At 39.8% G+C, this 127,176-nt stretch overlaps 1 protein-coding gene, 2 long non-coding RNA genes and 1 other non-coding gene across 7 annotated transcripts; 2 read left to right on the top strand and 2 right to left on the bottom strand.

Moving 5' to 3' along the window:
* Nucleotides 1-34,097: 34,097 nt before the first annotated feature.
* Nucleotides 34,098-35,617, bottom strand: LOC118499023. Its single transcript, XR_004901522.1, has 2 exons — nt 35,475-35,617; nt 34,098-35,242 (listed from the first exon to the last, which is right to left on the bottom strand). It is a non-coding gene; the product is annotated as an uncharacterized LOC118499023 (long non-coding RNA).
* Nucleotides 35,610-87,291, top strand: LOC114513621 (RAB3A interacting protein). Of its 4 annotated transcripts, XM_028532978.2 has the most exons (12): nt 35,752-35,947; nt 36,631-36,764; nt 54,165-54,440; nt 55,156-55,414; nt 65,925-66,020; nt 72,772-72,849; nt 74,161-74,364; nt 76,911-77,039; nt 78,233-78,345; nt 81,796-81,895; nt 81,983-82,052; nt 86,939-87,291. In XM_028532978.2, the coding sequence occupies exons 2-12, from the start codon at nt 36,754-36,756 to the stop codon at nt 87,019-87,021; spliced, it is 1,419 nt and encodes a 472-aa protein (XP_028388779.1). In that variant the 5' UTR covers nt 35,752-35,947; nt 36,631-36,753; the 3' UTR covers nt 87,022-87,291. The 4 variants fall into 4 exon arrangements, with proteins under 4 accessions (XP_028388780.1, XP_035874578.1, XP_035874579.1 ...); XM_028532979.2 differs by lacking the exon at nt 36,631-36,764 and having other exon boundaries at nt 35,610-35,947; XM_036018685.1 differs by lacking the exon at nt 65,925-66,020 and having other exon boundaries at nt 35,749-35,947.
* On the top strand, nt 64,622-64,728 carry LOC114514204. Its single transcript, XR_003685941.1, has one exon. It is a non-coding gene; the product is annotated as a U6 spliceosomal RNA (small nuclear RNA).
* Nucleotides 86,156-100,523, bottom strand: LOC118499024. Its single transcript, XR_004901523.1, has 3 exons — nt 100,510-100,523; nt 96,220-96,223; nt 86,156-86,337 (listed from the first exon to the last, which is right to left on the bottom strand). It is a non-coding gene; the product is annotated as an uncharacterized LOC118499024 (long non-coding RNA).
* Between the last annotated feature and the right edge of the window lie 26,653 nt (nt 100,524-127,176).

Genomic DNA, 127,176 nt, shown 5'->3' with positions numbered 1-127,176 from the left:
AACATGTGTAGCAAGCACCTTGAACTTTAAAATGATTACAAAAAATTTGTGTTTTTGTGGAGAAAGATGTAGAAAAAAATGTTTATTCTAAAGCTGGGAATATACAAGGAAAAGTTTTTCTACAGTACTCTGAGTTTCATGTACCATAAAGACTGGGGTTTTTGTGAAGCAAACTATAAGCACCTTGGAGCAAAGGTGGTGGTAGGTGTATGATTTCTTGCCACATCCCTTGTTCCTAGTTCCAGCCTGGAGCCCTGTGCATGTGGATATTTAGTAAGTATTTATTGTTTGGTTGTTGCCTAATCTTTGCTATGACACTTCTATCAGTGCATTTGGGAGGATCTGTCAACATTTTAAAAGCATATACACAATGCCGCCCATTTTATACTTGGGTTGCTGTAAAAAGTGGTAGGATACAGCTGATGTTGCATTTATAAATGTTTTCAACTGATCAATGCTATAAAATTTTAGTAAAGATAAGGTCACGTGCTTATGGATTGGAAAAATTGGAGGTTTTTTCTTTCTGATTTTCACTCATGTCTTTTATTGGATGTGCAGTAGCCCGGACACGTGGCCTGCTTCCTGGCAGTCAGGAGCGCGTCCGGACCTCTGCCTCTTCCGTGGGCACTGTGGCCGTGTCACTGCACAACTCGCGAGTGTGCTCATCTCTCCCCTCAGGCTGTTTGGAGGAATGACTAATTAATGGTTGAGATAATATTCTAAATTCAGATTAGTCAACAGTAATTAGATTGAATGAACAAACCCTCACTGTTGAGCTCTGAGTCTGGTGGCTATTTTTAACAGGTACCAAAAGATGTCATTTAGAAATTAACTCAGTAGAGGGGACAAGCCACGCTAGCCTCTTTCAAAATATTCAACAAACACCAAATTGCAAAGGAAACTGTTTAGATGATGTTTTGAAGAAAACTTTAAAGTTTATTGTTAAAAATAGATATTTTTCCAGGTTCTGAAAGTATTATGTGTTTATTAGAAAATAAAGAGTAAAACAACACAGAAAGAACAGAGTGGTACTCTGTCATGCTTCCCTGGAGGGTGACAATCATTTGGCATAAAGTTCATATTGATAGAATTTTCTAGAACATATTTTAATTCCTATAATCAATGGCAAACGATAGGGTAGACAAGCAATGTCAGGCCTTTGTGAAACAGCATGCCCAGTCACATTCTCTTTTGACAGCAAGCATTGAGTTACGTGGCCTTGACCGCTCTGACTTTCCACGGTCCCGATAAACACACTCGGTTTTGGTTCTAGTAAACCTCCAGCGACAGGACAATTCATAAAATAGAAAAACTGACCATTTCTAAGTGATGGGAATACTGGTATTTAATCCACAGATGTCAAGGTAGATCACCTTTGTTCCTCAAGGGAAAAGAAAACAAGTTTAAGTAGCCACCAACCACCACTTCCCAAAGGAGAACCTGTTATTTTAAAAGCTCACATTCATTGTAAACTGATCTACTTATTCCATTGATGTGAGAATTTTTTTGCCAAATTTCTTTTGAGGGCTTGGTTGTACATAGCCATGTGTATTAAAACCTTGTGTTCAAATATTAACCAAAGACCAGAAATTGTTGTACTTTGGAGGATTTGATTCTGACTTCTGGACATTATTAAATGAGGACTTTGGGATATTATTCCATGGGAAATAAGGAATCATTAACATTTTTAACAGGAAAAGAGCTTGGAGAAGATCTGTGTTGCAGAAAGGTGAGTCTGCAGGAAGGGTGACAGATGGGTTTGAGTGGGCAGGATTTGTTAGAAAGGGAATCAGTTTGGTGGTTATTTGGGGTTGTTCTGGTATGAATGGGGGGCGGGGGGTTGGTGTTGAGTGGAATGCAGAGGCAGGATGTGGGAGAGAGCCCAGAGGAAAACTGCCACTGGACAGTGGAGGAGAAGAGGGAGGCAAGTGGGGAAGGGAGAGGAAGAGGAGGAAGAAAGAGAAGTCAGATGTGACCTTTGCTTTGCCCTTTGAACTCATTTGCTCATGAAGAACAAAAAGTACAGAATATGATTTCAAATCTGTGCAGGTGATGCAGTTCTTTGCAAGGTGTCATTTTATTTGATCCTGTGAAAAGGAATACTTCATCATCAAAAATAGACACAAAGTAATATGACAAGTAGGAGCTCATCTATCCCCAAAATCAAGTTGTTGAACTAGTGGTTGAACTATGTATGGTGAGCCGATCCTCAGTTTTTTTGTTAATAATTGTTTCTGGGACTTATTCATTTTGCTGTGTGATGGATCTCTCTCTCAAAAAAAAAAAAAAAACAGTAGTCATGCCAAAGTTTCAAGAAATATTCGTAGAGTAAACTTTCAATTGAAAGCATTCATTTGTTACTTTTTTTTTCCCACAGCAAAATATCTTGCTTCAGTTGGTTTGAGAATCACTCACAGTAATATGTTTCCCTACAGGTAAATTTTTATTGGCTCAGTGGGACTGTAAGTTACTTGAGAATGCATGTTTTATTCTTTCCTGGTTTTCCCTCTTTACTGGTCGCCTTGATGGATCAGTACCTGCAAAACCGGCAGCCAGTTGGAATAAGTCACACAGCCGTCCACATGTGTGGAGGTGCCTGATACATGTTGCAGACAGAACTCTGTGAAAAATCAAACAAAATGATGGGAAAACTCCTCAATTAATTTTTTCTCTTTGATTTCAGGGGAGAAATAGAAACTCCTAGGACTAGAAAGACGATTGAATTTCATTACAGCTGAAGCTCTAAACTCATAAGAAACTGGATATTTGAGAAGTCATCATTACTTTCCTTATGCAGAATAATTGCCAACTCAACAAAACAAAAATGCATTAGTTCAAATTCTGAAGGTTGTCTTTTTTTTTTTTTGCTGGAAGGTATAGAAACTTTGTACTATTTTAAAATGAAAGCTTTGAGTCTAGAGAATTATTACTATGGTGCTTAAAGTGTACCTTATAATCAATAATATTCTTAAGTAGATGGCACTGCTTAGCTAAGATACATCCCAAATGGCTAAAAAATCCAATATAGAACCCATTAAAAATCAGTTTATTTCACATGAAAAGACATGGAAATCTAAGTATATTGGTAATTCCAAACAGCTGTGAAATCTTCACCACCATCATGGCAGAAAGTAGCCGTTCCAGAAATTACATTACTATACAGGTAAAGAGAAGGTACACATATATTAAAAATGTATAAAAAATACCTGTACGAGTCTAAACACTTTTCTTATGTGGTAAGATGCATGTGGAAATGAAAAACAGTGGTTGGTTCTGATTCTCAAATATGGTGCATTGAGCACTCTGAATCTTCTTAGTTTCTTAATGCATAACAGCTTCATAATAGCCTTTACTACTGGGGAGAGGAGTTTGGAGTAAGAGAGGGACGGAGGAATTTTAGTTTTATTCCACATACTTTTGTATTTTTAAAATAACATCTATATTTTCATATTAATCACATGCTATAAAAATCTTATTTGGTACCACTTCCAAATGCAGTCCTCCAGCCCAGAGAGTTTACCTGGATCCAGACTTAGTACTTAACATTCCCTTCAACATCTCCAACCCCAGTGCCTTTCCCTGAAACAGGCTCCACCTGCAATCTTCCATCTCGGTTGAACTTTCCTTCCTTCCAAAAGGCCGGAAACTTCAGAATCAGCTTCAGCCCCTCCCTTCCTCTCACACCACAGTCCACTCTGCCGGCAAATGCTGCTGGCTCCGACTCTGCACCCTCACCCTCTCCTCTCACCCCTGTCTCCACTGCCCTCGCCTCGTCAGAGCCACCATCCTCCTCTCCCAGCAGCCCTCCCTGCTTCTCCACCTGTTCTCTCCGGTCTGTTTGGACAAAAAGGCAGAGCGATCTTATTAAGGGAAATCAGTGAGTCAAGTCACTTCTCTGCTCAAAACCCCTCCACGGCTCTCGATCTCTCTCAGAGTAAAAGCCTCTGTCCTTACAAGGTCTGCAAGATCTTTCGTGGCTTGTTCTCCTTTCCTCTCTGGTCTCGTTTCCTACTCCTCTCACCTAAACTATGGACCCCTCTGCAGCCACCCCTGTCTGCTGTCTGCTTTCCTTCCTAGAACCTATCAGGCGTTGGTCCATCTTAAAGCCTTAAGAATGGCTAGTCTTCCTGCTTGGAATGCTTTTCCTTCAGGTCTCCAAGAGGCTATCTCCCTCACCTCTTTCAAATCTTGCTCGAATGTCTTCTCAATGAGCTGATCACACTACTTAAAATTGCTGCCGACGTTGCAGTGTTGAGGAGCGCTCCCTCCCCCTAGCACTCCTGACCCCTCCTGCCCTGCTCTACTTTTGCTTTGTGTCCACGCCACTTACCTCCTTTGAATACAGGGTGGGGCAAAAGTAGGTTTACAGTTGTTCATATGGAAAACAGTATAATAATTAATAAATAATAATACAAGAATAAACTGTTTCACATACTCACAAATGTAAACCTACTTTTTCACCACCTTGTATATCATATAATTTACATAATTATTGTGTTTATTGTCTATTTATCCTTACTAGAAATTTCATGAGGGCAGGGAGCTGTTTTGTTCATGGATGAAAACAAAGTACCTCCAGCTCAATAAATACACATTGAATGAACACATTTAAAAGGCTACAGAAACTTCCACTTTTCTCACGATAGTAAATTTCATGAGGACATGTTCCATGACTATTTGGTTAGTTGCTTTATATCCAATGTTGAGAAAAGCATGTGGCATTTAGTGAAAACCCCATGAATATTTGTGGAATGAACAAGTCAATGTAAATTTTGATTCAGAGGTTAGCCCATCTTTTTCATAGAAATAGTTTTTACAGAGTGAAACAGAAGAGGACTCCATATTTTGGCTGTGGAGGCGCAGGTTTTTCAGCACTCCAGAAAGGTAAAGACAGATGTCATTTAAGGAGCCCCGACCACCAACTCTGCCTTCTGTGTGCACTGTGGAATGCTACCCCTGCATCCTGTGTGGTTACCCCTCTTCTGAGTTTCTGTCTCCTTAGCCACTCAGGACTTCGAGTAGGGGTGTGAAGGGTTTCTCCCAGGCAATCCATCTGCAACACTGGCTCTCATTTAAAAAATTTTTTTTTTACTGACTTCAAGGAGGTTCAGAGTAGGAGAGTACTGCACACTAAAGAACAACAAAATACTTGAAAGTGGATAGAGATAGATATATGGTAAATTGATTTCTTCTACCACCTGTTGACTACTCCAGAGCCTCATAGTGTTCCAGTCATGGGACTCAGCATTCACTTGGCTAGTGACAAATTCATTGCACACTCCCTAAGATAACAGTGTAATGAAAGGATGAATACAGTAAGTGTTCTTTTTTAACTTCAGTAAATGTCCTTTGCTGATGATCTAACTGGTGATAATATCATTTTTGTGTCTCAGAAGGGGCCTTGGGGTCCTTGACCTTGAATACCCTTCAGGGATTGGGATTATGATTCTTGGTGAAGATTAAGTTACGAAGTCCTTTAGAGGGATTTTAATGGCTCAATCCCAATAGTAGAGTAATAAGTCATATTGACACCAGGACATTTAAAATGATGCACTGAGAAAGGCATAAACTCACTTCTCTGATGTTCTTGCCCCAAATGTGTATGCTCAATCTCATCATGAGAAAACAAACAAACATAAATTGAGGGGCATTCTAAACAACAATTGACCAGTACTCTTCAAAAGTCTCAGGTCCTAAAAGACCGAGATTGGGAACTGCTACACATTGAGTGAAACTGAGGAAATAAGACAACTGGATTTGGACCAGAAAAAGGACATTAGTGAGACAACTAATAAGATTTGGATAAGGTCTGAACATTAGTTAATAGTATTGTATTCATGCTAACTTCCTGGTTTTGACCAGATGCTGTGGTCAGGTGGGATGTGAACAGTGTGGGAAACTAGGGGAAGAGGATATCAAGAGTTTGCACTATTACTGCAACTTTTTTCCAAGTCTAAAAAATTTCAAAATAATAATTTAAAAACAAAAAAGTCTTTCTCACTTAAATTTTTCCTGTTTATCTTGTTTGCTTTCACATTTAGCTGGGCCAAGATTTTGAAAATATGTGTGGAGTGACATTCATTTGCCCTTTCAAAAAAATTTAAGGGATTAAGGAAGGAAGTTGAGAATATTTAATTAAGTTGCCTTGGTACCTCTCCCTTCCCAGAAAAAAGGTTTAATCTAAACAGGAAATGGTGGGGTGGGATGTGAATAAAGGGATGCAGGAGGATGAAATGATCTACGCCTGAGTGAGAGAGAGGAGGGAGAAGGTAGTGGAACCAGAGAGGGTAGCTGAATGAAAAGAATGCTGGGTAGGATTTGTGTTCATCAAGGCAGGGCACAGCATCTCATGGTAACAAGCAAGGGAGCCAGGTTAACAAATGGTCCAATCTTAATCCCCACCTGCCCTCCAAGCTCCTGCTGGGGCCTCCCATTGGCTATACCTAATCAGAAGCTACAGGTCAAGAGAGCCCAGTGATGCAGTTTACACATGGCCACCTCTTGGGGCCCAGAGCAGTGAAGTTTGGAGAGTGGATCCACAGGGAAAAAAGGAAATGTATCTAGCACTGAAATTGATAGGGGACTCAAGACTTGAAAAATTTTAGCTTAAGGTAAAAAGTTGTAAGTCTAGCATGTACTCTATGTATGTTAAAGCTTTTCAGAAACTACAGATAAGGCCCATCCTGGCTCCTGGGAAAACAGCCTACCTCCTGAGGCACAACTAAAGATTACCACCTGGGGACACCTGGAGGAATCCGGGCCTTTGTGTACCAGGGAGAGACAGATGACCACTGCCCCCGGAACAGCTAACTGCCCAGGACAGGAATGTTGCAGCTTCTATCACCTAATCCTCCCTGAATGTCAAAGCCCTCACTGCACCTTGTTTATTCCCCGCTATAAAAAGTCTGGCCTGGAAAGAGAAGGCAAGATGGTCTGTTAGGGAATGAACCTGCCATCTTCTCAGATCACCGGCCATCTGAATAAAGTGCCCATTAAGATTCAATCGCTGTCATTGCTTATTGGGTTTGGTAGTGACAGGCAGCCTGAACGCCGGTGTCTTTTCCGGTTACAAAATCGACTAGTCTGTCCCTCTCATTTTTCACATGAGAAAAAATAAGCCTCCAAGATATAACAGATTTATCTGAGGGAACAGATTTATGCAGGGTCACAAGAAAAGGCAGTGTGATTGAAAACCCTCTGGTCTGCAAGCGGGAGGACCTAGGTTGTAGTCTTGGCTTGGTTGCTGCACGGGCTTCAGTTTCCGTATCGATGAATGAATGAGGTGGACCAAAGTGACAGTCTTCGAACTGCAGTACACGTACCTCTGGTTGTACATGTGAGCTTCCAGGACGTAAAGAGATGGACAGTTTTAACTGAATAATTTTTCCAGATCCACAACTTCCTTATATACATTCTCACCTCAAATTAATCTTTCATAATTGTATTCATAATTGGTGACAGAAAAGCATTTCTCTCCCCCTTTCCAAATATCACCATGCCATTTACTCCAGGATGTAAACATTTGGGCACACCAGGCGAAGGGACATTTTGAAAATACACAGCTTTTGGAGTAGCACCTGCTTGGGGCAAGTGTGCATTCATACATCATCTTTCTTAGAAGGGTTTGAATCTCACAAATGAACCTTTCAGACATAAGGTCGACAGTGGGTCTTTGTCTGCTTAGGAGGAAAGGAGACTGACTCTAAGCCAATTCAGAGGATGAGCAGTTAGAGCTCTTCCAGGAACTGGTTCTGCCACATTCCAGGCTGACTGGAGCAACTCCTGGTGATGATACACAATTGTTTCTACTTCTGACACAGGTGGTTTGTTTCATTCTTGTGTGATGCTCTTGCGTCTTCACAGAAAAACCAGCTCCCAGTGAGCCCAACAGAATCAGGAACCTCCAAGGCCAGGCGTCACTTCCTGCAAACAGGCTTACACCCGGACACGGGAACTGCCCCACTGGGTCAGCCTCATGGCTCATCCTGCTCTGTTGTCTACTTGGACAACAGCAGGGATCTCTTTGAAGACAGCTTTAAAGTTAATAATTCTCAAGTGTCTGTTAGTTGCTTCTGCCTTTCTTACGTTTCTCTAACTAGCCCGTCCAATGCTTGAAAATAGCATTATTGTTCTATTAAAATTTTTACAGAATTAGTATAAAAAATCAAACAATTCAGAATGTGTAAAAATGAAAAACATTCTAAATTCACTCATTGACAATACCTGTTACCATCTGGTGACTGTCTTTCCAGACACATTCTATGCCTAGATACACACAGGTGTTATTTTCCATAAATGAGACCATACTGCACACGCTGTGAGGTGATCTGCTCTTTTCCTAAACAACGTGCTGTAAAATGCATGCTGCGTATCACGTCTGATGTATGTGCTCAACACTCCTTTACCTGAAGTCCATTTAGATGGTTTTCGATTTTTCACTTTCAAACAACGCTGTGATGAACATTCTTGTGTTTATTTCGTTTGACATTTCTACCAGTGTGTCCTTGCACTAATGGATTGTATAATTTTGGATCACAGACACCTTTGAGAATCTATTGAAAGCTGTGGATCACTTCCATTGCAAAATGCACATATGAAGGTGGGCAAAAGTAGGTTTACAGTTGTGAGTTTGTGAAACACAGCGTTAATAAAGCTATTGTAATAACTACAACTTGCGTGTCTTTTCCATATGAACAACTGCAAACCAACTTTGCCCACTCCTGCATTCATAGACATCATTTGACTGATTTTTTTTCCTGTGGTTCACAAACATGCATCCTGAAGCCCATCCTTGGACTTGCTAAGGATCCATGTATTTCAGGTTAAGACTACCTACTTTAAGCTTAATTTCAAGATATGAATTTTTAATAGCCTTTACATTCATTTATATTAATCTGTCACTTGTGTGAGGTTTTCATATGCCCCTCTTTTAATTGCGTTGATCCTCCCATCTGTGTCCAACTCTGGAGGTTTGGTGATATAATAAATAATCAGATTGAATAAATTTCCATTGACTGCCAATGGGGGGGGGGTAAAGGAATTTTGATCACAATAAAGTGCATTTCACCTTACTTTATAGGCTTAAAGAAAGTTTCATATGCAAAAAGCTTCGTAAGTTAAAAAATGTATCTGAGCATTTGGTTTCTTCATTCAACAAATAGGTATTGATTAAGGTCTGTGTCCCAGCCTTGGTGTGAGGAGCTAGGGATACAAGGTGGATAAGACTCCATCCCTTCGTTTGAGGAATTCACTGTCTGGAAGGGGAGACAGACATATAAAAGAATCCTTGTTAGGCAGGAGAGAGCACATTCTGCTCTGTGAAAAAGTGTGAAATCGCAGGGTACTCGTACTGAGGGCACATCAGCAGGTCAGAGCTCAGAAGGGTCTCCACCAGGAGGTGTGTAAGCAAACCCGCTCCCTCCACACAGCCCATTCTTCACCCCACCCCTCAAACCTTCTTCCCTTCTCTCTAGACAATATTTATTTCTCTTCTTAGGGAGAGTCCTTACAAACTTGAAATTTAACAATATCTAAGATGGCTGAACTGAATTTAGGAAGTGAAATAGTTTTCTAGATATATTTAGGTCATATCCAGCAATGTACTAGGCTATTTGATGATAACATTTGCCTCTGCAGAATGCAACTCTAGCTGTGATTGCTATTAAATCACTCCTGTAGAACCTTTGCACCCCGATGTTCATAGCAGCACAATTTACAATAGCTAGGTGCTGGAAGCAACCTAGATGCCCATCAGTAAATGAATGGATCAAAAAACTATGGTACATTTACACAATGGAATTCTATGCAGCAGAAAGAAAGAAGGAGCTCATACCCTTTGCAACAGCATGGATGGAGCTGGAAAGCATTATGCCAAGTGAAACAAGCCAGGCAGTGAAAGACAAATACCACATGATACCACCTTTAACAGGAATCTAAACAACAAAACAAAACAAAAAAACTAGCAAAATATAACCAAAGACACTGAAATAGGGGATAGTCTGACAGTGGCCATAGGGGAGAGAAGAGGGAATTTCAGGGGGGAATGGGTAGGGATTACAGGAACAAATTTGGAGGACACATGGACAAAAACTAGGGGTGGGTGGGCTGGAATGGGAGTAGGGGGGAGAAAACTGTACTTGAACAATGATTAAAATAAAAAAAAATCACTCCTGTAGAGAAGAAGCAAGACAAACCGCAGGTCAAGTTCACAAGTATAGGTAAGTAGGCTGCTTGCTGTCCAGTGCAGTAAAGATTTTTTGCCATATGCTATTTCTCTTGTGTTGGACTTAATAATTCAGTGCCCTTAGAAGTAAGCCATTTCATTTGTCTCCACCATAGCCCAGGGATCTTTGGTAGCTTGATTTCCTTTGGAAATGGGTGAATCTTACCTATCTGCTGTGGTTTGCATGCATTTTTGTCCTCTATTCATATCTATCCCTCTCATTCCCACCCCCACCCAATGTCTGTACATTTCCTCTTCCCTCACTGAACACCATCTCCTCTTTCCCTAGGCATCTCACACTAAACGATGAATACAGAATTCCACAGCTGCTGACCAGGACTGAGAATTAACATAGCTTCTCTATTTTTTCATCAGAAATGGCAATGGATTGCCACTGGTTGGTAAGTTCTTCTAGTTCTCCACATTTGCAACAAGCTTTAGCCTCCACTTACTTACGAGTCAGAGCTGGGGGTTCCTAGGACGTGGCAGGAGACCACCGCTCAGCTAAGGTCTTCCCTATATTGGGGGAAGAGGAGGAGGAAGAAGATGAGTGCAACTATTTCCCCCACCAATGTATTTCTTTAGAACATCACTCATAAAAATATTTCAGTTATACTGACTTCCTGAAGGATTTTGGTGTATGGTGCTCTCAAGATAAAGATTGATTTTTTTAAAAAAGTGAATGTGTGTGCACTTTTCATTCAAAATGAAAGTCTATATTGTTGCATAAAACATTCTTAATATACTTATTATTTACTGATATGAGTCACAGGTATCTGAGGCCAAGCATTTGGGCTGCTGAGAACAGAGATAAATGACATTTAAATGGCACAGAGGAGGCCAAGTGCACACCTGTCAGCATCCCTGTCACTGGTCTATGTTAGTGACAGTCTTTTTTCTAAGATTTCATGACACAAAGAAAACCATTTAAAGATATCTACAATATTTCTTGCACATTGAATGTTGACAAAAGCATTATGTTAGTGTCTGTTGTTACTTATTTTGTTTTCTATGTGAAATGCAATTTATTTCTGTTAACTTTTCATATTTCACTGATGTGGAAACACATTGTATTATGTTTTCCAAATTTGGTTCACTCCTATAGCCAGGGGTCCTCCCCCCCTTTTTTAGGTTTGAATAGTATCATCTGTTATGTTTTAATAATTAGTATAGCTTGTCTTTTTCCATCATGAAAGAGGGATTTCTATAGGGCTGTAGTAGGGTCCCAGAGTTGTCAAGAGTTTAAACAAATTAATACATATAATGTCAGCAACAACTAACATTACTTGAATATTTTCCACATGCCAGGCAGCACTTCAAGAGCTTCAAGCGTGGTTTAGTTGGATGGAGCATTGCCCAGTAACTGAAAATTTGCAGGCTCAATTCCTGATCAGGGCAAATACCTAGGTTTTAGGTTCGGTCCCTGGTGGGGGCGCATACAAGAGGCACATCGATGTTTCTCTCCTCCCTTTCCCTCTCTCTAAAATCAGTAAGCATGTCCTCAGGTGAGGATAAAGAAAATAAGTGCTTTATCTGTATTACCTCATTTATTCCTCCCCACAACTCTATGTAGTAAGTGCTATTATTATCACACCCCCTATATTTTACAAACGAGGAACCTGAGGGCACTGAGCATTTGCGTAATGTTCCTAGGTTACACAGTGGCAAATGGCAGAGCTCAATCCTGTGGATTCCGGAGCCTGCACTCTTAATTATGGAGCTAGACTACCTTTCATGTAAAACAGTAGCTAAAAGGAGCAGGTGGGAATTTTTATTAAAATAAAAAAGTATAGACCTAGCCAGTGTGGCTCAGTTGGTTGGGGCATTGTCCTGTACACCAATAGGCCACAGGTTCAATTCCCGTTCAGGGCACATACCCAGGTTGTGGGTTCTATCCCCAATCAGGACGCATATGAAAGACAGGAGGTAGATCTCTCTCTCACACATGACTGTTTCTCTCCCTCTCTTTCTCCCACCCCTGTCCTCTCTCTAAAAATAAATAAAATCTTTTTTTAAAAAAGTATAATCTAGAGCAGATGAAATGAATGTTTTTGTGTCACTGATGCTCAGTGTAGTCTGGATAAGGCATCTCTAATACAGAATGGCTACTATTCTAGTAGATTTTTCAGGTCCCTTGCTTCCTCCTTTTCCTGAGTGCTTTTAAACATCTGACTTCAGGTAAAAGTCTGTTAATGGAAAGAACATGAGGTTCTGAGTCAGAAAAGGGCTTGATTCCTTACCAGCTGTGTGATCTCGAGCAAGTTACAGGTCTTCCTGAACCTGCTTTCTTACCTGTAAGGATCACAATAATATCTGCTTCTGCTCCTACAGCAGGAGGCATGAAATGATTAAACATTCAAACACTGAGGAAGACATTCAGGAAACTAAACAATGAATATGGAGTTCGACCCCCACTGACTAGGACTGAGAGCATGGTCTTCGCTGCCTCCCTGCTCAGAGTCCTGTCAGTTCTTGATGAGGATGGAAATTAATACTAGGTTCTCACTGGTTATCACCATTTTGTTGCTTATATACTTATGTTTTAAATTCTCTCTATAGAAAATTGTATATTGTTCTCATTCCATAATTCATGTAATAATTCTTAGTGTACCTTTTTGTTATTTTTTTGGCCAAGTCTGAACATAGAAAACTTTTTAAGGCACGCTATGCCTATGTCTAACTTGTATTGTTAGTAAAGATTGTGGTGTACAAGTGATACAAACAAATAATTCATAGAACAGAAGATACGTCGGCCAGGGTACGGAAACAGCCCAGCCGCTCTAGACACCAAAGAAATGCAATATAAAAACCACATCATGTTTCACACATGAGAACATTTTGTGCTTGTAAGGGACATATTCATTGTTTATGGGCATATAAACTGATAAAAACCTGTTTGAAGACATTTTGTAATATTTAACAATAATCTTAAATAGGTTAACATATTTTAAGATAACTTCTAGTATCAAGAAAAAACATCAAGTACAGAAGAAGCTTCTACTATTCAGTGATCATTGTTGCATTATTTATAATAAGAAATTGGAAGCAACCTAAATGCCCTGCAAGATGATAATAGTTAAATAAACAAGATATTCTCCATGTAATAGATTACTGTGCAATTACTTAAATTATGCTTAAATAATTTAAACAACATGGGGAAACACATATAATCTAAGTGAAAAGCAAGATATATTTTATTATAGTATGATCACGAATAAGTAAAAAAAGCTGTATAAATATTTATATTTTCAAATATAAATACACCAGTACAAATATTTTTAAATCAATATACCAGAATGTTAAAAATAGTTAGGTGAGGTGGTGACTATGGATGGTTTCCTTTTTTCTAACGTCTATATTTTTCAATTTTTTCACAAAGAGTATTACGTTACTTTACAACATTAAAACGCACGGCAAACGCTGTACACGGAGGATCTCGTGGCCAGGTTGAGCAGCGGCGTCCGGTCAGCGTGACGCCGTAATGGGGCGGAGTCCTGTCCGCTGTGCTCGCTTCTACTCTGCTCCACCCGCAGGTTTCTGCAGAATAAATATTCCATAATATGTAACCAGGACCAGTATAGATTACTACTTAGTGGAACTGTTATAGAAAATTAAAATTTTACATCTTTACACGAGATAGGAAGGTACATTAGGAAAGGGTTTTTTTTTTTAATATTTCCAAACAATTCTATTTCATTAATGAGCGAACTTTCTTATGCATTCTATAGCATGCAACTTCTCACAAATATTCCCTTTTGGTGTGATGTAAAGAGACATTTGCTTGTACTGGAATCTTAATCAGCATCAGACGAAGGAAGAAAACAACCTTTAATACAGTCAATGTTTCTCTGACAATTTGCACCTTTTATTTGGTGGTGACGAGCAGGGTCCTGCTTTACCCAGGGCAACAGGTGTTGTCCGGCCCTAATGGTTAACAGTGCTCTCTTGTTCTCTCGAAGTTGCTCTGGTTCAGACAGTAAGTTATATGGTCACCTTGGCAATATCTGACATGGGGGGAGGGGAGAAAAGAGTGGTGCCCTCTGGATGCAGACCCTTCAGTGGAGGGGGTTGTGTGGGAGGGGCAGTTGTTTCCCCCAAACTGGAATCGAGGGCAACGAGCCAGCAGCAGCCCCAGGAAGAACAAAAACCATCCAAGCTGCCAATAAACACTGGCCCACCGGCTGTATCAGTTAGTCTGCATTAGTCGTCTATTGCTTGACAGTGAGTCTGTCAGCGTGCACACTATCTGAAGGTGGAACAGAAGATCGACCTAGTTGGTTTAAGGTACTAAAGACACACCTGGCACAGGATTCTCTTCCGTCAGCCCACTCTGGTGCCTGGCACTTTCACTATTACAGTTATAATGAAATGTTATCAAAATAATTCAGATTCTTATCTGAACAGAGCAGTGCAAAAGGAAAGGGAAACAGCACAGTTAAGGGGTTGGAAGGATCCCCGTGCGGACTCTGCTCTTCCCAGCCGAATGACCCTGGGCAAAGGACTCAACTTTGAGGTCCAGTCTCCTCGGGAGCATGAAAAAGAAAAATGAAACCTGCCCTCCCGTCTCTTGGGGTAGCAGTGTGAACAACATGTTTACTGTATGTGGAAAAGCTCTGTTACGACATCTGAAACTGTTCATACAAAAGCACTCTGCAAATATCAGAGAGTATTAGCACTACAAAATTATTACAATAAGGTAACACATTACCATTGAGCATGACCTGGGGGAAAAGACACAAATTAGGTAAATTTTGATGGGTGGTAACAAGGAAGCTCGAGAGGACTGAAGCAGGCTGGCTGATCATCCGAACCATCTGGAGAGTGCTTTAGAAAATAACAACAACAACAACAAGAACACAGATTAGTAGGCTCCATCCCAAGAGCTTGAGGTTCAGCTGGCCAGACATACAGCCCAGGGTAAATAGTCTCGATGGGTGGAGGGTAGGAAAGCTGCTAAGTGTGATGTAAACGGGACCAGGCAGGACTAGAGAGAACACGGTGGGGGAAGAAAATAACAGAATTTTGTTGCTTTGACAATTTTCTTTTCAGAGTTAGCCTTGCTAGAAAACTGAAGGCTAAAATGAATTTGTGAATCTTTTGGTAACTGTCCCTCCCAACCCACTTCTTCCAATTCCAGAACATCACTCCATGTGGGTGGAGATTTTTATCCCTTTGCTTCATTGCTGAATTCCAAGCACTGAGAACATACCCCGGCACACAGCACCAGGATAATAAAAATTGCGTAAATGAATGTCATCGGCCTGTGTCAACAGCTTTCCTCACTCATGCCTGTAATTTACAGTTGGCTACATTTTGTTTCTGGAGCGACTAAGGGCAGGTTGTCAGACCAGGTTGAGGATGAAAGCCTTGATCTAGGTCACGGCTTCACCTGTGGCAACTGCTACTCCCATCTCCAACTTTAATTCTTTGTTGGTGACTTGTCAGTTTCTGATGCTGTAATGTCTGACGTGGACTCTTCAACACCAGGATTACCCTACCAAGAGCAGAATTCTTTTTAAAGTTGTGTCTAATTGGTTATATCTGGGAATAATATGGAAACAGGAGTCCGATCTTTCAATCTCATTGAAGTTTGTTGCTGTTCTTTGGACTATCCAGTACAATGTGATAAAGATGCAGTTTGGTGATTATTTTTTATAGGGACTTTACGGATAGCCTTAAGCTTTGTGGGTAAGAAGGGATTTGGATTTAATTTTATGTACCCTCCCTTCTCTGCTATGGCTTAACCTACTACCAGACATTTAATATGTAAATTGTAGACTTAGATGAATGAATCTAATCAGTTCAGTTCTAGAAACGTTTGTTGAGTGCCTACTATGTGCAGGTGTCATGTTAGGAGCTGAGAATATGAAGATAAAGAGATGAATCTTACCTCAGTCCCTAGTGAGATACCTGACACCAGAATATATGTACATATGTATATATATATATTATTGTATATAAAATTAGATACACATATTAACATACAATCAGCCCAGGATGCTTTTAAAGACAATTCGTGAAACACCCAATTTAAAATGTCAAACAGTGAGCGTATTTATTACTCACAAATCAAGAATTTTGGGGGTGGGGGCCTTGAGGGTGCTTAACATACTGCCTTGACGATGTCATGGCTCTGGGCTGCTTCTCTGCGCGTCTCTGAGTGCAGAGAGGCTTGTTCCTCATGCTCCCCAAATGACAAGGGCAGCAGCTGGAAGTGTGACCAGGATCTGTGGACAGGAAGGAAGTGCGTGTGAGGAGGTGTCTATGTCTGAGTGTGTGAGTAGAGAGACTGATCAACTGCCACACCCAGATTTAAAAATTTAGGAATATTGTAGAATAATTCTGCCCGAGAAATACAATGAGTTAGTACACAGAAACCTGCAAAAGAGCAAATCAGGGAAGCATATGCTAGGCATGTTAATATATGGCATGATTTTATGGTATTATAGTTTAATACACAAAAGTAACAAATGGTCATTAAAAACATAAGCAGCAAATGCAGACCACTGTTTAAGGTCTGATGTGTACCATTTTCAAACTTCTATGCATTCCCAAACAAAGGCTTAGGTGTACGTGTATGTATACACATTCACCAAAAATGTATACATATAGCCTCAATATCTAGTTTGCTTGTGTTCTTAGCTTGTGTTCTTGGATTCCCTAGACGGGAAAGCCAGACGGAAGGATTAAAGTGTGGCCACTTTGCTTGGGAGACACACGCTAAAGGCGGGGACAATGAGGAAACAATAGCTGCAGGGTAATGAAGAGGCAAAGCAACGCGCTGTGATGTGTCACTGCACTGGCTGCCGTCTCACCGCCAGATCGGCAAAGACATGGCAGGTGCTTGGCAGGGCTGTCCACTTGGCGTGTAGGACTCCCCTGGAAAGGCTGCAAGGAGAAACCACACGCAGAATAGTCCCCTGCAGGAAGGAAGGGGAGGGAATTTTTTTGCTCAGATCCCTCCTGCCTCTCATTTCCCATTGGCCAAGTTTCACACTGTGGGGAGGAACTCCCTGTATTTTCAGACTTTGCAGCCACTCAGGAAGCCAGTTCCCATGTTCCATAGTGTGGCATTTCATCCAAATCTAGAGGGATGATTCAATGCCAGTAGGGCTCATTGGGGAGAGAGTGAAGGCTATGCAGGCCGGGGCTCCAACTTGAACTTCAGCCATCTCAGGGAGCTCAGCAAAGGCAGCGGTTTCAGCCTGAGAAGGTGCTCAAGACTGCATGCCCTGACTCGGTTTGCAAAGAGGAACAGGACACCCATTGTTCTGACATTTGTTTTGTTAAAAAAAATGATAGCCATGTTTGCCAGTCAGCATTTTGAGATCAAAATCATTCTTTTTAACAAATGCTTAAGATTTTAGAAAATGAATCTGCCATGGTTTCCTTTGCCATTTCCTTATTCATGGACATGCAGGTTGTTCCCAGTTTTCCATAGTATAGAAATTATCCTCCCATAGCATGTACAAGCTTTTCTGGAGGACAAATTTAAAGAGCTAAAAGTAATTTGAAATGAAAAAATCTTATTTAAAGTCAGTCCCCACACTCACCTGGAGCTTTACTAATCTGATCCTTGAGGCTGCATGAATCAGGTCACGCTGCATTTGGCCCAGCGTCCCATGGTTCTGAGCCCGCGCCCCTGACTGGGGTCCGTGGGCATGTCAGGCGGAGGGCTGCAACACAGTGAGGCCTGCTACTCTCCCAGGAGGCTCCCCGCCCTAAGAGGAGATGACTTCCATTTTTGTATATGCCCAAAGCCTTTCCATTAGGATTTTCTCGTCAGGGTGTCTCGAATAAATCAAGAAATGAAACCTCTGCATGCTGACTTTGCCCAGCCAGATGCGGTCAGGCCATGGTCTTGGGGAGGGACCCTGAGGAGAAGACTGTGCCTTCCCTGGGGTTTGAGGGTTGTTGATAAGAAGAACACCCCCACGTGGGGAACTTTACCTATCTTCTACATCACGAATCACCTCAGGTTTCACGTGTGTTTTAGAGGAAAACTCTTTTATATTTTTATCTTGTTAACGCTTTGACATCTTGACCATTTTGAAGGTAATAAACCCTTATGGGAAGCAACAGGGACTCCATCTGCTTTCCCTTTCTTCTAGACACAGTCCACCTCGGTCTCCAGTGGATGGCTACTGCCTCTGAAGGTCACTCAGGCACCCTTCCCCCACTTACCCTAAGTTGGTTAACTGGCATTCCTAAAACCTGCAACTTTCCTGACTTTACTGAACCCATCTTCTTATTTTGAGTCGACTAATCCTTCAGACAGTAGGTTTTATTCATTTTAGAATACGAAATATTCTTTATTCCAGTGCCCTTTGATTTCTTTTGCAGAGAGGCTTAATAACATAGATTTGCTATAAAAAATTAAATTCTGCATGTAACTATGTAAAATATTGATCAGGCCAAATAGGAAACACAAAATTATTAATGTACCTTAGCCCTTAAAGTGATTGACTAGCAATGTTGAGCAGAAGAATGTGCCCTGGCTGGTGTGGCTCAGTGGATTGAGCACCAACCTGTGCTCTGAAAGGTCACCAGATCAATTCCCAGTCAGGGCACATGCCTGGGCTGTGGACCAGGTCCCCAGTTGGGGACATGTAAGAGGCAATCGATCAAAGTTTCTCTCACACATCACAAGTCAATGTTTCTTTCCCTCTCTTTCTCTCTCTCCCTCCCTTCCCTTCCCTTTTAAACAAATAGAGAATTAATAAATAGAGAAATAAATTAAAAATGTTTCTAGAATTATTTGAACAATTTTCTTAAAGATTTTGTATACTTATTTTTAGAGAGAGGGGAAGGGAAGGAGAAAGAGAGGGAGAGAAACATCAATGTGTGGTTGCCTCTCACATGGCCCCCACTGAGGACCTGGCCTGTAACCCAGGCATGTGCCCTGACTGGGAATCAAACCAGTGACCCTTTGGTTCACAGGCCTGTGCTCAATCCACTGAACTACACCAGTCAGGACTGCTTCTAGAATTAAAAAAAAATGCATCTGACCACTGAATTTAGAATCAGAGAACATTATATTATGTTTTTATTTTACATAATACTATTTAATATTTTTAATGTAAACATACCACTTTATTTTCATATTAAGCTTGAAGAATTGGTCAATAATTCCAGGTGAACAAATTACATCTTTATTTTAGCTATCATAGTCTAATAATGGAATATATTAGTGATTTATTTGCCAGACCAAAACAAACTGGTCCCCTACAATTCCCCCTTTTTTTCTTTTTGTTAAGGCTGTTGTGGTGATGCATCCCACAAGACTTGCTACTTGCTGGTCTCTTTTGCAACCCTGGGCAAATAATTTGTAAATGTATCATAATGTACAAAGCACTATTAAAATCAGTAAACACCAGCAGCTCCAGGGACCCACAATCTTAGGTTGAGTCCATCAAACCAATATTCTGGGTTTAGCGACCTGAGATTTTCAAACATTTTTCAGTGTTTGAAAAATCTCCTGCTTAGTTGAGTGTTGAATGTCTTGCAACTGCTGGTGTAACCCCAGTTGTAATTTATTAATTTGTCCCTTTAAATCAGTAGAAAAGGCTCCTCTTAGGCGATGTTGAATATCACTCCAGTAGTGCTGGCTGGAGTTTCATTGTAGTGGGGTGACACACACACAAACTCATAGATTCAGAGGGGCAAAACAAGTTCATAAATCACCTTCTAGATTCAATGACTAAAATCAGGAAAGGCCTAGAATTTCCATAGTCTTAGACTCTGTACTTGTGGCCTTTCAACCTTTAAAATGCTTCTCCTTTCTTTATTAATCAAAGTTGTATAAAACCATATCACACTGTGATCAGCATGAATTCGTACTATCCCAGATCAAAGCTAGAAACACATTTCTGTTAGCTTGTACTGTCCTAGCAAGGATAAACATACAGTTGCTTTGTGATATAGTTTTTGAAATGTTGAAAATAGCTCATTGAGTCCCAACTACCTTTGAGCATCCTCAAGAATCCAGAGCCTCTCAGACTGGCAGCCATCTCCTTAGGCTGAGCCTGACAGCAATTATTAGATGAAATTTGTACCTTGCCTAAGAACAGTTACTATTTGACAACTATGTCTCTCAAAGTGGCCCCCAAAAGTCAATTTAATAATTATTCAGTTTGTGAGTCACTGGCAAAAAACAGGAGCGAGTGAAAAAAGAGAGGTCTGGAACTGATTTCCCCGGCCCCCATCCTGCGGAGTCATCAGAGGCTGGCTGCATCCTGTCCGAGAGGGCAGCTCCCAGCTCCCCGCCCTCTCCCCACGGTCCCCTGTGCCCTGGCTCTGGAACCCGCCCCCGTCCTCACACAGACTGTTGAACCAGGCCTTAAAGAGTACCTTTTGTTTGTTTTCAATATTCTTCTCTTGAGAAGAATACTGAAATGAATAACTTTATATATGTACTTCATTTTCCCTTGATTAGGGATCAACAGATTGTTGGGGTTGGGCTTCTAAAGGGAGTAAACTGGAAAGACAGAAGGTGAGATGTCAGAAAACGGAATGGTGAAATCAAGGCAAGGAAGTTACTGATAATGACAAGGTCTAGAGCAAGACTAGGGTGAGTGACTGGGGTTTGGTGAGGAGTGTCATTTGAGTGGAGGAATTAAAAAAAACTGAAAGACTATGGTGTTGGAAGGATCACCTGAAATATTGATTGAGTCACTAAGAATTAAGACTAGAGAGAGATTATTAGACTGGAGTTAATATCATTGGAAAACACGGCAGCATTATTTATAGTAGCTAAGTTATGGAAGCAATCTAAGTGTCCATTAATAGACAAATGGGTAACAGTGATTGGCATGTATACATGATGGAATATTACTCAGCCATAAAAAAAGAATGAAACCTTACCATTTGTGACACGATGGACCTAGAGGGCATTATGCTAAGTGAAATAAGACAAGGACAAATACCATATGATTTCACTTCTACGTGAAATCTAAAACACAAAATAAAAGGTAGAAGCAAACTCACAGATTCAGAGAATAAACTGACAGCAGCCAGATAGGAGGGGCACTGGGGGGATGGGTGAAAAGGATGAAAGGGAATGAGAAGTACAAATTGCCAGTTGTAAGAACAATCATGGAGATGTAAAGTGCAGCAAAACTGTAATAACTATGTGTGGTGTCAGATGGGCACTAGGCTTATCAGGGTGGTCACTTTGTAAAGTTCGTTAATGTCTAATTGTTGTCTCATATACCTGAAATTAATATAATATCGTATGTCAACTGTAATTGAAAAATAAATTTAAAAAATAAAAAAATTTTGGATGAAATTAGTCATAATTAATAAAAACTAACACAACAGGCAAAAAGAAGAAAAACAAGAGAAGCAATAGATGACAGCAAAAATGAATAGTATTGGGTGAATTAATCTGATAAGATCTTTTCTTATTTTCTTTACTTTCCTTCTAATTTTATATTCATTTCTGTGATGTTTTTTTCTACTGCTTCTCTTCTGAATTCTTCTCTCTCTGATTTCATAACCTCCTGTTAATCTCACTATATCTTACTTGAATTATTGCATTTAGCTGGTTTTTCACTAAGTACGGGGTCTCTGCTGCCACATGAACAGATTGCTTCTTGCAAATATAGGTTATCTGTGTGATTCTTTGTTCACACTCACTTTGTGTGGTCTTTTTGAACCAAGCTGGGTACAAGGTCTTTTATTTCCAGCATGGCTTTCTTGCCTCAGCTTCCCCGCCCTCCCCCCGCGCCCCCCCCCCCCCCCCCCCCTCCCCCCCCCCCCCCCCCCCCCCCCCCCGGATTTTTGCAAACAAAGGATAAAGCTTTTGTAATTCAGAGTGTGTTCCTCACCTTCAGGAGTTATACTTTGGCTCTGAATGTCTAGCTGGGCCTTCTTGCTGTTGAGCTCTGTATCTGTGTCCTCCCTCTGCTTTCTCCCACATGATTTCTGTTCCCTCTCAGCTGCTTTGGCAACGTTTATACATGTTTTAAGATCTGAGAAGTACACTTGTATCCTAGGTTTGTGAAACAAAGAAGAGAAAGAGAGAGAGAGAGAGAGAGAGAGAGAGAGAGAGAGAGAGAGAGAGAAAGAAAGAAAGAAAGAAAGAAAGAAAGAAAAGAGAAAAAAGAAAAGAAAAGAAAGGAAGGAAGGAAGAAAGAAGTTTGTGGATTTTAGGGGATGTAGGTTGTGTTTTTATCCTTGTAGCTCTCAAATAATTTTTAAAGAAAGAGAAAATACTAATATAACTAGTCATGTTCACACTAGAAGCCTTCTCTAATTCTTTAGAATAGTGATTTCTACATTTTACGGATAATCAGAAAATCATATGTACGTGGCCTGAATTCTCCCCTAGTGATATTCAAAACTATGAATTTTTAGGACAATATACAAAGGTTTCTTGAAAATTATTTAGTCAACTATTAATAAAAATGAACATAAAGACTACCAAAATTAGGGATGACTCATATCTTTTGGTTAGGTCTTACTCAAAGCCTCATTATTACAATATGCTGGAAATTTCAAGATCCTAAGAGACAGACTAATTAAGAGTTTTTACTGTCCATTTATGCCTTATAAAATATCATACTAAGCAATATTTAGATAATTCCCATACTGCTTCCAGTTCTTTGCCTCAAGGTCAGATTCTACAATTATCTGAATCATATGGGCCTTGAGCTGGCATTGCTGGCATTGAATTGGGGACAGATGCCCATTCCTTGTAGCCAAAAGTGTCTGCCTCTTTGGCAAGATTTATTTCACATGGGGATGACCTCAGAATATTTCTGGTCCTGAAAGGTACTTATTGAAAGCAAAAATTTGTTGATTAACTTTGATTATGTCAATGAAAATACAGTTATGTTTCTGAGCAGTTCTTGAGACATCTGGACTGTATTCAAGTGGCATACAGTTTAATTTCTGCTCCAGATTTTTTGTTGACAGTTGCAATCAGCCTGGATTTCAGCCATTTCATGAAAGAGAGACATGTAGACAGAAACTTAGGGCAGTCTTGTGATTCATATGCCACTTCTCAAATTCTAACTGTGTCTTTTTTATAGCATAATTTCTTTCAGGTCTGTGACATTAAATTCCACTTTAACCAAGCTGCACGGAGAGGAGAGATACTTGGTAACTCAAAGAGACCTTGAGATTTGCACACCCAAAGCAGCTGCAGAGAATTAAAAGTATGTTTCATATTCATCGAAATCTGTCTTCTGAAATTTGGACTTCGTGTCTACCAAAACAGTACGGCATCTCCTCAAAAACCTTTAATTGCATCAACCTCAGAAAAGCTGCCAGGGGCTCCATTCACATGCCTGGTTTGAGCCTGAGGTCTTCACTTCCTGAAACTAGAGCTGTTCCTTTCCCCTGGGATTTCAAGCTCAGCATATTCCAATGTTTCATCAGACCAGCAAGAAAACACAATCTCTGGGGTCCCTGCATGTTGAATAAGTCGGGCCCCTGAGAGCCTTTTTATCCCCAAAGTCCTTGACCTCAAAGCATCTCTTAAACAAAAAACAAAATAAGCAAATGAACAACAAAAAAATCTCTTAAACGAGTTCCTATAACCTCGACTTCTGATTGCATTAAAATAAAGCCAAATTGTACACACTGCTTTGTCTTTATGCATGTGGTGATGGGGAGGGACACAGGCACAGAAAATGCTGACATTCCCAATAACTTCCATTCTTGCACCAGGGAAAGACTCTTCCTCACATGGCTCACATCACAGACTGGCCTCATGCAAGGAACATCAGACTCTCTTTTGTTTTGAATTAGTATTGAAGCATTTCCCCCTCTTTCACTGCAGTACTCCACCTATAGTAAACATCTGTGTTTGCACAAACTTCTCAAATTCCTTACTGGCAGGGAGAGCCCTTGAAGCATTTCTGTGTTCTAATCATGGTCAGTAGGTCATCGACTAGATACTGCTGCTTTGCTTTTTTTAAAAAGATTTTTAATTTATTTATTTTTAGAGAGAGAAGGGAAGGGAGAGAGAAAGAGAGGGAGAGAAACATTTATGTATGGTTGCCTCTTGCACACCTCCAACTGGAGACCTGGTCAGCAACCCAGGCATGTGCCCTAACTAGGAATCTAACCAGTAACCTTTTGGTTTGCAGGCTGGCACTCAATACACTGAGCCACACCAGCCAGGGCGGGGTACTGCTGCTTTACAGCGTTTCATTTCATACACTTAGCACATAGGCTTGCATCTTAAACTTAAAATAAGTACTTCTACATTGCTGTTTAAGTGTGTGTCACAGTGATTTTGAAACGTTTTTAACATCTGGAAGTTCAACATGTAAACAACCTAAAAGAAAAGCCAGCTGTAGTAAAAGGGGGCTGATAATGAAGAAGCATTCCTTCTACCTAGGAGACATAGAATTCCCAGGCTCATTTGAAGCCCATGTTCATGTATAGTCAATTTTTGTGAATAGTCCATGAGTATATGAAAAGGAGGTATGTTCTTATTCTCTCTCTGATATATTTATATGTATTTATAACTATATAAACTTATGTGTACAATCCACCTTATTAATTATGTTATTAAGGTCTTCTCTGTCCTTGCTTATTTTATTATTTGTAACCACGTGATCTGTTCTGTGTGAGAGGTGAATTAATTGGTCATGGATTCTGCTGATTTCTCATTGAATTTCTTGTAGTTTTTGCTTAATAAATTTAAATGATGTTATTTGGCCTATGGATATTCATAGTGTGAGAGCTTAATTTTGCACTTCACACTTCATTGTTCAAAGTGCCTATCTTTGTTTCATTTAATGCTTTTTTCCCCCTAAATTATGCTTTGTGTGAAGTAAAGATTTTCATTTGCTTGGTATGCCTTTGTCACTTTGTTTCTATTATCTTATGTTGATAGCATACATTTGGGGTTTGATTTGTATTCCATTTGAAAAAGAACCCCAGTTAACTGGTAAGTTTAATTTTTTTACATTTATTAAAATTAAAGTTACATTTTTAGTCAATCTATCATTTTTTGTTATGCTTTTAGTTTGTATTGCTCATTTAATACTTTTACTATATGACCTTGATATTTTTTATGTATACATGTTTTTCTTTAAGTAGAAAGGCATGCATTTTTGTTTCAGTGGATATCTTAATAAGTTTATAACTATTTTTAAAATTACTTAAAGCAGTGAGCAGTATATTTCCTGTTTCTCCCCTCCCTAATTTCCTAATAATATAATTTTCTCTAATGTTTACCTTATTTTTTTTCTTTCTCAACTTCTATTGGTTGTTTCATTGCTATATTGCCGGCATTTCATAACATCTATTTTCTGTTATGTGACCACAGTTATCACATTTGTTTTAGACTTAATTGTACAGATAAATGGAATCAATGAAACTGTTTTTTCCCCCCTAAACTTCTTGGTTGGTTGACGTTCATCCTCAGCTAAGATCCTGTAATAGGTTCATGAAAACCATGTTGCTTGCACATCAAAAATGCTGTCTACTCCATTTGTACTTGAACAACTTTCTCTGGCATAAAATTCTTGGGTATAAATTTCTTTGGGTTACATTTTGATATCTTTTTCCTTACAGATGACTTGATCACTTTAATCTAGATACCCAAGGGATTTTTATTATTTGAAAATCCCATAGCTTTACTAGAATATTCTGTGCCATTTGGGTGGAGGGATATTATATGCCCTTTCTAGCTATAGATTTAGGTCCTTTTTTATTTCTGTAAAGTGTCTTAAAATATATATTTAAGCTTTTTTGTTCCAATATTTATAGATTCTTTTCTTGATCTTCTGTCTTGAGTAGGTATATATTAGATTTCTTTTGTCTCTCATTTACATAATTTTCCCTCATCCTTTTAAACAGTTTGTCCATTTCTATTTCATTTTACTGGCTTTGCTTAAGTATTTCATGACTTCTTAAAACTATTTTTTTTAGTTTTTTCCTTACAATGGTTTATTTTCCTTTGTGCTATTTCCCAACCTGCCTTCATTTTTGAAATAGTTTAATTTCTTTTCTCCCACTTCTTTCAATTCACGTTTAAGCTCCTCTTGTGTCTTTGCTTCATTAAAAAAAAGTCAAAGAGAGGAAAGTTTAGTCAGTCATGCTCCTTAGTGCGTGCTATATCATGGTGGCGGGCCAGTTATATTTGTTTATTTTCCCTTTTTATTCTCTCCCCCTCCTCCCTTACAGGCAACAGTATGTATCTTTTTTGTTTTTGTAAAATATGTATTTTTAACATATACACTTTTTTTTTTTTAGAGAGGGAAGGGAGGGAGATAGAGAGAGAGAGAGAGAGAGAAACATCAATGTGTGGTTGCTGGTGGTTACGGCCTGCAACCCAGGCATGTACCCTGGCTGGGAATCGAACCTGCGACACTTTGGTTCGCAGCCCGTGCTCAATCCACTGAGCTACGCCAGCCAGGAACATATACACTTTTTAAATGTATATACATGGTATTTATTGATCACAAACCTAATTTTTTTTCACTTACCACTATGTTTAAGATCCACTCATGTTCTGTGGCCTCTAGGCAGTCACTTCTAACTGTGCGTAATCCTCTGTGATGCGCATCTGCCACTTCTTACCTACTCACTCTCCTGGTGGTAGACACCAGAGTGCTTCCAGCTTGGGGCAACCACAAATAACCCAGTTGTCTTAGTCCGTTCTGGCTGCTATGACAAAACACCATAGGCTGGGTGGCTTATAAACAACAGAAATTTGTTTCTCACAGTTGGGGAGGCTGGAAGTCCAAGATCAGGGTGCCAGCATGGTTGGTTGTGGTGACAGCACTTTTCTGGGTTGCACCCTTTACTTTTAAAGTTTATGGCAATCCATGTAGTTATAAATTTCTTTTGCTTAATGGCAACACTTCTAAAAATATGTTAATTTTAGAGTGAGAGTTAGTGAGAAAGAGAGTAAAACATCAATGTGAGAAACATCAATTGGTTGCCTCCAGTACATGCCCCAACCAGGAATTGAACCCGCAACCTAGGTATGTGCCCTGACTGGCAATCTAACCCCCAACCTCCTGGTTATGGGACGGTGCTCTGACCAACTGACCCGCAGAGGCCAGCTAGGGCAATGGCAACCATTTTTTTGATGAGAACCTAATTTGTCATTTTTTCCTATTCCCCCCTTCCTTTTTCCTTACCTTTGTATGCTCATTCCTTTCTGACTAACTACTCATCTTTGAAGGAGGAGAGCTTTCCCATATTGCTGAAGGTCTGTGCTGAGGAGGGGCCTGGACTGTGCTCCAGCCTAACAGGAATTCTCACGACACAAAGGTTGTGTGGATCAGTTCCTTCAGCTTCTACTTATTTTTTAAAAATTGTACTTATTTATTTTTTAGAGAGGAGAGAAAGGAGGGAGAAAGAGGGAGAGAAACATCAATAGGTTGCCTCTCACACAACCCCACGCGGGGACCTGACCTACAACCCAGGCACCAGCCCTGGCAGGGAATCAAACCAGCGACCTTTTGGTTTGCGGGATGACCCCCAACCCACTGAGCCACACGTCGGGGCTCAGCTTCTACTTCTGCGAGAGGCTGGCAGTTGCAGGGCAGGCCACATCACAGAGTCTGTTAGAGCCGCGCTCTCCTCATCACTCCAGAGCAGAGTGCTTCCTGCACACACGGCACATCTCGACATTCCTCTTTCAGCCTCTCTTTTCGAATAAGTATTATAATAAGTCAGGTGGCCTCCTTCTCTTTTATAATTGATCAGGTTACAGAGAGGCACTGCTGCCAATCCAAGTACTTGATGGCCTTGTGTCAAATGAAAAATTGTTGGTTTTGCCCGTAAGGTAAGTCACCTAATTGTGTGAAGTGTGCTTTGTCGGTGTTTTCTGAGATTTGTAGCCTAGAACATCTTTTATCAGTCTTCCTGCTCTTCACTGTACTTCAGGATATACCTTACTTCAGGGTTTTAGGTGCCTTTTGTTTTCAGTGAAAATAAATTTTGCATTCTTGTTAGTCATTATGCTAGGTAATTTCTGAGAGGAGGAGGAGTAGAGGGTGCTATATTTATGTTACCATTTTAATTCTGGAAGTTTCTCCAGACCATATCTTAAAAATTGCTATTTTATGTATTTATTATGTTATCCCATCTAGATCACAATTTGGGGGCTTTTCTGCATTCCTTTACTTTCCTTATATTCTTTATTGTTGATTCTTAAAGTTTAGTATCATAAGAATTACTTAAATGTTTGTTAAAAATTTTACTAGTTAGCCCCAATCATCTCAGGTGATTCTCATGCTAGAAACTCACCAATTGCACCTTGTACATAGCTACTCAGTGATATTGACTGATTTACAAGGGCATGGGTATTTGGGTGAGATGTCTTGGTATATGTAATAGACCAGACACTGTTTTTATACATAATGAGACCAGATAGTAAGAAGCTAGGAAGATTCCTTGGCAATGGAAGAGGGAAACTGAGACAGATAGCTGAACACAGTGACTGAGCAATTTACAGCCAGGTGAGGATGGTCACCAGGGTGGAAGGCCTGGCAGGAACAAAACTGGGAAAACAAGAACCTCACCCTCGGGGTAACCTCTCCTCCCCTGGACTTTCCTCCCTGGAGATAACCTCCAGGCCTCAGTTATGTTTTCAAGCACAGAAAAGCAGCAAAACCAGGTGAGCGACACGAGAACCAACTGCAGTGACTAAAGACCCCCTGCCCTCCCACTGACAATTAGAGGAGACCATGACCCTGAAAAGGCACTTGGAGAATGGATGAATATTCTGCTGAAACCCTCCCCTGAGACCTCCCCTAAGGTTCCCGCCTGTAAGAGAGAAAAAAGACAAAGGACCCAGCATTTGGGCTCTCCCTCTGGGGAGCAGCCTGCACCATTCCCTTTCCCCTCTTCTTCCCCCACTTCTTCCCCCACCCCCACCATCTCCTAAAGTCTAAGGCAGTGGGCAGCTGGCTGCTTGTCCCAGGCTAATCCCCTGAGCCTGTCCCCAGAGCCATCTTTTCTCTGACCTCCCAGTGAGTCAGGGCAGCCCAGCGTAGGCTCTTCTGTGGCTTCTTCTGTGCTAAGCCCTCCCTTGTTTCACTGTCCCCAGCTTTAATAAATGCATCCTCACAGTCACCTGGACTCGTGTTGTGAAATCTCTTCTACATGAAGTCAAGAACCCACGCACTACAGCCAGCCTAGGCAGACCCACACAGGACAGGCCCCTGTCCAGTAATAATAAGACTGGCGGAGACAGCATATATAGCAATAGAGAAGGTAATGAGGCAGGGATTTTTTTTTAGCAATGGAGAAACATTTTTGTATTCTAACTCAGAAATATTCTGTGATTTGTTCGAGGCTTTTGGCACACTGAATGGCAACATCAAAAGAGGGCAAAGTTTAATAGCCAAAAATCTCAAGACTCCCTGAAAGTGACTGAAGAAACAGAAGTTGTCTATATAACCAGGCGAGTTCTCTCTTAGTGTCAGTCTACGTATAGTGTGGGTTGTGTGTTAATTTGTGAATGTGTGAGGAAGAGTATAATGTAACTTATCCTCTTTTTTTTTCCCCCATCATTCTCTGTGGCAGGTGGCTAGCTCTCCCTTCTTCCAGGGCAGATGATTTTCCACCCAGAGGTTACATTTCCCAGCCCCCCTTATAGCTATGTGTGGCCATGTCACCAACTTCTTGAGTTATTAGTCCTGCTTTCTTTTTCTTCGTAGAGTGCATCATTCCTACCATTATGTATCTATCCCTATGGTGACTGTCTCCTGCACTAGAATGTCAGGGCCATACATTTAGGTGGGGACATTGTCTTATGCTCTGTCATATTCCCAGCATTTATCACATAAGGGATGCATAAAGCAGTAAGTGCAAAGATATAGGAATTGTTAGATATTACAGGACACGTGGGTCCCAGTATTTCTACAACGGAGATGAGTAGTAGGTTTCATCAAGGATAGTTTATGCTGATCTGGGTTACCAGTTGAGCTTGAATGACCACCTTCTCTGTATACACTTAGCATTCATATTTTCAAAGAGAGGGAAACTTGCTGGGTTGATTCCAGTTGACAAAATGGAGGGTCCCCATTGTGGAGGGCTTTGTGCCACTTCAGAAGGTTGACCTTTCTCGTGCCCAAACCAACCACACAGCAGGCTTTTGGCATAAGCATCTGTCTAGGCCCAGTTACCAGTGGCCAACGCAGCATTGTGGGTTTCCCTTCAGTACCGTGGCATGAGTCATTGCAGCACTGTGCACAGAGACCATCCTTCCTCACAAACATGTGGTGAATACTGCCCATGCCCATGCTTTCCAAATGAACAGTTCTTTCAAAATAGTCACTTCGCAGGGAGCTGTATTTGAAACCATTTTTTACATGTCCTGTCTTGCAGTGTCAGAATGAGACAATGGAAATATATAGACCAGTATTCCAAAGATCTGGGTTCAAGAACAACACGTCAGCTCTATGACTTTGGATAAGTCATTTCACCTTTCTGGGTGTCAGTTTTCTCATTTGTGAAAATAGGTGGTGAGGTAGGTGACTGAAAGGTCTCCTCCAGCTCCAGTGTTTTACGACTCTATAATTATTTTCAGAGCTTTCATAGCATAATTTGTGATCATATCCAATTATACCAAACATCCTCTCTTTGAAAGCAGATTTGATTTTTTGGAACAGATGAAATTTATCAGTGCCAAGTCTACTAATACCATGTATGACAATGGTTGATGGTACTGTTTTTAAAGCTTGGAATTGCCATTGATGCCTTCTTTGCCTTTATTTCTGCATATTCAGTTCCAACTAGCAGAAACCCAACACAAACTGGCTTACACAAAGAGAAAATCACTGGCTCCTGTAACTAAAAAGTTCAGGTTATTCAACTTCAGTCACAGCTTGATACAGGAAGTCAAATAATATCATCAGGACTCATACTTATCTCAGATCTGCCTTCTGCCTGTTGGTTCCATTCTCAGCCACGTTTTCCATTGGCTGGCACGGATGACATGGCTGAGAATGCTGGCCCTGCTTGAGTTATTTGCTTGTTGTGAAATAATCATAAGACCAGGAGCATTCTTGAATGGGCTATACCTGGGTCACATGCTCACCCGTGAAGTGGGGGGAATTCAGTTCTACTTGAATCACATGAACTGAGCATGGTAAAGAGGCATGTTCAAAGAGACGGGAACTTGCTGGGTTGATTCCCCCAAATAAAGTATTGGGCTGATCCCAGAAACACATAAAGGATGCTGGACATGAAGAGAGAGGGCAGGAGGGAAGAAAGAGGGCAGAGCTAGAGGGAGAGAGATCTAATCACTTGTATTAGACAAATTCTATGCCTTGAAATGTTTCTTCTTTCCTGTTTTATTGCAGTGTAGGCACTCCCTATCTCATAGTAGTTTCCTATCTAATTTCTTTGCCTCTAGTCATTCCCCACTCAAGTACATTCTGGGCATGGCTACCATATTACTCTTTCTAAAGCAATGTTTTCATCATTTCACTGTCCAGCTTAAAAATTTTTCGGGAGCTCTGACTTCCAAATTCCACATTCCTCAATCTGGCGTTTATGATCTTCTGCAATCTGGCTCCCACGTATCTGTCTACCTTATTTCTCTACCTGCACTTGTTCCATGTGATAACTAATCAGCATTGCTCACCATCACTGAGCACACCACATGTTTTCTTTACCATGCCTGTGCTCTATTTGTATACTCTACCCCATCACCATTTCTATCATCCTAAATCGGAGCTCACATGATAAGACAAAGGCTGCTAGTTGTCTTGTTATTCATTCTCCCTTTCTCCTTTAGTATTAGAAGCACTGATTTTCTGCTGGGCACATGGCCACTTTATAGCGACTACATGTTTCAACATCACTTATAGTTATAACTTCTGACCAATAAGGTGTAAGTGTAGTGATGTATACAACTTCTGCAAGTGTTCTAAAATAGAGGTATGTGTTCTTTTCTGCCTGTTTCCTTTCTACTACTTGGAAATAAGGATGTGATGGCTGGAACTTGAGCAGCCACCATGGACCATACGGTAGGACCTACATGTTTACCATATGGTGAAGACACCTGATAGAAGAAGCCTGCGTCTCTGTTGATCAGAGAGCCACCATACCAAGCCTGGGCTTCCTACACTTACATGAAAGGAGTGAATTTTATTTTGTTTAAGCTACTGTTATTTTGAGTTTTAACCGCTATGAAAAAACAATCTCTCCACAAAAGATATGATTTTTCCATTCAAAAATCTATGCAAACTGGGGGAATGATTTTAAAGATATATGGATTTCTCACAGAATCTATGAGCAGGAATAAAGGAAGCCTTGGAACTACACTGGAACCTGGGACTGAAGCACTGTGTGGAAGCTGGGAGGTCCTCTCATTAAGTCTCATCTCTCCTGCCCTTCCCTCCCACTGCAGACTACTTACGTGCTTGGCATTGAGAAGCAATAAATAAACATGCTTAATGGATGGCAACTAGTGTGTCTGCGAAATAAACTGTATTCGAAGCCAATCCTCAAAACATATCCTTATATGTCTGTAACTTGTTAAAGTGACTCTTTTGAAGGAAACCATACTTTTTAGAGTCTAAGTTACTCCATCAACACTTTCTCTTAGCCCTCAGATCTTTTCAGTTGTTTATTCCTGTGTCAGAAAAAGGGCCTGAACTACAGTGTTATCCACAACTGAGCTAATAAAAAGACACTTTAGAGACGGCTCTCCTTTTGTACAGGAGTTGCAAAGGCAAATTTTTATGGGAATGTGAGCAGCGAACACTGGCCCCCAAGAACTATTTCGCTAGACAAGAAAATGACAGATTGCTTCTGGTACTTTTTTAAAAACCTGTAACCAGCTTTTAAAAAAAATTTTGCATTGTTATTATTTACTGTCTGGATTCCTGCTTTTACCTAGTTTTTGCCCTTGAGAATTTCTTATGCTCTTGTCAGCTTATTGATATGTTTGATAAAATGTTTTACATATTTTATCTGGCATTTTGAGTTGCTTTTGGTGGGAGAATCAACTAATCTCTAGTCTGCCATACTGAGGAATATGATGCCCAGTAGGCTTGTTAAAGAGTTTTAACTTCATTTGTTTGTAAGACGTTACCCTGCATTCTGATGACCAGAGCCCTAACTCTGGTGGTCTGATCGCTCCATCTGTAATGATGAAGGATAATTACCTTTCTAGCCATGTCAAATTGTTTTTTGTAAAGAACCCATGAGATAATTTATGTGAAGTCTGTTAGAACCTAAAAAATACCGTGTAAATATACAACATTTTCTGAGCTTTGAAAATAAAACAGATGTAAACAAGCAATAAAAGTTATAACCAAGAGTAACAACCTTAGAATGACTTATTCAATTTTAAGTTTCTAGATATTAACACTCACCTCATCTGTTTTCTGACCCCAGCTACAGATGGGAAAGTCTTAATATTTAAAGATATATTTATTATTTTACATGTAATACTTGACATAAGTTGTATAATATAACTTACTTTTTAATGAATGAGAAGTCAAACTTGAGCAAACAACAAAATCCATCATCATGTTTTTAAAGTGTCTATCTCTTTAATTTATGGTTGGGCAATCTAACTTTGGATGCTCACGACACTTTATAAATTTTGCAAGCTGAGATTTTGAGTGTCTAACACTGTGTAATGTACCTTAGTTTCTGCTGCAAGGACACTGAAGTGTGATTATAGACAACTACTCATATCACTCTTCACATTCACAAATTATGCTAACAGGTTAAGTATGTGAGAGAAAACACCTCTAAGTACATTCCAAAGAGCCTTACGGATGGTAGGTGGTTTGTAAAACACCAACATAGGATTTAGGCATATGGCTGTTGCTTACTATTTCCTACAGATGCATAACATCTTAGGTCCTATGTAGAGTATGTCCTAGGGCCTGTCCTCAACATTTATATACCAAGGAAGTACATCTCCATGTATGTCATTCATTCATTTTGCATTTATTGAGCCAGTCCTACTACATGTCATGCCTTGTGCCTGTTCTCAAGAAGTTCATAGTAATTAGGAAAATAGACATAACTACAATTATCATTCTATGTGATGAATGCTACAAAGAGATAGGGTGGTATGGGAACACAGTTAGGGGCACCTAGCTCATATGGGGGCATGGGTGTGTTAGGGCTGGGTGGCAAGCCGCAGGGAAGAGCAGACAACAGAACTGATGCCTGGTCTGAATAATGAAGGAGAAGCAGGAATGAGGTAGGTAAAGAAGAGGTGGGAGGTCAGGATGTAACAAGAAAAAGGAGAAGCATATGCAAAAACAAGATGCTTGAGAGAGTGTGTCAAGACTGGGAACCCAAGTAGTTTGCTGCATGTTGAGTTTATTGATTCCATTTCGCTGTTATTGACATATTCGGCTCCCTGACTATGTTTTTGTGGTAGGATGGTGTGCAATGGTTTTGTGTCCAGCAGCAGGTACAAAGATGGAGCGCAATAAATATTTGAATGAATGACATTCATTCTTGACATGACACGGACAACATAGTATAAGGGAGTTAGTAGTCTTTTAATGAGGAAGGTCATATTTAGTGGCAGTGAACATGAGGTGCGATAAATTTAAGAATTATTTGAAAGCTAGAATGGATAGGATTTGATATATTGGACATGTGGTATAAAAGAATAAATAATGACTTTCTAGGTTTCTGTTTGGATATAGGTGGGTGATAATAGTAATGTTATTAATGATTAAAACTAATATTCATTAGGCATGGTGTGTCCTGCAGTACACCAAGTGTTTTACATGTATTAAACCACTTACTCTCTCAATGACTCAGTGAGTAGGTACTCTTAACTATCCCCATTTCTGATGAGAAAATTGGGGTTCTTAGAGATCAACTCACCCAAGGTCACACACACAACTAGAGGTGGGAAATTCAAACCCAGGAATTCTGATTCCTATGGACATACACCTAATCTGCTCTTCTTTATTGCCTTTAAAAGATGAGAACAATATACAGAATGATGACCCTGGTCCACATGTATATCCCATGAAACATACAGACGCATATGGTGACTGCCTCTTTTTGATCAGATTTTGGGAGCTTGGGTGTGTATCTTCACTTTCCCTCCTAGGAAAGCCTGACGGGGGAGGGGAAGTGGAAATTTTATAACAGCTCACACAAAAGATGAGAAGGCAGGCACAGAAACGACATTCTCGAACGCTCCAGTAGATGCTGGAAGGACGGGATCTGGGTTCTATTAGACTCTCCCTCCTCCCATCCCCCCACTCTTCCGACACAGGCACACGTTGAAAGGTATATATGGACGCCAAGTCTCAGATTGGTTCTAGCAGTCCTCAACTCACATCGAAGGTTCATTTTCCGACTCCTGGTGAGCCCAGCACACTCGAAGTGAACCCGAGACTGCCGGACGAGTCCGGGAAACAAGGCTTAGAGCCAGCACGCTCAGGTTCCCAGGGAAACCGCCCGCAGAGGCACCTGGGGCCTCCGCCCAGGTACCTGCGAAGAGCCCCGCCTGGAGCAAGGGGGCGCGGAAGCGTGCGGGTCCTTCAGGCCCCACGCCGGCCCCGCCCCTGCCCCGCCTCCAGCACCGCCTTCCCACCGCGGACCGGCCGCTCTCGGCTCCCGGTTCCGCTCCCGGCGCAGGCGCACTCCCGCACTCCCTCGGCGGCTCCCAGCGCAGTGCCCCCGCCGCGGCTGAGTGTAGCGGCATCGGCCGGCGGTCGTCCTCCGTCTCTCGGTGCTTCGAGGCGCGCTCTGTGCTGCTCTGCGAGCGTCTCTGAGCACGGGCAGCGGCGACCGTGGGTTCGTCAGGTGAGTGCGGCCGCGCGCGAGAAAGGCCCGGGGCGTGGAGCACCGCCCCTCCTCGGCGCCCGCGCGCCCGCCTCCCGCGAGCCTGCCTGGAGGGGCTGCCGTGGCAAGTGCAGGTGCGGGCGCGGCGCGCGGGGATCCTGCCCGGCAAGCGCGCTCCCTGCCTCCTTCCGCGAGCTCTGGCACCCTGGGCAGCGGCGGCGGCGTGGGTCTTTGGGCATCTGGACGTCCCGGATTCTTTGGTGAGCGTCGGGCGCCCGCAGCTTTCCTCCGCCTCTCCCCAGGTACGGGCTTGTTACTCATTAACTGCGCGGTCCCGAGAGCCCGAAGCTGGGAGCCCGGAGCCCGGTTACCTGTCGGAGGGGCGGGCGCGCTCGGCTGGGAGCTGGGGCCCGGAGTCGCGGAGGGGGGTCTAGAGAGAGTTTGGAGTAAGTCTGGAGCCCCGCGCAGCGCTCTAGCTGCAGCGAGGTGAAACTGTAGTCGCGGATCAGGGGTCTTAGTAAACGAGGTGTCAGGCACCTTACCGAGCCGCAGAGGTCACTCTCGGAGGTTTCGCCGAAACCTGGTGGGCAAAAGCGATCGCCCGGAGTCGCGCTGTAGGAGGCAGCCCGGTTCAGCCTGACTTTTGTTCCGGGGAGTTGAGACCAGATGCACAGACGTAATTGTGATTACACTGCTTTTTCCAGGGATGACGACTCGCTCCGACCGCCGGGGGAAGAGAGCTTAATGGATTCTAGAAGTGATGTTAGGTGGGATCCTGCAGCACGAGAAGAGTTGCCAGTTGCTATGGGATTAAAAACATATCTGTAATGGCTAAAGGGTAAGGTCTTGTAAATTAAGAGCGCTGACTTAAAACTGATTCCGGAGAGACGGGAAATTTAGTTTGGAAGAAATGTAGCATATTCCGACACTTCCTGTTTCACACTCTTGTGTTTCCCTCTCCAGCTCCCTTCAGTGTGAGGAAAGAGCCCTATATTCTTTGCTGCCGTGGAATGCTTCTATAATTGGAGAGGCCGATAAGAGGATTAAAACAAAACTGTTCTATTGTAAATCTGTGGAAAGATCCATTTTCTATTTATTATCCTCATTCTTATTTTGTTGTTCATGCATTTTTTTTAAAAGAAAGGTGAATGACATATCAAGGAGAAAAGAGACAATAGATTTGTAGACCAATCATAGTGAACGTTTTATGTTTTTAAGTATTCAACCAGTGTTATGGGGCCTTTTTCTGTTAATATTTGTTTTTTACTAGTACTGTGAATCATGTTTGGATGGACACTGTAACCCAGATATGGTTTAAATGATCTAAAGCTTTTGTGGAATTTATAGAAATAAATTTAGCAGTTCTGTACAATTTTACTACAATAGTGTATTGCTATTGGAAGAAAAGTCAATTTTTTTCACTGAAGTTATGTATTAGTACATACCTATTTGAATCAAAGTGGGTACATTTAATATAATTCTTCCTTATGTGTTTGGCAAAGAACTCATTAGTGGCATTGAAAACTTCTAACCTTTCACCAGGATTGGACATTCATTGTTCAGCTACGTGTGGGGTTTGTAATTACTGCAGTTTCTAATTAGATCCAGTTGTACTTTATGAATTAACGTAGTTATATATATTCTTCCTTTGATATTTTTTCCTCTGACTTTCCCTACCCCACCAACACACACAGAAATACTCCACAAATAATTTAAAAATTAAAGGTTCTTAGGAATCTAGGTCTCCACCATTTTTTAATATAGCAGAACAAAAACTTGTAGGTTACAGTAGATTGGTATGTGTTGTTGTGGTTACTATACCTTCTTTTTTCTCATCCTGAGTAGGACTCATTGAACCAATTAGTAAGCTGGCCAAATGAAAGGTTATTGAATCTGTTTTTTAAAGTTTTAGTTCTGTTACTTACTGCACACATGACCTTGAGTGAATTATTTAACCTCCCTGAGCTTATTTTCTCTGATTGTAAGTGACATAGTATTAGGTTGAGCCATATGAATTTGCCAGTAATCAACTGTTTTTCACATGGTTCAACCTAGTATGAACTTTATGAGAGTGGGAAGAGAGTTAAATGAGGTACTCCGTATGAGATGTGGGGGTTGTGGGGGACAGAACCCAAAATGTAAGCTTGACAGTGTGCCCTGCATTGTGCTTGTTGCCTCAGGTACCTTGACTCCTTATACGTTGGGGCATTCCTGGGGTATAGGTGATGGTATCGCATTTTAGAAATTAGGAAATTGAGGCTTATCGAGGTGAAACAATTTGCCTGTGTTTGCTCGTTGATGGTCATAATAGCTGACTAATGGCAGCAACAGGATTAAAAACTGAGTGTGACTGTGCTTCTTCCATTCACGGTCTAATCTGAAAGGCGTTGTGGAAGTTACAGAATTAAAATTAGCAGTTGTATACAGTCATACTACAATAGCGTATATCTTGCTGTTAGAAGAAAAGCCTTCTAATTTTTGTTCTTCAAACATTGTGAAGATATACACAGTAAAAGAGTTTTGTAACTGACTATAAACAGGCGTAGAGTTGAAAGGTGTTATTATTTGTATATCTGGTAAAAAACATTCAGGTTTTCTGATAAAGGTGATACTAGTGCTACTGCTGCTGTTGAGTCTAGAGCTTACCGTGTATGAAGTTCTGGTCGTGCCAGTGGTGTCTAACCCGCGGCCCATGGGCTGCATTGCCTGTGGCCCAGGATGGCTGTGAATGCGGTTCAACACAAAATCGTAAATTTACTTAAAACATCACTTAGTCTTATTACTAAGGTTTATAACTTAGATATATTCATTTACTATATTAGTGATCACAAACTTGGGACCTGCTCGATGATTTTAAAAAACTGTCGAAAGGACCACTGCATAATTAGGGTTATTATGTCTCCCATCAAAGTACTAACCAGGCCTGACCCTGCTTAGCTTACGAGATCCTGCGTGTTCAGGGTGGCATGGCTGTAGACTAATTAAGGTTAGTATGTGAGGACATTTTGCTTATCTGTGGTGGCAGATATCACAAGAATTATGCTCGGACCTTTTTTTTGCTCATCAGTTTTTGTTAGTGTTTGTGTATTTAATGTGTGGCCCAAGACAACTGTTCTTTCAGTGTTGCCCAGAGACGCCAAAAGGTTGGAAGCCCCTGCACTATACTAATTTACAAGCACAGTGACCTAAGAGTTAGGTAATCCCTAATTTTATTCCGTTTTATAGTTGGGAAGATTAAGGACCTGAGTGATGTAGCTTGCTTAGGGTCACAAAACTAATAGTTAAGTGACAGGACTAGATTGAAAGTCAGGCCATTTGTCTTTTATGTCCATGCTTTGAACCACCACACTCTACTGCTTCATCATATGTAGGTTGTAATATTGAAGAATTGTTTTTAATTTAGCTTTTATAGTTTAATGTTAGTATAATAAGTAATTATTCATGTGCCACCAGAGAGTTTTAAATCAAATACTCATTGAGGATCTGCTCTGCCAGTCACAGTGGGGGTTAAAGGAAAGCATTCATAAGAATTGTGGAATGGAGGCGATAGAGTCATTTCCATATCTTTTATACATGCCTCCGAATTTAGAAGGCACTTTTCACATACACATACTGTTGTAATTTTAATAAGTGGAAAATAAGACAAAGTGCTGTAATAGTTGGACAGTGGGGAAGAAGGAAGGACGAATAGTGGGGTGGAGATTATTTGTGTGATGAAGTAATGAGGGAAAGCTTTGAGGATAGTCTGAGTACACTTTAAGCCTTTGTCCTATATAGTTCTGGTTAAGATGCAGTTCTAAGGCTAGTAAATTGGTTACTAAATTAATTGCTTAAATGTACTTGATATCCTAAAAATAAAATTTGTGAGCTTCAAAAACTCCTTTCTAACTACTTTCTCCTTTTCTATTCTGATGTCTTTAGCTTTTTGGCAGGGAATACATTATTTTTTTCTTTTATGCTTCCAGAGCACCAAGTACATGGCTCTCTTTTAGTATTTATTAGTTTTGATATTTACATTGTATTTGTGATGTTAATGACAAGGAGGTCTCTTTCTTTAGTGTATGTGTGTTTTGAAGGCAGGGCAAAATTACATCAGCTTACCCCTTTTTATAGGTTCAGTAGTTGCTGTGCTATATTTGGTGATGGACTGTCAGTGGAAGAATGTTAGGATGCATTGAAGTTGATCTAGCGATAGAAGTGGAAGTGAGTATTCAGAGTGAGAACTGAGGAAATTGCATTAAGGAGGAGAGGGATGCTTACAACAGGGAGCATTAACTTGCCATCTCTGTTTTCCCCTCTGCTTTTCTTTCAACTAAAACTAAATGATGTAGTTTTATAAGCTTAGATTGTATATAGTCATTGTTAGAAAAATATAAAAAAGTAATCTTGATTTATCTTAGGCTATCAGCCACACAAAATTAAATAGCTATAGCCATAAGCCAAGATTAGTTAGAGGAAACAGAATGAAAATTATTGAAATAGTTCAAATTTATGGGCGTTTGGTGCTTGTAGTTGACAACAGGGTTGTAAATGTAAGCATAATAACAGTCGGTGAAATTCCACATATAAGTAGATGAACTGACAGTCTAGTGTCAAGAAACTCTATTTAAGAACATAAGAGTGCGTGAGAAGCATAAAGGAGCATACAGATGATAGCTGAGAACCACTTAAATAAATAGATTGTAATTTGATGTATCTAGAGAAGAGTAAATAGCATTGAGTATTTGTTTTGGGCGCTTGGTTAACAAATAGGCATAAAATATGAATGAACAACCAAAATAAGTTCAGAAAAACAATCTGTACCGTGCTTTGCTGTGTATAATACATACTTTTTTGCTCAAATATTTTGGGGGAAAATAAGAATGCACATTATACATAGGTATAATGATTACATACCGTGGGTATAATAATGGGTGTGATAATCCCATGTATAATGTGTGCAGAACATGGGTGTGCATTATATACGACAAAATATGGTAAATGTGCATTAATTTCCTGTTGGGAAGAAGAGAATTGTGTTTGAACTCACAGATATTAAATGACTTGTCCAAGTTCACCCGCTCGCTAGTCAATGACAAAATCTGAACTAGCAGGAGTGTTTTCTGAAGCTAGTTTGATTAAATGCTCATATTTTCTCAAACTTTGAACACTCAGTTTCTCCAGTCTTGATACTCTCAAGATACTGTTTTATGTCTCCTTTTTTTTTTCCCCAGGAAAGATGCTGTAATCACTCTCTCTACTCCTCACTGCCTTGCTATTCATCCCCTCTTTAAGGACTCTATTGTTCATCTAATACATACTTCAGTGCCTGTTGAATGTTTAGCTGACATATTCTTGCATACACAAAATAAAGAGACTTCTACTATTAAGAAAGAAAAACTTGCAAAACTATTTAAAAAATATTTGTTACAAGGATTTATAAATACAATATTAGTAACCCAGGAAGTACTGAGCATTTCTGAAAACCCTTATTTTTGGAATTTGTAATAACTAACATCTTATGTCAGGTTGTACATATTGTGGAATTAGTAAGCGGAAATTAATTGTGGTCTATATTAATGAGTGGGAAGATTGTGTAACTTCATTGACCAAATGACTAATTTTTCTCTTGGGTTATTAATTAAATTTATGTTTATAAACAGCATGCTTCTTAAAATGTAAATGAATTTTTTGGTTATAATCCAAATGTTAATTAGGAAAACTAACTTTAAAAATTATAATGAAAGTTAAATGATTTTTATATTTATATATACATTATAAACACACACTTCTTTGTTTTGTTTTCCCCTCCTTTATTTATGTAGTATTTGAAAATACATCTCAAAGCTTTCTAATTATGGAGAATTTTAAATAAAATAAATTTACTCAATAGTGTAATGAATTCAAAGTTCCCATCATTGAGTCCGGGTAACCATCAACCACAGTCAGTTCTGCCTCATCTATTTCTCCCCCTCCTGTATTATTTTGAGCAAATTCCAAGAATTATATAATTAAATCTGTAGGTATTATACTTTAAAAATTCACGCTAATTCCTGAGTATCGAATTATCCACCCTTTTTTTGAATACAAAAACAAGGCCACTTAGTATAATCAAGTTTTTGTTTGTTTTTATTTATATGCTAGTTTTCCCCCTAAATCCTTCTATAAGGGGGTGAAAAAATATTTAAAATCCCAGCATAGTAGCCAAATAGAGGAGGAAATAATGGTACCAAAGACAATATAGGAAAAAAGAACACAAAGCAATAACAAATGCTCATTTCAATAGCAGTGTATTAGAAAAACTTTCCTTTTCTCTTTCTGAAAGTAAGACAAGGGTTCTGAGATTCAGCAGTATTCTTTTGCTTGACTCGTTCATTTATGGTTGGTTGCAGGGAGCCTGTCGTGAGAGATCCTCTGCCTTGATGTAACCTTTTTCTGAGTCCTAAACCTATCTCCCCAGTTTTACCCCTTTTCTTTTTCAGTTTTACCTTTTACATGATTTTTAAATGTGGTGGAGTCAGGTGTTGGAGTCACACACCAGCCTTTCAATCCTAGCTCTGTTATTTATTGACTGAGCATCGAAGTTAATAAATCCCTTTGAGCCTCAGTTTCTATATCTGTAAAATAAAGATAAGGACCATTTCAAAGGGATGCTGTGAGGAGTAACTAGAATAATATGTATGTGTTTGTGTCACACGTATAGCATATAGTAATGTAATGCATATATGTGTAATGTCATGTGTATGTATATGTAAATGAAGCTGTTAGAATGCTTTTCATCTGTGTATGTCTCCATTTTCTCTATTTGCAATGCGTGACCATGGCATTAGATCAGATCTTCATAATCTCTTGTCTAGCCTGTTTCAGTAACTAATCTCTTAAACAATTGCATATAAGTCTCTTCTCTAAAGTTCTTATTGCCTTGGGAGTCTCATTCTTCTAGTAACATTACAGTACATATGCACCTTCTAAAATGTGGATCTGATCATCACTTCAGGATAAATTCCAAGCAACATTTTCCATGTTAAATGAAGCTTTTAATGGTCTGTCACATGTGTGCTTCTCCAGTCTGATTTTCTGTCTTCCTTTGTTAGTGCCAAACTCTCATTTCCTGAATGTCCTATCCTATGTCCTTGCCTTGCTCATCTGTTGGACTTCTATTTAGCACTTAAAATCTAACTTATATTTTGCTTCTCCTTGAAACATTCTCTTCTCCCTCCTCTTTTCCCCACAACCCTCAGGGTTGTCACTTAGAGGCAGACTGCCACCTCTTTAGTCCGTTTTCAGACCTGTGTTCTTAGAACTTAGTACTGAGGATTTGCCTTGAGGAGTTGAAGCTGGCAATCATCCTTCCATTCCAGTTAGAATAAATATAATTGATAAAATGTATTAAATACATTTATTTTACATTAATATTATAATATGTATAAGTGTGCTTAAATATATTCCATATTTTGCTGTGTGTAATGCACACCCATGTTTTTGGCCCAAACTTTCAGGGGAACAAAAATCTTTCAATTTAGCTTTTTTTTTTTTTAAGATTTTATTTATTTATTTTTAGAGAGGGAAGGGAGGGAGAAAGAGAGAGAGAGAAACATCAATGTGCGGTTGCTGGGTGCGGTGGCCTGCAACCCAGGCATGTGCCCTGACTGGGATCGAACTTGCAACGCTTTGGTTCGCAGCCCATGCTCAATCCACTGAGCTACACCAGCCAGGTCTGGTTTAGCTTTTTAATTCCATTTTTCTTTATTTATATTTAGAAACAAAATCGATTATCATATTCAAGGGTATTATTTTGCATACAGATATGTTATTGCTTTCTAGAGTTATACTTTTAATGCATAAGCATAAATAAAGGAATTAAAAACAGATATGGAATTAGTACTACCCATGTATAATGCTCATCCTTACTTTACCTCAAAAATTTGGGCAAAATTATACATGAAAAAATATGCAAAATATGGTAAATATATATTTGAAATGGTGAAGGTTTTTATGGAAATGAATTAATTGATGGAATTTATTGTACACACCTTTAATTCATTATACATCCTCTTGAAGTAGCAATCTAATTTTTAATGACAGAAGCTGTTTTCTTTCATAATTTATGCTAAATTAAGAAGTCACTTGAGAATTAAAAGAAGCATCTGGACTTCCTTCCCTCCATTCTCCAACAGTCTGTCAGTAAATTGAAAGACGAAAACAATACATTATGTAATCCTTAAACTTACTTCTTTTGACAGTATAACGTATATGCTCTCCTTGTTGAGGAAGAACATTCAAAACTATGAGCTTGATTTCTTTAAATCTTCACCTGAGGATATGTTTCTATTGATGGTAGAGAGAGAGGAAGCTGGGAGGGCTCGGGGGCACATTACTTGGTTGCCCCGTGTGTGCCCTGATGCAGGACTGAACCCACAGCCTTTTCCTGTGCTGCATGACTCTCTATCCAGCTGTGCCACCCGGCCAGGCCGATAAACTTTTAATTTTTAGTAATACATTTAAACCAACAAAACAGCTCTTGCTTTTTGTTCTCTTTGATGATGATGTTTGCACTGATACAGAGTGACAAAAATATTTGGGAGATATGATTTAGAAAATACCTTAGAGAGAGTATAATTAGTAATAACTAATTTAAGTTAGTAAGTGGCAGATAGGGTGCTAAGCCCTTTATCTGTATTGTCTGACTTAATTCTCATGGCAGCCTTATGAGATAGGTGCAGGTTTTTACCATATTTTTCAGGTGACAAATTTAGACTTAAGGCTTTAGTATCACATTATTAGTGACTAGCTCAGATAGGATTTGAGCCTGATTCCAGAGTACAAGACTTTTGGTGAGGTAGCAAATACTGATTAATTTTTCCCATTGAGAAGTCAAACCCCACCCAGGCTGCCTTCCACAGACAAGTATACTCACACTTCACAATTAGGATCATTGGGTCCAATTCTAGCTAAATAGATGGAGTCAGGTAGGACAGTCAGGGAACGAGGTTTTGGCACTAAAAAAACTAACAGAAAAGACAGAAAATCAGGCTGGAGAAGCACACATGTGACAGACCATTAAAAGCTTCATTTAAAATGGAAAATGTTGCTTGGCATTAATCCTGAAGTGATGATTGTATCCACATTCTACAAAGTGCATATGTACTGTAATGTCACTAAAATATTTGGGCTCAGAGAAGTTTAATGACCTGCCTAAACTTGCATATATAACTTAGAGCTTGGTCAAAACTAGAACCTTCTCTTCCTTTTTCAGGTACTGTCATTTCTGCTCTGCTATGATGCGATATAACCTTCTGTGTTGGAGATTACTTACTTTCCAAAGTGTAGTGCTTTGAGGAGTTTTAGTAAATACTGAATTAAAGTTATTTAATTTTCACATTTTAAGTTGATAAAAGACTAAAATCACAGCTTTAACATATTTTTTTTATCCTGCAAGTAAACCCTAAGGGGAATGTGGTTTTTGTGGTAGAAAAGATTTTATTTATTTGGGGGGCTACTGACATACTAAGTTGAGTTTCTTGATTTCATTTATTATATGTATTTATTTTACCCATGTTCTTGAGATGTTTAATTGAAAGTACTGTACAAGTAGTTCATCTTAATTTCTTGAGTTCTACGGATACCTTGTGTTTGTAATTAGAAAACTAATTTTTATTAGAAAAAAATAACTTTTATGAAAAGTTATTAGGATTTTTGTAGGTACTGAATGAGTTAATATATGTGAAATTCTTAGCAAAAGTATATGGGCACATAGTTAACTTTTGGTAGATATTGGCTGCTGCTTTTTCTATGATATTACCAACTTCTAGAAAGAAGATATAATATGAAATGCATGTTGGGAATCAGAAATAATTGTTTTAAGCAGATTTTCTTTATGATTGGAAATCGGTTTTATTACTTGAAACTGAATAATAAACCAGCCAGCCAAGCTGTATTGGTAATTCACCCGTAAGATTTAATAGAATCAACTTTGTCACATGTTAGTAGTGATTCTTGATAAGTTTAGTTTATGAATTGGGCTAATCTACAATTGAAAGTAGATTTTTTTGAATTACTAATGCAAAGAGTACTGCTTAAAAATAAGTTTATCTTACTCATATAAGAACTTTGAATATAAAATCTTAAAGCTTCCATATATTTTAAAGAGTAAAAGATTTTCAGACCAGTGAGATTATTAACTCTTTACCAGCTAAATTACATTTTATGAAAATGTCACACTTGGAAAAAAATGCTGAATTTAATCTTAAGATAGTCTCCTTTTCAGAAGTGATTTGGTGTTTAATGCATCCTCCCCGAACAAAACACGGTAGGCAGAGGCACTGCTCAGAGGTGCTGCCCCAGGCGCTGGCTGTCATAGGCATCCCTCGTGGTAGAAAACCGAGGCACAGATTTCCAGATGAGCCAGCCTACGTCCAAACTGTCCCAGTACTTTGTCAGAGGCAGGATTCAAACCTGCCTCTTTCATCGGGCATGTTTGTGCTTTCTGTAAATGCTTTGCTTGCACATCTTAGGTGTGTCTGGGAAGGGCTTTGTCTTCATTATTACCACCTACCTGTACTTTGGGTCTCGTCTTCTGCTTTAGTTTTTCTGGAAGTCCTTTCTGTCTGATGTATTTACCCTTCCTATGTAGTCTCTTCCTACCTTTGCATCTTCTAAGGCTTAAATCACAATGTATCATTTTCTCTACTTGTCAGTCCCTCCTACTATATTGATATTTTTTGGAAGCAGAGATATTTCTCATCTTTCCCCAGAGCCTGGCAGGTAGTAGGCCCTCAGTAGACACTTGTTGAAAGAATAGCTAAATATTATGTTATGTAGAGGGGAAATAGGGTGGATGTTGCAGGGAGGATGGATTTGAATTCAACATAAGGAGAAGCATTTTTCCTCCCACAGTCTAACAATGGAATGAATGGCAAAGCAAGTCTAGCGGTGGTATTGCACCATGGTGGTTAAGGAGGTTGGATTCTGGAGTCCTACATACATAGGTTTTAATCCTGGCTACCTTAAACTGCAGTTTCCTCAGCTGTAATATACTGGAACTATACTGACATTTAAAGTGCTCAGTAGATACTAGCTGCTTTTCCAGGAGAAGCAGCCCTGTAATCCTGTGTGATTGGCACTTGTAGTTGGGTGGCTCAGCTCCCCATTCCCTTCCTCTCCCCCTGGATTATTTTGAAACAAACACAAGTAATCCTATTTCATCTATAAATACTTCAGTGTGTATCTCTAAAAGATAAGGAGTTTTTATGTAACTCTAATACCCTTATCCTTCAAATTAACAGTAATTTATAATATCAGTAATATCCATTGTTTTGGTTCCCTTGATTGTCTTACAGTGTTTGTTTTTACATTTGGTTTATTCAGATAATTAAAAAATGGTCTGCACATTGTATTTAGTTATATCCCTTCAGTCTTTTTTTAAATCTAAAATTCTCTTCACTTATTTTTTTCCAGTTTGTTTATTGAAAAAACCAGGTGGTTTGTCAAGCAGAGTCTCCCAAAGTCTAGATTTTGCTGTTTTCATTCCTATGATTTATTTAATATGTTCCCCTCTCCTCTGTATTTCCTAATAACTGATGAACACTCAGACGCCTGTTTGGACTGGGGTCCTTTTTTATTCTTTATGGGGCAACAGTGCTTCGTGGATAGTGCAGGTGCTCATTTCCTCTTCACTACCTGATCTTCCTAACGTTTGCTTTTCTTCCTTTTTGTGATAAAGGTGTCATTCGGTTCCTGTCATTCTGATCCATTAGTTATAAAGTTTCCCAGATAGATTTTCACCTCAGGGTTTTAGTAGCTCTTGATAATTATTACCTAGAACCATTATTCCTTGGGCTTGCAAAGTTTTATTTATTAAGTGGGATTCTTTTCAAAAGAAGAGCTTTGTCTCATAAGCTGTTGAATTCCATAATGTACAGGAAAGTTGAGATATAAATATTTGATTCTTTCCTTTATTTTACCAGTTTTCAAAATAACAAATTGGTTCCACAGCTCTGATCAAAGGGGACCAGTGAAATTTTGTTTTGTTTTTATTTTTAGTATCATCATGAACTCGTACACTTAAAGATGTTTTGTTTCAGTTCTTTACAGATATTACCCTTTTTATGTTCAGACTGCCCCGTGATTGGTCCGTGGGAGTCTTGGTGGCACCACTCCAGCAGTCTCTGACAGCTTTCTTGCCTGCTTGTTTCCTTGTACAACAAGCTGTCCCGGGTCCTTCTGTACGTTCCTGCCCCGGGCCTGGACCCCGCCGTTTCTCCAAGGAGTCCTTGTTGGGTTTTTTTTTTTTTCTTCCCAGGAAACGGTATTATTCTAGGGACAGTTGCGCTTGAGCTGGTTATTATTGCTATACTTTTTTAGTGAATAAAGTTAGGATTCAGTTTTTAATATAATTTTTTTCTGATATTTCTGATTACAGTTTAGGATTTCAGAGTTTTAATTTCTTTGATTTTATGTTTGTGTCCTCTCATAAACTGAAAGTCTTAGTTTTGAGTTACATTAACATAATAACTTACTTGTTTATTATATGTAATAGTTTCAGTACAGCAACATCATCATTATGAATAATAGGATTACTGAAAGTAGTTTACAATTTTTTTCATTTCCTTTTGTCCCTAGAGTATATTGCATTAGAGATTTACAGTTTTACTGCTGTTTTGAAGTTATTAGCTATAGCTTTTTTAAGCTACCATTTCAATACGCAGCTAGATTCAATAGTTTTATTTTTAGGGATACTCTTTTAAGATTTAATTTTGTTTTATTATTTGCATGGTTCTAAATTCCAATTTAAATCTACAAGGCAAGGTCAGTTTGGAAAAGTCGAGCTTTCATGCCTGTCCCCTTTTCCTGTTTTCTACATCTTCCTGTAAGTAGTGATTTTTATTAGTTTTTGTCCTTTCCATTTCTAATGGTCTGTTCAGAAAGTATCCAGCTGTGAAAAAGAGAGATATTTATTGAAGAAGATACAGGAAACATTGTACATAGGACAATGATGCCTCAATCTTCTTCAAAGTAGGTACCATTCGACCTCACACAGTTCTCCCAATCACCATCAGCTGCCCCATTGTATTTTTCTGAATCTCACTGATGATCTGAAATCTCTTCCTTTTCAAACGTGATTTTACTTTCGGAAAAAGCCTAAAGTCTCAGGGCACCAAATCTGGGCTGTAGGGGGTAAGTCATTTGGATGATTTGATGTTTCGCCAAAAATCTCTGTACAAGATGTGATGCACAAGTGGTGCATTGTCCTGATGAAACTGCCAATCACCAGTTGCCCATAGCTTCAGCCTTCTGAATCATTTGAATAGTTTCAGGCTTACTGCAAAATTTGATGCAGATCCATTGCTCTACTTGCTCAGTCATTTTGAATGTGACAGCCACACAGTACACAAGCTCACTCAATGTCATCTACCTCGCCCAGTGACTAGTACAGTGAAGTCGTTGTTGTTCACGCATGTGCATTCTAGTCCACTCTCCTTGGCTGCCAGGTTACATTGATGTTGTTCAAACTGTTCTTGATGTATTAACAGTGGCTAGACTTTTTCCGGACAGACCTCGGTATATATATAAATACATATGTATGATACATAAATAAGTGAATTTATATTTTTTACTTTCCTAGATAAAAGGTAGCTCAGTATTCACAGTTATTTTGTTTTTTAACTTTGTCAGTATGTCCTCATGATCATTTCATAGCAGTATGTAGATAATTGACTCTTACAGATGCATAGTGCTTCATTATAAGGATGTACATCAGTTCATTCAATTAGTCTTCCTGTTATAAGACTGCAGTCAGCCTTTTGCTAGTTCTGCTAGCTTTATGCATGTATCTTTTCTATTTTGCCAGTTTATCTTTGGGATAAAACCCTGAAAGTGGGCATGCTGGATCATAGATTTAATCAATATGTCATATTGCTAGATAGTAAATTTTCCTCCATAGGATTTGTGCCATTTTACATTTTCATAAATGCAAACGATTTCACATTCTATGATTCAGGGACCCTTCAAAGTGTAGAGATAAATTGAAAGTATGTGGGAAGGAAGAAAGTATAGTTGCTGATAAAATGTCAAAAGTTTTTTTTTATTATTCTATTACAGTTGTCCCAGTTTTTCCTCTTTGCTCTCCCCTGCCCCACCACACCCCTCCTACCCCCCCACCCCACTCCCACAGTCAGTCCCCACCCTGTTGTCCATTTCCATGTGTCATATATACCTGTTTGTTGATTAGAACCTTCCTTTCTATCTCCTCTTAATCCACCCCTACCCCCACTGGTGCTGTCAGTCTGTTTCTTGTTTCCATGCCTCTGGTTCTATTTTGCTTATTTGTTTTGTTCATTGGGTTCCTTGTATAGGTGAGATCATATTAAATTTGTCTTTCACTGCCTGGCTTATTTCACGTAGCATAGTCTTCTCCAGTCCCATCTATGCCTTCGTGAAGAATAAAGCCTCCTCCTTTCTTTCTGCTGCATAGTATTCCATTGTGTAAATGTACCATAGTTCTTTGATCTGCTCATTTACTGATGGGCACTTAGGCTGTTCCAGCACTTGGCTATTATAAATAACGCTGCTATGAACATTTAGGTGCATAGATTCTTTTGATTTGGTGTTTCAGAATTCTTAGGGTATATAGTCCCCTGGGTCAAAAGGCAGTTCTATTTTTAGTTTTCTGAGGGAATTCCATACCGTTTTCCACAGTGGCTGCACCAGTCTGCATTCCCACCAAGAGTGCACTAGGGTTCCCTTTTCTCCACATCCTCTCCACTCTTGTTTGTTGATTTGTTTATGATGGCCATTCTGACCAGTGTGAGGTGATATCTCATTGTGGTTTTAATTTGCATCTTTCTGATGACTAGTGATGTTGAGCATCTTTCATGTGTCTGTGGGCCTCTGTGTGTCCCCCTTGGAGAAGTGGCTGTTCAGGTCCTTTCCCCCTTTTTAAAAATTGAATTGTCTTTGAGTTGTATGAGTACTTTATATATTTTAGAGCTCAAACCCTTTTCTGAGGTATCAGTGGCAAATATGTTTTTCCATATGATTGGTTCACTTTTCATTTTGGTGATGTTTTCTTTAGTTGTGCAGAAGCTTTTTAATTTGATGAGGTCCCATTTTTTTAGACTTTCCTTTTTTTTCCTTTGCCCTATAGGATATATTGGTGAAAATATCGATGCGTGGGATGTCTGAAATTTTACTGCCTGTGTTTTCCTCTAGGACTTACATGGTGTCATGGCTTATGTTTAATTCTTTTATCCATTTTGAATTTATTTTGGTGTATAGTGTAAGTTGGTGGTCCTGGTTTCATTGTTTTTGCATGTAGCTGTCCAGATCTCCCAACACCATTTGTTGAAGAGGCTATTTTTACCTCATTTTATGTTATTGCCCCCTTTGTCAAATACTAATTGACTGAAGAGACATGGTTTTACTGTATTTTGCCATGTATAATGTGTACTTTTTAAAATTTTTGAAGGAAAAATGAGGATGCACATTATATGTGGGTATAATGATCACATACCATGGGTATAATAATGGGTATAATAATCCTGTGTATAATGTATGCAGAGACATGGGTGTGCATTATATACAGCAAAATACAGTATTTCTGGGCTCTCTATTCTGTTCCATTGATCTGTGTGTCTGTTGTTATGCCAGTACCAGACTGTTTTGATTACAGTGGCCTTGTAATATAGTTTGATATCAGCATTGTGATTCCTCTACCTTGTTCTTCTTTCTCAAGATTGCTGAGGCTATTTGGGGTCATTTTTGGTTCCATATAAATTTTTGAAATATTTGTTCTCAATCTGTGAAGTATATCATTGATATTTTAATAGAGATTTCATTGAATTTATACATTGCTTTGGGTAGTATGGACATTTTAATGATGTTAATTCTTCCAGTCCATGAACATGGTACATGCTTCCATTTATTTGTATTTTCCTTAATTTCTTTCTTCAGTGTTCTGTAGTTTTCTGAGTACACGTGTTTTACCTCTTTGGTTAAGTTTATTCCTCAAAATTTAATAAAAACCTTATTTATTATCTGAAAGGAATTCACTAGTAAACTATACCCAAGTATAAATGAAATTTTCAGGGTTAGATGCTTGCTTGGTGTATATTTGTGTGTGTGTATTATGAGTAAGGAATGAAAAATACTCTCTGATAAAAAATAATAAATTATAATTGAGTATTTAACACTATAAACTACTTGATAATATGATCTTTCATTTGGCATAGTGAGTATTTTGGATGAAAATGTAAGGAATATTTTTTCTTGACTGAAATTACTATTTGATACAATGAAAAGAACAATAATTGGATTTGAAATTTGGCATTTGTAGATGTAGTAGTTATAGTTTTGATTGTCTCTATATGTATTCTTGAAAGTCTATGACATGTAATCTGTAATTTTGAGATAATATGTAAATATTTAGTCAACTCTCTTTTTTCCAACTTTATAGCAGCGTTTGTTATTCTTTACTTGGCTTATTATTTATTAATTTTTTTAGGGTGAGGAGAAGGGAGGGAGAAAGAGAGGAAGAGAAACATCAGTGCGAGAGAGAAACATCCGCTTGTTGCCTCTTGTACTTGCCCTGACCTGGGGCTGAACCTTGCAACCCAGGCATGTGCCCTGACCGAGAATCGAACCAGCTACCTTTTGGTTTGCAGGATGATGCCTGGCCGAGCCACACTGGTCAGGACTTGGCTTATCCTTAACACTTTTTATTGAGGGTATGATAGTAAAAATTTGCAGCTTAATGAGTGAGTTTTTGTAATATTTAATGAAGAGACATAGGCCATCATTGGTGCTTGTGTTGGTAATTTGGGGAAGCTTTCGGAAGGTATTATGATTATCCAAGTACTATTGCAGGAAGGAAAAAATTGGAAAGAGGTTAGGTTCAGATGATTGAAGACCTTCACTTTCAAGCTAGTAAGTTTGGACCTTATTCTGTAGACAGTGGGAAATCAATAAAAGATTTATAAGACTTCTTTTTTTTAAGATTTTATTCATTTATTTTTAGAGAGGGAAGGGAGGGAGGGAGATAGAGAGAGAGACAGACAGACAGACAGACAGACATCAATGTGCAGTTGCTGGAGGTTCTGGCCTGCAACCCAGGAATGTACCCTGGCTGGGAATCGAACCTGGGACACTTTGGTTCCTAGCCTGCGCTCAATCCACTGAGCTACGCCAGCCAGGGCTAAGACTTCTTTTAGATTCTTGAAGTGGAAAATTGAAGTGGTACACTTTTTAGTTTTCATGAGAACTCTGTGATATAACTGTGTAGTCATGGGGAATATTTTTTGCTAATGGAGAAACTGAAGCATACGTGTTATCATTAGTGGCTGACTATGAAAACAAATGTTTAATGAGGCCATACTACGTGCCAGATAAATAACACACTGCCAAGTGTCTTATGTGGCTTGTCTCCCTTAATCTTTACAGCAACTTGGAGAAGGAAGGATTACTACCCCGTTCTCATCTCATCAGAGGAGAGATTTAAGGCTTAGAGAAGGGTAATACATTATCATGGATTGGGTCCTAGGCCTATAAAGGATATTTTTGGGACAGTCAGTGAAATTTGATTGGAGCCCATTGTTTAAGTGGTAATATTGATCAACATTAACTTCCTGATTTTGATGATGGTTTTGTGGTTGTGAAGAGATTGCCCTTGTACTTAGGGTATGTACACTGAGATATTAAGGGATACTGGGCAACATGTCTGAAACCTATTCTTAAATGGTTCCAAAATGTTAATAGTTTCATAATCTTTGTGAAAGGTTTGTAAGAGCTCTGTAGCTCTTATGCAAATTTGAAATTATTTCAAAAATACAAAACAAAAGAAAAAACAGACTCATCTAAAGAAACATAATCGGCATGAAGCAGAACAAAACAGATAGGTAGAGTCTATCTCCTAAATACATATATTCTACTGCCTCTTCTAAATCTAACCAGTGCCACATGAGAGCAAAATTAAAAGTATCAAGCAAACTTGCATTTATTCCTCATTGTTATTTGTGACTCACTTGAACAGTATTAGTATCACTCGCAAGTTTATTCCAAATCCGACTGTTTGCCTCTTGTAGTGTGTGTACTCTGAGGTCACTTAATGAATATTAAATGATTGTAATTTTTTCTCTTTGCTACCTCTTATTGTAAGCTTATACTTTATAAAATACTGTTAAATACGTTTTATAGTTCCACATTATAATTTAACTTTAAATGGCACTATCTCAAAATAATTACCTGTGTTTTGTTTTAACAATAGGTTATCTTATGATGAGGCTGTTGCTATGGCTAATGACCCCTTGGAAGGCTTCCATGAAGTAAACCTTGCTTCACCTACTTCTCCGGACCTTCTTGGCGTGTATGAATTGGTAGCCCACGAGCAGACTACCTCACCAGGTGTCATCTACCGGCCTCTCCCTTCGTCTTTGTGCTCTGCCCCTCTCCAGGCTAATGCCTTAGATGTCTCCGACCTTCCTACACAACCTGTATATTCATCCCCCAGACGTTTAAATTGTACGGAAATATCTGGTATCAGGTAGGAGATCATCAGTGTGCTGTTGTTTTCAACAAGTGGACAGTTTGTTTGGTTACCTTATTTTAAATTTTAATGTTTTAGAAGATTTGAATTATATAGGCTTGTCCATGAGCAACAATACATGTTAATGCTCGACAGCAGGGGTCAGCAAACTTTTTATATAAAGGGCCAGATAGTAAATATTTTAGTCTTTGTGGTCTGCACAATTTCTATTGCAACTATTTAGCTCTGCTGTTAAAGTGCAGAAGCAGTCATACACAGTGCTAAAGGAATAAGCTTCAATATACTTTATATGTGGATACTGAGTTTTAAATTTCATATAAAAATATGAAATTTTTCTCATGCCACAAAATATTATTTTGTTTTTTCTCAACCATTTGGAAATATATAAATAATTCTTGGCTTATGCGCCTTATAAAAATAGGCAGCAGGCTGGACTTAGCCTGTTCTGTTTGCCAACCCCTGTTCTAGAGCAGCATTATGCAGTAGAACTTTCTGTAATGTTCTGTTTCTGTGCTAATATGATAGCCTTTAGCCACCTGTGGCTATTAAGGACTTAAAACATGTTAGCTTTGACTGAAGACGTGCTATTCATGAAATATAGTGGCTGTCAAATTGCATAGACTTGTGTGTTTATGACCTGAGTGTTTCTAGGCCTGTGTTTATGCCAGTTATATTTGAGCATTTGCTGATGTTTGCTGAACTTTCCTTACAGCATCCATGTTACAGATCCAGCACCTAGTTCTACCTCTGGAGTAACAGCAGGGTTAACCAAACTAACTACGAGAAAGGACAACTGTAGTGCCGAGAGGGAGTTTCTGCAGGGTGCTACTGTGACAGATGCTTGTGATAGCAGTGATGATATTTTCGGGTTGAGTACCGATAGTCTGTCCCGTTTACGAAGCCCGTCTGTTTTGGAAGTCAGAGAAAAGGGCTATGAAAGATTAAAAGAAGAACTTGCAAAAGCCCAGAGGGTAAGCAAAAAGATATTTTATTCTTCCATACATTATATTTGAAATTAACGTTTTTCCATGGAGTGAGGTAACCCAAATGAAATCATTATGGTTCTGCATTTGCCCTGCACATGTGCTGGCTTCAGCTTCTCTTGGGCAGCATTTAAGAGTCTGTGAAATTGGTGAAGAAATAGAGAAGTTCATCTCAGAGTCCTAACTGGAAAATCAGATTCTGAAACTCTTTTTCTCTCCCCTACACAGCCTGCTCCCTGCCTTACGTTATCTGGATGCACATTTGGTGGCTTTTGTTCCATGTGTCAGTTTTTCCCTTCTTATATGTGATTGGCTTTAAGGTCGTTCACTCGAAGTCATTCAGTCAGAGTCACTTTGTCTTAAGAAAGTATTTTAGTAATATAACCTTTGCCTTGTAGCTGGGTTTGAATATTTTCTGTGCCTTACCTTGGAGAATTTTCTTTTTCTGGTAACTTGTCTTACTTTCCACTTGGTTGTCTTTGAAGTTTCTGCTATGTATTCTCAAACTCGCAGCCATGTATTATTCTTTTTCTGAGACTAATTAAATTTCAGAGGGAAATTTATAGCATTAAATATTCATAATTAGAAAAAAAGGAAGTCTCCAATCAACAATCTAAGTTCTCACTTTAAGAATGAGAAAAATAGCAAAACCAGAGTAAGCAGAAGGAAGGAAATAATAAAAAGCAAAAAAAAACCCAGTGAAATTGACAATAAAAAAACTAGACAAAATGAATGAAACAAAATGCTTGTTTTTTAAAAAGATCAGTGAAATTGACAAGCCTCTAGCAAGATTGTCCAAAAAGTGACAGAAGACATAAGATTATATTCAATAGCAGGAATAAAATGGAATATCAGTACAGACCCTGCAGATGTAAAACATGCAGTACAGGAAAAATAAGAACAATTCTGTGTGAATTTGACAACTTAGATGAAATGGACAAATTTACATTTAGTACTTCAGAAGGTAGGACAGACATTTGTAAGTGTAATTTCCAGCATATTATGACATTTCAGAAACATGTATTTGCACCCCATCCCTACTCTGCTTGTCTATCAAAAGCATAATACTGATTTTTGTATCCCCGGCACCTGGTATAATATGGTGCAGTGATACATGTTTCTTTGTAAATGCTGTAATGAATGGCTTATGGTTAAACCACCCGTGCAGATATGTTAAAACATTTTGGTTAAATGTATCTTATCAGAAAGAAATATTAATAGCCTTTTACGTCTTTTCCCGAAGAGAAGGGGTGTGCTGAGATGTGCTTGTATTTGTCTTCTGCCGTCTGGCTCACACTCTGCTGTCTGAATACACAGAGTCCAGTGAGATCACAGTTTATACAGAGGTAGACTGTTGATCATATATAGGCATCTTTGAAAACGCACTGTAGTTACTTACTGATTGGAACAGATTGCTAATTTCGTACCTGAAGTTGGTGATTTCTTTTGAAATCTTTAATTTGCTGTATTTAGGGGTATTGTTGAGGTAATTGAAATAATAGTGACATGTGAACACATATGAATGGTAGATTTTATTATGAAGAGTACAAGGTAGTGCAATATTAATACTTACTCTCTTGAATTATGGCAATTTATGAATCAAAATTAAGTCAACAGCCATTCTCCAGAGGCTGGATAGTTACCATTTTTCCATCCTTTCACTTCTAACCTGTTTTTGTCTTCCCATGTAGCTGTGGTTTCCAGTGCTCTTCACTCCTTAATGTAGAGCTAGATTTCCATCTTACATCATTTTGTTCCTGCTTGAAGGGCAACCTTTAACAGTTTTGTTCTGTGTGTTTGCAGGTGATAAATTATTTTTAGCTGTTGTATATCCGAATAGGTCTTTTTTTCATCTCTTTTTGGAAAGGTATTTTCACTCTATAAGGAATTTTAGATTGATAGTCTTTTCTTTTAGTGCTTTAAAGATATTGCTCTGATATCTTCTAGCTTGCATTGTTTCTCACAAAAATCAGCTGTTACCTTACCTTTGTTCCTCTGTGGCAATGTAAGATTCCTCTCTATCATTGGCTGTAAGCAATTTGATTATGATTTACTTTGGTGTAGTTTTCTTCAGGTTTCTTGTGCTTGGGACTTGGGCTTTTTGAGTCTGTAGGTTAATTTTCATAGAGTTTGGAAACTTTTGGCCATTATTTCCTCAAAACCTCTCACTTCTCTCCTTCAAGACTCCTTTTACATGAATATTAGACTGCTTAAAGTTGTCTCACAGCTAACTGAAACTATGCATTCTTTTAAATCTTTTTTTTTTCTGTGTTTCATTGTGGAGAGTTTCTATGGCTATGCCACTATTTTCTTTTGCAATACCTACTCTGCTAATCCTTCTTTATTTAACATGCTGTATTTAACATGTAGTCTTCCCTCTGGCTTCTTAAACATGAAATTTAGTTAAATAACTATTTTAATTCTTGACCAGTCAGACTTTTCTTCTCTTTGGGTGATAAGCGGGGCAAATCACAGAGGTCCTTTTATTTTCTGCCATATCTGGAAGATTGCTGTTTTGTTGCCTGACATCCATTGCCTTAAACATGTTTGCTTCATATATTTTTCCAGGCTTTTCATTGTGTCAGGTGGGGTGGTGGTAAGTGTGATCCCTGTTCTTCTGTGTTGACTGGGAGTGAAAGTTTGTTTCTTTTTTCTACCCCAGCACAGAGACATGCGCTCACAAACACACCCTTCATTAATTTTGAGTTTCATAAGGATAAGGACTGCATGTGTTTTTGCTCATGATTATATCGAGTATGTAATGGATACATTCTGTTGATTAAATGAATATATACATGTAAATGCAGTTACATTGTCATATAAACACACATGCATAATATGTTACAAACATACTAGCTGCCTGTAAGCAACCCCTAAATTTTAGTACTTAACCTAATAGAAGTTTTATTCTTTTAACACCCCAAAGCAGATGCTCCTGGTTGATAGAGAGTTCTTTGAGGATGAAATAATTTACATGTCTGTGTTTCTTCTGTCTTGGATCTTTGCGGTCTTTTAGAGTTTTATTTTTATCTGTACTTAACCAATGGAATGAAGGGAAAAGAAAACTTGGAGAAGACATGCCTGTCTTTATTTAAAAAGCCTTGACTCAGAAGTGATACACATAACCGTCAATCACATTGCTTTGGTGTGAACAGTTACTTGCTGCTACTTAGATGTGTGGCGGGCTGGGAAACATAGTCCCTCGCTGGGCTGCCACTTTCCAGCAACAGATCCGTACTGTGTGCAGGTGGAGCACCCACATGACCATTAACTTTCAGGTACGGGGGTGTCAGAGGTGATGATGTAATCTTTCACCTGTTTGGCCTTCCATGGGTCATTGCTGCAGAACAGTTTTTGTTGGAATTCTGAGCCAGAAGTTTGGCTTTAGTATATCTTTATTAAAATGTAGTTTCTCAAATTCTGCTGAAACAAAATTACTGTGTTGAGGTTTGAGAATATGCATTTTCACTAAACTGTCCCGTTGATTCTTGTATTTCCTAAAAGTGTGAGACCTACTGGTACAGAGATTTACTTTTCATCTTTTAATTATTTTTTCCTAAAAGAGAATAAAATAACTTGGATAATAACCTCTAGCGGGATAGCTTGCAGCCAGAGAAAGTCACTCAAAAATACATACCTGTATCAAATTCACTTTGAGCACAGTTGTACTAACTGTGGCTAAGGATGTGTATAAACATTTACTGTGTTTGCTATAAACAAATATTACTTGAGTAACCAAAGTACTTAGGGCACTATGTGAGGCCCTGAGAGGGAAAAAATAAAATTTTTTTCAACCCTGTCCTTAAGGTGTCTGTAGGTGGAGAGAAAAGACATGTATACGTAGTAATGTTTCACTGACTCTGAGTTGTACGTTTTTTCCTATTTTAAGTTCTCTGAAATCAGTATGAGTTGTAAAATTGCTCTCAGCTGGCAGCAGTCATGACAGTCGTCACTGCATACTTGCGCATGAACTTGGTTGTAGCTGTTCATGTGTGATTAATTCAGTCGAGGTATGTGAGTTGGGCACTGTATTTGTTGGACTTAATTACTTGGTTAAATGTCTTCAAAATGATCTTACTATGACAAAAAGAAAGGTACAAAAGAGAAGAATGATGTGATAAAAGTCTGTGTCTTCATCAGTTTAAAAGAGGTCTTCCTATAAGTGTAAAATGAAAATTCTAAATGAAAAAGAAGCATTTTATCATAGTTTCATTGACAACAGTTTTATTTCTTGATGTACAAAATGCGTATCTTAAAAATTATGTGTTAAATTTGATGAAATACACTTGATCAAGAGTCCTGACTCTCTGTGCTTTAAATATCTCTCAAATTTCTTTCCTCTGGTATTCCCACTCTAAAGCTGTATCTCTTGCCTAAAATATCGCACTGATCAACAGTTTGCCTTGTCTCCAGTCTTTTTTTTTTTAACCTAGTCACACCTTCCAAGTTATCATTTGAATTGCAAATCTGATTGTCACTGTTCTACTTGAAATCCGTTAGTGACTCCCCGTTGCCTTTGAAATAAATTCTCTTCGTCTTTCAAGTCTCAATTTCTTAGCCATGACTTTTCAGGGCTGGCCATAACCCTAACTCCCTGGCATTATCTTCTTACGGCATCCACTCCTCCCCACCTTTAGCTACTATAAAACTATACTATTTTATTCTTTTCTTTACAATTCTGTACATTTCCTAGTATGTACATGTTACTACTATAGTCCTTACCAAATTGCCTTGTGAATCTGTTTAAAGATTTGCTACCCTTAATTGGCTGTGACTTCCTGAGAATCATGGACTGGGCCTTACATTTTGGTTAGTCACCACCACTTGGATAAATGCCTCATGCTAACAGAAAAGTTAACATCCAGTGAACACAAAATTAATGTTCATTGAAGGAATGAATTTTGAAAACTGTATTATAATAAAAGTACAAATTGAACTCCAAAAAATACTTCCATGAGCTACAAATTTGACTTCATATAGGTACATTAAGTTGGAACTTGAAGCATAAAGAGAAGGTAGTCTGACATTTATGGGAAAAGGGTTAGCCCAGCTGGCTAGGATCAGTTAGGGGAATGACACAAGAATGAATCAGACCAAATTAACTCTAGTTTTACTGTATGGATTAAAGGAAATAACTCTGAAAAGGAAAATTTAGCATATGTAAAACTTCTTTAGTATTAGGGTGAGGTTTAGGCCACTTTGGTAGACTGTAGGGAGCAGTTCAAGAATCTTGCCTTCATGAATGACATGTATTAATCTAATAGATGGAAGCTTATCAAGGGGAAGTATCTTACTTGGTTTTGTATCCTGAAGGATTACCGTAGTGCCTGCCTAGCCGGAAATGTTGAATGAATTGACTTAGTTTTCATATATATTTACAAATTAGTGAAATTTTAGAGTTCCAAAGAACCTGGTATTAAATGTGTGCATTTATAGATTTATAAATTAATTTGGGAAAATTGGCATCTTTAATGATGTCTTTCTATCCAAGAATATGAGATATCTTTCTTCCTATTTGTTTAGGTTGTTTTTTATATTTGGGAATATCTTAAATTTTTTATTTTGCATTATGAAGTTTTCTTGTCTTTAATAATTATGCTCCGTATTCTGCCTGGTCTGCCTACTATCAAGATTGACAGAGAGCCCTATTTTATTTTTATTTGTACTATATATTTTTAGTATACTTTTCTGCATATTCCTTTTATTTTTAATCTTTCTGAATCACATTGTTTTAGGTATGTCTCTTGTGTAGAGAATAAAGATGGATTTCGCTTTTTTAGCCAATCTGAAAATAATTTTGTTTTAGTAGGTGAGTTATGCCCACTTGCATTTATTGATAAATATGTTACATTTGGGCTTATTTCTGTTACATGACTTTCAAATACCTGTTTTCTTTTCACCATGTGCTCTGTTTTTTTGTGACCTCCTCTTTCCTTTTTCGTATTTTGGAAGGTTTAATTTCTATTCTGTTACCTTTAGTTGAAGATAGAAGCATCTCTTAGCCCTTCTTTAGCTACTGTCTTTGTTCCCTACAATGAGCAATGCTAAAATTATCTAGTTACGGTTTTTTTCTTTTTCTTGTATAAGAAAAAGATTGTAGTTTAAATATCTTAATGTTAATCCCTATGGTGTTGAATATGTTTAGGTTTGTACTAATTGATTTGTGAGCCTCAAAGTGATTTGCTTCCCTTTACTTACAGTTATTATTTAAGATATTCGTGAATTTAGTTTCATCTTTCTCCTATTTTTGTGTGTGTTACTTTTACATTCTCTAAGCCTGTAACATTTTATATAACTATTTTGTCATCTTTATCCTCACTTAAAAAAATAAAGTTTATTTTTTAGAGCCATTTTAGGTTCTCAGACAAATTGAGGGAGAAGTACACAGTCCCCAGAAAAGCCCTGTCTCAACACATGCACAGCCTCTTCCACGGTCGACACTCCGCACCAGAGTGGCATGTTTGTTACGGTTGATGAACCTGCATCCACACAGTCGTCATTTCCCAAAGCCCTGTGTTTACATTGGGGTTCACCCTTGGGGTCGCATGTGTATCTCTGAGTTTTAGCCAGTGTATGATGACATGTACGTACCATTATAGTATCATCCAGAATAGTTTCACTGCCCTAAAAGTGCTCTGTGCTCTAATTATTTATTCTCTCTAGCCTCTAAACCCTGTCAGCCATTGTTTTACCTTTTCCAGTTTGTCAATTAGTTGGCACCATCCAGTGCGTAACATTTTCAGATTGGATTTTTTTATATAGGCCTATGATTTATTTTTTTCCATGCTTTTTCATGGCTTGCTAGCTCATTTCCTTTTAGTACTGAGTAATACTCCTTTATCTGGATGTACCACAGTTCATTCATTCACCTACTGAATGTTTTAGCCATTCATCTACATTTTGTTTGCTTCCCAGTTTTGGCAATTATGAATATATAAACATTCGGGTGCAAATTTTTTTGTAGACATAAGTTTCAGCTCCTTTGGTTTAATATCAAGGAGTGCGAAGCTGGATTGTATGGCAAGGATACAGATGTTTAGTTTTTGTTGAACTGCTTTCAGTCTGTCAGCCAGCCAGTTGCCTTCCAGAGACAACCATGGTTGGGAGTTTTTTTTGTATGCCCATGAAGGCTTTCTATATGCATGAAACTAAATATTACCTATTGAAATATGTAAAGATATGTAAGTGCTGTTCACATGTTGAATTTTTTACTTAAGCTCTCTTGACTACTCTCTCTCAGCATTCACGTGAACCGTAACCCCAGTCCTGAAATCAAGCCCTTTTCATTGTATGGAGTTATGGTAATTTACTAAACCAGTCCCTTATTAATGGATATTTAGGTTAATTCTGACCTTTTCTATATTAAGCACTGTGGCAATAAATAGTCTTAATGTATAGTAAAAATAAAGAGCACGTTTAATTTTGTAAAAAACTGCACTGTCTTCCAAAGTGGCTGTACCATTTTGCATTCCTGCCAGCCATGAATGGGAGTCCCTATTGCTCCACATCCTCGCCAGCATTTAGTGTTGTCTGTGTTCTGTTTTTTGGCCATTATATGGTGGTACTTGTTTCAATTTGCATTTCCCTGATTTCAGATGACGTGAGGCATCTCTCTTCATATGCTTATTTTCCCTCTGTGTATCTTTTTTGGTAAGGCGTCTGTTCAGGTCTTTTGCCCATTTTGCAATCAGATTGTTCATTTTCTTACTCTTGAGTTTTAAGACTTCTTTGTATGTTTTTGGATAACCATCCTTATCAGGCATGTTTTTTTGCAGGTGTTTCCTCCCAGTCTGTGCCTTGTGTTTTCATTCTCTTGATATCTGCATCTTTTAGCTGTTGTTCTGTAATTAAATACATTTACTTCTCATCCCCAGTCTTTAATGTTAAATCTTCTTCAGTATTTTCTTGATTATCTGAAACTCATTCTCTACTCGATTACTCAGGCATGCTCTGGAAAGAGATTCTCTGAAGTTTTACAGGTTTATAACTCTTTGCCTCTGACCTTACACTTGGAGGACACTTTGGCTGGATTTAAAATCCTCATCTCACTTTTATTTTCCTTTGAGTATCTTAAAACCATTACTGCATTGTTTTCTAGCATTAACTGCTGTTGATGTTAAATACCAGTCTGATTTTCTTTCCCTTATTGGGTGGATTGGCTTTGTGTTTAAGTTTTTTATTATGATAACTTCACACATTTTTGTTTGTTTTCCATGTTTCAGTGAATTGGATTTTCCTGGACCCTTAGGAGGAGGGTCTTGTGAAGGAGTAGGTAAACCAAGATAGCTTTCTTACTTTTACATTCACCGGCTTTCCCTTCTATTGTTCTCAATGTATCTGCTTAGCTGCTTCTGTCTGTTAGAGTTAAGCCTTATCTGAGAAGGTTTTCTCCTCTTCTAGCCCAGTGTCTCTGTGAGCTTTAAAGGCTTAACATTACATCATAAGCTACTTATTTTTTATAGTATTTTCTGCAATCTGTTTCCTTAGGAACTTTGCCCTCACCTTTTTCTTTTAATATCTGAAACTTCTATCTCCATTGATCCTGTTCTTCAGTTTGGTTTCAGATTATAAGAGTTTTTTCCTTAGCATGGAGCTCTGTGCTGAAAGGGTTTCTTTGCTTTAAGATACCTTCTGAAAGGTTAGAGCTTTGTGGTACTATTGACTGCCTTGGGACAGATTTTTCCACTTAACCTACAACGTGGAGCCTGGGAAAACCTTTCCCTTTTTTCATTTGTTTTCAGATTTGTTTTTGCGGTTTCCACCAATGGTAGAATCCTCTTCTTGTGAGTTATTTATAATGATTATTTGGGTTGTGAAATTTTGCAGGGTACTTCTGTGGTCCCATTACTTCTGTTGCTTCCCTTCCACACACCTGCTGATTGTGTGGTGTTAGTGGAGCCACATTCTCTTGTGGTCTAAGATTTGAGGGGATTCTCTTTTACCTGCTCTTATTGAAGACGTAGTAGTCATTGGGTTCTTCTGATACCACAGTTGGTATATTTAGCTTTCAGGAGCTATCCTTGGTAGATTCAAAAACTATGCTGCCCCCAGTTATAAAGCAACTAACCCATTATTAGTGTAATTGTGACCAATATATAAGGAGCTTGAACTTCTTCATCTCTAAGTTTGAAAGATTAATTTAGAGCGACATTTAAAATTGCATTTGTAACATCTTTTAAAAAAATTTTAAATTTAGTGCTCACTTCAGTAGCACATTTACTAAAATTGGAATGATATAGAGAAGATGAGTGTGGCCCTTGTGCGAGGGTGACACACAAATTTGTGAAGTGGTCCATATTTTTAGTGTCTACCAGTAAATGAATGGATCAAAGAAGTGGTACATTTATACAGTGGGATACTGTACTGCAGCAGAAAGAAAGAAGGAACTCCTACTCTTTGTGACAGTGTGGGTAGAACTAGAGAGCATTATGCTAAGTGAAATGAGCCAGGCAGTGAAAGACAAATACCATATGATCTCACCTGTAAGTGGAACCTAATCAACAAAACAAGTGAGCAAAATAAAACCAGAGACATGGAAATAAAGAACAAACAGTGACCAGAGGAGAGGTGGCAGGGAGATAACGGGATAGAAGGGGAAGGGTCAAGTCAGGGAACATGTATAAAGGACCCGTGGACAAAGACAATGGGGGTGGGGAGCGGGGGAGGATTGAGTATGAGGAGGGAGGGCAGGGGAGAGCAATGGGGGAAAAATGTGATCAACTGTAATTGAACAATAAAAAAAGTAAAAAAATGTTAATTTAAATCATTTTTAATTTTTCAATTAGAGTTGACATACAAATACTAGTTTTGGTGTATACCCTAGTGGTTAGACATTACATAATTTACTAAGTAATCATCCCACTAAATCTCCTACTCATCTGACACTATACTGTAACATCTTAATATAGGAGTTTTTTTAAACATCTTTTTGTGTTCTGTTGGGAGTCATGTATAAATGTAAGATGTAATTTTTGTTAACATTCTTCTAGGTTTTAAATATGCACCATTTGCCTTCGGTTGTAGTGTTAAAATGATGCAGTCTAATGGGAATTTTAAACTAATTGAGATATGGTACATAAAATTATAAGTAAAAAATTTTGTAAGTATACATGGTAAACAACCTGTTGAACTGAATATGAATTGAAACGAATAAATATAATTGAAGAAATTGCTTGCTTGATGGAAATAAATATCCTCAGTTAAGGGAGAAAATAATGAAATTATTTGTTTATTTTTACTTGTAATATATAATCATGCTTAATCTTTGGATGTTTTATGAAAGAAACATGAAAATTTAATATGTGAGTTAGAATTATTTGTAATTTTAGTTTTGCCCAATTGTCTTCCACAGAGCCATTGCTATATAAACATTTCATTGTGACTATTGTAGAAGGGAATAGCATTAATATTTTGTAATTTTATTAGTAAAGATTATATAGTCTGCTGAGTCTAACTTCAAACTATGGAAACCCAAAGTAAAATGATCTATTTCTTACAGGAACTAAAGTTAAAAGATGAAGAGTGTGAGAGGCTTTCCAAAGTGCGGGATCAACTTGGACAGGAACTGGAGGAACTCACAGCTAGTCTATTTGAGGTTGGTCTATTTACATCTTAAAAATCAAAGTCTTGATTTTTATATATTGATAGGATTGTTTTTTGAGGGAATCTGGGGAAAAATATGCCTAGATTTATGCATATTTATAAGTCATCTAAGAAAAAAATAAAATCCTTAAGAAGTATAGAGTCTGCAACTTTAAATGTTGTGAAAAGGAAAGAAGACTGGGCAACTGGTATCAGGTTATTTAAAATGCATATATGGAAAGAAAGGAGGTAGATTTTAATCTTGGATTTACAGAGTATTCAGGGACTGCTTTAGAGTAACTTTATGTAACTTCTACAACAAAGATGTCAAACCCTTGGTGTCTATCTGGTATGGGATGATGTGAGGAGGTTAAGGAGGTACATCTCCTTACTGGAAGGTACCCTTTTTACCTGCAGCCTCCCACTGGGACCAGCATTTTTGCCCAACTCAAACAGTGTTTCTCAGTAGGAGTACTGTTGATGTTGTAGGATATTTCATGTGCTTGGTATTAGTCAGGGTTCTCCAAGAAAAAGAAGTAATAGGATGTGTGTATATACATTGACACATGTATACAAAAAAAGACATATAAGGAATTGGCTTATATGATTACAGAGACTGGTAAGTCCCAAGTTTTACAGGGTGAGACCCAGAAGAGCTGACTGTATAGTTCCAGTCCAAGTCCAGAGATTTGAGAACTAGGGGAGCTGATGGTGTGATCCTAATTCTAAGGCTGACAGGCTCAAGACCCAGGAAGAGCTGATGTTTCAGTTTGAGTCTGAAGGCAGAAAGAATTCTCTCAACTCTGTGTGTGTTCAACTCTGTGTGTGAGGGCCTTTTGTTCAGGCCCTCAGCTGACTGGATGAGGTCCACTCATGTCCTGGAGGGCAGTCTGCAGTACTCAGCCTGCTGATTTAAATGTCCATCTCATCCAGAAATACCCAGGGTAATGTTTGACCAAATATCCGGACACAGTCAGGTTGACACAAAATTAACTGTTACACTTGGCTGTGCCCCGCCCCCCAGTGCTAAAAATACTCCCTGATCATTTTGACAACTTATAAATATTCATGAGGGATGGGTAGAGGATAGTACTTCCCTTGCTGTTAAGAATTGCTGCCACAGAGTGCCTCCTTTAGGTTAGCCCCCAGAAATGTTCCTTATCAAAAACATCCGTGTGTTACTAGAATGACTAATGTTATTATCACTCACCAGTATTTTTTTTCTTAGAAATTTGTTCTTAAAACTTTTGATGTAATGCAAGATTTTAGGGGGGAATTTCCTTATCCTTTATTTGTATTTATGCAGCATCTATGTATTTCAGTGTTGGGTATGCATATTTGCTCACATAGTTGTAATCCTACTGTATTTTATGGGTTTTTTTCCAAATCTCTTTCTATGTTACTGCATAGTCAGTGTAATGATAGAATAATCTATGAAATGCATGTTCTACAATTTTTATAATTACGAGTAGCATTGCATGGAACTCTACAGACGTGAGCTTTCTGTGCACCTTCTGCTCCACACCTTGCCGTCTCCCTGTCCTTTTGGGGGTCATTTTCATGAACATTTTAAAACTAATTTATATTTTGTTTATTTAGCCGTCAGAAATAAGAGGAAGAGAAATTTAAGGTGGAGGAGATGGGGAAATCAAAGGTCTGGAACAGGGCTGGCTGTGTCTCTTGTTGTTTTTATATATACAGGGGGTACACAGAAACATAAGACTTTCTTCTAGTGTTGTCTTCCTAGAAGAAAATTCTGAATGGTGTGTTGGTATTCGATAAGAAAGCAGATGGATATGTTATACTGCTTATGCTAATTTTGATTTCTTACCTGCATGTCCTTAATTTTAGCCCTGCTTAACTCCACCCTTCTGTACTTACATGTATATTCTGTTAGATGAAATTGAAGGAAAACAAACAGAAAGAACCCTTTCCCTCTCTATAGTGGGATGTGAAGTACCAGAAATGCAGTTTCTGTAATTAATGAAAATATATCTAGAAAACATAGCTTTGGCATCCCTTAGCTATCCCTAATCTAACAATGGATGATAGTATTGACATGGACTTTCTGGGAAAGAAAGTATATTGATTTAACATGATTTTAGTAATGAAGAAAGTTGTATTCAAACCAATTATTTATGAATTTTGAGAAAAAGTGCTAAAAGTTTTTCTCTGGTCTTAATTGTGGCTTCATGATCTAAGTTTACCATTGTCTTTTGAAAAGATTTTCTGCTTGTATTTTATACGTATGTATATACATGTGTAGGTTTAAGAATTAAAGATTATTCTAAATAAACTCAATTTGCACAGTTTTGGTATATTTAACATGTAAATTTAAATTAGCAGTTTATTATGTATGATGAATAATCTTGAATATAATTATACTTTGTATATAGCAGAGTTGATTCTTAAAGTGTCAAATGGAAGAACTCTAAAGTTTTATATATATATATATATACTTTTTTTTCTCCTAGTATCTTAGATTTTGAGATAATACTGTAAAATTAAGTCAGTTGAAAGAATGCTTTACACAGTAGTCTACATTTAACATGAGAAAAAAAGATAGGTGATCCTAAGATTTTTAAAAATTGGCAGCCAGTTTTAGTAAATTTTTATGATATGTGTGGTTTTCTCTCCATACTGCTATGAGGCATAGAGTGTAAATTATTATCATTTTATGTGTGAAGAAAACGAGGCATAGTAGGCCAAGGAGCGCTGCTGGGATGCAAATTTGTGACCTCAGCTCTTGCCTTGAGTACTGTAAAAGTTGTAAGTGGCGATTTCTTCCATGCAAGCCATCATTGAAGAGAGTCATCATTGAGGCCTCTCTCCATCCCACAGTCGGTCTCAGAACGGTCGTACCTCAAGCACATGAAGCAATCCATCCATCTTTCCATTTTGATGTTGCTAACACCATCTTTCACGCCACCATCATTTCTTACCTAGATCAGTATATGCCAAACACTTTGTGCATGTACCTGATCAGTAAAAGAAGATTTTGAGTGTGTACCTTAGTTATGATGAAGATAACCTTATATTTATTGAGGATTCCCTATGGGCTAGGCACTGTTCTAAGAGCTTATATACTTACTTATAAATTATATGCATATGCTAACATTCATAACAAGGTTACATAAATTGTAAAGCAGTAATTTTATAAAGAATGAGAATAATAAAAATAATTAAAATTTTCTCGGATACAATGTTTTCTCACTAAAACATATTGTGTGTGGGCACATTAACTTACAGGGGTGGGCAAAGTGGGTTTACAGTTGTTCATGTGGAAAGTAACACAATCATAAATAATAATACAAGAATCAACTCAGTTTCGCATACAACGTAAACTTACTTTTGCGCCCCCCTGTATTCAATGAGAAGAGTTTGATCGAATATGTTACCTTGTTTTTGAAAGTCTTGTTTGAACAATTTATTATCTTGATGAAAGTCTGGTCTAAGTGTTGTTTTTTTCAGTTAGATTTAATGCTGCTGATACCTCACAAGTATGTAGATCCAGATGGGAGAAGTGTGTCTTCCCTTGTTTTAAACCATTATACTAAATTTTCAGCTGTGTTGTCAATTATGCGAAGGTTTTTTTTTCCAGAAAATTCTGTATTGAATTTCTGTCTTCTGTAATACCAGCAAATTGTGCAAATTAATCAGAAGATTAGGAATAACTTGTGCTTTTGGCAGAATTAGGTTAAAATTCTGTTTTCAGAGCTTGTCAGTATAAACATGTGACTACTTCCTACAGGGTAAAGCTAGTCTGTATCTACTTTTGTACAGCCTTGAGCTGATTGGTTTCTACATTTTAAAATAATTGGGGGGAATCAGAAGAATATTTTGTGGCATATGAAAACTATATGAAATTCAGATTTTAGTGCCCATACATTTGTATGGAAATGGCCACACTCATTCGTTTATGTATTGTGTGCTTTCACACTGCAGCCGCGCAGTTGAGTAGCGGCAACAGAGGATGGCTCCCAAGCAAAACTACTTACTATCTGGCTCTTAGAGAAAAAGTTTGCTGACTCCTGATATAAATGATTCTTCTGTCATTTCCCGTTTTAGAATGATAGATTGATAGAAAAATTTTCACACTTTTTTGTACCTACTTTTGATGTGTTTTGTCATTGTGTAAAATCCTGTGCTCTATTTAGAAACTGCTTCTCCCTCCTTCTAGCTCTTTTCTTTCCTTCCGGGACTCCAGTCACATGTGTGTTGTATCTTTTCACTGTGTCCTTCAAAGGGAGAAATCTCCCCAAATCCCAGCTCACTCTTCTGAGTTTACATCTTCTGTTGGATGTGGTCCCCCAGTCCTTCACTATTTCATTTGCTCTCTAATGCCCTGAAACACATTTTAAAAAATTGTCCAGCTCTTTTCATTGTTCCCCATAAGAGGTTTGGTCCAAGTTGCATAGTTCACTATTAATGAAAGCAGAATCTATTTCTAAACATTTAAACAATTATTCTCTCCATAGCTTGAATTACTGTGCACTTATAGTTAAAATGTCACTTATCTTGAAGAGTCAGATTAGATATGTTTATTATTTTGAAAATATCTGCCAAATAGTTCTATCGACAGCTACTTGTTATTATAGAAAAATTCAACAAATCTGAAACATTTGTTATTTTCACAAGAAAAACTCTTACTTCATTATTAAATTTGACAGTCCTATGGGCTTTGGTACAAAATAACCAGCATAATTGTTCATGGAAGATTTTCACAGTGAATCTCCTCTCATTATAAACCATTGATAATAAAGCTTCTTTTATTTAAACTAACATAATCTGTACATCCACATTCATGGGCACATACTGAGTTGGCCAAAATGTCCGTTACCCTTTTTCCATAAAATAAGAAACACAATTTTCATTTTTACCAGTAACTATTGATTTTGATCTTTCGAGTATGTCAGCTCTCTCCTGCAATTTATTGACTTCTAGTGGGTAGAGGCCAGGGGTGCTGCTAAACATCTTCCAGTGCATGACAGCCCCACAACAAAGAATTATTCAGCAAAATGTTAATAGTACCAAGAAACTTCACAAATCACTTACGATATGTTTGATCAGCCACAGTACCATCTCCATACTACTGCACAATCTTTTTTTGCATTTCAATTGCAGTTTTACCTTTGGTGAAATAACGAAGCATAATACGCCAAAAATGTTGTGTTATTGTCTTCTATCTTCAGTATTAAAATGGTTGCTCAATTTTGTTTTTTTTAAAATGCATGCACGCTGATGTGACAGCTGTCACAATACAATCTAACAAAATTGGTTTGAATGAAGTTAAAGACAACTAAGTCTATTAGAGCCACTAAGGAAAAAATGTGACGGACTTTCTGGCCAACCCAGTATAAACTGCAGCTCCCTGCAGTACCGTAAAAGCAAGTGAGCAAATGGGAGTGCCTCGGTCTAACTCGGAGGTGCAGGACTTCCACTCTCCTGCTTTGCCACTGAACAGTTGACAGACCTAGTGAGGGTGGCACTGTCAAGATATTTATTAAATATCTCTGAAGGTAGTTTCCTTCTTTCCTTCCCTGCTTCCTCCCTTTCTTCTTTCTCATAAAACTGCAAATTGAAGTTCCAAAGTATATATTATTACATCCCAGGGGATTATCTCGAGCACCCTATATACTGTTCCAGTCCATCTTTAATCCTTTTATAGGGGCTGTTACATACAGCAGAGCAATCTTTCAGAAATACAAGTTCAGCCCTGGCTGGGTAGCTCAGTTGGTTAGAGTATCATCCGATCCCTGGTCAGGGCACATACAAGAATCAACCAATGAATGCATAAATAAGTGGAACAACAAATCAGTGCTTCTCTCTCTGTGTCTCTCTCCTGCCCCCCACTCTGTTTCCCCCTTCCCTTCTCTCTCTAAAATCAGTAAATAAAAATTAAAATACAAATTCAATTATATCCCTCTCTTTCTTAGAAAACTGTAAGACTTCATACTGCACTTAGAATAAAATCCAGAATTCTTGCTCATATATTTTAATAATTAGAATGTAATCAGGATGTATGCTCCTTAAGAGCAGGGACATTATCTTTTTTCCTAATATATTGTGAGCACCTGGCACAGCACCTCGCAGGGATGGTGCAAATAAATGTTCGATGAATAAATATCATATGAATAAAAGAGAATTAAATACCTGGAGTTTCATATTTGTGGTACTAAAAAATTAAGACTCTGTTAAAAGGTAAACTGATTTATCTTTTTAGATTACTCTGTAGAAAATAATTACTTCATATCATTTGTGACTCTTTTCTTTTTTAAAAAGTTGAAAACCAAGATTTCTCAGCTGTCATTTCTGTAAACTGCAGTACTGTGACATTTCACTGTTACTTGTCCTGTCTGTATGTCTGTGCTGTGACTAAGACGAGTGTGTTTATATGTATATATAGTGGACATATATACATGTGTATATAGTGACCAAATTATAAAAACCTAATCGCACAGAAGTTGGGTTTAACGTATGCAGCATGCATTTTCCTCCATCACATTCGCAGTCTTCCCTGCAACCGCGGTCGGAGCGACGGCACCCGTGAGGCTCCTCAGTGGTTGTCAGAGCTAAAAAAGTGCCTGCTCCTAATTTCTGATAGTTCGTCTCCCTGCTGACAGGAGTTTCAGTAGATGACACTGAATACTTATTTTCAGGCTAAATTTTGGTAGTATATCTTTACTTCAGTCACCTATTAAGAGATTTTTGAAAGTAAGTGCTAAATACGTCGTTTCCAAACTTTGAGATGTTAACTTTTCTAGGAAGCTCATAAAATGGTGCGAGAAGCGAATGTCAAGCAGGCAACAGCAGAAAAGCAGCTGAAAGAAGCACAAGGAAAAGTAAGTTTTTACTGTTTTTAATCGTATACAAAGTAAGAAATTAGTGAATACTGTATTTTTTTAACCACAGCACTAAGTTTTATCAGGGGTTAGATTGAGGTTACATCTCTGAGAATGAGGAAGTCAGTTAGGGGGCACAAAGCCCACGAGGTCTCCCCAGATTTCCTAGTGAAGCACCTGTGCAGGTTCTTGGGTGGGATCGCCGCCTCCTCCCAGGTACAGATTACTGTGAGCATACTGCCTCGGCCCCACGGGCAGGTAGGAGGGGTTGTCTCCCCAACCCATGACATGAATAGCATGAAGGCTGCAAAGCTGAGGAGGTGCTTACACATAAGATTCCAAGAAACAGGTGTGGTGGACGTGTCCACACTGTTCCCGATGTCCATCTAGGTCCCAGTGAATCGGTCCACCCCAGCTCAGCCTGAGGTCTGGGTGGTCCCAGTCGTCTCGTGGATCCCTCTGGTGCTGTGAGTGGTCGCAGAGCTGGGTAGTCACCTTACCCCATGCCATCCATCATGCACGTGCTGCTCGTAGACTCCCACCCACATATTGTGCTCCCTGGCTGCGGCAGCCCACTCTTCTGGTGTTTGGGATAGGACCCTGGATCACGCCCTGGTAAAGTGGGAGGCGGTCGGTCACTCAGCAGCACCACAGGCCGGGCTGCCCTTTGCAGCCATCGGACTGCCAGGAGCCCCGCCATGGCGGCTGCCAGGTTGACCTTCTTCCTGTTGCCCAGTGATTACTGTCTTAAAGATACCTTAACAGTGGGTTTTGTTCTGATTGCACACATGGTGCTTACTTTAGAAGATTTGGAAACTATAAAGGAGAAAATAGCTACTATGTAGATAAAATTAATAGTGAACATATGGTGTCCATTTACATTAGAACCAGATGATTTGAAGGCATGTGAATCACATGTATTATCAAAAGGATTGTATAATCACATTTTAAAGTTAATATTTATTCTCTTAATTCACTAAAAAAGCTACTGAAATGTTAGAGTTTACTATATTAGAAATAAACTGTATCTAATGATCATCTCTTATATTTGGGAGATTTTGAAAATTCACATAAGTAAAATGTTAGTCAGTTTGATAATTTTTAAATTTCACTAGACATTGTGAATAGCAGCTGAATCCACTGTGTGGAAACATCAGAAAAGTTAGTTTTACTTTGCTTTTATTAGTCCACAGAAAATACAAATCAGACTTATATTTTATCTTTGAAAGTGTTTTGACAAAATTGCTCACCTTTAGCTGCATTGGTCAGTACTGTATTTAGTATATGTGACGGTGTTGATTGCTTCTCAAGATTGATGTACTTCAGGCCGAAGTAGCTGCACTGAAGACGCTTGTATTGTCCAGCTCTCCAACCTCACCTACGCAAGAGCCTCTGCCAGGAGGAAAGACCCCTTTTAGAAAGGGGCATACCAGAAATAAAAGTACAAGCAGTGCTATGAGTGGCAGTCATCAGGAGCTCAATGTGATGCAGCCAATTGTAAAAGACTGCAAAGAGGTAACTCCTCAAGGACTGTCCCCTCTGACTCTGTTGATACTTATTTATTCTCATCACTGAGGTGTCAGTTATGATTTTTGCCAGCAAAATTTTTAGCAATATTAAGATGGGGGAGGCTTAATCTAGAGCTGGCTGCTTTCAGGGATTCTTCAATTCCGTTCTCTACCTGACTGACCCTGGAGTATCTCCTGGAAACTTGGTAAGTTTCTTGATCTTGCTATTTCATTTAGGGAGCAAATTGTCGTGTTTTGCATAAAGGAGAGCGGGTGGCTTTACTGATCCTGCTAGTTAACATTACTGCTCGGGTGCTGTGACAAAGTGGGAGTGTAGCAAATGTGTGAAAATAAGGTGATTCCTTGAAGAACAGTGTGTTGCTTTTACTTAAATTCTGGGAGAAGGAGAGTTAAAGGAGTCAGAGTACAGGGAGTATTAGAGCTAATTTAGATAATTAAGCAACAAAAAATAGAATTAATGGAAGACTTACTATTTTAAAAACTATAATGATAACAGATAATGTAGAGTTATTTTGAGTAAAAATTGTATAATTGTAAAATATTTTTTACTTAATCATTGCAGCAGCCTTCCCTTGTTTTTTCTTTTTAAAGATTTTATTTATTTATTTTTAGGGAGGGAAGGGAGGAAGAGAGAGAGAGAGAGAGAGAGAGAGAGAGAGAGAGAAACATCAGTGTGTGGTTGCTGGGGGTTATGGCCTGCAACCCAGGAATGTACCCTGGCTGGGAATCGAACCTGGGACACTTTGGTTCCCAGCCCGCGCTCAATCCACTGAGCTATGCCAGCCAGGACCCTTGTTTTTTCTTAAAAGCTCTATTTTACATTGCTGAATTCAAGTCCATTAATCTTTAAGAGGCCATCTGTACTCATTCAGTTAAATTTTTACATGGAGGCCAGGACTTTAGTAAACTGAATAACCGAGGTCATTACTATTTTAATTGAATTACATCTTGTTTAGTTACCATCAAAGATGCTGTAAGAGAGAAGTTCAATACTTGGTCAGATCTGAGTGTGACAAAATACAAAATTTACATTGATTCTGTTAAATATTTAAGAAACTTTTTTAGTCATCATTTTAATTTCTTTGAATTTAGCATTTTTAATGGCTTGGTACAGCTTGTATTTTCATGATGGTTTCTCAGTGTGTGTAATTATGTACCTTTTTTCCTATTGTTTACACTAACAAAGTTGTAATGTTTTCTCATGGAACATTTTAAAGGTTCACTTTTAGTTAATCCCCTAAAATATGAATACACAGCACATAACTTTAATAACTGTCAGCTTTGCAGCTACATACTGTATTCTGTTTTGTGAAAAATGTGTCAAAAAGTTTTATTAGACAAAAGAAAGACATAAATTTGATGTGTGTTTTAATAAAAGATAAAATAACCCGAAAGAAAATGAAACACATTCGTATTTCTGTAGAAAATGTGGTGCAGGCATTCAGCCATAACATTTGCAACATTTAAAACCTGCGAGAGTGCATGCACACCCACGGGCGTTCTGCAAGGCTTTGAGATCCAGTCACTGAGGTGTGCATTTGAACTGGATGAGCTTCTTGCTCTGTAGCCTTGGACAACTTACTTTCTCTCTCTAAGCAAGTCTGTAGGAAAGGTTGGATACACTCAGCCTTTTATTACTTTCATGTAGAATACCTGCACACCTGATGAAACTATCCTAGAGGCTGTAGCTGTGGTCAGTGCCTCATTGAGAGTGTACCCAGGGCTTCTGAATAAGAGGGCCTCAGAGCTGCAGGCGGATGAGGGACATTACTCTGGGTGTCCGGGTGTACATACAGTGCAGCCTTGTATGTTGACAGGTGGCACTGAGCTCGGCTAGGACATCTGTAGGGAAGAACACTTAAATTAGTTAAAAGGGACGAGGGAAAGAGAGGGACAACTGGCAGAGCGAATAGGAAGGCTGGTGCCAGCCTGGATTACTGTTGATAATTCAGTTGGTGGTTACTGGGTGTTCACGTGCCAAAAGATATCTAAATTAGTGTTATATTTTAAGATAATCAATTTAGGAGGCTTATATGTGTGCTTCTTTCAAGTTTTGCTGCTTATACAATAAACATTTTGGAAATTCCTTTGAAAATGCCTTCAGGTAATAGTAGAACAGTTAGTGTCATTTTTACCCCCAACTTTTGGTTTTACAATTTATTCAGTCTCAGTTTTTTCAAATACTTTATTTAACTTAGGTTCAAATTAATTTTTTATTACTTTCACTAAAGACTTTTTATATTCAGAACAGTGTGCACATGTGTCTTAAGAGGAGCTCCACGTTAACTTTGGGGAGGGATGATGGTTGCATCATTAAATACCGTGGTGGGTACATTGAACAGGGCCGATTAATTATTCGGGACTTTGAATTTTTTAAAAGAAAAATTGTCACCAGGTATTACAACTAATTAAGAATGGTTCAGTTTATTATTTAAATGGAGAGTATTTCTATTTCAGTAATGTTTATAATTTTATATTCGTATTTTTAAAAAAGTTATTTCTGTGTTTTTTTGTTTTGTTTTGGTTTGTCAGGCTGACTTATCTCTGTATAATGAATTCAGATCTTGGAAGGATGATCCCACAATGGACAGAACATGTCCTTTCTTAGACAAAATCTATCAGGAAGATATATTTCCATGTTTAACATTCTCAAAAAGTGAGGTAACTACAAAACTTTTTTAATAAAAATGCTTTAGAGTTGCTTCTATACCTTTTACTAAATCATGTTATGTATTTTAATATCTCTTACATAAATAAGTTATAAAATGTCATGTTTACCATTGCCCCTGTTCCATACGAGGATCATCATTTCTTGGCATTCGGGGACTGAACACCTTTTCTGTGTGAGCGGAGGGCCAGTCACACAGCAGCGTGCACTGCACTGGAGCGCAGGCTTCACTGTGTGTTGGGGGTGGGGTGTGTTCTTGATGCTCAGTCCAGGGTGCAGTGCAAGGGCTGCGCTACGCTCTAAGGTGTTGTTTTGTGTATCTGTACGTAATAAAAGCTTATATTTAGTTTCCTCATCTTGAAAATGAGGGGAAATGTCTTCCTTGCCTATGTCATAGGGTAGTTAAAGGAGGTGACTTAAATAGATAAGTAAAAAGGTCATGATCTTAATTTGCTCTTACATGTGGAAGGTTTTTCTATAAATATCCTGTCAATCAGGGTTTAAGATAGTTAATCCTAAAAGTCTTTTGCTAAGTCTTTAGAGGGTTTAATGATAACATTACTTGTAAGGAGAAGTTAAGATGAGCAGTAAAACACTTTTGATATGTAATATGTTATTCACTGTAGCTCTGTGCCTGGTTTTCGGCAGGCCATTCAGTATTAGTAATTTTGCCAGACCGAAGTAGTCTGCCCATTTCATCTGTTGTTTATTAGTTACTACTGTCTCCATCTGGGCACTTAATATTTAATAATTCTGTTCATTCTTTTGTACACATAAATGGAAGTTCAGAAAATACATAGCTATAAATAGTATATATTGTTGTTATGAATGACCAGTATTAAACATATTGCATATATTTAACAAAATAAGTCATTAAGATACTTATTTTGAAGTTGCACTAACAGGGTATATTAGTTGTGGGTAAGCTTGAATTGAGATTGGAATTAATGCCTTTAATTCTCTTCCAGGTAATGAGAAAAGTTATTTAGCTGTAACTGAATTGCTTTTCTTAACAATGTTTGAATCGTAAAAGAATTCAAATCAAGATTACATGGTTTCTTTTTTTCCCCATTGGCTAAGGCCAAGCCAGTGGAGCTCAGGGAAAGAATGTTAAAAATTGGTTCACTGTAGAATACAAATTTGGTATTTTTCTGCCAGCACAATATCTAATACTTTTTTTTTTAAGTTGGCTTCAGCTGTTTTGGAGGCTGTGGAAAACAATACTCTAAGCATTGAGCCAGTGGGATTGCAGCCTATTCGGTTCGTGAAAGCTTCTGCAGTCGAATGTGGAGGACCCAAGTACGTTTTCAGAACCACGTCTTGTGGAAGATGCTGAGTTTTTAAATGTTTACATGTTGTAATTAGTTTTCCCAGTTTTCAATGTCATTAAATTTGTTAGTTTTCTGTTTGGAGCCTAGGCCACTCAGGCACAAATCTCCAGACAGTGTGGGACGTCGTGTTTCAAATTAGGGTCAAAAGGGAGCCCTTTTAATTACAAAAACGTCCGCATATGTGAGGGATCCAGGCAGTCTAGGAGTTAGAGACTCTTCCTTTGAACCACGTGTGGTGATCCATTGGTTGGTCATAAAGTCACTTCAGTGGGTCCTAAGCAGAATTTTTGTTTGTTACACATTTATGTATAATTGTGCATCCTCAGTTTCTGTGTAAAATGTCTGTTCCCAAGGGTCACCAGCAAAATTAGTTGGGAAGACAGTGATTTAGACCAAGTCTTATCAAGCATGAAAACAGGTACCAAAAAAACTTAGTGAAAGACTTAAGTAGCCTTCTCCTTTCATACTGTCATAATAAAGGATCCTCACTTGGGGAAATGATCGGTTCTGTCTTCGTGTGTGAGAGGTGTTTGGCAGTTGTGAATCTTCAGAGGTAAGACTCCTGCATTTTCATAGCGGGGCAGGCTCTTTCCCATCCAGACCTAGGAGGAAGAAAGATTGAAATCAAGAGTACCTAAAGCCTTTGGCACAGCTGGTTAAAAAGTGACTAGGAAAGATGTTGAGGAAGCTGCTTACTTGGTGGTTTAGGACTAGATTAATATAGGGGACTGGAAAGCCCAAGAGAGCTCGTAGAGGGCAGTGACTGACTCTCGTCTGGGTCAGTTTGAAGACAGAAGAGGAAAAGGCTGAGTGAGAGTCACTAAAGGTCTGTGTTATAAAGCCTGTTGTGGGAGTTGTCTGATCTTTCCCCTTCTCTGCTAATGCAAATTATGTTCTCAGTAGGATCAGATAGTGTTGTTATTTGGGTAATCATTTGTGGAGGGACCTAGTCACGTGTGTGCTGTGTGGGCCACATACCCCACCTAGAGTTGTGTCCTGTCGACACTCCTCTCGTGAAGCACCTGTATAGCACAGTGGCCTCTGAGGTTGGGGAAGGTGTTCACATTCTTACATTCTACTCCACAGACATGCATGTATTTTTATCCTGATCATTAATTCTAGCAGTGTTCATGCTTTTAAGATTTGTGTTATACCTTATTTTAAATATAGCATATAGTAGTTTTTAATCGTAAAATTTTAAATTCGTGCTTGCATCACACATTCGTAATGTATCACACAGACGTGCAAATATATGATGACAAATGAGAGTATCAGTTGAAGTGGATTTGTATAGTATCTTAGTAAAATAATTATATAGACTAGGGTCAGGGAACAGTTTACATAGTTTAAGGATATTGTGCTTGTGGGAAGAGGGCCAGAAACCCAGTTTTTGTTTTAAGTGCATACTGTGTAGAAAACACACTTTACGATGATGTCGTCCTCTTTTTCGAAATGTGGAATGAAGCATGGCTCTGGCAAGGCTGCCATGGACTAGGTTAGGAAGATAATCTCTAAGGAATGGCGGAGTGCTACGGGAATTTTGAGGATGATAGTCCAGTGGTGGGGACCAGATTTGACCTGGGGTTTTTGAAGCATGGGTGGGGTTTGGATAGAAAAAGAACAGATGTGACCGAAAGCCTAGAAACAAGGAAGCGCGGTGCATTCAGAGGGTGGCGAGTGTGTGCGGAGGGAAGATGGGACGGATCTGAAGAAAACTTAGGGGAACGTTAGGTTTGAGTGGAGGGCTGGTCATAGGCAAAGGAGTTGATGACTGAATAGGAGAATGACGTGGCATTTGGAAATTAATGGGAAGGGCTCTGCTTTTGGGAAGATGATCGGTCTGGATTTAAACATTTTGACATCCCAAGTAAAAATGGCAAGCAAGGGTTTGAAAGCTTGGTACCGGTACCGGAGCTGACGGCAGACTCAGAGATGGTGTGGAGTGCAGACAGAACAGTGGGGTCGGAGGTCAGAGGACTCAGCATCAGCTCCTAGCTCACCTGAAATACATTGGTGGTGACAGTTTTCAAGTGGCTTTAAAAATGAGAAAACTTCAATACTTTTTATTATTTAAAAAATTGATACTTAAAATCACTTTAGCAGATCCTTTCAAAATTAGGCAAAATAGTAGACAAACAGGCATAATCTGTTTCCAGAAGGATAGTGTATAAATGGATTTTTATCAGTTTGATGGTCCTATTTTCTTCTTGTATAAAATTATACTTTTGGAAGCTCTAAAGACTTTGTAACACTTGTTCTTTAAATTTCTTGATCTATCTTCCCTGAGCTAGTAGTTTAGTGTGTTTGAAAAATACTGTTAAGATCATTAAAGGAATTCACTAATAAAGAAATAATGAGGCAAAATTTCTTTGAAAAGACAAAAATTATTTTGTGATTAGAATGGCCGTCTCTAAAATTATCCTGTGTTAAATACACATTTTCTCTGTGTTTTCTTAATATGGAGGCACAATTGTGTCATATTTGTTGTTAGTGGGAATTTAATGTTCATTTATTTATTTTAATTATTTAATTTGTGATGTCATATAAAACACTATTGGCCACTTTATTTTACTTAGAACTGCACTAATTTTGCATTGATCAGGAGTGGTAGTTGTATTCAGCCAGGCTCCTGACTGGCCCGGGTGGCAGCTGGGCTGCTGCAAGCCCAGCCTGGTACACAAGCCAGCTTTGTCCTGAGCGGTAGAGTGAGTGACAGGTGGTCTCTCTGCACCAACAGTCAGGAACACGCTTGGTGCCGGCCATTTAAGGTGAATACAGTCCAGTCCCTGCCCTCAAGAGGCTTGTAGCCTAATTCCAACCAGAAGGCCCTTATACCAAATCTTAGATTTTATAGTATGTAAATAGAAAGGATGGTATATTGAAATGTAGTCTACCCTTTCTATAACTGTTAAGATTCGGTATTTTTGTAAGGTGGCTTATTCCTTTGTATTTCTCAGGCCTAGGTACCACATTAAATGTGTGTAAGCCAATAAAACACACCAAAAAAGTACCTTATGTGTAAACTACTAGCCTGAAAGCTGTTGGTAACATGTTTTGAGACTCGATAATCATCATTAGGCTTTCTCCGACCCAGGAAGGAGTCGAAGTCCTGCTGCAAAGCCGAGAGCTTTCCTGTACCAGATCACTCATGGGTGTATTTGCTCCAGGACAGGATGTGTCTTTAAAACACTTAGTTTCTGTTTCTAGAACCACATTTAAGGTTATGCTGTTAAGCTCACGTTAGACTGGTAACCCCAAAAAGGGAGGGACTCTGTCTTTTCCATCATGGTAGCCCGGCATCTAGAGCAGCGGCCTGGCACAGAGCAGGGTCTCAAATACTGGTTGTCTTCAACTTGTACAGAAGGTAGAGAAAAATGGCTTTAATTTAAAAAAACTGATATTTATCATTATTTTGCAGAAAATGTGCTCTCACTGGCCAGAGTAAGTCCTGTAAACACAGAATTAAATTAGGAGACTCAAGCAATTATTATTATATTTCTCCTTTTTGTAGATACAGGGTAAGTAACTTAATCATGGATTTTAATAAAGTTCATTTGTTACATAAGACATGTAATTATTGATGACATTTTCTCCTTCCGACCTAGATCACATCTGTGTGTAACTTTTTTACGTACATTCGCTACATTCAGCAGGGACTTGTGAAACAGCAGGATGGTGAGTGTTCTCAATGCCTCATAACACATCTGTGTAAAAGTTCAGTGATGCTTAAATAAACTTTATTGTTGGTCTAGTTATATCGAGTCCCTTTTATAGTTCTAATAAAATGTGTGCAGAATTTGGAAGCAAATATCTCTTTTACAACATTGTGTTTAATCTTTGTACTTGCCTCATTTTACTGTGATTCTGAGTTTTAAGCAGAATCAGCTTTAACTCTGAAGAGGTATACAATAAACCAGATGATAAGTGTGCGGTGAGAACAAAGCTCGTTGAATTTACTCCTGAGGAGATAAAAATGAGTAAGCTGTAGACACGGTCGGATTTATTCCACTTGGTGAAAACCATAGGAGCTAACAGTGCTTTTCTGTATTTTCTACCTTCACGTGAGAGTCAGTGAGCAGCCGTGACATGGTATAATCCTGTGTGGAGTGAAGGTTGCTGTGTTGTAAATCAGCAGACACACGCAGGTGGCACGTCCAGGAGAGCCACCCTCACACAGGTGTTGGCATAGCTGAGTATCTCGGTCCTGGGCACAAAGCAGGTGTGGCTGTGCGTGCCAGGACAGTGCTGCTGGAGCACTGGTGGCTGTTTCGGAACAGAAGTGGCAGAGGTTGGGCAGGGGCAGGTCTGTGCTGGGTTTGTGTTTGAAGTTGTGGGGAGTTTTCCTGTTCATACATTTTTTGAGACACTGAAAATATTCTTTTTTTTATTCTTAAAAACTAATAGAAGCCTTGTGTCTTTCAGTCAGATAAAGTAGTGAATGTTAATTCTGTGGAAAAGTTAGTCATGCCCATAAAAACTTAGTTTAACATTTCTTGGGCTCTGGTAGCGTGAACACAGGTAGAAGAATGAAGGTGAAACCTGTTGCAAGTGTCTCAGGTTCGATTCCCAGCCAGGGTACATTCCTGGGTTGCAGGCCATAACCCCCAGCAACCGCACATTGATGTTTCTCTCTCTCTCTCTCTATCTCCCTCCCTTCCCTCCCTGAAAAAAAAAAATAAAAAAAAAAGAAACCTGTTGCTAATTAATGTTGAATTTCAAAAGTTGTGTAGCGTAGTCTTTCTTTAAACTGCACAATGCTTTCTATGACTCTAATAAAATTGAAGTCTTTCTGAATCTTCTTGGTGGATAATATGATTTAAGCTGGAGGACAGATGATTTTTGTTATGTTAAAGCGACGAGCATGTTTTTTTCCCCTTATTAGAATGATGTTTTTGTAGGGAAAGAAGGCTGAGAGATAATTTACTTGATGTAAATAGAAAGAAAGAGTCATGACTGATGGTCGGGTGTTGATGATAAAAGTAATTTCTCTGGTTTCCATCACTCTTTCACTTGACAGTATTAGATGCACATCATATACTGTGTGGGTTTGTAGTAAATAAATATTATTAATATAAAAATCTCTGTGATTTTTTCTGTTTATTCTCTGTGCTTGTGTCCAAAAGAATTCAGGGCAGCTAAATTGAAAGCAAGGTTTCTCAACCTTTGTACTGTTTGACATTTTAAGCTGGATATACCTTCTTGTGGGGGACTGTCTTTTACATTGTAGGATGTTTAGCAGTATCCCTGGGCGTCACTCACTAGATCCCAGGGATGAAAAATGTCTCCAGACATTTCCAGTGAGCCCCTGGACAAAATCTCTCCTGGTTGAGAACTAAATCTGATCTTATGTCAGATGAAGACATTTTATTGTCTGAAATATAGAGCCATCTCTTTTTGTAATGTTTTAAATTATATTTTACTGATTATGCTATTAGAGTTGTCCTGATCGCCCCCCCTTACCACCCTTCACTTAGGCAATCCCCCCACCATTGTTCATGTCCATGGGTCATGCCTATAAGTTATTTGGCTACTTCATTTCCTGTACTGTACTTTACATCCCCATGGCTATTCTGTAACTACCTAGTTTTACTTCTTAATCCCCTCACCCAATTCTACACATTCCTCTCCCATCTGGCAGCCATCAAGATGCTCTCCGTATCCATGATTCTGTCTCAGTTCTTGTTTGCTTATTTTGTTTTTTAGATTTAGTTGGTTTTCCAAATGTATTTTTGCCACATTATTGTTCATAGTTTTGATCATCTTTATTTTCTTAAATAAATCCCTTCAACATTTCATATAATAATGGCTTGGTGATAATGAAGGCCTTTAGATTTTTCTTGTTTGGGAAGCTCTTTATCTGCCCTTCGATTCTAAATTATAGCTTTGGTGGGTGAGCAATCTTGGCTGTAGGTCCCTGCTTTTCATCACTTTGAAAATTTCTTGCCAATCCCTGCTAGCCTGCAAAGTTTCTTTTGAGAAATCAGCTGACAGTCTTATAAGAACTCCCCACTAGGTAACTAACTCCTTTTCTCTTGCTGCTTTTAAGCTTCTCTCTTTATCTTTAACCTTTGGCATTTTAATTATGATGTGTCTTGGTGTGGACCTCTTTGCATCCACCTCGTTTGGGACTCTCTGAGCTTCCTGGACCTGCATGCCTATGTCCTTCACCAATTTAGGGAATTTTTCTTTAATTATTTTTTCAAACAAATTTCCAATTTCTTGCTCTTTCTCTTCTTCTTCTGGCACCCCTATGAAGTGAATGTTAGAGTGCTTAAAGTTGTCCCACCAGGCTGCTTACATTATCTTCATTTTTGGGGGGGATTCCTTTTTCTTCCTACTCTGATTGGCTGTTTTTTTTTTTGTTTTTGTTTGTTTGGTTTTTTGTTCCTTATGTTCCAAATCATTGATTTGATTCTTGGGTTCATCCACTCTACCATTGCTTCCCTGTAAATTGTTCTTTATTTCAATTAGTGTATCGTTCACTTCTCACTGGGTCTTTTTTATGCTGTTGAGGTCCTCACTAAGTTCCTTGAGCGTCCCTATAACCAGTGTTTTGAACTCTGCATCTGACAGATTGCTTATCTCCATTTCTTAGCTCTTTTATGGAGTTTTGATCTGCTGTTTCATTTGAGCCATGTTTCTTTGTCTTCTTGTTTTGACAGCCTGCCTATGTTTGTTTCTATGTATTAGGTAGAGCTGCTTTGACTCCATGTCTTGGTAGTGTGGCCTAATGTAGTAGGTGTCCTGTAGGATCCAATGGCACAGCCTCCCCTGTCACCTAAGCTGTGTACTCAAGGTGTCCTCTTCGTGTGGGCTGAGTACACCCTCCTCCTGTAGTTGAGCCTTGGTTGCTGTTGGCAGATCAACGGGAGGGATTTACCCAGGCCAGTGAGCTGCAAGGACTGGCTGTGACTACTGACCACCAACCTCCACCCTACATGGAATATCACCTGTGCAGGAGTAGGGTGGTGGTGCTCTGATGTGGTCTGTAACAGTCCATGGGGTGTGCTGGCCCTGGGGTTTACCGGGTGGTGCAGACTATGGTCAGCCCCGACCTGTGTTTTTTCGGGGCCACCCTGCCTGAGCCGTAAAGCAGTCTGAAATGGCTGCTGCTTGTGCTGGGCTTGGAGATGCCCAGGCAAAGGCAAGCTGTGAATCTAGGCTGGCTGCCACTAGTGCCAGGCCTGGAGCTCACTGAGTCCGGCTGTTGCTTGTTTGATAGAATTTCAGAAGTTGGGCAGTGTGAGCCAAGACCAGCCATTGGTATGGAAAATCACCTTGGATGGGCCTGTAAGTTGGGTGAGACAGAGTCTCTAGAGATCTCCAGGGTGGGGCAAACAGTGTTAGCCAGGTTGATGGAGACCCAGATATGGCACCATCCTACAGGCTCTGTGTCTCTATGCAGGGAGGGTTTAGAGAAGGGACAATGGCCTCTCTTTGCCTTGATGCCAGACACTTCATTTCTTCTCTATATGCCACTGGTGCCTTTCAAACTGCTACTCTGGTGCTGAAGTCCAGAGGGAGTAAGTCTGAGTAGGTGAGTCTGTGTGTGGGTTCTTTAAGAAGAACTGCTTGGGGCTCCAGAAGTTTCCTCTACCGACTCAATCCCCACTGGTTTTTGCAGCCAGAAGTTGTGGGGATTTATCTTCCTAGTGCTGGAGCCCTGGGCTGGGGGTCCTGGTGTGGGGTAGGGACCCCTCCCTCCTGAGATATCCTTCACATGTGGCTGAATTTTTATCAGCCACACGTGGATGTGGGACTGACCCATTCTGCATGTGCAGTTCTTCTACTAGTCTGGATGGATGTGATTTCTTTAATTCCATAGTTGTCAGATGACTCCCATTCATCTTGATTTCTGACGGCTCTGAGTGATGGTGATTCTATATTTTAGTTGTGATTTTGTTGAGGTTGTGGGAAGAGGCATGCTGTGTCTGCCTACGCTGCCATCTTGACTGGAAGTCTGTAGAGACATCTCTTTTGCACTCACAGAGGGGGCTTACAGATGTAGAGAAATGGAAATTTACAGGTCACCCTCTACATTTGTTTTTATTTCTAATTTGAACTATATATAAAACTTTCCCTATTAGGCACAAAAATGTTACTGAGTTCTCTGGACTGTCTCTTGTTTTCCTTTTCACTCTTCGTAATTATTAATGAAAAGTGCAATGGCCAAGATGTAGTAACTAGAGCAAGAAGATGTAGAAGCTAGATAATAACTTGTGCATAATTGAGTGCTGAGTGTAACTGCTTACGAAGGCAGCAGCATTGCTCTTTACTCAGGACACAGAAACGTCTCCCTTCTGTTGGGCTAACGTGGTGGCCACTGATGTATCTGACAAATAGCTGTGGCAGAATGGTGACTACTGCTTATTTAAAACTGGGATACTCACAAGTACATGAAAAAGTGTGTGTGAAATAGCAGTAGAATGTCTAGGCTTTGGGTATGTCATTAGGAAATGCCAAACGGCTTTCCAGGTAATCTTAGATTATCACTGAAACATGGTAAAAATAATTCGGATGGTATTTTATGATTTACGCATCTCTCTTTCCTGTTTGTACAGTTGATCACATGTTTTGGGAAGTTATGCAGCTGAGAAAAGAGATGTCACTGGCAAAGCTGGGATATTTCAAAGAGGAGCTCTGATCCTCTGGCTGGGACCATGCACGAACCTCCTTGAAAACCTGGAAGATGGCTGAATATTTTTATGGTTACTTGATATTTATTTCCAAGGTCTGGGCCCAAGACTTCCTCCCTCTTTTGCAATTTACACCAAGAAGTACTGTGATTTCTTTTAAACTGACCTATGCTGTTTTTGCTTATTCTTTAGTTGAACACTAGAAAAAACTACAGGTGTACTAGTGATTGTAATTTATAGTTGCAAAAAAAAGCTAAATAAATAAATATTAGATCGAATGTGTTTTTGCTTTTCTCTTCTAGCTCTGACATAGCACATGGGGTCAGCTGAATGTATTACATCAGCAGCCTGTGGGAGGCAAGGAAGAAAGCTGAGTGGACAGGGTCAGCCTCTGTCTCTCCACTAGAATGTCTGTTTTATATATTGGGATTAAAAAAAAAACTTTTATTTAAGGAGAACTCTGCTGCTTAAAAGTCTGAAAGTTACTCTTTTAATCATTCTGTTCTTTGTAATTTAAAGAATCCCTTTATTATGGTAATTAGATAGAGGATAGTCACATTTTATCCCAGAAATGCATTCTTGAAAATCCTGATGTAATATATTCATACTTTATATATGTTGAGCACTGTAGTAGGCATTGAAAGAATATAAAGATAAATAAGGAATTTGATGTATCTCAAGGAGCTTCAAAGGAGTGTGGTTGAAAGAATGGTACATGCAGAGCGTACATGGACCACAGATTGGTATATGGACCAATCCGTAAGTTCCAAATTGTAAAACTGACATCATGTGGAGAAACTGTTTATTAAAATTATTTATAAAAGGAAAGTGTTTCATGGTAGAAATATTGTTAAGTATAGAAAAGGAAAAGGAAAAAATGACAAATGAATGTCTCCATCTGAAGAAAGCTACTGTTAACATTTTTGAAGAATAATAGCTTTTCAGCCCTGGCTGGCGTAGCTCAGTGGATTGAGTGCGGGCTGGGAACCAAAGTGTCCCAGGTTCGATTCCCAGCCAGGGTACATTCCTGGGTTGCAGGCCATAACCCCCAGCAACCGCACATTAATGTTTCTCTCTCTCTCTCTCTCCCCCTCCCTCCCTTCCCTCTCTAAAAATAAATAAATAAAATCTTTTTTTAAAAAAAAGAATAATAGCTTTTCAGCTTTCAGATGTTTCATACATGATTCTGAAACTAAAAGCAGACTTTCTTACTTTAAAAATTTAAGTATTTTTCTACACATCTTGATCACTCTAAGGTTTTGATTATGGGATAATTTTTTATCACTTGATGACATGCTTATTGATTCTAGAAAGAGGGGATGTGAGGGAGGGAGAAAGGGAGAGAAGCAGGGATTTGAGAGGGAACCATCCATTGTTTGACTCTTGTATAAGCCCCGACTGGCGACCAAATGCGCACCCTAGGCCTGTGCCCTGACTGTGAATCAGACCCATGACCTTTCGGTTTACAGGACAGTGCTCCAACCAACTGAGCCACACCAGGCAGGGCCGGATGTTAATGTAATTTAATTTTGTTAGGAGAGTAAGTTGTTTAAATTTGGTTTTCACATCATAGTTTTGTGATGGTGAGTATCTTTATGTATATACTTTGAACATTGTTGGGTTATTTCCTTCATGTAGATGCCTAGGAGTAAAAGTGTTGGGTCAAACAAGGTGTATGTGTATTTTAAAACTTTTGATTTCTATTGCCCAGTTGGCCTCTAGAAGACATGAACCAATTGATATTCACAGCAGCAGTGAATGAGAGAGCAGGTTTTCTGAAGGTGGCATTGTGTTCAGTCCTGTCTCAAAGGCTTAGTCAGCCTTACCCTATAGAAGACTCGGTTACCAGGATGGATGGGAGTCCACTGACAAAAGGACATTTGAGAATGATATGGTAGAAACAGTGATTACCATACTCAGGTCAAGAATCTGAAATTGAACACGAAAAGAACTTTGAACCTAGAATTTTATGTCCTGGTAAATAGTTATTCTAATGGAAGGGCACAATAAAAATGTTCTCAGACTTTCAAAGCTTCAGAAGATTTTTCCAACAAAGATGGAAATTAAAAGCACCTTTGAGAAAGCACTTAAATATAAAGATAAACGAATCCAGGAGATGCTACAAGAGATTTGAGAAGAAGAGTAATCAGATACTTAGGGGAAGTTTGTTGATAACTGTGAAAAGAATAAATAAAATGTAGGACTAAAGAAAGTACAGCATATCAATAACTTTATAATTTCAACACATGGGAGTAGTAGGGGACCAGAGAACATGAAGATCAAGTTCTTGTCAGAAGGAAAAAGACAGAAAAGAAAAATAGTGTGACACAGAAATAAAAAGATGATTTAACCACTGAATTGTACACCTTAAAAGGGGATTTCTATGGTATGTGGATTATATCTCAGAGCTGTTTAAAAACATTTTTTAAAGTACTTTAAGATGGTAAGATAAACTCACCAGTGAGAAGATAGTCAAATTGGGTTAAGGTATATTTATAGACAAGGCATAATGACATGAAAATGTTTAAAAAGAATAGAAAAATATCAGGAGGATAAAAAGGTGAAGGGATAAAGAAATACAAAGTGGTAGTTATAAAATAGTCACGGGGAGACAAAACAGTAAAATGCAGCACAGGGAATATCGTTGACAATACTGTGATAACTGTGTGGCAGGTGGGTACTAGACTTACTGGGGGATCGCTTTGAAATTATGTAAATATGTACCCACTGTGCCATACACCTGGAACTAAAATATGTTGAATATATACCATAATTGAAAAAACTAGTTACCAGGAAAATAACAAAAGAAAGCTTGTGTGGTTATACTATTACCAGACAAAGTATACAAGACAAAGGTATTATTAGAGGTAGAGATGGTTACTGCATGATGTTAAAAATTGAGTTCACCAAGGAGACTTAAGAAGATGGTAGTAATAAATGTTGGAAATAGAAATAAATTTTAAAATGCTAAGGGCTGACTAATAGTGAATATCACAATATAGGGTACAGAGTAAATAATGGTTCAGTGGAAACTTTATAGTCTTAAATATTTACATTTTAAAAATGAGCTAAGTGTTCTATTGAAGAAGTTACAAAAGAACAAGATGAAGGAGACGAGCAGAAGCTGAGAAAACAAGATTGCAATAGAGGGTCAACGAAGCTGTGAGACAACTTTGAAAAGATTAACAAAGTAGACAAAAATTTGGGGCAGGTTTATCATGGAGAAAAGAAACTGCACAAACAACCCACATCGGGCATGGAAAAGGGTAGGCACTACATAAACTGCAGGTGTTAAAACAGGTGAATATTATGAACAACATGCTGATAGGTTTTAAAGTTTAGGCAGAATGGAGAAATTTCTAGAAAATGTTATATTTTGATAAGAAATCAGAAGCCTAAGTAAGCAGGGTTAAATAGTATTAATATGAAGGTATAGAAATAGAAATCTAACCATAAAGAAAACTCTAGGGATAGATGGTTTCACCAAACTGAATGGGTTATTCTAGTTTCACATATTCTCCTAGAAATTATATGTCTCGTACAACAAAACCAGTATATACGTGGTAGTAAAACCACATATGGACAATCAAGAAAGGAAAATTATAGGCCCATTATGGTCATGACTATGCATGCAAAGTAAACAATGTAACATACTGGCCAAGTGGCATTTAACTGAGGAAGGCAAAGATGGTATATTAGAAAATTTATAAATCTTACTCATTTACAGAATAAAAGTGAAAAATCAATTGATCAGTAGGTGCAAAAAAAATTTAATAAAAACACCCATTAATGATAACTTTTGGCAGTTTGTAAGTGAAAGGGTACCTTTCAACTTGGCAAAGGCTATCTTCAAAAATCCTGAAATAAACACCATTTTAATGGGAGACACATTAAAAGCATTCTCTTTAAAGAAGTGAGACAAGGATGATTGCTGTTCTCACTTTTATTCTACATTGTATTAGAAATGTTAGTCATTGCAGTAAGATGAGGAAAATAAGGTATTATTGGAAAGGAGGAAGTAAAACTCATTTGCAGATAATGTGATTGTCTACACAGGAAACTGCCCCACCTCCAAGAAGTTTTTCATCAAAATATTAAACACAACTTCGGAGTTAGGTGGCTAAATATAGGATCACTATATAATTGTGAATTGTAGCTATATACACCAGCCACAGTTAGAAAGCAGAATGTTTAAAAAGACACCAAACAATTGCAAAAACAATTCTTAAATGCACAGCAACAAATCTGACCAAATATGTGCCACATTGGTACATAGAAAGCTGTAAAACTTGACAAAAAGGCATTAAAGAGGACTAAAGTGTTTTTATGTTTGCGTAGAAAAACAATATCCAAAAAATGTCAGTTTCTCCCAAACTGATACATAGATTCAATGCATCTTCAAACTAAATCCCAACATTCTCCTGGAATTGACAAGCTGATTTGAAATGTTTGTGACAGAGTCAAGGATGCAGAATGACGAGGGCACTTGTGAAGAAAAGGGAGGAACTTACCCCACCAGAAGGACTTTTTATGAGGCTGAAGTATTCAAGAGTGTGTGACATTAGTGTGGACAATGGACAAAGTGGCCAGTGGAGAATAGCCCCAAAGCATATGACGCACAAGTACATGTATATTTCACAAAATGTACATGCATATGTGGGTCTGGTAGATCAGTGATTGATCTATTAAATGGGCCTGACAAAGGAAGGGAAAATACAAAGATCTTTTCACATACACCTCCCCCCCCCAACACACACAACTGTTTAAATGACCTGAACCTTTAGAATTTCTGATGTAATTATAGTTGAAATTGTAGGTGAAATATATTTCAAAAATATAGGTGAATATCTTTCTAATCCTGCTTACTTGAATAACTTAATAAACTTGAAGCAAAACAAACCATAAAAGGTCATTAATCATATAACAGTTGTGCTATACTGTATGTTGTGAATTTAGAAGTTTTGTTCATCAAAAGACATATTAAAGCCAAACTACAAACTATGAGAAGATATTTGCAAAGCCAGGGCCAGTAGCATATTAGTTTCAAGAACATATACAGAAATTCTAGAAATCAACAAGCAAGAAAACAGACAATCTAATAAAAAAAATGGGGAAAAGACTAAAACAGGTCTCCACAGAATTGAAAATGCATGTGGAACAAAACTCTGAAAAACCATTCAAAGTTGAACATTTATATACCCGTGGTCTAGCAGCTCCACTTTTAGATATACTCTCAAGAGAAGTACTTGCACAAAGTGCCCCAGAACACATGTAATAATGTCCCCGCATTATTATAATGCCCTTCTATGGGAGGGTAGAGTGTTGCGTGCTAACAATGGACTGTTACAGGGCAGACAAAATGAATGAACATTGGCTACATGAAGGACAGTAACAGAATGAGTGAAAAAACAAACTCAAGACTACATATGACAATGCTTTTTTCATAAAGCACAAAACTAAAACAATTGTATAGGCATACATATATATATATGAGGCAAAATTGTTTTTTAGAAAAACAAGGTGAATGCAAAGTTGAGGAAGTTCAGGATCTGGGTGTGGAAGAGTAAGGAGACAGAACTGGGCAGAACACATATATGAGCAAGTTAATGTTCTCTCATCCCTGGGTGATAGGTTCATTTGTCATTAGAAGTAAATACATGAACAAAATAAGAGAAATCATGAACAAACCATTGGTGGTGTGTTATAAACCAAGGATCATGACTAGTGCAGTTATATGTAGCAGTGGATCAAAAGTAAAAGTGACAACAGGACCTGTTTATCACATGAAATTGGGGGAGAGGAAAGGAGAGAGATTGGGTCTGGATCTTAGGCCTATGGCCTGAGCTATAGCTGCAGCTTACTGAGATGGGGAATCTGGGTTAGGGGCAAGCTTCATATGCATGGACTAGAGACGGAAATTCAGTGTTTGACGCATTGTTTGAGATGCCCATTAAGTACCAGAGTAGAGATGTTAATTAAGTAGCTATGGGATTTGCAAGTCTAACTTCAATGATGAGATCAGACTAGGAGATACATTTGGGAGGTGTTCATGAGGAGACCAGAGGGGAGCTTTTGGGACACGGAGTCAGAGAGGGAGAGCACTGAGCCCTGAGTTACTGTGGCCGGAGAGAAAAGGGCTGAGCAGGGGACTGGCCACGGAGGGGCCAGCAGGCATGGCACAGCAAAGGAGAAGGAACAGTGAGTGTGCTGATTCATCTGGGTTCATGTTTTAATTGCCCAGATTATCAGTTCTAAAAAGGAGAAAAAGACCATTTGATAAATTACTACAAACAGTTCAGCGGTGAGGAGACAACTGGCCTAATGGAGAGAACCTTGGATTAGGAAGCTACATTCTCTGAGCGTGGCTGCCCCCCCAAACTGGGAGGTGTAGCCCATCACCACTCCTCCTTGGCCACCTCAGTAAAGGCTGACCCGGGTGTTCTTGTGGTCTCTCCCAGCTCTAGGACAAACCACAGCCTATGAGGAAGCATCTACACTGAACACAGAATTTGGCTTCTGAACATTGGAACTACCTGCATGCACACACCACCACCACCGCCATCACCACTTGAACCCTGTGCTTTCGTGTTTCTAAAGAGTCTAAAACAGGTCTGCTTCTTTCCAGAAGCTTTTGTTTTAAAGATTTTCTTTGTTGTGTTTTTCCCTAGGTAAGTATGTTTTTTCCTATAAGACACAATGTTTAAAATAAATAACATTCAAAGCAGTATGAATGTGTATTTGTGTTTAACTTTTATGCTAGCAATTTGTTCTTCATTTTTTATTTTCATGGAAGGCAGTGCAATTACCATCTCAACAGACAACAAGGTTTCCTGTTTTTGATATGCAGACAAATAAAGACCTTTCAGCTTCTGTAATTTGTGTGTAGAACTAGAAACAGAATCCCTTCTCATTCATTCCCACACATTTGAGAGCCTGGTAGGTCCCGCGCTGTTGCAGGTGTTGGAAACCAGCAGTGAGCAGGACCGCAAGGCCCCCGCTCTCACAGAGCGATGAGTCTTGCGAGCTGTGGATGGAAATTCCAGTGGGCAGTGCTCTGTAGATACTTAATGGGAGTAATGGGTTAGAGAGGGAGAGGGACTACTTCACATACGGTGTCCAGGAAGGACACATTCAGGAGGCAGCATTTGTAAACTGGGCGTTGATCAGGCCCAGCCTTGCGAAGGGAGAGCAGGCATAAAGTTCCTGTTGAAGAAATGAATCGGGCATACTTGAAAAACGGCACGGAGACCTATGTAAAGTTGGTGGTAAGGAGCGGTAAGAGGGCATTGGACAGGCGGGCGGGAGCCAGAGCGTGCAGGTCTTTGTGAGCCACGGCTGGGGATTCGGAGTGTTCGTGACGGCTCTGGTCGCAACTTGAGCTACTTCTTTCTTAGCTCAGTCTTTAAATACCCAGAGTTTTGTTCTGGGCCCCTTTCTCTTTACCCTAATGTTCTTTAGATCATCCCATCTAGGCCTCTGGCTTCAAAAATTATATGTCAATTGCTCTTATCTCTACATCTCCAACCCTAACACTCTCCCTTCCCTAAGCTCCAGACTATCCATTCACTTGCTCTCAGACCTAATGGGCATCTCAAACCTAAAGTGGTTGAACACTTACCCAGTTGCTTAAGCAATAATCCTGGGCTTATTCCTGGTTTCTCTATTTCTGTCACCACCTCCCGCAGTCCAGTCCGTCAGCAAGTCCCATCCTGAACCCGTCCACTCCCTCCATGACCACTTGTGCCCCTTGGTCCAGGCCTGCATCGTCATTCACCAGGACTCCTGCAATAACCTCTTGTTTGTCCTTGCTTCCCCTCCTGCCCTTCCACAATCACTGGTGCAGCAGCCAAGGTGATCTTTTTAAAACATAAATTAGACATTGCTACTTTCTTGTTTCAAGTCCTCCAGTGGCTTTCCGTTGTGCTTAGGGGGAAAAAAATCCAAACTCAACAGGAAATCTCAAGTTTTCATAGTGGTCGTTGTTAAAGGAGAAATAATAAAAGCTTTGAAGACAATGTATGAGTCTTTTTAAAACTAAAGAAATAATTAACAATAACACTGAAGAGGAGCACGCTTGCCGAAATACAGAAAGAATAGAAAACCTTCCTAAATGCCGGTCTCAAGGAAGTACAAGTTCACACACAGACTGTGGTTTGAATATTAGAATTCTGGAGCAATGTCTAGGGACAGTCCCGAGAGACAAGGTTTCTTTCCCTCATGACATCCCCAGCTTTAACCACCTTCTCAGCCTTTATCTGTGTATCTGCCGGAGTTCCCCAGGGGACGTCAATACCAAAACAAGTCCAAACCACAGCTACATCCGATATTCAAGAATATACATTAGATACTCAACTATTCAAGAGGATGGATCACCACCCGATCTGGGTGAAGTGGGGATGCCCAATAGAATGAGAAACCGTGAGAGACGTGAGGACCATCATGTAGGAAAAGTGGGCCGTATATTTGTCATTTTCTGAGGGGCAGAATCTTCACCGAATCCCCAAGCGCCATCAGCTGGGCTGTGCTATCGGCTGTGTGTTCTGGGTTCTTTCATGCAGGTTTATTTTTCCTGCCTTCCAACCACTTTCTTGTAAATTCCCTTTACTTTCCTCAAACCCAGATGGATTTTATAATCTAACCTCTGGCCCGGATGCTGTGCCGTGAAAGCCCGCAGGCTGAATTGTGTTTTCACACGCGTGCTCTTTGACTGTGACAAGGTTTGGATTATTTGTGTGTTTTGCCTTTAAATAAATGAGTTGCAACATTTAAAAATGACAGTTAAAATTAAAACCTGTATTTCCAGCTCCTCTCTCGCAATCGACCATTTTGGCAACACTGAGCCCACCAGGGGGAAGGAAGGTGAGTGACCGCCTCCGCCGGGCGGCCCCGCCTCCCAGGGCTGTCCTCTCGGGTTTGCTCTGCCCCCCACCCCTGACTTGCCTCCCTGACACCAAGACTAAGTTAGGTCAGCTGTCCGTTACCAACATGCTTGTATACTTGGTTTCTCTTATTTTGACCCATGCTACTCAGTTACCTGCCAGCCCTTCTAACTATTTGAGCTTGGGACTCCAATTCTAACCTTTGCTTCTTTGCCCACTTGCTGGAATCTAATTTTTTGCGATGTGATGTTTCCTGTCACTCATTATCCTGCTGCTGAGAATGTGAATCGTCTCGTGAACTGTTGGCAGAAGATGCAGCTTGCTGACTTACCTCCATCAGCCTCCAAAAAGCTTGGCTGGGAGCTTCTCCCGGAGTCTGGAGTTAGCCATAACCTACATGTTTTAGGCATATTAACTCATATTGCAGCTAAAGGCTTATAAATCTTTTTAAAAAGTTACATTTGACATCTTCCTGGCTCCCCATATCCAATCAGTAGCCAATTCTTGGTTTTATATCATCTTCCGGCTTTGTTACTCCCTGCCTGGATTCTTGCAGTAGCTTCTTAACTGGTCTAACTTTAGTTACTGCCCTAACAAATATATTCGAACACAGTTATCTTTCTGAGTTAGAGTTCATTATATCTTGCACCACAACTACCCAAACAGACATCATCAGTAGATACACTTAGAATGAACACACGTAGAATCAAATTCAGAGTTAGCCTAACACTCAGTACCTACCAAAACCCTTCTTCAGCCTCTTTTCCATCTTTTCTCTCACTGTACGAAGCACACACTGTAACACGAGTCACCGTGCCTGTGCTCTCTCTCGCCTCCAAGCCATTGTTCAGGTTTTTAAAGACCTATCCATTGTCTGTCTCCTCAAATTCCCGCTCTGTGTGGCACCTTTTCAGACCCTTCCAGATTAAATTAATCTTTCCTTCTGTTCTCTCGGGATGTTCTCCCCAGCTCTATCAGAATCTCCCTTGAGCTACAGTCGCTTGTGTTTTCTCATGCCCTAGATTTGAGGTATGGTGGGAAGGGACCATTACTCGCCCATCTTTTTATTTCCTGCACCCAGCGGAGAGGTTAGTTCAAGCTGAATTGAAACAAGTAGCAAATTCATTTCTTTAAACAACTTGCCGACTTGTCCTTGAAGACCTGGGGCTCCATGTGACCCTCAAGGAGAATTTTAAGCCTCTTCCCCTCTGCCCCCCCTCTCCCCCCCCAAATAAAATTAGTTTGCTCATTTTCAAGGAGCAGTTTATATGTGTGACACTTTAAAAAATATTTATTAGGAAGTATAGTATATTACCTATACTAATTCTAACAATAATGAAACAATCAGACAAATTCAGAAGGTGGGGTATTCTATAGACGATGGGCTTGGACTGTAAAAAAGAGTTAATGATATAAAAAGCCAACCAACCCACCAAAATGACAAGAAGAGTGTTCTATATTTTAAAAAATACATAACCAGAGAGAATACTTGAACATCCATTCGATCCTTGATCAGAAAACAAAAAATCATTAAATATATTTTTGAGACAGAGGTAGAAGTTATATATAAGCTATTAGTATTAAATTAATGTTGCATTTCTTGGGTATGATAATGATAATAATGACTATGGGGACAATGTCCTTATTTGTGAGGAGACAATTATTTCTGAGTGAAATGTCAGGATGTCAGCACCTTATTTTCAAATGGTGCAGCTAAGAAAGCATATTTATATATCAGAAAAAGAAAAAGAAAAAGTGGGAAAATATTAGTACTTAGTTAATCTAGATGAAGAGCCTGTAGGTATTTCATGGTAATATTCTTTCAGTTTTCTATAGGTTAAAAACTTTTTCAAAATAAAATGTTGGGGAAAAAGAAAAGAAAAGTGCTGAAAGAACTGGTTTAATTTCTTAATTGTGTTTTTAGGCTATTATTAAATACATCAATAGCTACACAGTGAAAACAAAACATTTATTTGGCTTTATATTCAGGAGTGAAAATAGTTGATAGTGAAACATGAATTCAGTTGTAAGAATAATTACATCAAAGATGCAGTTTTATTGCTCATTAGAGGGACTTCTTTTACTGTATGGTTTATACTTTTCAGGGAAAATAAACTCTGAAGGACATAAACTATGTATATATCAAGGAACATAAGTTTTCACTCTGAGTAAATTTGAAAATATTTAATAAATCCTAATTTTTCATCATCACAGGCCTGTTTAAATTATCTGCTATTCTAGGAACCTACCACAGTAATTATATTAGTCTGACCCTTTCTCTAGGTGGGAAAAAAACCCAGCCCTGTATTGTTGCTGGGTTATAACTAAAGAAATGGATCTAGTTGATGGGGAAGACATCAATGTATCTAAGTAGAAAGACAAATAGGAGATAAGACTGTATTTATTGCCCGTGTATGTAATTACATGTGTCACTAAGGACAAAGGTCCTTAAAACAAAGACCAAAAGCGGAGCAGAAACATTTCCCCACGGTAAGATGATGGATTTGCTACTGCTTCCCTCTTCATGATGTTTGTTTTCCTTGTGGCCACCTGTCCTTCTGTTTTTAATAATCAATTTGAGAACTTCACCATTTTTCTGGGCACAATTCGATGGCTGAAGATCTATCTCAGCCCAGTGAAAAGAAAACGAAGATTTTTCAAGAGCCCTCCTAGCCTCCGAGCCGCCCAGACTCCCCGACATCAGGTGGCCCTGTTCGGGGGAGGGCGTCTCCCTGGGAGGGCCTCTCCCTGGACTTGCAGGGCAAAAACGAGGCCTGGCCGGGTTTTTTTGAAGGTAAGAGGCCAGTTTCCAACGTGGAGTTCTCGCTCATGAGAAAAGGCACTGCACGCCCTCCTGCTTCACCCTTCTACAACTCACCTAAACTTGGTCTCGGAAGAAATACTACTGTATTTACTGTCCTGAAATTGAAGTGGAGGTTTCTTTGCTGTATTTCTGGCAAAAAAAATCAAATGGTGTATATAGGTAGTGATTTTTAAAAAACACAGTATTTCCATCTTATACTTTAGTTAAAAAAATCAACATTAAGGGTCAGCATATCTGTTACTAGTATTTGTCCCTGTTCTGTGCTATATCTTATTGCTTCTAATTTCTTCAAAAATTACAGATTTGTCTTATGTTGAAACTTATTGACTATAGCATAGAAAAATGTAAGCATTTACTTGACAGTTTTTCTCTTAGTATAATTACACATAAAACTGCCTAAAAGATCCCTCGTTCCTATCTTTGTTTTTCACAGCAATTTGAAAATGTGTAACTGCATAAGGGTTTGTTTCTGAAGTTAAATATCTTTTTCCCCCGAGGGAGAGGCATGCTGTAGGACATGGTTAGACAGAGTGTATTCCTTCTAAAAGCCTAAAATGGCAGTAAAGCTTCTCATATTTAGTTGGATTGGTATTCTAATGGTGGGTCTCCTGAAAATGTCAGCAAGAACTTGCTGTCTGATGACACCTTCTGCATGTGCCCTTGGGAGACTGCACCTCAAGTGGCTTTAGTTTCTTACCAGTTAGCGGCGCTCAGACCTCCCTGAGAAGGGGGATGTGGCCGCAGTGTTTACACCTTTCCAGGTCTTTCCTGCGGGGAGTGTGAGAAGAACTGAGGGCAGACCTCTCATCCACAGAACCCAGGGGGCAGTCAGCAGCATATAGAAGAAGTGCTTTTGGAATTTCTAGTGATTAGTAAAGTGTCTGACAAATGCTGGATGTTTAATCGTTGAACGTGGAATTGCCCGAAGGCCAAGCTGCGATGAACATGGAAGGGTAGTCATACCGAGGAAATAACGAGATGCTAGGCCACTCACAGAAGGAATCAACATAATCCATTTCTTGGTAGTGGCTTGGATTCTGCCAGAGGGCAAGAAGAAATATAAGACCAAGAGATGACCGTGTTGTCTCAGCCCTACCATCCATCCCATCCAGTATTCTGTCTCTGACAGTGTGCAGGCTGGCATGTCCATCCGGGTCGTGCTTGCTATGCAGTAGGCACACTCATGCTGCTGGGTTGTTACTGCCTGATTTTACATCCTGTGCAGCTTTCATTCCAGCAGGAGATAGCAAACTTTAAGCTACAGTTACATCTGCTTTATTTCAGGGGGACCACCAATTCATTTTATAAATGCAAAAAGTCTACCTGGTTCTTTTCCAGATCTGGGGGCAGACTTGAAAAGTTCATCTGGTCTACCTTCCTTTTTGTGGAAGTGCTATTATACCCAGGATCTTATACTGTCCTTGTTTGTACTATTTTCAGAAGTTTCTGAGGATATAGTTCCCATTAAGTCCCCATGTAGCTTGTTACAATACCTGATTATTATAACAGTATCTTTCTTAGCCTAAACCAAACTCTGTTGCTCCATGAAGCATTTTTCATGGGTGTGGGCAGTCATTTCTCCATGAAAAGAGAATAAAAGAGTCAGTGTTTTTCTTATATTATCTTTGAGTGAATAGATGGGAAAAACTGTAAACTTTGGTAATAAAAATGGAAGCACTAACTAACATGATACCCCCCACCGCCTGAAAGTCACACAACTAGTTGTCAATTTTTTTCTTATTTACTATTCAGCAAATATTAATCATCTGCTGTGTGCCAAGTCCAACAATCACCTCATTGAAGTTTTTTCTTTAGCCTATAATGATTTTCTTTCTTAAATATTCCTTATAATGAAGACAACAAAACTGGATATAACATTCTGATGAGGGGGACCAGTGTGCATGTCATGCTCCTATTGATATGTCAGTTTCTTCTTTTTTTTTAAGATTTTATTTATTTATTTTTTATCGAGAGGGGAAGGGAAGGAGAAAGTGAGAGATACATCAGTGTGTCCTTGCCTCTCACATGCCCCCTACTGGAGACCTGGCCCACAACCCAGACATGTGCCCTGACGGGGAATTGAACCAGGCAGGGCGATATGTCAGTTTCTAATTCAATGTAAACTTGTGTAAAGAATCTAGGTCTGAACATTAAAGAAAGTTTTGGCAATTTGTTACCCACTTGAAAGTTGTTTTTCTTCATTTCCTCAGACTCTTTGTTCTAAGAAACCAAACCTGACATAATATATTTTTTTCCTTATGAGCACTTTTATATAAAAATTATCTGGACTGGCAATACTATCTTGAATTAAATGGCCTTAAGTGTCAAAACCACTGAGATCTTAATTTTTATTTTAAAGTTTTAAATATGACCTTACATTCTTAATTTGCTTCCTTATGGGCATTTCTTTTATACTACTTTGATATCCGAGGGCTCATCTTTTATTCCCAAGCTTTTTAGAATAGTTTAAAAACTGACTTGAGAAGAGTGTTTTGTTATTCATTATATTCAATCTTTCTGAATTAGTGAGAAGCTATTTAGCTCATTTTCTTAGAAATGTCCTGAAGTGGGTTCTCAAATGCTTGTTGACTGATCATCAAAGCAGAAGAGGAGATTCCTGCTCTGACTGAGTGGACTGGGAGCAAGTGCACGCTGAGAGCAGACCGCAGGGAAAGGCACACAGGAAAACTGGCCGACTGAAACCCCAGCTCACTTGTTGAAGTTGGGGTGGGGGTGTGTAGCTCCTAGGACCGGAAGCTGTGGACAGGCAGGAACCACCTGGCAGCTCCTGAGATCTAAAGAGGAGTAAAGTCCATTCAGGAAGCTGTTACCAAACAAGCTTCAAACATTTTCTGCCCCGGTCTCTCTGCTTAAAATTTAAGTTTCTAGGTAGCTATTATTAAAAGGTGTCAGGGACACAGGGTAGGTAAAAACATCCATTGCCCACGAGCTGTACAGGAATAGCATGGAGGGGCCAAGTGTTTAGAAAAATGGTGTTACAGAAGGCTCAGCACAGAAAAGCAGGGGCCGAGTGAAGTGCCGGACCCGGATGGGATGGCTCTGGAAAGGCTTCAAGGGCGGGCAGGCAGGACTGTGGAGCAGAAGAGAGGTGCAGCTTGGAAAAGTGCCTGTATGGTGCCTGTGTGTAGTAGCCACTCAATGATATTTATAGGGCAATGAATAAAAGAACTGTGCAAAAGACCATTCTATGCAACAAATAGTTAGTAAACTTGAACTCTGGCTTCAGAGAACCCAACAAATTCAAACATAGGAAGAAGGAAAACTTTGCCAGTAGCAGGAAGGTCCAGTGAATAGAACAAAAAGGCATTTGAGAGAAAGTCTTGCCAGTTTGTGGAAAGCCTCAGATTTCATTATTACCAGAGGTAAAATAGCAAATGTCTTAAGTGGGCCAGTGGGCTCTGTATATTATTTCTCCGAGAGGGGAGCCAGCTCTGACTGGTTGACGTTTCTGAATCCCTGTGAGAGGAACGGGAGGCTCAGAACAGTGGAGCAGTACCAGGACTGGCCACGGGCAAGACTGCCTTGTCGGTAAAGGATAGCTTTGGCTTCAGACCAGTCTCTTAATTCTTTGTCTTTTCTTCCCGTTGGGACCAGCACTTTCTCACCCTCTCAGACGACCAGCACCTTCTGTCCCAGGAAAACCTGAGCTTGCACAGAAGGTACAAATGTACCTTTGTACAGAAGCTACAAAGGTAGCAAATGATCTCCCACCTTCCATTTCTATAGAGTCTTGTATGCCATGCACTTTCATTGGACACAAGTTGTTTTGATCAATTGAGTCAAGAAAGATTACCTTCTCTAAGGGTACATTCAGTTGATCTCTAATGGTGGAATTTTATTTTTGTTTTTTTGATTAAGTAATAGTTTATTTAACATTCAATGTGGCCCCATACTGGCCAAGACAAAGTCAGAAAACATTTTAGCCAGAAGACTTAAATAGACAAACTTCAGCCCTGGCTGATGTGGCTCAGTGGATTGAGTGCTAGTATGCAAACCAAAAGGTCACCAGTTCAATTCCCTGTCAGGGCACATGCCTGGGTTGCAGGCCAGGTTCCCAGTTGGGGCCATGTGAGAGGCAACTGATCGATGTATCTCTCCTGATGTTTCTCTCCTTCTCTTTCTCCCTTCTGTTTGCTCTCTCTAAAGTAAATACAATCTTAAAAATAAAAAATAAAAAAAGACAAGCACGACAAACTGACAGCATTAACTAGGTAACTCTCTGGGACTGTGGTTTGACAATGTCAATTTTTATTCTATTATTCACATCTTCATGTGTCATGCCAAATGTTATCTGGTGGTGGAATTTTAGACATCGTGTTGCTGCCTGGTGTTTCTGCCATGATCTCACAGAGGCAGGAACTCCTTGTTTATCAGTAAGGCGGCTTCTGCTCCTGTGGGTAGCCAGCATGGACTTCTCCAGGAGACGAGAGCAAGAACATGCCAAGGACAAGAAAAAGCTGCCAGGTCTTGCAAGCAGTTTGGGATTATCCGCACATTTCTGTCTGATGTTGGCAGGTGGTTGGAAACCATGTTGCCGTGGTGTGAAGCATCTATGAAAAAGAGGTTGGGCTTGGGGCCACTGAGAAGCAATCCCTTTCCTTTCTTCATGCTGGGACCCCAAGGTGAAGGCATTTAATCAGCATGTCCCTTGTGCCATAACTAGGTCAGAGCCAGTCCCCGTCCCCTGCAAACACCCTGCACTGGAGACCCGCCGGAGCTATCACCATCTCTAGGGAATCCTGGCCCAGCGTCACCCAGGCAGCCCCTCCCAAGAGGAGGGGCCACCACCTTCTGTGGGGTTATTGAGGTTGTCATCTCTTCAATTTCAGAGTTAGAAGTAGGTTTCTGGAGGACTCCATAAGGTCTTGGAAGGTGAACTTTCAATACATGGACAATTTTGGAAAATAGAGATAACTTAAAACAAGATCATTTTCACTGTAATCTCACCATTTAGTGTTTAAAAGCTGCTCAGTTTGGTGTCGATTTTGTGTGTCTGTTTTTTAAAACAAAAATGGGATTATACTATACTTTAATAGTGAACTTTTTCATGGAATATAAAGTGAATATCTTTTCATATTATAATATATTCATCTACAACAAGGGTCTGCAAGCCATGGCAAAGTCTGGCCCACAGTCTGATTTTGTAAGTTAAGTTTTATTAGAATACACACATTCATTTACAGAGTATCTGTGGCTGCTTTGATGCTGTGATGGCAGAGCTGAGCGGTGATGACTGAGACAATACAGCCCTCAAAATTCATCTGGCTCTTTATAGAAAATGTTAGCCCTTGACCTATAACCTAATTAATAATAGTTGTTATTTATCGAGCATTTACTATATGCTGGGTATAGAATCATAGTCATCCTAGGTGTGAATCCTGGCTCTTTTACTACCTCTGGAATAATGGATAAGTAAACCTTTGTAGGTCATAGTTTTTTTTATTTGTAAAATGGGGGTAATTGTATGATCTCATAATGTTGTAAAGCGCTATGTCTGAGAGAGAGCTCAATAAATGTTAGCTTTTATTATTCTCATTGTCACTTTATTACCATGTTTTCCTTTTACCATCAAAGCAGCCCTATGAAGGATTTTTATCCTCCCAATAGAAACATGAGGCCAACAGGGGTTGAGTGAATTGCTTAAGAGTCATCCATGTAGTAGGTGCCTGAAAGGTCATCCTTTATTCCTTACCTTTGCTTATTCCATCAGCCAGTTGAAATGAGCCAGATGCTGCCCTAACAGCTAAAAACTCAGGGGTGATCAAGCAGAGTGCTTGCCCCACAGTGGCTCTTCTTCTAGCTGAAGGGAGACAATAAAGAAATAAGCAAATATGCCCTGGCTGGTGTGGCTCAGTGGATTGAGCACAGGCCTGCAAAACAAAAGGTGACTGGTTCAATTCCCAGCCAGGGCACATGCCTTAGTTGCTGGCCAGGTCCCCAGTTGGGGGTGTGTGAGAGGCAACTGATCAATGTATCTCTCGCACATTGATGTTTCTCTCCCTTTCTTTCTCCATCCTTTCCCCTCCCTGTAAAAGTAAATAAATAAAATTAAAAAAAGAGAGAGAAAAGCAAATAAAAAAGATGATTTCAGATAGTCATTAATTATGAAGAAAAAAATAGGTAACTGTGCAGGTGCAGAGGCTCATGAAGGGACAAAGAGTGGGTTACTTAAGCTAAGGCAACAAGGGAAGGATTCTGAGAACGCGACATTCAACCTGAGGCCTGAATAATGACTGGAAACAAGTTATTCATCAGTCATCATCCATCATCCATCAGAAGAACATTCTGGGGACTTCCAGTCAAGGTGGCAGCATAAATAAACACAGTTTGCCTCCTTGCACAACCACATCAAAAAAAAATTACAGTTAAAATACAGAACAACCATCACTCAGAACTGTCAGAAATAGAGTCAAATGGAAGTCTTGACAACCACGGATTTAAAGAAACCACATCCATCCAAACAGGTAGGAGGGGCGAAGACATGGGATGAGCTGGTCCCACATACACATGTGGTGGATAAAAATTTGGGAGGGATATTTTGGGAACAAGGTGTCCCAGCCTCCCACCAATCCCCCCCCTGCCCCAGACAAGGGTTCCAGTGCCAGGAAGACAAGTCCCCACAACTTCCCACTGCAAAAACCAGTGGGGATTGAGTCAGTAGAGAAAACTGCTGGATCCCCAAGCAGTTCCTCTTAAAGAACCCACATAAGGATTCACCTACTGAGGCTCCCTACCTTTGAGCTCTAACACCTGGGTAGCAGCTTGAAAGGCACCAGTGGCAAATTGGGAGAAACTGAAGTATCTGGCATTAAGGTGAGCAGAGGCCACTGTCCCTTATCTAAATCCTGCCCCCCCCCACCCCCCCACACACACCTGACAGAGCCACGGAGCTGGCAGGCTGGTGCCATATCTGAGACTTCACCAACCTGGCTAACAGTGTTTGATCCACCTTGGAGATTCTCAAAGATTCTGCCCCACCCAACTTACATGTTGTTAACAGTGAATTTTCCATATGAATGGCTGTTTTTGGCTCATGCTTCACAATTTCCTAAATCCTTTCACCCAAGCAACAGCTCGCTTCTGTGAGTCCCCAGCCCCCATACCTCTTGCTAAATGGCCCACTCCTGGTACCAGCAGCAGCCAGCTCAGATGCACAGCTTGGATTTGCCTGGGAACCTCCAAGCCCAGCACAATAGCAGCCATTTCTGATTGCTTTATAGCTCAGGCTGGGTGGCCCCAGGCCAAACACAGGTGCAGGCTGACCTGAACCACCCAGGAAACCCCATATCCTGCACACTTTGTGGACAGCTGTAGACTATGTCAGAGCACCACCACCCTGCCCCTGCACAGCCAATCCTCCACGGAGGGTGGAGGTTGGAGATCAGTGGTCACAGCCATCATTGCAATTGACTGGCCTGGGTAAGTCTCTCCTGTAGACTTCCCAAAAGCAACCACAGCTAAACTACAAAAGAAGGGTGTACTCAGCCCACGTGAAAGGTGCACCTTGAGTACCTAGCTTGGGTGATCTGTGGGGCTGTGCCACACCGGACCCTACAGAACACCTACAGGACACCTACTACATTAGGCCATGCTATTAAAACACGGAGTCATAGCAGCTCTATCTAATACATAGGAACAAACATAGGGAGGTTGCCAAAAGGAGACAAAGAAATATAGCCCAAATAAAAGAATAGATTGAAACTCCAGAAAAAGAGCTAAATGAAATGGAGATAAGCAATCTATCAGTTGCAGAGTTCAAAACACTGGTTATAAGAATGCTCAAGGAACTTAGTGAGGACCTCAACAACATAAAACAAATTCAGTCAGAAACAAAGGATACATTAATTGAAATAAATAACTATTTACAGGGAAACAACAATAGAGTAGATGATGCCGAGAATCAAATCAATAATTTGGAACATAAAAAAGCAAACAACAACTAATCAGAACAACAAGAAGAAAAAAGAATAAAAAATTAGGATAGGGTAAGCACCTGATGAGATGATTTTAAGCAATCCAACATTCACTTTGTAGGGGTGCCAGAATGATAAAAGAAAGAGCAACAAATTGGAAATCTATTTGGAAAAATAATGAAAGAAAACTTCCTTTATTTGGTGAAGGAAATACATGCAAGTCTAGCACAGAGAGTCCTTAACAAGATGGACACATAGAGGCCCACTCCAAGACACATTATAATTAAAATGCCAAAAGTTAAAGATAAAGAGATGGGAGGAGCGGTGGGAGAAGGGATGAAAAGGTGAGGGGATTAAGAAGTACAAACAGATAATTACAGAATAGCCATGGGGATGTAAAGTACCGTAGAGGAAATGGAGTAGCCAACAAACATGACCCATGGACAGGAACAATGGTGGGGGGATTGCTTGAGGGAGTGGGGGTGCTGTGTGGAGGGGCAAAGGGAGAAAATTGGGACAACTGCCATAGCATAATCAGTAAAATATAATAAAAAAGAAGAAGAGCATTCCAAGCAAAGGGAACAACAGTGTGAAGTTTCTGAGCTTGGAGTGGTCAGGCAGGGGTGGGGTGGTGTTAGAGGGCAGGGGCATGGGGCAGAGAACAGTGTTCAGTAATGATGGGGAAGGTGGTAGGAGATGACAAGAGTTCGTTTTTTCATTCTCAGTGTGATAGGAAGCCAATGGAGAGTTTTAAGCAGAACAGGCAGGACTTGCAGATGGATGGCATATGGAGTGAGGAAAGCTGAGGGACGAAGGATGATGCCCAGGTGTTGGCGTCAATATTAGTGAATGCTGGTTCAATATAATCTGGCTTCTGCCTCGACTCCCCCTTCTGAAAATTTTCCTAATTGCTCGATCACATTAAAAATCTCCAGCCCCTCGTCCTCTTGGCATTCTCCCTAGACTTTGCCACCATCACCCAGTGTTCACTCACAGAAACACCCTCTTATCTGATTCCATGGCATCATCCCTTTCGGGTCTCATCCAGCCTCTGTGTGTCCTCTCAGCCTCGTTCACTGGTTCACTTTCCTCCTTGTCTACCCAGGAGTCCTATTTCAGTAACTCTTTTATTTGAGCACCAAAGTTATCCCAAATAGTTTCATTTATTCCCATGGATAAGCATTTTCCAAACTCTATTGCCAAGTTCCAGACCTGTATTTATAGTGATTTACTGTATGTGTGTATGGGCAGTTTCCCTAAACCAACACATTTAGAGTGGAACTCACTGTCCTTTGACTCCTTCATTTCAATGTTCACTTCCTCCTGTTTTCCTTTCTCTCTCCAGCAAACCTCCCGAACTAGACATGGGAGGTCACCCTTGACAACACCTCCTATACTCTTATAGCTGATCATTGTTGAACTGTGTTGCTTCAACCTCAGGAATGTCTTCCAGCTGCACCCTCTCCTTTATTTGGAAGGTCATCTCTTGTAAGAGCCCCCTAACCTCTCTTTTCATGCTGACCACCTTCCATTTCACTATTGGCTCATAAGGATGTCATTGTTTAAACATTTCTGTTGAATCTCCATAGCCTGAGCTGAGCATAGCGGTCCCAATGTAACACTGCAGGCATCCTTATCTCCAGGGACTCCTCCAGGCTCACATTTGTTAGAGATAGTTTGTCGTAACTGGTTGACAGTGTGTTCCAGGGCCAGTGTTCTAATCTTGGCTCTGCCCCTTGCTACCTGTGTGATCTTGGACAAGTTACATAATCTCTCTGCAGCTAAGCTCTGTATCTATAAAACTGGGTTTTAAAAACAGTGTTACTGGGTTTTATAGATACAGAGTTTAGGTACAGAGAGATTAAGTGATATCTACGTAATAGGGTTAAAGTGAAGGTCAAATGATTCAACATGCATAAGGTTCAGAACAGTACCTCAGTTACTATGTGTCATTATCATTAGTATTATTATCATCATCAGTATTGTTATTATTGTTATCTATACCCCAGTAACACTGAGATTTTTATGGTTCCTTGAATACCCCTTTCCCTTTCATAACACTGGGTTTTGGCTGTGCCTTTTGTCCAGAATGCACTTTCCTACTTCATCTAGCACACTTCCCTGGGCAAGGGTAGAATGAAATTCCTCATACTTCTTGAACGCTTTGTCCATACCTTTGATGCGCTCCCCTCATGTCGATGTTAAACAGTGATTACCCCCAGGTGAGGGCCTGGCTTTCTCCCAAACCCTGTGCAGGCTTAAGGGCTTGAATGTAGAGTTACTTCAAAAAAAATTTTTGCTGAATACATGTTAATGAATGAGATTCTTGACCAAAAAGCAGGGGCCTTAACTGCATTATACAAAGGTTTGTGCTAATATATATATATATGTATTATATAGTTATAATATATAATTATAAAGGTTTGTGCTAATATATATATATATATAAATACATATATATAATTATTTTTTTTGAAAAACTAGCATTTAATGAGGTATACTGATAGTGAATGGTAAATCTATTTAACAGAAGAAATATTTTGATAATCATAGCCACTTGGTAAAATAAGTTATATGTGTGAAAATAACCACTAATTTGTGGAACATTCTAGAGGATTCTGAATCAAAACTTTGAAATCAAACCAATTTAAAGGGCATGGACAAGTGCAGAAAGTTCATAGCGATAAATAAAAGGAAGCCTCCTCTGGGAATGTGAAGCTCGTGCTGCCCAGTCTACGTTACTCCTGGGACGAGTGTGGTGGGGGAGCTGCTGGCCCCAGCTTCCCACCTTCTGGATGGGGCATTCATTCCCTTCCAGATATTTTAGTATCAAAATCAACTCAGGAGCAAGTCAGCTCCTCATCAATGTTTTTTATGTAGATTATGCTTGGATCTGTGACTCATAGTAGTGATCTACCCCTAGGTGTGGCAACTCTGTTTACCCTAAACAAACAAACTCCTCTTTATTAGCAGGAAAGGAATGGAGGTGGTGCGGTGCTCAGGGGAAAAGGTGCTCAGGGGAAACCTGGCAGAGATGCTGAGTGAGGGTGGAGAGAATGCAAAGCCCAAGTCCACCGCTGAGAGGTTCAGGCTGTTAAGTAACTTATACCAGGTCATGTGCTTAGAATCAGAATCAGTTATTGGGAGTCACTAGGAAATGTTAGGAGTCAAACAAGGAAGCTCTAGTCCTGAGCAAAAGCAGAGGTCCAGGCACCCGCACACCAGTCAAGGTGGTAGAGATGATCACGGAGGTTGTCTGATTACAGCGTCTTTCTCAGCTGAGGCTGCGTTTCCCAGGCCTCCCACATCAGCTCTGGAAATGGGGCCCGTTACAAATCACTCACCTTAATCCTGAGCTCCTGACTCCAGTCTGCGTGGGCGGTGACGACTGACATAGTAGTCAGAGCACAGGCTTTGTTAGAGCACTGCTGGTGCAAAACAAAACTCTGCAGAGGGAATTTAGGCAGCCGGGTTTGCTCCTAAGTGTAGTAAAAAATATTAACTCTCAACCGTAGTTAGAATGCAGATTATCTTGGGTTAAATTCCACCTCTACTAGGTATTTAAGAGGCTGCTTTGGTAAGTGACTTGCCTCTCTGAGATGGTTTCCTCATCTTTCAAATGAAGGAGGTATACTTAACAAGAGAGGAGTGGGAATTGAGGATGGTGTATGTGAAGTACTTTGCATAATGCCTGACACACAGTTAGTTATTGACCAATGAAGTAGCATTGTCAGTATTATTTAATTTAGAAAAATGTTTATTCTTTTAAAGGAGCTCCTTGAAGCAGCCTGTGATCAGCAAGAAAACCACTATCATTTAATGAATGCTTGGCTTTACGTTAGACATTGTACTAAGACCTTTAGCTGTATTCTTTTTTAATTTAGTTTTTAAAATTTTATTTATTTTTAGAGAGAGGTAGAAGAAAGAGAGGGAGAGAAACATCAATGTGTGGTTGCCTCTCGCACGCCCCCTACTGGGGACCTGAACTGCAACCCAGGCATTTGTCCTGACTGGGAATCGAACCAGCGACCCTTTGGTTTGCAGGCCAGCACTCAATCCACTGAACCACACCAGCCAGGGCTAGCTGTATTAATTCTTAATTTGCACAACAAAGTGAACAGACAGATAATGTTATCACCGTTTTAGAGATTGTTAGGTCAAAGTCACTCAAGAAACCAGATGCAGCGAGCGAAGGAGCAGGATTTATTAGTGGGGAATAAGAGGGAAAGTGGAGCCAACCTAGGGTGGTTGTGGAGCCAACCAAGGGAGGTTAGGACTTGCTTGGTTGTTCTTAGGGCAGGGTTTTTAAGTACAAAAACCCATGAAGGGTAACTGGTTAGGGTGTCAGAGTCTGATTGGCTAGAGCTGGTTGCTGGGTGCCATTTCTGCTGACCATGTTCTTGATACATCTTGTCAGGCTCAAGTTAAAGCCGCATCCTGTTATGACAGATGGGCCGACCCCAGACCCCAATCTTAGCAGGGCACCTGTTTGTCCTGGGTAGGGTCAGCAGGCAGTTTCCCAAGCTACAGTTTCCCATGGTACAGTTTCCCACCTGGTGATTTTCCATTTCTCCTAGGCCTACCTAGGTCTGTCAGAGATGGCGAAACATAAATTCAGAGAAGGTTTGTACCTTGCCCAAGGTAACACAGCTGTGGTGCTTCAGGGCTTGGAGTTGCATAAAAGTCTTTTTCTCTGAAGGCCTGCTCTCCTAGCCACTGTGCAGTGTCTATGAATCAGGTCGCAAGGGAACATCTGTAGAGTTATCTGTGGAACTTCTGGCTCCTGTGAAAATAACCAGGACTTTGTGCATATGTGTGTGTGTGTGTGTGTGCGTGTGTGTGTGTGACAATTTGCATGTAATTCTATTATGTACATAAAATTATTCTGGAGTGCTAGCAGTTGGTACCATCTGGCATTTTTTTGGAAAAGTCCAGCTCTGGTGCCATACAATGAAGTGTCAGTGGTGAAATGACAGTGGTTTATGTTCACAGAACAGGCAGCTACGGAAACTCAAAAGATGGGGCTACTAGTAAGAACACAAAAATAGAAGAACTCCAACACTGGCTTGTAGCACTGCTTGGTGCAAAACAAAACTTTATAGAGGGAATTCAGGCAGTTGCATTTACTTGGAAGTGTAGTAGACAATAACTCTCAGTCCTGTCCTTTTTGGTCATCGACTCAGGACAAAAAGTCCAGACATATGGCATCTGGATATTTGATTAACACTATAAGAAACAATTGTCATGTATAGAAATGGGAAGTAATGCCTTTTAAGGAAAATGTCATGACTTGGTAGTTGGAAATAGTGTCACTTCCACAGGATTAAAGTGATCAATATCCTCAAATATTAGGAGCCAAGAAATATGCTTCCTAGGAGTCTCTGTGGTGTGTGTTTGACATCCTAGGCCTTGGTCCAGGCAGGTCTGGGTTTGGATCCTGATTTCTCTGCTTTTTATTTTGCGACATTGAGCCAGTTACAAAAGTTTTCATTTTCTCCAACTGTAAAATGGAGATAATAATACCTACCTTTTAGAGTTGTGCAGATTAATGATAAAATGCAGAAATAATGAAGTAAATGATAGTTATTCATCTTTATTGTAACATTTGCAGATGTGAAGGAACCCAATTGCTTTATTCTGAAACAGGAATAGCTACAAGCCATATATATATATATATATATATATATATATATATATATATATATATATAATTTCTATGCATTTCTTTCTCAAAGAAACACTCCTGTCTCCAGGGAGTTATTACAACTTTTACATGTTCACATTAATTCCAGAGCCTTTATAATCAGAAAATCCATTTATAGCCTTTAGTTGCCAAGCAACAAAGGACAAAGTACTGAGTATTTCCTTTTATTGCAAAAGGTTCAGCTTTTCCATGTTGGTCCTGAAATCCACATTTTTCAGAAAAGACAGAACAGGGAACCTTGACACCATGTTTCCAAGGCTTAGAGGCATTCCTTGTTTGGGGATAGAATCAAAGCTGAAAGGCCTACGTTGTTGTTGTTGTTGTTATTGTCCTGTCCTTGAATAGCCTGAAGCATTTTGTGCTAATTTCATGGTAAGAAGTTCTGAAGCTGGGAGACTCCGAATTCAGTTTAAGGAGAGAACTTGTTTCATTTCATGTTCTGTGGTGCTCTCACTGTAAGAGAGCGAGTCCTTTGATCTGTCAGTGGTCTTTTGGGAAACTCTGGGGTGACGTGAAACACACATGAAAAATGACGACAGGTCATTCAGCCCTGCACTGGCAGCATTTGGGAAGCTGGCTTTGTGCCACATGACTAAACGAAATTCTCCCCTGCAAAAAGTATGTTGGCATAACAACGTACAACTCTGTAGAGAATTTTCATGAATTTATTTGAGCCAAACTGACAACATACGCCAGGGAGCAAGATCTCAAATGCTCTGGAAAATAACAGTTTGGCAGCTTCTTTTATGCATTTGAAATTAAGGAGGGAATGTAAGGAAGAGTACTTGGAAAGTGAGATTGGATTGCAGGGTAGCTAACAAGATTATATGCTGTCCTGTGGGTGGTTATGGCTTATTTCAAAGGTGTGTTAACTTAAGTGCACAGAAAAAAATGGACAGGACTGGTTTAAGGCAAAGATAAGCCTTTTAGTAAAGGTGTTATAGGCCTGGAGCATGACTACCCACCTGCCTGGTTAGGACTTTACGATCAGTTCTCCCTATGAAATTATTTTCCATAGAATCCCCCCTCTTTTCCTCCATAGGTATCAAAACTCTTAATTACTTCTGGTGTTTTTGTCTGTGGATAATCAGTAAGTAAAGATGAAAATAAAAAAATAATTGAAATAATATATTACTATTTAAAATCTTATAAAATATCCCAATACAGCCTATATTTTTAAAAGCTCTTAAAACATCTGTGGAAGCAGTTTCTTATTTGCATAGCTATTTCTCTATCCATGTGCATTAAAACAGTGCAAAAGCAGATTATCTTTTTTTTTAGTGTTTAATCAGCTTTACTCAAGATAGCACAAAAGTGGAAATGACCCAAATTTTCATTAACAGGAGAGTGAATAAACAAATTATGTTTATTCGTGCAGTGCAATACTTAACAATAAGAAATAAATGGCTGATTGGTAACATAACACCATAAATTTTAAAATTTTTATGTTTACAATTTTACAAAGAGTGTACTGAAATATACTAAATGCTACTGAACAAGTGGGGTCCTGCTGCCCGACACTGTCCTCTGGGCAAAATTCCAGAGGCAAAGGTTTGCTGATAAAAACAGGAGTCTTTATTTAAAAGCTTCACAATTTTGGAAAAACAGCTTTCCACCTGCATTAGTCACTTAAGCCTATCAATTAAGGCTAAACTTTTTAACTCCTGAGTTCCTCTATCATTCCCCCTGTTAGTTTTCAATTATCTTATTTCCATAGGGTTAGTTTATAAACTAAAACAAGATAAGATACAAAAGCTACACAAATTTTGAAGAATGGCAGGCTTCTGCCTCAGAGCCCATCCCCTCTAGAACATCTGAAGAAGAATAACCCTGCCACCCTCTGCCAGGCCAGTCTGATCCTAGGCTGTGCCCGGAGCTCCTTCCCATTCCCATCCAAAATATTGTCCGTTAGGAAACACAGGCAGCTGCAGTACGCCCCAATATGCAAACTTGAACCTGCCACACAATCCTGCCACACAATCATCCAGGCACCCTTGAGGAAGCGAGCCAGAGAGAGCCAGTAATCTCTGTCCTCCCTTAATTTTGAATCTTCTGGCCCATAATTCCCTGTACTCTGGAGAAGTGTTCAGCTTCTCAGCCAATCCCATCCTGGATGGTTTACCATTGCCTTGGGCAACCTCCTCTTCTGGCCCCTCTCCACTCCTCCCCAGTGATCTGATCAGATCTCTCCGTATCATAAAGAGTATCTACTTATGATTCTATTTATGTTGGATTCAAAAAAGGGTAAAACCAAGCTATCAGGACAGAAATCAAAACAGTAGTTTCAGGTGGCAGATTTCTGGAAAAGGTCATGAGGCACCTTTCTGAGGTCACAGAGTATCTTGGAGGGAAATGTACTCCCCTTGTCCTCATGTGAATCCTACTCATATTCTGCATGTGCAGTGTGATTCTGCAGATGCAGAGTGAAGACAATGCCTAAAATTTTTCATCCCTTGTTGGGTTAGAGAAGCTTGTGGCTTTGGAACAAATTTACTAATTCATATAAGACGTTTCATATGCAGGAGGAGGCAGAAAGGACACCTAAAATTATTATTTTTAATTTTTAATTTATTGATTTGAGAGAGAAACATTGATTTGTTGTTCCACTTATTTATACACTCACTGGTTGATTTTTGTATATGTCCTGACCGGGGATTGAACTTGCAACCTTGACTTGTAGGGATAATGCTCTAACCAATTGAGCTAACTGGCCAGGGCCACAAATTTTTTCTTATAAATTCTACAAGGTAACAGCTAGTTAAGGCTCACCTGCTGAGAGTAAATGTCCTTTGAGATAATTTTTGTGCATAAATATAAAAAAAGAGTAAGAGCTAGCCATTAGCATGACTAGGCTAATTCTAACTGATCAGAACAGAGGCACTTTTAAATTTATTATTCACACATCTCAAGAAGCATGCCTAAAGCATCGGAAAAACTATATATTCTCTTTTTATCTTCATGAAGGTGAAACAAAGACAAAAATTTTCTCCCCTCCCCTCTCCCTGGGAGAAGCAGGCTTCTCTGTGTGAAACTGTGAACTGAGCCTTCATGGTGGTGAGGACCACAGGGCTGTAAACCCACTCTCAGGACCTGGTCCTCTGTTTCTTTGCTGCTGTTTGTGGAAATGCTGGAAAAAAACAATAATTCATACACAGCCACCAATTTTTAAAAATATTTATTTATTTTTATTTTTTGATTTAAGAGACAGGGCAAGGGAAAGAGAAAGAGAGGGAGAGAAACATCTACTTGAGAAAGAAATATTGGCTGCCTTCCATACATGCCCTGACTGGGGATCAAACCTGCAACCCAGGCATGTGCCTTGATTGGCAATCGAACCGGTGACCTTTCAGTTTGCTGGATGACGCCCAACCAACTAAGCCACATCAGCTGGGCTACAGTTACCAATTTTTACATTTCTTATTTTGTGAGTTTATTCCTAACCCATCTTCAAAGTTACCTCCTTGGTTTTCCATTTGTACTATGCTTGTTTACAAAGTTCGATATTTTACAAATTCTTCCATCAGCTCATTGGTCCCACAAGGGACCCCAAAAGGAAGGCATTTTACAGATGAAGGAAGTGGGGACGTAAGGAAGTTGGCAGATGCGTCTAAAAATCATATTGCTAAGTTCCAGGGCTGGCGGGTCCTGTCACTCCAAGTCCATCTGCATCCCACTTTGTCTTCCCAAAGGAAAACGTGCGCAAAGACGTGTGTTGGCTTATTGATGTTCATCCTTCAGGGCTAGGTGCTAAAAAAAAATGATGTAAACATGGTCAGTTTTTGGAAATAACTCCTCCCCTTTATCCTCCTCTCCCTCACTTGACTCCAATCAGCACGTACTCCCCCACAAACTGGCTGCTGGCTTCCCCTGCCCTCCCCTCTCCAGAACAGAGCCAGCAAGTTCCTGTGTTTTCAGCCTTCACCTAACCCTCTGCTTCGATGAGACTGATCTGCCCGAGTTCAGCAATTAGTTTATTGTTCTGAGTCCTGTGTTTGGGGAGTGGTGGTGAGGAACAGATAAGAAATAAAAAGGTATGAGCAGGCCCTGGCCTGGTAGCTCAGTTGATTAGAATGTTGTCCCGATACCCCAAAGTTGTGGTCTCCACCCCTGGTCAGGGCACATATAAGAATCAACCAATGATTGCATAAATAAGTGGAACAACAAATGGATGTCTCTCTGCCCCTTCCTTTCTCTCTCTAAAATCAATAAATGAAATAAAATTTTAAAAGAAGAATGAAAATTTATTATGAGTCAAGCATGTAGTGTTAAAAAACAATCGATGCCACTGTTAAAGCATGGTAAGTGGTACAGACATGGGCCCACAGTGCCTGCATCATTATGGATGAAATGAGACATTCACAAGGACTACCGAGTCTGGTGGAGGAAAAGGGACAGCATGGCTTTTCTTTCAAGGGGAGCAAAAGCCGTGGCTCTTGCTGTGACCGGCCTTTATTGGGTTTCTCAGCACATTATATGATGGTCCTCATTTACTATGCACAGGTTCACTTTAGGTGGTTACCTTTTACAGAAAACAAAGGCGCTAATGCTGCTAATCACATCACAGAAGAGGGATATTTGCAAATGAAAGGCAAAAGTAGTTGAACCGGTTACACTCATCCTTAGAACATTTAGCATGGATTTTAGGAAGTTACTTTGCAGTAAATGTCCTCAATTCAGGGTGAGGGAGTTTTTTAGCAAGAGCAAGACTCAAAGCGGCCTAGGCACATTGCAGGCCTGATTCCCCATGGGAGAACTTATCTGTGGGTGTGGGTCCCATGCATCTCCTAGTGGGAGCTGGGCCCACACCATGCAGAATGGTCTCCTACAGTAAGGAGGGCGCTCTTCAATTATGACACTGTCAGGATGGGTAGAATGACCACTGGGATGGAATTCTGCAGTGGGCGAGAGAGACTGGGCTCAACTTCAACTAAAACTTAGGCAAGTGGGCATTTTTAGCCAAGGAGCAGGGTAAGGGGGGATCTGGATGAACTGACCTAACAAGAGGCTTGCAGAACGCAGGCTAGGGTGATCAGTCATTACCTGTGGGATGGTGGTGGATGGAATCTGATTTAGATATTGAGGGTGATCAGAGATGGAGGAAAGAGAATGCTGGTTAAACTGATTTAGTAGTATTATTACACATGGGATACTATGCAGCAGAGAGAAAGAAGGAACTCCTACCCTTCACAACAGCATGGATGGAACTGGAGAGCATTATGCTGAGTGAAGTAAGCCAGGCAGTGAAAGACAAATACCATATGATCTCACCTATAAGTGGAACCTAATCAACAGAACAAACAAATGAGCAAAATAGAACCAGTGTCATGGAAACAAGGGACAGACCGACAGCTACCAGAGGGGAGGGGGGCAGGGGATAATGGGGGAAAGAAGGGGAAGGGTCTAGTCAAGGAACGAGTATAAAGGACCCATGGACATGGACAACAGGGTGGGGACTGACTGACAGAGTGGGGGTGGGGGTGGGGCAGGGGATGGAACAACAATAAAAAAAAGAAATAGCCCCAAAGAGGGAGGAAAGCCTGAAATGAGATGAAGTTTAAACCAACATGAATGTTCTAAAAGTCTAAATATGTGCCCGCTAGGGAGGAAACAGTAATGACAGAAACTACTGGAAGTCATGAATGTGCACTCACCTTCATCTTTGTGATTTTGTCGCAAGCTCTTCGTGTCACTTGCTATAAAAAAATAAAAAGCTGACCTTGATTAAAGTAAAAGCTTTGATACATTTATACAATGGAATACTACATGGCTATAAAAAATAAGAAACTTTCACCTTTTGTAACAGCATGGATAGACCTGGAGAATATTATGCTAAGAGAAATAAGCCAGGCAGAGAAAGACAAATACTGTGTGATGTAACTTATACATGGAATCTAATGAATAAAATAAACTGACAAATGAAATAGAAACAGAAGCATGGAGACATGGAACAGGCTGACAGCTGTCAGTGGGGAGGGGGACTGAAGGAAAGAAGGGGGAGGGGTGAGCCAAAGAAGGTGTGTGCATCCATAACCCATGGACACAGACAACAGTGTGGTGATGGCCAGAGGGAGGGTGGGATGGGGGCTGGGTAGAGGTCGCCAAAGGGGGGAGAAATGGGGACATCTGTAGTAGTGTCAATAATAAAAATAAAGAAAAAGTGGGAGAAAAAAAGAATTCTTGCCAAAATTTAAAAAATACCAGGAGAAACATGAAGTAGGCCTCGTTGAAAGGTTCAGGGGAATTGGAGAACAGTTCGGTGAGGGAGAAAATTTGTCTGTAGTGGAATTATGTATGTTATCATATTTAGCCTGCAAGCAGACTAATTGCCCTTGTTCACCTGGTCAACTGCCTTCACCCTCTATGTCTGTGCTGTGACATCATTTCCTCCTCATTCCTGTGTACTCCATAGCACTTTGCAACTCACCTTTCAAGGCATGGATGGCTTTTTTTCTGTGTCTGTCTCCTATGGACAAGTGGAAGGAAAGAACTATATCTCATTCTTCTTGCAGCCTCAGCAGCTAGGAACTGGCCCCTAGTAGGCACTCAAAGAAATTTGTCAAATTAGCAAATATAGAACTCTAAGCCTGGTCTTTTCCCAGGATTCTAAGTCTTCTGGATTCCCCTCCTTTGTTTCTTGCATCTAAGAGGACAAGAGTCTCTGTCCTACACCTGGCTGAAGACTCAGCCCTCAGCTGGTGCTCTGCTGGGCTGTCCCCTCCCTGCCTGCCTGGCACACAGGAAGGCATTGCTGAGGCTGGACAGGCACCCCTGAAAGCCACAGGGTGGGTGCTTCCTTGTTACACTTTTTCTGAATTCGTGCAGTGCAGGGTCTGCTGGGGGGGGGGGCTTGTTTTAATATCCAACACTGAACATTCCGGGTGAGCCCAACTCTCCATAAAATCTGGGGGTGGGGATCTACTCTAGCGTTAGGATGGTCTTCCTCTTCCTCCTCCTATTTGGCCTTTGGCAAAATTAGACTTTCTAATAGACCAAAGCAGAACGACAATTCTTCAAAATCTTGGACATAAAATCAGTAAGAGGTCTTGATGTGTTCCTATACCATTTAAACATTTTTTTGTCAGCTTCTGTTTCCCAAATTTATCTTCTATGGTTAACAAGCATTTGTGTTTTCTCTTCTAGTATTTTATTTTCCCCTGTATTTATTAACATTAGTACATGTTACTGAGGAGAAAATGGACTTAATGTGCTGGGAGAGAACTTGAGCCCAGGAAGGGTGGTTCTGATGTGATTGATTTAAACCAGTTATAATCTCAATTTCCTCCTCTCTTTCCCTCATAATTCAGCAGCTGTAATTCTTCTCTGCAACCCCTTCTAACATCCTTTTCATAAAGTAAATTCTTATATTTTCTGAAGTACTTAACAATATAATAGTAATTTGATGTGTCTTTTACATTTTTACTAGGAATGTTAATTGTTTTTATTAGTTTTTAAGTGGTTTGCCCAAACTTTCTTTCCTCCATTATTTTGCATGATTTTGCAGACAGCGAGGTTGTTCATTAACACGTTACAGTAGAAAACACGTGAGTCCCTGCAGTAACAACTGTGTCACTGAAACTTGAGCAGATACTGAAGCTTGCTAAGACTGTTTGCTCTTCTAAAAAATAGGGATAATAATAGTTCTTATCTGGGAGAATAAAATTATTGTGAGAAGCAAATGAGAAAGTGTCTATAAAATTCTTAGTACAGTAGCTGTATATAAAAAGTGCTCAACAACTTTACCAAGTATTATTATTATTGTTATTACTCTCCATCGGCCATCACTCAGGTGGCTTGACTGATTCTTTCTCACCCTGTCAGCTCTCCTTTGGACACCCTACTATTTGTCTTCATTCCCCTTAAGGTATGAGGCCCATGTCGTCAAGGTTGGACCTGTCCATAGAGGAATAGGGGCCTCAGCATCCTAGCTCTGTCCTCAATGTTATTGAGGACAGAGTTATTATTATAACTCTACATTAGTTTCTTTTCTTCCCAATACGTCCTCATGACAATGCAACAGAAAGATCTATGTGTTTATCACAGATAAGCCAAGTTTCTCTCATACTTACATAATTTTAAAAAGCCTATGTAAAGCTGAATGCTTAACCTACCAAATTTCATTTTGTCAGCCCACCATCAACCTAGTGAGCCCAGATGAGACCTGACTCTTTCGTGCTTTATTGCACCTTGCCCACCTCCTTCAGGCCATCTGCATGCTTGGCCAGTTTACTTTCTCTGTACTTTTCCAAATCACAAATAATGTTATTGAGAAGGATGAGAGCAGAGTCATTTTATCCTGAATTTTAGGATTTTCTCCAGGTTAACATTTTGGGGTATGGTTGTTCTCCCAGGTGTAAGTTTATCTAAATCTAATGTAATTTTCTCTACCTTTTCTCCATCTTAGCTGCAAACAGCCCCCCACCCCCGGACTGCCTGCCCCCCAGATAGGATCGGAAACCCTCTTGACTTGCCGAGTTGGCATGGCCAGTTTCCTTCCTGTGCCCCTCCCCCACCTTGAGAGTAAGATTGAGTGTTGCTCACTGTCTATTCTTTGCCTAGCACCCACGCTTCACTGGCTATTTGTCAAATGTTGATTGAATGAGTGAACGATGTTGCTGAGTGTCTAGCTGAAGTGAAGACACACATTTCTAAGGAGAGTGTCCTAATCTGCCAGCCAGGCAGCCAGACAGGAGAGGAAGTCCACCCACCCAGTTCTGGGTGGGCACGAGCAGGCGCCCCGATGTCTTCTGATGTTTGTAGAGCCCAGCAGTCAGGTTTTCAGCAGTCCTTTCTGGAATTTTGCATCTGTGACATTTATAGTAAACCCACGTGGGTGCTACCATTCTGTTACACAATGTGCTTGAACTACTTATTTACTCAAGTTGATGAAAAGGTTAATTTTCATGTTGTCTTTTGATAATGGGGCACATGAATTTCAGGTGATGCATATCACTTTAAAGTCTAGAGACAGTCTTTTAATTTAGTCGTTAATTCCAACAATGAATCATGGTAACTCTGCTTGAAAGGACTGATTGGATTCTTCCTGGATCAGCATAGGACAGCCTGTACAAGGAAGGCTGGGAGACCCCCAGGGTTCCAGGTCATTAGGTGGTGCTTTTCTTGAGGGCAGTGCCCTGCTGCTCACTCCTGTCCCCAAGAGCACAAAAACAAGATGGACGTGACATGAGCTTGAACAGATAAACTCCTCCAGCTCCTTCCCAGGCTCTTAACCCAGCTCCCTTGTATTTCCTATCTCAAGGCACCAGTGTGACCTAGCTGCCAAAACAGGGACGAAGAACAGCCTAGAACCCTTTTAATCAATCACAAAGTCCAGCGGGGCTCTCCTCTCAAATACGTACTACTCACATTCAGTGATGTGCTGGTCCACGTTCAACAGCCAATACTTGGGGGAAATAATTCCCCACTTGGTAGTATTGCCAGTTTCCATGGTGTAAATCTGCCCAGTGTGGCTACTGGCAATCTACTGGCATGAAGACACTCAATGTGGAGCTGGGAAGGGAGGTGCACAGGCTTGTACAAGCAGGCTCCAGCTCAGCACCGCACGTTCGTCCACGTTCCTGACCCCCCTGCACTGCACCGGATCCGGCTCACGACTTCCAAGGCTCCAGGATTGGGTCCTGCTGATGGTTCCAGCCTCATGGGCCCTGTTCCTGGAAGCTTTACTTGGCATGCTTTTGCTCCTGCTGAGTCATTTAGGTGTCCCATAATATCCTGTGTACAACTCTGTTTTTATATCCTATTGCTATGGTATTTTTTAATGTCATTGTTTCTCATTGGTTTAGGAACTGCTTGAGCACAGCAACTGATGGTAATGACAACAGCTAGTATTTATTGAGCTGGGAAGTGTGCAAAACCCCTTATGGGCATTATCTCCTTTAATCCTTACAACAACAATGTGAGGTAGATGCTCTTATTCATTTTATAGATAAGGAAACTGAGACATAGAGAGGCTAGGTGATTTGCCCACAGTTGCACAGCTAGGAAGTGTCTCAGCCATGTGGACCCCAGGTCTGACTACAGAACCAGGGCCCCTAACTACTAAGGCTCCTCTGGCTTTGTATCTCCAGCACTGTGCCGGGTCCATTGTAGGTGCCCCTGGACCATGTGTTGAGAGGTGTAATGAGGGAAGGCTAGTGTTGGCAGTGTTCCCAACCAGTCTCTTTGCTCTACTCTTGCCCACCTTCTCTCCTCACAGCAGCACAAACACCTTTCAAAACTATAAACCTGATCATGCCACCCCTCTGACAAAAAATTTTCAATGTCTGGAAATGTTAAGACAAATTCTTTGCTTTGATACCTACGAACCTCCATGATCTGCTATCTTCCAGTTTCGCTAGCTACACATTCTGCCATTTGCAATCACATCCATTTAAATCTTACTACACATCCAACAAATTCAGTATTTATGGGCTAACCACCCTGTCCCAGGCCTTGTGGGTCTGCTTAGGATCTGCACAAAACGATGCAATTTCTACCCTAGAGAAGCTTAGAGTTCAGCACGGAGAGACAGACAGCCCCATGTAACTGCTGCCATGGTGGAACTAAACATAAGGGCAGCTTGCAGGGGGTAGTGAAGGGGCTGCTCTCAGTCTGCCACGCTCTTCCCCTGCCCTCCACCTCTGGCCGGAGCACCCGCACATCGCCACAGGAGTCCTGCTGCTGACTATTTAAATCCATTTGCCCATGCTCCTTTCTGTTCCTAGACTGTTTTTCTACCCACCTCTACTCATCCTTAAAATTCCTCTCAAGCATCACCTGCAGAAAATCCTTGGCCGACCCCGGCCAGGCCGATTGGTGCCCGTGTCTGCATCCATGCTAACACTGGACACCCTGTGCTGCTATAGCTAATTTTCTTGTCCCTCCCTCTGGACTGTGAGCTCCTCCTTGATTTTATTCCTGGGCACATCGTGGATGCTAAGTAAATGTTGAGTAAATGAGTCAAACAATTAGTTAATGATTGGCAATGTCTCTGGGGAAATGTCATCTTTAGTCGTCTAACTCTGACCTGGCTGTGGCTCTAACACCGACAGTAGAGTTTCCCCTCCTCCCTCTCCTCTTCTTCCGCCCCTCCTCCTTTGGAAGAGCCATTGACATTTCTGCTCCACTTTCTCATGCACACTGGCGTGTCAGAGGGAAATGATCTTGGTGTTTAAATCCAAAGGCAGCCCTGAGGGTGATCCTCACAATTGCTTTTTAGAATCTTTTTAAAATCTAGAGTTGCCATAAGAGACAAATGTCATCAGCTTGCCTGTGGTCGGCACACTCTGTGTGGCACGGCTGTGGGACAAAGGCTGCGAGAGTAGATAAAGAAGGAGTGGGATGGGGGCATCGGGGTGGGGACAGTGTGTGGGAAGGCAACCCATCAGATGGAAACAACAAGGTCTTCACACGGGGCGTGGTTGCGCAGGTGGGTGTGGGGGGAACCAGCAGGTAAGGAAAGGCTGTGCTCAGCCTGCTCGTACCTTCGGAGAAGCACCATTTCCCCAAAGGCACATGCATGTCCATTAGCAGGTCCTCCAAATGCAGCATGGATTTGTCTGTGGCACTCCCTGATGGGTTGCTTCTCATAACTGTGTGCTTTTTTCTCATCTGTCCAAGGCCAGTGCAGCAGGGCAGGTGACCATCCTGCAGCTGTCGCTGTGCCTGGAAGGGGAGGCAGAGAACTAGGGTGAAAAAGGGCTTTGCGTTCCGAGAGCCATAAAGGGGCAGTTCTCTGTCCTCCCAGGAGGCTGGGCAGCTTCTCCCTTTGGGAGCCGGACTGTGACAGCCCTTCCCAGGTGCAAAGATAAATGTAGGGAAGGGAACAGTCAAGGTTGGAAACAGAGCCTTCCTGACAGGTTTGGTTGGGTGTTATAAACCACTGTTTAAGACGTTTAGAGCAAAGTGATTATTTTTAAAAGCATGATCTTTACTTTAACAGCTATTAGAGAGTGGCCCTGTGTGTGTAAAGGCCTCCTGGAAACAGTTTTTTCTGACACTGAGGATTTATCTTGTTGAATAATGTCCTTTGGGTCTAGAAGTCACAGGTGTGATGTTAGAATCCTAGAAGGAGCCGACTTCTGCAGGGATCATCTCTCCTTGCTCATTAAGGAGTTTGGACAAGCCACATGGGGCAGGTCCTGAGAGATGTGGACTGTCTCCTAGTTCTTTCTGCCTGGGGATGGGCATGGGGAACAGCAGATATTGTAAAGCAAGTGGCACATTGGTCAGATCTGAGCATCTATGGGCCACCTCTGATTTGTTCCTGGGAAGTGTGTGTGTGTGTGTGTGTGTGTGTGTGTTGGGGAAGGGGGGGGCTACATAAAGCAGATGGGGCACCAACAGGGATTTCAGTGGGAAACCAGACAGATCCTTTCCTCCACTTGCTTCCTTTAGCATTCGGCTTGCCCAAAGCCCAGAGAAGTACCAGAAGCAAGATGCTTCCCTGCAGTCGGTGTTGAAGGAGGTGGGCATGCAGGTGATGGTGGGGTGGTGGAGAGAGCAGGCCCAGGAATGACGGCAGGCCTGGTTGCCTTCCCTGTGTGTTGTTGACTAGCTGTGTGATTCTGGTGAGTCACCTTCCCTGTGAAATGGGGATGACGTTAGTGCCCACCTCCTAGGGCTGTTGTGAGAATTAACGGGAAAATGCAGGTGAAATGCTAATCCTTTTGCTTGTCTCAGAGTAAGAACTCATCTGCCTCTGAATGTCCCTAGACAGCTGTGATTGTGTTTGACTTGATCTCCCTTCTTCCGTTCTTGTCCCCTTGTACTCCTTTCCCACAAAGCAACCAGACTGACCTTTTAAAAATGTAAAGCACCATGTCACTTTCACAGGCTTTCCATGGCTCTGACTGCCTCTCCCATCCCCTTCCCTGGGCTCACGTGCTGTGGCCGCACCGGAGTGGTTTGCTTCCCAAACGTGCCGGGAATGATCCAGCTGTAGGCTCTTGTCCTTGCCATTCCCTTCGCCTGGCATACTCTGCCCTCCATATTTCCCTGGCTGGCTGCTTCCTGGGCAAACCCTCCCAATGAAAAGAGCTCTTCCCCAACACTCCATTACACCACTTCATTTTATTTTCATCACTGTCCAAAACTGTCCTGTGTGTTTATTGCTTCTGATGGTCATGGTTAGTCTTCCAGCCCCCACTGTTGCTACCTTTTCCTCCTTTAGAGTTCACGGCCCCCAGGGGAGCCTGTCCTTTTTCATTTCCCACTGCTGTGTCCTCAGAATCTTGTACAGTGCCGGGCACGTGGGAGGTTCCTAATAAATGGTTGTTGAATCAATGAAAGAATGAATGAGTTTTGCCCTGCTCATCTCCATCCCATCCATACTTCAAAGTCTAGCTCAAGACTAAATTCCATTATGAGGTCATTTCTGACCACCTCAACCTTTAGGAATATCTTCTGTTTCCCCCTTAGTTTATGCCACAGAATGGAGTTTGTAATCTTTCTTCCTTTTTCCTTCCTTCTTCCTGCTTCCTCTCTTCCTCCTACCTGTCTCTCATACCCATACATTTGTCCCATTTGGGAGGTGCTCAAAATTTTTTAAATTTTATTTTAGTGACTTTGGATGGGATAACAAGTCAAAACCTAAACATAAAATGGGCTCCTGTAACTAGCGCAGTGATCTGCACACAGGAGCCTGGGTTGCGTGAGGGACTGTGGTGCGGGGGGTAGGGAATCGAAGTGTGACACGTTTAAACTGCACCTGAAACCCCCCCACAAAGTTAATAATCGGTGAATGTGAGTGAAGGATGTAAGTTTTCTTGTGACTTCTCTTTAGGTTAGTAATTTTAAATGAAAATATTAAAAGTCTTTCTCCCCTCAAAAAATGTATAGGGTGGGCCAAGAAGTTCATGTAAGGAAAAGTTTTTTCCTTAAATGGCTCTAGTAGTGCTTAGCTGTCTTTACCTTCATTAGAAACAGTTTTATTAGATTGTGTGGTGACAGCTGTCATGTCAGTGTGCATTAAAAAACACCAAAATTGGTGAATTTTGGGGCATTTTAATACTGAAGATGTAAGAAAATATTGACATTTTCAGTGTCTTATGCTTTATTATTTCAAGAAAGGTAAAGATGCAACTGAAATGCACAAGATTTGTGCACATGTATGGAGAAGGTGCTGTAACTGATCTAATGTATCAAAAGTGGTTTGTGAAGTTTCTTGGACCTATTGACATTTTAGCCAAATAATCCTTTGCTGTGGGGCTGTCTTATGCATTGGAGGTTGTTTAGCAGCACCCCGGCCTCTGTCCACTAGAAGCCAATAGCGGAAGATAGCTGGCATACTCAAAATATCTAAATCAATCAAGTTATTGGTGAAAATGAAAAATGTGTCCTTTATTTTATGGAAAAAAGTAAATGGACTTTTTGGCCAACCCAACATGAAGTGAAATTTACCAATCTCTTTATAGTTTTGGTGTTCATGACATGCTTGGAAAATCCTTCTTTATCTCAAGGTCATAAGAATGGTCATTCATGTTTTCATTCTATGGTTTCTTTTATTTATGTTGAAATATTTGGTCTATCTGGAATTTTGGTGTTGAAGCAGGAAAATGATCCAGGTTTTTTTCTTCCAAATGTCTAACCAATTTTCTGCACAACTTTTACTAAATAATCTTTTCTTACTGGTATGAAAGGATATGTTTGTCATTTGCTAAAGAGTCCTTATATATTCCATATACATGTCATATTGCTTGATATCCTCTGAACTTGTGTTTCTCTGATGTGTCCATTTGTGTGTTTCTTGATACTCATTTATCCTCACCCCCCCTTCTGCAATTATTCTGATGATTTTTGAGTATTTATTTTTCCAGAAGAATTTC

The sequence above is a fragment of the Phyllostomus discolor genome, chromosome 2 (assembly GCF_004126475.2).
Source record: "Phyllostomus discolor isolate MPI-MPIP mPhyDis1 chromosome 2, mPhyDis1.pri.v3, whole genome shotgun sequence".
Classification (NCBI taxonomy): Eukaryota; Metazoa; Chordata; class Mammalia; order Chiroptera; family Phyllostomidae; genus Phyllostomus; species Phyllostomus discolor.
This window is presented reverse-complemented; position numbering and strand designations above follow the sequence as displayed.

What these genes read in the sequence shown, in the direction of transcription:
- LOC114513621 (XM_028532978.2), top strand. An exon ending in TCACAGCTAGTCTATTTGAG is followed by an intron (nt 66,021 to 72,771) that starts GTTGGTCTATTT and finishes TAACTTTTCTAG; the next exon opens with GAAGCTCATAAAATGGTGCG. An exon ending in GTCGAATGTGGAGGACCCAA is followed by an intron (nt 78,346 to 81,795) that starts GTACGTTTTCAG and finishes ATTATTTTGCAG; the next exon opens with AAAATGTGCTCTCACTGGCC.